The sequence below is a fragment of the Paramacrobiotus metropolitanus genome, unplaced genomic scaffold (assembly GCF_019649055.1).
Source record: "Paramacrobiotus metropolitanus isolate TYO unplaced genomic scaffold, Prichtersi_v1.0 Parri_scaffold0000007, whole genome shotgun sequence".
In the NCBI taxonomy this organism is placed as follows: domain Eukaryota; kingdom Metazoa; phylum Tardigrada; class Eutardigrada; order Parachela; family Macrobiotidae; genus Paramacrobiotus; species Paramacrobiotus metropolitanus.
This window is the reverse complement of record NW_026570227.1, coordinates 345,337-478,380: the sequence shown is the minus strand read 5'-3', so window position 1 is coordinate 478,380 and position 133,044 is coordinate 345,337. Positions and strand designations below refer to the sequence as shown.

The following is a 133,044-nucleotide window of genomic DNA, read 5'->3' as shown; positions in this document are numbered from 1 at the left end:
CTGCAATTTCACCAGACCGTGGATCGTTATATCTTCTGGGGTCGGCACCGTTCGCTTTCAGAAACACCAAAGAAATATCACGCATTTCCGCAGGTAACATTTCACTATCCTTATACACATCGCTCATATGACGAAACAGATGCGCGTATGGATTACTAACAGCCAGTATTCTCTGAATCTCAGCCATAATCAACGGGTTACATTTCTTGTTTTCGCTGCGGTTTACACGATGATTAAGGGCTTCCTCAGAATCAACGAAATACAGGCTCACGTACTTCGTTGAGGTACCTTCGGTTGGCTGTGCCGCGCCTATAAAATGATGAACTTGGCCGTGTATCCGAAAAGAATAGGGACCGTGTCCAGGCGGCGGAGAAAGCTTTGCTCCAAAGGAAGCGAATGCATTTGCACAGTTGAATTTTCTGATGTTGTCTCGGTAATTTTTCGACTCTGCGTTCGTGCCCGTTAACAGTTGAATAATCTCGTCGGGCGCAGATAATTCAGGCAAACGAACTTTCCCTTTGTGACAGCACTTGGAGTTCTTTTCAGCAGGGAAGTTCAAGGCTTCACAAAACGAACACAACCGATCCATAGAGCCAAGGGAGTGATTTGGCACGGCAGACTCGTTCGTAAAACTCCTGGCAGCCATTACTGACGAAGGTTTACGGTAAACAGTGGCTCGAACCTCGTGTTCCACATCAGCATCACCTTCAGAATCGAGGAACGGCAGACCATCGTTAGCGGGCACAACGTCAATGGACACCGCAACGTCGCAAGGTAAACTACAATTTTCCCAACGCCACAATCTGTCGAAACTCTCTTGCAACGCCAAAAAAAGGGTAACTTACCTGACAGCGTTTTCTGCAGCGCTCTCCGGTGATCCGACAGGAGTGCTTGGTACACACTTAACAGCTCTGCGTCTGCGATTAAATCATGATGACTTCATGAAAACCTTGAAATCAAATCAAATAATGAGAGTTCTACCTGGCATTTCGCTGTCTGTCAGCTTGCTGGCGCTGAATCCGCTGCGCAGAGGTCTCCGTAGCAGTGGCGCGCTTTCTACTGCGTGACTCTTTACGCCCAGTTAAAGTACTACGTCGTGGCATTATCAAAACGTTAATTTAACTCCCATTACAATACACATTTAACTCCCAATAAACATTCGAAGATGGAAGCGCTAATAAATTTAAAAATGTTAGTCCGCCAAGTGATATAACGCAGCAGACAATGCTGGGAATTATTACTGCGCACTCTAACTCACACATTCGCCTGCGGGTGGTCAACCTCTTCAAAAAATACATACTGTGGCAGCTACGGGCTTCAAGCAGGACCGATTCATTTTGGCTTTTTTAAATTTGACAGTTAATTTTATTTTTACATCCAACGTTTTCGCGAACTTATCCACAAATTCGAGTGAAGGCTATCGAGCGACATTCCAGCATAAAACCTTGTTTGAAGCGTTGTAGACCCAGTCTAAGCAAAGCCAGTCTGAGCAGAGCCCTACGCAAACTCCGCGAGGCGACAGTTAGAGCGTTAACAGGTTTTTGACGTTCCCGTAGGTTTTGCATGTTAGGTTTTCAAGTTTTTTCTCAAAACTGGTTTCGATACCCACAAATCTGACTCATGCGGGCTCATCTACATACCTTACGCATTAGAATGATATATAGACACCTGCGTTTCGTTTTCTGTGTCACTCAGAAAAGGGAGACAGACACGAATTTTGTGCACCTTCTTATTCTTTTATTATAAAGGATATATAGACACCTGCGTTTCGTTTTCTGTGTCACTCAGAAAAGGGAGACAGACACGAATTTTGTGCACCTTCTTATTCTTTTATTATAAAGGATATGAGAGCAACGAGTGTAGCAGTAAATCTGATAACATACGTGGGCATATCGCCCATATGAATCAGCAGCGAGCTAACATATCGCGTGTACATCAGAGCACAACAGCAGAACAAAATCTGCAAAGTGACACTTCTCTTCACGTGAAAGGACTGTCGCATGACAATACTGTTTAATCGTACGATTGACTGACTCGTTTTCTTGCTTTTCTTATATGCATAGGCATTAGGCTATACAAGAAAAGCAAGAAAGGGAGTCCGCCAACCCTTGCGATTAAGCAGCTATTTTTGGAAAGCTGTTAAGAACAAAACACATAATAATATAATGACTGCAAAGTGGCTAAAAAATCCCTAGTACGCGTATGCGGACTTCCGTATGAGGTATCCCGTACGAGATATTCCGTGCGAGATATTCCGTACGAGATATTCCGTACGAGATATTCCGTACGAGATATTCCGTACGAGATATTCCGTACTGGCGTAGCGAAGGACCACGTATTCCTGATATAATGTGGAACTCTGGAAGAATCCAGGACAGAGATCTCCACTGACAAGATCCTGCGTAGCGTACTGGGCTATGCGATCGGATAAATGCACAACGCACGGCATCCGTAAGCGAAAGTACACTTTATTGAGCGTCAAAATCAACTCCCCAAACAACTGACAAATCTACTGAGCGAAGAGCCAAATCCTGCTGCTTCGCATGCGCACTTGGGCGCCGCCCACTAGGCGAGAACAATGACCGGCTTTAGCCGTCAGCCAATAAGAAGAGACACAACACAGACACGTCATCTGCAGCGTAGCGCCGTGGTCGTGAGGGTGAACGCCAGTGCAGCCATCGCTCACACTGATATAAGTATATTCAACGTCAAAACGACAATCAAATAGAAATACGAATGCGCGTGTAATCGTGCACGATTTTATTATCAAAATTAGTGCAACAAAGGCGTGTCGCTCCGAATAAAAGGCACTGTACAACAACTATCCTAGCATGTGTTAAATGTGGAAAAAGCACACATCATCGGTAACGAGCAAAAAGGAAAAGCGTGGCTGAAAATTGTTATTGAAAAAGAAATCGGACTGGCGATCGAAAGCAAACATGTGTCAGGAAAGGCGAAAAGCAGCGGTATATGACAGCTACAAGTGTAGCAGTAAATCAGATAAGTCTTCTTATGCGAAGTGACTATTTTGGCGGGGTATGGGTGGCGCAATAACATTTGCTATTTTGCTGCAGTTTCCGGTGTGTTTTTACTTGTTTGTTATACAGTTTTAAGTGCAATTAAGACACCCTCAGCTGTACAAAAATAACTTGCAACAAAAGCAAATTTGTGAATCCATTGCAGCGGCATACGCGCAGTTTTCACTGCAGTAATTTTGGTGTACAGATAGTGCACGCGTGGGCCCGTGGCATGGCTTAAATGTTTCGCCTCAATAAACGTTTCGGTAAATGTTTCGGGTTTTTTATAACGTTAATAACTAAAACACGGCTCAAATAATTTTAAAATTTTCAGGTACTGGGGAAGGAGTAATTTATGTTTAGCATGCTAAAACAAAAAAACGAAAGGAAATCGGTTCTGCAACCAAATTATTCAAGCCTGATCACTTAAAGGTATGTCGCCCATTCCCTGAACATAGATGGCCAGCTGAAGTTATCTACGAGTAGACGTTAAGATCGTCCCTTATGAAAAAAAAGAAATATAGTATCCAAAAGCCAAAACTAAAATCTGACTGAAAAAATTAGGTTAAACTTCCGGTGCATTTGTACCTTAAGGCTGCACTCAAGGCAACCTAATGGCAACAACATGGTGGACCGATTAGACACCATCCGCTGGAGTACTCTTACCATATAAGCAGCGCTTGCTGATAGCGATGCGCTACAACGAAAGGACGTGTATACTGTCGCCATCAGCGCAGCACTTTGTGGTTGTCAACTTGACAAAGAGCGTCATACAGGCCGTCACCGTTCCAGAACGAGCGCCGTGACGCTTTAAGGAACCCACACTGCTTCATCGGTTAAGCCCGGCGTATCACTACTATACCACCGCACACGTACAGCTAGGCGATCGACTGCTGAGGACGACCGATCTCGGACTCACGCCGCCCGTCACGGACGGCAAACTGTTGAGGACTTGAACGGCGAAGCTGCAACGCGAATACATCATCCTCGGCAACTCGCTGCATCGTAAAGATCGCCGGTGTGGTGTTCCGCGCCTGATCCTTGCCCGGATATCCGCCCAGGATTATGAACTGTTCACTATTCGATGTCCCACAGGTCTGTTGCCGCTTCTATTTTGTCAGTGTGCAACCTGGCCAAAGCTTACTGTTACTCGGAATGCGGTGAGAATTGTGAATTCTCTCGAATTGAGAGAATGTTTGAGTTGGGACAACCGTAAACAGGTGAGCTTGACATATTAAGCACAAAGGTGAAACATTAAACCGCAGAAAACTTGAAGAGCGTAAGCATCCTAAGAAATAAAACAATGAAACACAAGAAATACATGAATCACCGGAAACACATGAAACGCGTGAAACACACGAAATATATGAAACACGGAAACGCATGAAACGCATGAAACACCCGAAATACGTGAAGCACAGGAAACGCTTGAAATGCATGAAAAGCATGAGACACATGAAACACATATGCAAGAAGGCGAAGTCCATGAAACATGAAACGCAAAGCATGGAGAAGGAACCTAAGGAAACCTAACAAGTAAAAAAGAACAGAAACCTGAAACAATGAAACATGAAACATGCAAAACGAAACATTTAAGTGACGAAACACGAAACATGAAACAGGAAGCACGAAGTTACAACCTAATAAACCAAACAAGAAGGAACCATGAAACAATGCAACACTGAATCACAAAGAATCGAAACCTACAACCGAGTCATGAAACACGAAACGTTTCATGTTTCATTGTTTCCCGAATATTACTTCAATTTTCAGTGTTTTATGTTTTAATGTTTCACTAATTCATATTTACCATTGCTTAGTGTTTCGTGTTTCGGGTTTCATGACCCATACTCACGTCAAATGTTTGTTAGGTTTATGCAGTCCAACTCGGTTTTGCGATCATAAAAAAGCGTTGTCCCAACTTGCATATTCTATGGAGAGCTATGGAATTATCATGATGGAAGCGGTTGGCGTTGGCATCGAACGTGAAGGAGATGAGATGCCTTTCATGGTGGTGCGGGTGCATTAGACGTAGAGGCAGAAGTTGATTGAATCAATCGCGCGCGTGTCCGAAGATCACAAAGCTTCCCAGCATGATGTTCTACAACTTTGTCGCAGCGGTTTGTTTAGCTTTTTCGTACTGCAGTGACGGCATGAATGCAACAACGAAATTAGGAACATAAATACTGTATACGAGTACTGGAACAACGCATGTACTCGTACTGTACGTAACTACGTATCTCAGGTTGTGATGCTGCAGCTAGATTCAGCACGTATGTTAGGATTGTGTATAACCTCTGTTATCAGATTCTTATTATAAGCTTCTGTGATAGTGCTATTAATTTTGATTATTGATAAATCTGCTTGTTTTCCACTGCAATCGTACACGCGCTTAAAGTTACCGGCCTATAACATCCGAGGAGACGGCATTCAAGGCCAGAAAAATATCGAAAGACTGGATTGCTGGTATAGAAAAACGTAACGCGGTTCAATAGAATTTTCTGTTACAATTTAGCCGTGAAAGCCCAAGTGGTCGCGGGACATTTCGTCGTGGTAAATTTCGCCACACGTTTTTCGTCGCAGTGGCTAATTTGCTTTGGGACAACTCGTTTTGCAGCCGTTCTGTCGTGTGACATTTGGTAGCGGGACTTTGGGGGAGTCGAAAAATTTTCGACTGGTTTATGACAACGAACAGTCATATTACTATTTGTCACAAAAAAGAGTTGTCCCTTAGACAAAATGTCCTTAAAACCAAATGTTCCGCTACGAACTGTCGCGCAGCCGATTTAGACCCTGTTTAAAAGCCACCACCTTGTTGTGCATCATAAAGTACATGAGTAACCTGCTTAAGCCTTTCTGAAGATACAAGAAAAACGGTGATGTCGCCGATAATCGGAGCGCTCCGTTCACAAGCGTCAGAAACTGCCTGATATCGATTCTGTGATTATCCACGAATTTCAGCCCACCTCCTCTAGATATGCTGATAGCAAAAGTTTAGCTTCATATTCAGCTATCAAGACATTTGCACAAATATCTTAATAAGTGAATAGGCAGCTGAAGTGATACGTGATAGATGTAATTGTCCAACGCTCTGACATCCTGGCGCAGCTCCATGCATTTCTTTGACGCTCTAGCTGATAACTCAATCCATACCCCACGGATTATCTTATTAATGGATCTAGCCAAAAAACCCAGAACGCCGGTTGTGAAAAGCAGCAATCCATGATACAAGCATGTACGTACTTATAACTGCCATACTCCAGACCGGGCAAGATTAGACAATAGCGACTTGGTTTATCGCTCCAGGTGAAGGCGGCGTGGTAGACGGCAATGTCGGTCGTCAGTATTAAACACAGGGGAAACCCGCTTTGCACGCATGGCCATGAATAATCAATAAAGTAGTCCAATAATTGTCGCTGTTGTTGTTCTGTTGAGAAGATGGCTGAAGTGTTGTCAATTGTCAACAGACGTCGAAATTTTAGAAAGCATAACTTCGGCTTTTCTGCACATAATTCTGGACGCCATCTTTATGACATACAGTGACTGTAAATCATAATGGCGGAGTCCAGAATACCAGCTAGAAATCGAACAACATCGGCAAAGCTGTCAAATGTACATTCTACAAAAACAACGCACGGTATAACAACTTAGACCAGCACAATGGAGAATGCGAATAATAGGCCCAGTTTTCAAGTACATGAAGACCAGAAGATAGCGATGTTACCAGCTTGGTGGGAAAAGCGGCGTATCCCAATCCGCATAGCACCAGTATCCAGATTCAAATAACGGTTGGGACATACGTCATGACTAAAAACATCCAGACCGTTCGGCAGTAAAAGACATCGGACATCGGCAAAAATATTATACTTTACCATTACAGAAGGAATCAGCGTCACCGTTCAGTCACTGGACAGCTATAGCTGTTGCCGGTCAAACGACCGAGAATTAATTAGAAAGCTGGAAATATTCACGCGGTGTAGCCCGTAAATTTTTATTTATCGATGTGCTGATGCGATCGAAATTACGGGACAAGTTTGTACAAATACAACAGCAGAAATACTTCTAACGCCGCAGGTTTGTGCTGGACTAAATTTTGCAGGCAAACTGCACAAAATCAACCGTGGAACGGTGCAAAGCTAGTGTGGGAAAACCAACGAAATTGTTTAATCCAAAGAGAGAGCATTTGCCAGAAAGAGTACACTGCAGAAACTGATACGGGGGCTTCTAACCAAAGTTTGCTTTGCAACTCATCCGACCTGACAAGTCGCATCAAAGAGAGAGTTCAGCTTAAACGGAACCAGCTCACCGCACCCGCTCGGGGATCGTTATGTAACTTGTGCATGCCCAGCAAAGAGAAAACAGCGGTGTTGTCAAATGGGTAACTTGTGCGGGAATATTCACTCTGTTGTACCCTACAGGATTTAAATTTTAAGGCTCAGCGTTGTCAGTTCTGCGAACAAACACGATGTATATAAAATTGTTGACCTTTATAAATAAGACAATTTTTTTTAAATTTTTTCGGGTTCGCGTAAAATGATTTACCTATTTGTACGAGAAACGGCCATGTGACCATAAAGTGTGCTGAAGGGCGCTTAAGGTGTAGCTAAGGCACACTCGATCGCGCTGCGCTAATGACGTTTAATGCTGAAAGCATTCAATGTCGCCAACGCAAGAGCGATCATTTGCTTAGCAGTGAAGACACGTGAAATTTTTATGATGTCGTTGTTGAAAATAAATTATCAGGTAATTTAGTTATTAGTCATAATTGGATGTTCTCGAATAAATAAGACAGATTTAGGATTTGCGCAAATAAAATTGATTCGGTTCACTAATTCATTGCTATATGATTTTCAGCAATTAAATTATATAACTGGTCATACGTCGCGCTGCCGGAAAATGAACTACTGAAAATAATGTTCATCATATGTACACTCTCGTCGATTTTACCGTTACAGTGTGCCTTTCACCGATACTTACTTCGGCGAAGGTGCAAATGGATTTCTGGTTTAAGCCCTCGCCCTCTATCCCACCGGAAGCATACTACGCACTACGGACTTAACTTGTGCTAACAAGTAGCACTTTTGTACGCTGTGCGTTGTCAAGATATTGGGTTTTTTCACTTCGCGAATGCATTGAAATGCATGGCAAACATATTTCTTTTATAATCCAATGATGGCGTACTAAGTGTTCAATATAAAATTTTCGTGAAAGGTTCGCCATACGATAGCTACTTTTTGACTACAACGCCTCAGATTACATGATACTGGGTTGGTATGGCTCAAGCCACGTTTACCCGGTAAGCGCTATAGCAAAGTTCACTGTAAACTGTCGCACTTTAACCACGCCCCAGCCTTTAGCCACGCCCCAACGCGTTAAACCAGATAATCCATAAACTAATGTAATACGTAATACACGAAGTGTAGGATAACGATTTTTGCCCGCTTGTCGTACAGGTGCGAGATTTTGTAGTTTGCTGTAAAATTCCGTTCGCGAACGGTAACAGTAGCTCTTCCGCCGCGAAGGGTATTTTAAAACATCTCGACCAAGGCTACGTCGGGGTTGCCGGTATCAGCCTCTGATCAATGACGCGAGTCATGCAACCATGCCGCTGTGCGAGTTCGGCAGCTGCTGAGAGCAGACTGAATCCGTACGCGTGATGACTCGTATCGATTTTTCCTGGTGTCTCTATCGAAGTATCTTGGTGCTGGGAAAACATCGGTCGAAATAATCTTGTGATACTTAAACTTCTTTTTAACTGGGTATTTGTTGCACAGTCTTTAGTTCCTGCATTATCAAGTTTTTCGAAGGTTTCAGCCACTTTATTATACTCGTAATATTATGGGATCACTAAAATTATGGGATCAATGAATCCCATACAGTATGGGATCATTAAAAGCCGACAGCAGAACTAGTTAGTGTGTCAGTAATAATTACCTAGTTTTTCTAGAGGTTTTTAGTGATCCCACGTCCGTTCTTTTATACATAATGTGTCCCGAATGTGCGGCTCTTATTTAGCTCTAACCGAAGATAGTAAACTGCTATTTCAGATTTATTTGAAAACAGTCAAGTCTGGTGTTATGGGTAGGTTGATATGCGAGACTGCGATGGTTCTTTCCGCTTACATACCAGCTCTAGATTTGCGCCAATATCGTCTGCATAGTGCATAGCGTAAAGCTCAATCTGGCATTGAGAAAATTGGTTCAAACACGAAATATAGAGGATTTCAATGGTGGAATTTGGATTTATGGCAGATCGGCAAACATCATATTGCAAAACGTTGATCACGGGAGGTTGTTTCATATTTCAAGCCGTTTTCAGGGATATTAATTTTTTTCTCATTCGAATTTCTGGAAATTGTTGAGATATGCAGCCGGTGCAACGTACATTACAGAAGCGTAATGTGGACTGGTTTGTGGTTTAGGATAAAGTGTTTCGAAGGATTGCCAAGATGTCGCAACGTCGTCAGCTGCAAAGCCGGTTTTCAAGTCGCGATCGCTGCGGCTCTGGCAATGTTTCCGTGGGTGTTGACAAAAGGTTCATGTCCACAACGTGAACCTTGTGCCAGTGTCTCCGGAAACCAAGTGGTTCCACGTGATATGTATGCCCAGTGTTCCGTCATTAAACAGTATGTGCAAGTGCACACCAGGCGGCGACAACTTGTTCTTTGTATCGACAACTTGTATTGAAAAAGTGCCGGCGGATCTATTGCGTTATTCAGAGATTCTCGCACATGTGCAATGAAAGAATCCTATCTACCTTTCTACACCTTCAAAAAATACCGTCAAGAAGATGGACCGAAATAAGCTGTAGTGAAATAAAAAAGCAGTTTTGGAACGACCTATTGTGATAAGGTTTTTTCATGTGTCGATTTGTTTCGCGTTTATTCGCTGTGTAACTTGTGTTGTACGCTGAAGTGTCATATTGTTTTGAAAATCAAGATCACAGTTTGGCTAACAACACAATGCGCAGCATGTACGCCAATGCATTTGCATGACCAATGCACACATTGCTCGGGTGCTGTTTTACCGTAGACAGACTGTGTTGGGTAACTTGCGAACGTGGCCACAGTATCAAACAAACCAGAGAAACGCTTGCTGTTATTCTTAAGATGTAAAATTTGTGGACTGGGAGTTCGCTCCTTTGTTTTGAGGGCCAAATGCCTGGACTGGACCGTATGCCGATGCATACGACAAGTACAAATTCCGACTAAACGCTAGGTTTTCGGGTCTGTGTGAAGACAAAAATACTGCATATTTCCCTGCGGATGGCTAAAATCCCGAATATCCTTTACGGGCATAGGGACTGCGGAATAGAGAATTTGATTTCAATGAGACCATACACGAATCGGATGTGGAAAAAAGTACACATCGGCGGTAACGAACGGAAAAGGACAGAGAATCGAAAAGACTGGGAATCGGTTTTGAGAAATGAATGAAACTGGCGATCGAATGTATCCAATCTGTGTCCGGAAAAACAAAAGCAGCGGTATATGAGACTAATGAGAGCAACAGCCAACAAGTGTAGCAGTAAATCAGATTACATACGCGGGCATATCGCCCTTATGAATCAGTAATCTGCTAACATATCGCGCTCGCGGGTAAATCAGAGCACAGTAGCAGAAGAAAATCTACAATATGACACTTCTCTTCATGTGAAAGGACCATCCGTAGTGCATAACTATATATAAAAAGCAAGAAAGCGACTCAGTCAGCCGCACGATTAAACAGCTATTTTTATGTTTTGAATTTTTGGAAAGTTATTAAGAACAGAACACATAATAATATCCGGATAATAATGATTGCAAAGTGGTTAGAAAATTAACAGGTAGTATAGTCGAATAATTTGATATTTTATTTTGAGTACGCTGCTTTCCGATGCGCTTACGCTGGGTCCATTGTTGAAGTTCGGTCGTCCGGTACGCCAGTACGAAAAATCCCCAACCCGCGGATTCGGACTTCGGGATGTTTCGTACTGGCGTAGCGAAGGACCACGCATTCCTGATCAGCATATTCAACGTAAGAATTACATTCAAATAGAAAAGACGAATGCGCGTAGTCGTGCACGATTTTATATTAAAATTATTGCAACAAGAGTATGTATGTCGCTCCGGCAAGGTGTTCCTGAATAAAGGGGACTGTACAACAACTATGCTAATATGTGTGAAATGTGGCAAAAGCACACAACAGCGGTAACGATGTGGCAGGGAATTGTAAATTGTTATTGAGAGAGAAATCAGACTGGCGATCGAATGCAAACATGTGTCAGGAAAGGCGAAATACAGCGGTATAGGAAAGCAACAAGTGCAGCGGTTAATCAGATAAGTTGCCTTATGCGAAATGGCTATGTTGCCGCGGTATGGGTGGCACAATAACCTTTGCTATTTTGCCGCAGTTTCCGGTATCTTTTTACTTGTTATCATAGAGTTTTAAGTGCAATTGGAACACCCTCAACTGCGCAAAAACAGCTTGCAACAATAGCAAATTTGTTAATCCATTGCAGCCGCACACGCTCAGTTGCCACTGCAGTAATTTCGGTGTACAGATAGTGCAACGCCCAAATTTGTGTAATTTTGGTGTAGTCCACGCGAAGGCCCGTAGCGTGGCTTAAGTGTTTCGTCTATGGTTTTTTATGACTTTAATAACTAAAACACGGTTCAAATAAATTCAAAATTTTTTATACTCTGGAAGCAGTACAGATAACTGATAAGTTATGTTTAGCATTTTAAAAAAAAGAAACGGATGGAAACCGATTCTGGAACAAAATAATTTATGCCTGGTCACTTCAAGGTATATCGCCCATTCTCTGAACATAGATGGCCACTTAAAGGTACATACGAGTTGATGTTGAGATCGCCCCTGGTGCAAGAAAGAAATGAATATCCAAAACTAAAATCCGATTGAAAAAAACTTGTTCAGCTTCCGGTACATTTATACAGTCAGGCTGCATTCAAGGCAACATGATGGGAACAACGTGGTGAACCGATTAGACAACGTCCGCTGGAGTACTTACTCATACCAACGCGGCACAACTCCTTCGCCGTAAGTGTAACCGAATGCAACCAATAATAGGCGGAAAAGAGGACAGAAAAATCCATCGCCGACTCAGTGTCTATCTGTAAAAGAAACTGTAAAGTAGCGCTTGCTGACAAGCGATGCGATAACAACGAAAGCAAGTGTTTCTGTTGTAAGAATAATGTTTTCTAGTACTAAGTTTGTACTTGTGAGTCTGATACTTATTAAAGGTACAGATTTTTTTTAGTGTATGCTGTCGTCATCAGCGCAGCACTTTGGGGTTGACGGTGAGCGTCATACAGGCCGTTACCGTTCCAGAACGAGCCCCGGGACGCTTTGACGGACCCACACTGCTTTATCGATGGAGCCCGGCGTTTCGCTATTGTACCATCGCACACGTACCGCTGGGCGTTCGTCTGCTGAGGACGACCGACCTCGGATCCACGCCGCCCGTTACATACAGTCAACTACTGAGAACTTGAGCAGCGAAGCTGCAGCGCGGATGCATCATCACCGGCAACTCGCCGCGTCGTATAAGTCACCGGGGGTTCTGCGCCTGACCCTCGACCGGATATCCGCCCAGGATGATGAGCTGTGCAGTACCCGTTGTCCCACTGGTGTGTTGCCGCTTCTTTTTTATCAGTCTACAACCTGGTCAAAGCTTACTGCTACACGGCATGCGGTTTGTAATTGTGAATGATCAAGATGGAAGCTGCTGGTGTCGGCATCGAACGTAAAGGGGATGACATGCGCGGTGATTCCGGTGGTTTCACGTATAGGCAGACGTTGATTGCACAGCGGATCAGTCGCGCACGTGATCTAGCCCTTCGTACCTCGTACTGTTTTCCAGCATGATGTCAGATGTTCTGCATCCTTATCGCAACGGTTTTTAAGCTGATACGTAGCGCACTGACGGTGTGGGGAGAAGTGGCTCCTCCGTACACCTGCGCACATGCGGCTGTTAAGTAGTTTTGCTGATGTTTTTTCCATCTACTAGATCTCCAATCTGGCAGATTCTTTAGTTGCTAGATTTCGCCGTCTGAGCTGTTTGCTTTTTCCTTTTGCCTCGTAGCATTCTGCTGCAGTGGCCTTTGATGTGTTTTATGTGAGAAAGATATAAATGTGTGCAGAATGTTAGCGTTCAGTTTCCGTTTCTGCTCGCACAGGGGTGAGCTAGCCGCTTATTTCCCTATTTCAACGGTATGAATGCAACGAAATTATGAACATTTTGTATATTATTCTAGTATTATTCCTACTGCACTACGTATCTCAGGTTGTGGTGCCGCTGCAAGATTAAACACCTATGATAGAAGCACCGTTATCTTATTTCTTATATGTTCTCGTGATAGTGCTGTTTGAATATCGATAAATCTGTTTGTTTGCCGCTGCAGTAGTACACGCGCTTAAAGCTATACGTTTATACAGTTCATCTGAGAAGACGGCATCGGCGGCCTGAAAATATTGAAAGGCTTGATAGCTGCAGCTGGTATAGAGGAATGTAACGCGGTCCAAACAGTACTGTCCGTACAATTTACCCCTTATTTCAAACCAACGACCGGACGGAGATGGGGAACAACACCTCTGACGCGGGCGAGACAGTCCAGCATATTGGCCGTACTTTGCTGTTCGCTATTCTAATGCAGATGTGATTGGAAGCGGAATGAATGTATGGCTCCGTTTACAAGGCCAAAGTGGTTAAGCGTGGCGATTATTCTGGAGAAGATGTTTTAGCCGTCAAAGTCATGCACATCGGTCGCTCCTCTTCCGAAGTTCCAGACCAAGAAAGTTTGACGAAAGCTTTGTACAGAATGAGAAAGTTGACGGAGCTCAGCCATGAAATGTCCAAGTTAGGACATCAGTGGTTCAGTGGTTCTGAACCAATGGAACCACAAGCGAACCAAGCGCGCTCTCACATGCCAACAAGCTGTCACACTACCTCTGTACCCCGTGAACCAATGGAACCAATGGAACCACATGGAACCACAATGGAACCACGAGTGAACCAAGCGCGCTCTCACATGCCAACAAGCTGTCACACTACCTCTGTACCCCGTGAACCAATGGAACCAATGGAACCACATGGAACCACAATGGAACCACGAGTGAACCAAGCGCGCTCTCACATGCCAACACGCTGTCACACTACCTCTGTACCCCGTGAACCAATGGAACCAATGGAACCACATGGAACCACATGGAACCACAATGGAACCACGAGTGAACCAAATGCGCTCTCACATGCCAACACACTGTCACACTACTTCTGCACCCTGTGAACCAATGGAACCAATGGAACCACATGGAACCACAATGGAACCACGAGTGAACCAAATGCGCTCTCACATGCCAACACACTGTCACACTACTTCTGCACCCTGTGAACCAATGGAACCAATGGAACCACATGGAACCACAATGGAACCACGAGTGAACCAAGCGCGCTCTCGCATGCCGACACGCTGTCACACTGCCTCTTTACCTCGTGAACCAATGGAACCACATGGAACCACAATGGAACCACGAGTGAATCAAGCGCGCTCTCGCATGCCGACACGCTGCCACACCACCTCTAAACCCCGTGAGCCAATGGAACCACATGGAAACGCAATGGAACCCTAAGTTAACCAAGGGCGACCTGATTTGCAACAAGCTTCCACACTACCTCTCTAACCCTTCAACTTGTGCCCAAAAGAATGAAGAAGTACTGCTTTTGAAAATATGCGGCGATCGTTCTTATCACCCGGACGGTTTAGAATAATGAGCCACAGGCGAGAATTTCGAATTTTCGGTTCTGGACGTTTGCACATTTGCGAAAAGCTTCAAACTGATTCACACTGTGGCTGATGTCTAGATTTATCTGCGATTGTTGCCGGCCACGTATTTTTTCTCGTGTGTCGGTGCAGTTATTCCCCGGATTCGGTTACTTTGTTCTATAAAAAAATGAAACGTTCGCTACTGTTTTGCCGCACTGTTTTCTGGTTTCCGTTTCTTTTGTCAACGGCTGCAGAATTGCAGATAAAAGCAGCGGAATCAGTAGAAAAATGCGAGAGAATGCTACGAAGTAATAGACTAGCCGTCCACTGCAACGACGAAACTGGAACATAAATCGCTTAAGCAGTAACTGCGAAACACACAATATTTGTAACTGCAAAAAAAGCGTAACTATGAAACGGAAATGGATAGTTTGCATACGGTCGCTGTTTAGCGGCAGTATCCTTTAGTTTTCCATGAAAGAGGTTTTTTGCGGTGTTTTTGGACGCAAACACGAACGTTTTTCACTAACTATCGAGTAGTATCGACACATTCATGTACTGGACCATGCTGTACGGCGAGTACCAAGAGCAGCTGATGAAACGCCCATACAGAGAGTATACAGAGGTTGAGCCACCCACATTGGCACACTTTTGGTAGAAAATTTTTTAAAATTTTCTTGTCAAGTTTATCCCAAATCTGCTGATGCAGTTTTCTTACCTCGTCTTCTTTGAACGTAAAACACCTAATTGCTTTTGATTATCAGGTATTCGTGAGCCACGAGATTCGAACTTCCAACGGCGACCAGCGAAAAAAATGCGATCAAAACGTTGCACTTCCTGGTTCTGTTTTAGAGCGATTATAAAATCAGGCAATGGTTTTTTTTCGTCGGATTGTTGTTGCAATTATAGAAGAGGGTTGAAGAAATATACATAAGTGCAACATATGGCCGGAAAAACAAACTTTGGCTTTGAGGCACGCAAAACAGGCATTTTGTCTACTTCCGGGTATGCAGTTTTTGAAAGGTTTCCTGTGTAGGCCGCTAATAACTCGAAGGCTGACACCGCTAATGCTTGAACTGTCCCAACGTGAATAACATTGTGATAAGGCATGTATCTAAAAGTTATGCTGAAGTTTTGAGCAGCAACAAGCGTTCGGTAACAGAAAGGCAGGGATTTTAAGGACTTTCGGTCGAATTCGGGTTTGGGCTGGGTTAGGGCATCCAGGAAACTGTAGCCGTTGCCCCGATTCAAGCCAAACAAGTTTTAGGTGATGCAGAAATAAGTGGGCAACACTTTTTAAGTTCATTTCAGTGCATGAAGTCGAGAACGGGAATCTTGAGAAAATTTTACCTGAAACGCGTATCAGTTTTGAAACGCACTGTTCTAGTACCACGTTCCAGGTTTTTAATTCCTATAAGTCAAGCAGTTTTCTTGACCGACATTGTTTTGGCTTATAATACACAGAATAACCTGGGCTATCCGAAACAATATTGTGACCAACCGTAGGTAACAAACAACATTCAAAAAAAATTATTTTGAGCAGTGTGGCAATGTGGGTGGCTCGCCCTCTGTAGAATGAGTATCGGCATGGCGTTTTCTTAATCCAATCTTGGGTTTTCTGGCATTGCCAAGTAACTTGTCGCATGAAGCTACGGCGTTGCAAAAAGGATTTTGCTCGAGAAGGTGCGCTAAGGATGCTGTGGTACCAGGCATACCGATCACTTAGGCCGTTTTCATTTCGGCCGAACAATGTCGACCGCCGCTCACTTCGGCCGCAAATCCTTTCGGCCGACTCTTATCTTTGCCTAATTTAGGCAAGAAAACATTATTTTTGATGTAACAACCTTGCGTAGTTCCATAATCTTTCGAATAAAGTAAGAATAACCTAAGAACAAAGTAATAACAACTTAAGAATAACTTAGGAATAACCAAAGGAAGTCAAGCAACCGAAGATAACCTAAGAAAACCAAGAAGGATAAAAATAACCTAAGAAACATAAGAAAACCTAAGCAGACAAACCTAAGACAACCTAAGACAAGGGCTACCGATCACTTCTGCCGTTTTCATTTCGGTCATGCTCATTTCGGCCTAACTTTTTCGGCCGCCGTTCGTTTCGGCCGAGGCTCACTACGGCCGCAGCTCATTTCGGCCGACGCTTGTTTTGGTCCAATTTGGGCAAGAAACGTTACTTTTGATGTAACTACGATTAAATGGTACTATAGTTTTTCGAATAAACTAAAAGTAACCTAACTATTACTTAAGAATAACCGAAGAATAACCAAAGAAAATCGAAGAAACCTAAGAATAACCTAAGAAAACCTAACAAAACTAAAAAAACCATAAGAGAACTTAGAAACCTAAGAAGCCTAAGAATTCTAAGATTTCTAAGATTTTTAAGATTTCTAAGATTTTGAAAATTTCTAAGATTTCTAAGATTTCTAAGATTTCTAAGATTTCTAAGATTTCTAAGATTTCTAAGATTTCTAAGATTTCTAAGATTTCTAAGATTTCTAAGATTTCTAAGATTTCTAAGATTTCTAAGATTTCTAAGATTTCTAAGATTTCTAAGATTTCTAAGATTTCTAAGAATTCTAAGAATTCTTAGAATTCTTAGGCTTCTTAGGTTTAAATCTTCTTAGGTTCTAAGAATAACCAAAGAAACCTAAGAAACCTAAGAAACCTAGGAGACCTAAGAAACCTAAGAAACCTAAGAATTCTAACAATTCTAAGAATAACCTAAGAAACCTAAGAAACCTAAGAAACCTGAGAAACCTAAATCACCTAAAATAATAACCTGGAAAACTTAAGAAACCTAAGAAAACCGAAGCAAGATAACAAAAATTAGGAAAACTTGGGAAACTGAAGATGGCCAATTGTCCTTCTGCCGAAATGAGCGGCGGCTGAAATGAGTGCTGGCCGAAGTGAGCCTCGGCCGAAATGAACGTTGGCCGAAATTAACACATGCGGCCGAAGTGATCAGACGCGAAGAAAAGCTAAGAAATCTAAGAAAACTTAATGAAACGGTAGTAAAACGAAGATAACCTAAGAAAACATAAGAAGCCAAAGAATAACTTAAGCAAACCTTAGAAACCTAAGCAGACAAACCTAAGACCCCTAAGAAACCTAAGAAACCAAAGAAACCTGAAAAAACTAAAAAACCTAAGGAACCTAAGAAACCGTAAAAACCAAAAAATACCTAAGAAAATTGGTTGCATTGCGTTTACTTCCTTCTCTGTTTGAAACGAGATTTGCAAAGTTCGTTATGTTCAACTGGTAAGCAAACTGGCGATCAGCAAGATTGTGTCCTCTGCAATGTGTCTGTCAACGATTTGTCGATTGCCGACATTTTGTTGACCGACACGTGAGCTGTCGATCAACGAAAGCGTTTTAGGAAAATGTCGGCCAGCAAGTTTGCAGAAAAAGAAATTGTGGGTCAGCAATCTGTCGGTCAGCAATTGTGTCAATCAGCAACATTTCGGTTAGCAAATTGTCGGGCAGCGAAACGGAGGTCGGCAACTTGACGTCCTACCGATTAAAGGTAAGCTACGGATTGCTTCCAAATATAAAAACAATGAGAAACCTGAAAAAATTATAAAATTATAGAAAAAAATAAAAAAGACCTAAAAAACCTAAGAAAATATAGGACAAAAAAAAGCAACAATATGAAAACATAGGCACACTTATGAAAACGTAAGAAATTCAAAGAATAAGACTTTAGAATAGAGTAAAAAAAGAGAAAATATAAAGAAACCCAAAAATAAGAACTCATAGTTACATAAAAATTTACCAAAACGTGTGTAAAAAAGGAACATAAGAAAAACTTACAAATCACAGTGCCCGAAATGTCCACTTGCCAAAATGGCTTTAAGCCGAATTGAGTGCTGTCCGAAGTGGGGCTCGGCTGAAGCGGTTGCGACTGGCCGAAGCGTATTGTGGCCGAAACGATTGCCTACCGCAAAACTTTGGCCGATACGGAAATGGCAGAAGTGATCGGTTGCCGTGTTTCTGTTGGTTCACGGGGTACAGAGGTAGTGTGACAGCTTGCATGCAAGTGAGAGTTATCTCGGTTCGCTTGTGGTTCCATTGTGGTTCCATGTGGTTCCATTGGTTCCATTGGTTCACGGGGTACAGCGGTAGTGTGACAGCGTGCATGCAGTTAAGAGTGCTCTTGGTTCGCTTGTGGTTCCATTGTGGTTCCATGTGGTTCCATTGGTTCCATTGGTTCCATTGGTTCACGGGGTACAGAGGTAGTGTGACAGCGTGTGTGCAGGTGAGAGTGCTCTTGGTTCGCTTGTGGTTCCATTGTGGTTCCATGTGATTCCATTTTTTCAATTGGTTCACGGGGTACAGCGGTAGTGACAGCTTCCATGCCGATGGTAGTGCTCTTGGTTCGCTTGTGGTTCCATTGTGGTTCCATGTGGTTCCATTGGTTTAATTGGTTCACGGGGTACAGCGGTAGTGACAGCTTGCATGCAAGAGAGAGTGCTCTTAGTTCGCTTGTGGTTCCATTGTGGTTCCATGTGGTTCCATTGGTTCACGGGGTACAGAGGCAGTGTGACAGCGTGTATGCAGGTGAGAGTGCTCTTGGTTTGCTTGTGGTTCCATTGTGGTTCCATGTGGTTCCATCGGTTCCATTGGTTCACGGGATCCAGCGGTAGTGTGACAGCGTGCATGCCGATGAGTGCTGTTGGTTCGCTTGTGGTTCCATTGTGGTTCCTTGTGGTTCCATTGGTTCCATTGGTTCAACTGAATCCGTTTTACGTTAGCAGGCTTTTTGCTCGGTTCCATTGGTTCTGAACCCAGCGAACCGCTCGTGTCCTGGATTATGGGTTCATTCCTATGGAACCACTAATGTCCTAACTTGGACATTCTATGTGTACCTGGTACACTACGAGACGACAGCTTTAGTGATGGACACTTTGTGGTACACTGTACCAGAAAGTGTCCATCACTAAAGCTGTCGTCGGAGCCGCCATTGAACTAGCAAATGGATTACTATCAAGGTAAAAGGTCCTTTTAATTTTGACCTAACTATGTCATATGTCATATAAAATCATTTCAGGAGATCTCGCTGGTTTTCTAAAGGAGGCCAGGCAAGACCCAGCCCTCTTAAAAAGTTATAAAAAAGTTGCTCAGCTTGTGGCGTGCGTGGCGTGCATAGCAAGACTACTGGACTTCCTCCATGAGAACAGCATGATACACGGGGATTTGAAGCTGGAAAATGTTCTTGTAACCGTAAGAGAAGGGGGCCGCAAGGAGCTGCTGATTAGTGACTTGGATGATTTAGTGCAAATGCAGGGAAACGCCACCTGTTCTGCAGATATTTCGCATCTACGTGGTACGATTCGCTACATGTCACCCGAAATGCTGAGAAAATTTTCCCAGCAACCGACAGAGTCCGGGATGGAAAACTGATATCTGGAGTCTGTGTTGCATAATTCTGGATATGGCCGAAATATCCACGGGTGTGAATGACAAACGACTCGTTAAAGATGGAAACACTGTAGAGTGGGACGCCACAAATAGCCATTTCGATTATGCCACGAAGATAATCAATGGTTACGTACCCTTAGTTAGCGAGAAAATTGCCCCAAACCTAGTTGATCTCATTCGAAAATGTTTGGATCCAGTTGCTGCGAATAGGATATCAGTTAACACATGTGCTCTTTCGGTTGCGAGGAAACCAAGCTGTCATATTTTTTCCCAGTAAGTTGACAGAATCACAGTTAATAATGTTCGATCCTTTAACTGACCGTTTAAGCCGTGAGAACGTGGTCCGCCCTCCAAGCGACCCAAACACCAGCTGGCTGACAGTTACTGGGCGGCATTTAGCCGATGCAGAAATCGTGCGCGCAGAGCAGCTGTGTCACTTACATCTCACCCGTGGCCCCGTCAGAACATTTCGGTTGTGGAATATGAGCACAGGCAAATGGCGTGATATACCACCACCCCCGGTAATGCATTCTGCAGCAAAACTTATCACGGTCCACCGCAAGACTTATTTCTGGGACCGAGATGAGTGTTTTATGAAAATCGATACTGAAACTGGCAGGACAGTAGCCCGAAGGAAATCGCCCGCGGAAATGGGGTATGTGGCAGTAACACCGAAGCAGGGTTGCATGTCAGTTCTAAGGCCACCGTTGTATTTCCGCACAATTTGCTGACCGACAATTTATTTTCTACAATTTCCCTGCTTTTTCAATGCTTTCGTAATTGATTATATTCTTAACACTTATCGTATTTTGGTTTTTATATACGCTGCATATTCCTGTAGGCCTCTCAAGCTAGCCAATGAGATCTGGTAGGCACGCCTCAAAAAAGTCGGTACACAGAGTACTGAATCGTTTGCGCCAAGTTCAGATAGCAAAACCGATTAGGTCTGGTACTCGAAAATAAACAATACATTGAATTAATACATAGTTGAGTTTTTATTCCATATATGACGACATCGTGTCTCATTTTAACGCATATCCCATCAACTTACCCGTTTGACTCCCGTTTAGACTTCATAACTTTTTATATCTATATCTAATCTATTTTGGGTCGACCCATCGTTCAAAGAGTGTGAGAATGGAAGAGTTGTTTCAAAGTCGCGGGTAGGCGAAAATAAATGCTGTCAGCTTCGAATTCTTGTGTTTTTTACATTTTACAACTCCTCCGAATTACGCATTTTCGAAGGCTCCGTTACCGTCTTGGCTTCAGAAGGTAATTACCGAAGCGACCAATGATGCTCGTATCGGAAAAGAGGCTCGGCATTTCGTGTACCGCGCAGTGTGGAGTCGACTCCAGGTAGAAGATGATACAGCGGGGTTCGCGAATACTTGTTCATTATTGCCATGTTGGTATTTAGCGAAGTGGGAAAGTGAAGCGCGGAGAAATGGTAATTTATCCAGAAGAGTTTACGCAACAACTGCAAGACTTATTTCCCGACGACAACGTGCATAAAAATGTAAGTAGATTTTCATAGAATTGTCGATTTCTACAGTAATTGTGACTGTACTTTTCACTTTAATTTTTTTAGATGGGTCGACCCACAGTTTCTTTGGAGCAAATTTCACGGTTATAAGATCTGTTACAGTTTAAGGCTGAGAAACTGAAATAAATCTGCTGATTCGCTCGAATTTTATTTATCGTTGCATACATAACAAATAGCACCGCTATGCTCACCACAGACATTATTTCCACACCGTACACACAAAACCGTCGTTTTACGATTTTTTTTACTGGGGCAATAAGAACATGCTTTGCGTTTCCCCACTTTAGGTAAAGGAACGGAGTCGACTCCAGCGCTCTCTGGTGTCATACCTAAAACTTTGGAGATGAATACCTTCATTGGGCGATGTGCCGATGGCAGCTTCTCTTTCAGATAAGGATGGATCAATGATTCACTGAGTTCCGTCAGAAAAATACGTCTGGAATGGTTTTTTCTTGCATTCCAATCAGGGTTAAGATTTTTCCAAATAACCAAGGCATTAATCGCTGTAATATCCAGTATATTGTCGAACACCGCTTTCGTTCACCTGCGGGTTTTCCTATGTACAGTGTACTCACCTATGTATACAAAACATACCTGAAAGGAGTCGACTCCAAAGGATAAACACTGTTACCTATCATCTGATCCATAGTATCCACTCCGGCTTTAGTCGCATTGTAATCAGTAATAATCTCTGGCTTCATTTCTGCTTCTTCCGAAACGTTTTTGTCGTGATGCAAAGTGCTGAGGAGAATAACAGCTTTTCCAATTTTCGGCACATACGATACCAGCGTCATATCATCAGTAAATCCAAACTTGGCGCTGTAGAGTTCCCGTTTGCGGCAGGGCAAAAACTCGTACGGAATTTCGGGCTTATCCTTTCGCAACGTTCCAGTTATAGTAATATTCCGTTTCAGCAGTTCGTTCGCCAATTTTGTGTCCGTAAAAAAGTTGTCGCAAGTCACGTTAATCCCCGAGGTCGACCTCAAATGGGAAAGCAGATCCAACACAACACGTTGCCCCAGGTTCTTCTCCGGTGCACCCCCTGGGGGCTTCCTAGTGTACAACTGAATGTTCAACACATACCCGGTCTCCACGTCAACCAACACCCAAAACTTGAGGCCATACTTTGCTGGCTTAGACTTGATATACATTTTGAAACCACAGCGTCCTCTAAATGGGTATAGCTGCTCGTCGACAGTAGCATAGAACCCGGGATTGAACGAATTTTTGAGTGTTGATACCCAGCTGTCCCAAAACTCGCGAATTGCACACATTCTGTCCGTTTCTTGCCGTTCTTCGCGAGTTCTTTTATCATCAAGTCTGAGAGCGTTGGAAATTTTCATGAACCGGTCTCTAGACATTACGGCGTTATACAGAGGTCGACCTCGAGCCTGATTCCACAACTCTACGGTATCCGTCCGGGATTCGCGGTTCACTCCATGTAGCAACAGCAAGCCAATGTAAGCATCCAGCTCCACGCTACTCAGCGGTTTCCAGTCGTCCTTGTATTCTTTCTTCCCCTTGTAGTTGGTATGGATGAGAACGATCGCTTTCATGGCGTCAGTCATAAAGTTGTCCCATGCATCACGAATCGTAGCAATTCGACCAACCAAATGAGATTTTGGCCCTGGTTTGCAGTACACTTTGTCGCAGGATCGAAACTTTCCTGTAGCTGGCGCGCTTGAACTCCATTCTATTTCACCATTCTTTGAGATGTAAAGTTCCTTATCAATCTCAATCTCAACAGGTGCGTCAGGTTCTTCGGATGAGTTTCTGGTGCCGTCCTGATCTTCTGCATCAGACTCGTTAGTACGAGGTCGACCTCAAACGGAAACGGTTTCGCTTTTCCGGATGACATGTTACAAAATTTAAACGGATGCTAGTTTTAATTTGTTATTAGGGAAAATACAGCGATTTTTAAAAAGATTATTATCGGATCAATATTGCGCAAACGATCAGTACCATTGTTACGAGGCAAGGGCACCTGGTCGGGACGGTTTTCAGTCGAAATTTTTCCATTTTGTTTCTTGCTACAAACTGTCTTGCAGAACTTCGCATAAATTTTTTAAATGTTGTTCTTTGACTTAAGAAAACAAAGGATTCATTTATTTAGAACATTACATTAGCCGATTTTGGCAAAAAAAAACACTGCGGTAGTTATTGGCGTTTAAGGGGCCGTTTCCGGTTAAAGCGGTCTTTAAGGCCGGTCGGATTTCTCTTTTTCAATCGTTTATTTTCCAAAAAAGAATGTGCAGTTTGATAAATAATAATGTTTGTGAGGAATTCAGGATAGCCGTTACGAGCCAAAACCGCAAACTGATTTGTTGCGATTTTCTCAAGTGTGGCTGCGGCCGCGAAGACCGCCCCCGTACGAGTAGTGTTAAGTTATTTAGATTTATTTAGATTGTCTCAGCGTTTTGGTAAGGTTTCTTAATCGTTCTTGGGTTTTTCTAGTTTTTTTTCTGAGAATAGCGTTTCTGAGAAGAGCGTAGATATTTTACGTTCGTCGCGTTCATTTTTCGTTTTTTCATACGATTTTTAGTGGCTTTCGGGGCGCTAAATTACAGATCATCAGAATGTCGTCAGCAAATTATCGGTGTTTAGCAAATAGTCGTTTAGCAACCTGTCGATCGGCGAGTGCAATTTCAACGGGTTGTCGGGTAAAAATTTAGTTGGTCAGTAGGTTAGCAGTCAACGTATCTTCGGTGTGCCGAAAACAGAGAAATCCACACAGCGGGCAATTCGAGCCATACTTTCTTTTACAGGGCGGCTTCATCGGTCGAAGCTGTAGCCAAATATGGCCAGCAGATATATTACGCTACATCCACCAGCCTGTATCGGTACGATACGGATGGCGACGAATGGGAAGCCTTACAAAACTTGCCAAAAAAGCGGAAGAAATTTGCAATGGCTGTGGTAAACAGCTGCATATACATTATCGGGGGATGTTTTTGGGGACTCTCTGATGCCTGCACTTCGGAGCAGTTCTTCGATACTGGTGCTTGGGAAAATGCGCTTATTGCCTCAGCCAACTGCATTCGTCTGAGCCTTCAGAATGGTTCGTGGGAAGAAATAGACCAGCTCAGACAACCGCGATATAGCCCCGCTGCTTGTGTAACTGATGATCGAATATTTGTCTGCGGCGGCAGAAGTCTCGCAAAGAAGCACGCGCTCACAATGGAGACCTATGACACCACCCAATGCGTCCCATGGTCAACCGTTAATTTACTGCAGAAGGACATCCAGCTGCTTTCAGACTTGGCGGACAAATGCAGTTTTTACGAATCCCTGGACGCTATGTCAGTTAGTATGGATGAAGTCTGCATCGATTCAAATGCTTCTGACTAAATCCCGTATTTTAGTAAGGTTTTCAGTATAAAAATCTTGGTAAAAAAACTGATGTGTACGAATAGCGCTATGCTACGAAGTCGCTGCAACGACGAAACTGGAACAAACATCGTTTAAGCAGTAACTGCGAGAAACACAATATTTGTAACTGCGAAAAAAGCGTAACTATGAAACGGAAATGGAAAGTTTTTCATACAGTCGCCGTTTAACGGCAGATATTCTTCAGTTTTCCATGAAAGAGGTTTTTGCGCTGTTGTTGGATGCCAGCACGAACGTTTTTAAAACATTATCGACACATTCATATACTGGACCATGCTGTACGGCGAGTACCAAGAGCATCTGATGAAACGCCAACGCACTGAGTATGCAATGAGTATTGGCATGGCGTTTCCTTAATCCAATCTTAGTTTTCCTGGCATTGTCAAGTAACTTGTCGCATGTACAGAGTGGCTATGGCGCAGCAAAAAGGATTTTGCTCGAGAACGTGCGCTAGGGATGCTTTGGTACCATCAGTGCGACGCTTCAAAATTTTCACTGTTCCTCTGGTATTATAATTTTTTCGAATTAGAAGCCCTAGATTTCTAAATTTTCAAAGGTGCACGGGGTGAGGCTTATACCGCAGAGGAGGCTTATATTGTGGGGGAGGCTTTTAAATTTTCGAAGCTTTGAAACTAGCGCTACTACTATACACCGTATATGGTGAGAGGCCTCTAATGCGGAGGAGGCTACTAAATTTTCGAACTTAAGTAAGGGGAGGCTTTACGATAGAGGTTTCAATTTTGGAAGAGGCGTTAAATTCGAATTTATGGTAGCTGCAAAAAGATATTACGCATTGTGCATCACTAGTCAGTGTTAAATAGCAACTGCGTAGCTCAACGTAACCCCGTATCGATTTATAGAAGCAATTATCGACGGTTCACATGTCTAAGGCCTTGGCTCGAATTCGAACCGTATCTCGCTACGGAACAGCAGCTCCGACGCACGAGGTAGCTGTCTGAAGTGGCAACGCCCACTAATACGATTTACCAAGCCGATTTAATACCATTTAATAACCTAAGAATAACCTAAGAATAACTTGAGAATAACCTAAGAAACCTAAGAATAACCTAAAATACCTAAAAAATCTAAGAAATTTAAAAAACCCGAAAAAATCTAAGAAACCTAGAAGCCTAAGAAACCTAAGAAACCTAAGAAACCTAAGAAAACTAAGAAACCAAAAAATACCTAAGAAAACTGGTTGCATTGGGTTGACTTCTTTCTCTGTCTGAAACGGGATTTGCAAAGTTCGTTATCTTCAACTGGTAAGCGAATTTTCGATCAGCAAGTTTGTGACCTCTGCAATGTTTCGGTCAGGGATTTGTCGATTACCGACATTTTGTTGACCGACAAGTGAGCTGTCGATCAACAATATACCAGTATTATACCGGGCGCGACCTATTGACCTAGTTTTTTTAGTTTGTACGTAACTTTTACCCCTGAATCCACAAATGTTGGTCCCGAGTGAGGAAAATGAAAAATGATATACGAAAGCGTCTTAGCAAAATGTCGGCCAGCAAGTTTGAAGAAAATGGAACTGTCAGTCTGCAATCTATCAGTCAGATATTGTGTCAATCAGCAACATATCAGTTAGCAAAATGTATTGCGGCCGAAATAGCTGCCGACACGGAAATAGCAGAAGTGATCGGTTGCCGTGGTTCTATTGGTTCATGTGGTACGGAGTTAGTGTGACAGCGTGTCGGCATGTGAGAGCGCACTTGGTTCACTCGTGGTTCCATTGTGGTTCCATGTGGTTCTCTTGGTTTCATTGGTTCCATTGGTTCACGGGGTGCAGAGGTAGTGTGACAGCGCTCGGCATCAGGGAGCGCACTTTGTTCATTTGTGGTTCCGTGGTGGTTGCATCGTGGTTCCGTGGTGGTTTCATCGTGGTTAGTTCACTTGGTTCCATTGGTTCAGAACCTGGTGAACCACTCCTGGCTATTGGTTCATTCCTATGGAACCACTTAATGTCTTAACTTGGACATTCTATGCCTTTTCCTCGACATCTGCAGCTACAATTCTTATAATAAACTTCATCTCGGATAATAGATATCATTCAGAAACCTTTTTCCATGTCACCTCCCAAATGCTGCAGTAAATAGGCAGATATGTATCCAAACCGGAACTGCCATAGCCTTCTGGGTTCCAGATTAGCCCATGAAGCGGGCATCATTGGAAACACCGGCACCTGGAATGGCTCGGACAATATCACGGATGCCATTAAGAAAGCCCACTTCTCCGCCTTGGGATGAAATTAACTTTTCGGCTTCGCGGTCACGAAAATACACCAGTTTCTTATCTTTTGACAGCTTTACATATTTCCCAACCTGTAAATTTAAATACAAAATATCCGTAACAACACAAAACAAGCCTAAAAATTTTAGCAAGCCTAAAATTTATATACGAATTCTAAAGGCTGCTGTTTAGTCAGGCATACGATTATTATAAGTGCGTAAACTGAACTACCTCATCGAATGACTCGGCCATAAGTTGGAAAGAACAACTACTGTATTTGAAAATTTTTACAAAGCACGTTATCCAGTAAACTTGTGCGAAAAGTTGCATTATGCGACTATAAACTCGGGCAGCAAAGTTGTGCGTTTTAGTGCGCTCATCAAAACTTTGACATGCAGTCGCAAATATCACGTTCGATTTGGTTTATCTAGGTCAAGATAATCCAACTACAGCAAACTGAAAATATTTGCAGATATTGTTCCTCTCAAAACACAGTATGCGTACGAAGCAGTTCACAGGCGCCTGAAACGAAAGCGCATAAACCACTTCAGCACAGTCCCTAAAATATGTATGATTTGGTTTCTAGGCCAAGTTAATCACCCAACAAAAGATATAGTTCACGCCAAAAACATACATCCGGGATGTTCTACAAAAACTATCTGCAGATTGAAACTATTTGTATATCGTCCCTCTCATAACACAGCATGCGTACGAAGCAGTTCAACGGCGCCAGACACGAAAGCGCATCAATCACATTCGCTTTTGTCTATGTACATCTGGACAGTCTGCGGGCAGTAAGAGTGAACGACTTTGAAAATAACATGCGTTTTTAACTGTTGTCATATTTATTTGCAATCCAAGATGCATTGCTACCGCATTCATATCAAACATGACTGTTAGCTTGTAAGTATTTTTGTGTGCAGTGTTTCTGTTTGTATACCACTGCTGTATTGGGAATGGTTGCATCCTTTTCGGTTAACGTAACAGATACTGCTGATGGCCTTAGATTAATGAGCATTTTGGAAACCGAGCCGAATTCCAGGGAAGCTGGATCACTTCTGGTGTTGAAGTACGGACTAAGGAATGTTCGAAAATTTCAGTTTTTGCATGACAGGGTACCGCAGACAATACCAAAGAAAAAGCGTTTAGAGGTGAGCTTGTTTTCTGCCAAAAGTTAGAAAAACTATAATTGCGCGAGAGTATAATTCACTTCAATAATGTGGCTATTTTCTTTTTTCTTCAATAATGTGGCTAGTTTTTGTGATTGCGCGCTTTCGTTTTTGCCGCTCATTGTTATGCAGCAACAATGCAAAAGTGTACTACAGTATTTATACCTGTAACCCAGATGCCGCTGTTTCTGTGTGCCTATTTCTTTGAGCAACAGCAACGTATAACAGGTACCCAAGCGTTTCTGTTTGTATGTTTGTGTTTCTGCTCTCGAGCAACAAAATGTACCGGCAGCACAAACATTGCTGTTCTGTGTTTCGTTTCCGTCGAAACTCTACCTTTGTAACAGAAACAACAAAAACAGTAACATTTTAAGATCAAGTAGTTTTAGAACAGCATTATTAAGACGGGCAATTTTGCGGTCTGCAGCTCTTGTCCGCCATATTTGGAGCTTCAGAAGCTTTCGTTGCAGAATTGCAAGATGCGGTAGAAAAATCGGCACCAAAATTTTTATCGTACCGGCCTTCGTCTGAAGTGGAAGTTTTAGCGCCTCCGGTGACAATTTGCCTAAAAGGCTGCCTGTATTGAAAAGGGCCGCTGAAGAATGAGCCAAAACATCCGTTATGGCACCGTAATCCTGTAAATGTCAGTTTTGAAGCACAGACATAGATAGCTACATCACTAGCGATTGTTCGGTGATACAGCAATGTTACCGGCAAAAACTGATACTACTACAGCTTGTGCTAGTGGTACTGATACTTATTAAGCTTGTCACTTATCAGTTAGCCTGTTACTTATTTCGCTGTTCGGGATGCAAATCGCGTTTTCGGTACTCTCAGGAGATTGCGCTAAGGAAAACGAGCGATTAAAAGCACGAGCGATTAAAACCTGAGCCAGGAAAGTTCTTAATCGCTCGTCTTTTAATCGCTCTGCTAACGGAGTGATAAAGAAATTTCGCAAATTTTCTTGATCGGCCAACTTCTTAATCGGTAGTGATTAAGAAACTTCACTAGGAGTGGCATCAGCTAGCCAATGCCAATTGCGTATCGAGTTCGAAGTTCAGACCAACTTCTTAATCGCTCAGACTTTTAATCGCTCGTTTTCCTTAGCGCATTCCCTTGTAATTCCCCTGTCTGTTTGGACCGACCGCCAGCAGAAGAGCTATACCATGTACACGACGAAGCAGCCGTACCTTCGATGTTACACAGCAGGTTTATTTTGCAGCACAACCACCCAATAAATAGCATGTACGTGCTTTCGTAAGATGTTTATATATATACATGTATATATATATACATGTATATATATATATCGAAAGTCTGTGAAAAACTGACAATAGTCACTAGACTGTACAGCCGAGTACCTTTCGAAGGTTTTGTTACCGAAAAGCAGCAGACTAACGGTTGGGGACCAGGTAAAGCGTCGCGCCTGTTAGCAACCAATCGCAAAAAGACTGCAAACAACCCTTTAAATGTAATAACATTTTTTCCGCACAATTCTCTAGGAAGATCGTGTCGAGAGCATTTTTTTATGGTCAAATTCGCCAAGAGCTGCGGGAACGAGATTTCATTTACCCGTTTAAATTGCGTCAAGACTTGTTCCTGTGTTTACCAGAAACAGAAAAAATGGATCTTTTCGTCGATTTATGAACATACATGCGTACCAGAATGTGAGGCTTTAAACTGCAAATATCATGCAGTAGGTGATGGCTTCTGGAAGGCTGCGCTTCGTACATGCGCCCAGGAAGTTGTGGTGAGTCCTGGTTTTCTAGTTAGGCGTTTATATAGCTCGATGGTTACATCCTTCCCTTAGGAAATTTTATAGAGCGGCACCCAAAAAATTACCCAAATGTTCGTAGAATACCGTATGACATTGTTTGCAGAATACCTTACGTCAAATGGAATGCCTTTAATCAATTATCCGAATCAGTGTACTCGGGCGCTGTTGGGATATCAGCATTTTGCACAGAGCACCATTCACTGGAGAGCAAGCGAACAACTAGGTCAAAGAAAACTCATGATACAAGGTGAAAAGTTTTTTTTGAATTTGAAGAGCAAGTACCAGTAGTCGTTTATCACAATAATTATTCTCAAATTTATTAGGTAATTTGACCCTTTTTGAGGCAGCATCGCAACCTGGCGTGACAGTAAACAAGTTGTTGGCAAATGACGTTATCCGAAACGTAGAAAAATCCAAAACGGATGGCAATGCATCGTGTCCACAATTAGACCTGAACAAAGAATGTCAGAAAAATAAGGGCGAAGGCGAGCGAGGACACTGCTATAGCCGTGGTTACTTTTTCATTGTTCGTGGTTCTGGAATAATCGATTCTTTCGCTCCTCTATTCCGGTGAGTACATAAAGCGGTTAATTTTGCGTATTTCAGATGTTTCCAGTCTTACGCCTGCTAACATAAGTATGCGTATTTAAAGTCCATCGTTTACACTAATTTCCTGTGTTTGTTTCGCTAGAGCTGAAAGCCTTGGTCAGGTTTACTTGATTTTTGTGGTCTGGCTGTATCAACGCTTGCAGGAGATTCCACAAACAGAGTGGGGGCGATTTGTTGTTGCATACGGCAATATGTGCCAGCTTAATCGCCTGAAGGCAAGCAAAGAACCGCTGCCACTTCCGGAGCCGTACTGCTGGATGTGGAAAGATGTGCGTAAGGTGATAGACGGCCCACACATAGCCAACCATAAAAATCCGGCATGCCGCCAGTTGAATGATTCCAAAGCTCTTAAAGCGAAAGGGGAGCCAGATTTGTGTATTAACACCATGGCTGCAGTCTGCAGAGCAGACGTTTAGGTGGTTGGTGAAATATAAGAAGCAGCTTAATTGACATCGTTTACGTTGGAAGTTAACCGGATAAGCATGTAAGAATAATCCAACTTTCACAATGCCCACTGTGCGCAACTATCAAAATAACATGAAATAACGAACAAAACACAAAAAATAACTATCAAATAACACACAACGTACGGCGAAAACACGTACACAACAAATTAAATAAGCATAAAATGGAACAACGCGCGTTATCGAAACTCGAAACAACAAAATACGTAAAATGCCGGTTAAAAACGGAGCGCTTTTAAGGGAACAGTGTGTGTCACGCAGGCCGATTCCGGCGCGTACCGATCCCCGGATCGTTCGGCCGGTCGCACAGCACTCCACAGATTCACCGTCGGATCGTACTCCTCCATCCCGGACAGCGGCATCCCGTCGCGGTTGCGCCCTCCGCAGGCGTATAGTTTGTCATGCAGGACGAACATAGCGTGTCGGTAGCAAGGAAAGGTGAGGTCGGCCACCTACTGCCATTCGGCACCCGGCCACGCCCAGATGTCGACGCTCGCAGGTGCGAAGGACGACTAGTCCTGCCGCCGGGGCCTCTCAAATGCCGCCCGTCACGTATAGGTGACCGTTGAAGACTTTGGCGGCGAAGCTGAAGCGTGACCTGGACATTGCCGGCAGATATCGCCACTGGTTTGTGGCGGCGTCGTACATTTCGCCGGTGGCCTGGATGGCGCACTTGCGGCCCTTCACGGGACAGCCATCACAAAGGTAAAAGTACCGGCTCACATGTCAAATGCCACTTCTTTCCTGTACACAAATTGTCAACTACAGTCTGCAAATGCTGAAGGGAGCTGCGTGGATATGTTGTCGCAGTCATACTCTCTTATTATTTTTCTTTCATTTCGTTATCCCCACTGGTCGACGAATCTGCATTTCGGTGCAACGATGCAACCTCACACCAAAGTTTCTTTTGTCGAACATAAGGAACCAGACCAAGAAACCAGCTGGCCGCGAGAATGGGATGGACAAGCCAGCATCGTTTGTGGTCACGGTTTTTTCAGAAAACCGGTACGTTGACGTCAAAAGCTCACCTAGGCATGGCAAACCAAAATCAAAGCAGCTTAACTATTATTCACAACGCTTTCGAATCCTTTGATTAACCAGCGTTTCGGGTTGATTCTAATTAAAGAAAAGGTGCTGCCATATTGAATGCTGTGAATTTATCAGAGCAAAACCGAAATTGATTACTTAGATCCCATGTTTACAATCAGACTAACAATTGTAAGTATTGAGATGGTGTCTGTTTTACTGTTAACCGAGTGGCTGTCGCCGAACATTAGAAAATAGTAAATGAAACTTTTGTTTTTGCGTAAACGCTTGTGGTGCGCCACGATAGAATTTGATAGCCGTCTGTCTCCTCCGGTGCTGAGCTTCTCAACAATTGTCGACGCGCAACGGAAGCGGCATGTACAGTGTATCAGTTGATTAATTTTACAGCACCGAGGCCGTTTCCTGTTATGAGACCGGTATTTACGTAGTACGTTCGGTGCTCGGGGAATTTCAACCAGGATCATCGCTCTTATCTTTTTGCTCCTTGTTTACACAGCGTCCGTTACTGAACTTTGTTTACAGTGTACATTCTGAAACATTGCCATCGTTTTAACTGCCATCGTTTGCTGACCGAAATGGTCACCGGCATGCCGGCTGTCGCATACGCAGAATAGTCTAGTCTGGAACCACAGCATCAGCGAAATCAGTCTTGAACTGTTGATCATCGGATTCTTCCGACGATCCATTTCGCCGTTTTATGCCGCAAAGGTGTGGTTTTTTTCACTGGCTGATTCCACTGTCCCACTGTCATGAAGTTCATGCACTTCAGTCAACTTTAATAAGATTTTACGCTCGAACGTTAAATAAGATTAACCCAGAGCCTGCATGTTTCCTTTCCTCTTGCAGGTAAACGATTTTTTGCGAACGCAGAAGAGCAAAGCCTTTGTGCTGGATTTTTAAAGTGCAAGCAAGCACCTGAGCTTACATATGTACATATGTAATTATAAGAAAAGGAATGCCGAGTAAGAAATGTTGTCATTTGTAAAGGTCATTAATTTTATATTTGCATGTTGTTGGCAAAACGAGGACATCGGGACTTGAAATTTTAATGCTGTTAGACAAATAAGTTAGTGCACCCGCCCGGACAGTTGCCACTTTTTCAGAACCGCTGTTTTCTTTTAGCTGGGCATGCACAAGTTACATATCGATCCCCGAGATGGGAGCTGGTACCGCTTTAACTAAACTCTCTCTGATGCAACTTGTCAGATCGGATAAGTTGCAAAGTTAACTTTGTACAGAAGCCCCGATATCAGTATCTGCAGCGTGTCCTCTCCGGTAAATGTTCTCTGGGGATTAAGCACTTGCGTACGTGCAGTATCTCCAATTACACTCTTGCACCGAGCAACGCTTGATTTTACTCTGTTTGCCTACGAACTTCGGTGAAGCACAAACCTGCGGCGTGAGAGGTATTTCTACTGTTTTACTATTTACACTAGCTTGCCCCGTAATATCTTTCGCGTGTCGTAACTTTCAACACAGGTAAATTTGTTATTGTGGTATACTTTGGGTAGTAAGAATCGTTCACATCGCAGCTTCGCGCTAGATACCTTTGCGATGCATGGTCTTGCGTGCAAATCGGCGTTCCTGTTGCTCAATACTGACGAACGACATTCCCGCCTGCCAAGCTGCCTTCATCGCGAGAGATGAACAGAGGTTGTCCACAGTCGCAGTTTGCTTATCGGATTCCGCCTGGCATATTGCCATTACGAGACGCGCTTGCACCATGGAGTTCTTCTTTTCACAACCGGTTTTCTGGGGGCTTTGGCCAGACTGCCCTACGTATTTCCCAAATAGTGGCTCTGGCCGCCAGAGCCGTTTTTCGGGAAATCCGTAGGGCACTGAGAGGATCTGTAACTGGAGCGTCAAGGAAATACAGGGCGCTGCGTCAGGGTATTAAAGCATTGGACAGATACATAAATACTGTATCTCACCTTAACTTCCTTATCACATATCAGGATATATGGTATAATGTGCTTTCCGCATAATGTAGCATACGTCCTGGTATGTGAAATATGGTGGTAAGAAATTCGTCGATAATCACAAACTCGCAATTGCTGACGATGGTGAACTTGGCTAGCAGGGAATTGTACAGTGTGTGACGAATTTACCATCCGCTTTGAAATTAGGCGGCATCAACGCTTCGCGCCTCTTCGTGACGGCTGTAACTGGTGAAACTTTGTAGAGTTTAAACTGCCTTTTAAAAGATCCCTATTGTCCATTAGCACATTTAGGTCTTTACGCACCCTGCATCGTGCTGGCCGATGGGGCAAGAAAGTGGAGGAAAGACCAGGGATGCAAACGATTATACACTGGTCAGGGTGGCCCCAGGCAACTTATCGATGCCTAGGACCATCCCGACCAGTGTACCGTAGAATAACAGCCATGTCGGGGTAACAATCAGAATACGAAACGTGGCACTGGATACGACAACATAAGTCGTACAACACGCCGGCTACGTTTCTCGACGAAGCTTAGCGATTAATTGCTAAGCGATTAATCTTGGCTGAACTGGAAAATTTTTTCCAAATTTGCTTTTGTACGGTGCGGCGAAATTCGAATGTCGTCTATTTATGCACACCGCGCGTAAACAGTACTTTCGCGGTTCAGCTTTATCGGTAACCGATTAGGGTTGCTAGCAGTTACTAGCCTACTACTAATGTATTGGGACTCTTCGCGCATTGCGATAATATTCAAAGCTGCTGGATTTCTGATAAATTTTTAAGCCACTCCCTGTGTCATTCCTGACCACAAAAGCCAAGTAAGTACATATTTCAGAGTAAGTTTGCAATGCTGCAAAATTAAAGTTAGTAAGTACTAGTACATATGGCTAAATCTGGCGCGGTACAATCTGGCAGTAGACTGGCACCGTATGTAAGCCACAACGCCATACTCCAGCCGGCTGACGGCAGCAAATACAGGGATATCTAGATGAGTCACTGATATCCCCTCGTATATATGTAAGACGGAATCGGATGGATATGGTTGATTTGTGTTGCAAAGGGCGCTCGCCGCAGAAAACTATCACTATGACTGGCAGATAAAAGCTTAAGCTCCAGAAAGCTCTCGCTTTCACTGATGTTTTAATTTCTCTTTTGTGAAAAAAAAGTGAGAAATTTAAGACTTCACCTAACAAAAATTCTGTATATTATCAACCTATATTTACCACCATTTGCGAAATAGCCTAGACGATTACAGTTAGTGATAACACTCACTAATAGAGACTCAAAGTTATGGAAGTACGACGGACTCGTGAATCGATACGTAGTACAACCTCTGGCTTTTGCAACTACGGGAACGTTTGGACCGCTAACAAAGAAATGTTTTAAAGATTTGTCAAGGAAGATTTGCGAGTGTAGTGGCACTCGGTCGGGATAGCTTTTGCGTCAGAGATTCAGCATTGAGATACAACGCGGAAGTGCTGTGTCGGTCATCGGAACATTTAATGACATGTGCGACAACGATGACGTCTTTTTAGATTTTACACTGGCTGATCGGGAACGATCAGTGACCAGTGTTGTTTTCCTTAGCAGCTTTGCTGTAATTTTGTTACTACTGTAATAAACAGCCTTATGTTCGCTTGAACATTTGCTTCAGTTAACAAACATTCACTATATCAACAATGGAAAAACATGCAGCTAGAAACACTCATTGAAATTATTGATGTGTGTCTTGTCACGTGTGTGTAGATCATCACTGGCCCGAGCAAAAGAAGTCTCCAAAGTTAAGCTGCTGGCGCTGTGAAGAGCGATGAGCGTAAATTTGAACTGGAAAAACGCAAAACTGAACAAAGACGGCTTCAAAGTCTGCACGCTGATTAGTTTCTGTCACGCCATTCTTTTAAGGACTGCAACATCTCCTCGGACGAAATTCTCGCGTGTTTTGAGCTGCATAAGCAGCGGCGAATGCGCTGTTTCAGAGCGCACGGAATAGAGCCATCGACGTGCGGAACGAAGTTTTTTTTGGCAATGAGAATAACAAACTGCATGTCCGTCATTTCTTTCCCGACTTCGATTATTTTGGATGCTTTGCAAAGCCATTTCTTCTCCAGCTTGGTCACACAGTTAGCCAGATCCAGTAGTACACAGCCATAACTCCACATGTCAGATTTCCGCCCAGGGATTTCGCTCTCGATTTGTGCAATGAACTTTTTTAAAATTTCCGGTGCCATGTAGCGGATAGTGCCATGAATATGTGACAGGTCGTCGGTACCGGACATGAAGCAACGCAACTGAACACTGTCGTCTAGGTCACCGAGAATCATCTCAATTTGCGCTCCATTATGACGTGCCAGAATGTTTCCTGGCTTCAAATCTCCATGTATAATTCCGTTGTAGTGAAGAAACTGCAGTCCATCAGCGATTTCGCTCGCATAACGCATAGCTGTGTGGATGTCGATTACCGTTTCATTTCTCCCGGCAAGATGCAAATAATGCGAGAGATCTCCAACTACGAAAGAACGCAGTAGTTATATTTCACATTAATCCTCCTACTCTCTTGTTTGAAACTGCGCCTACAACATGACAATAAATCACCGGGCACACAAATACCTTCCTTCAGTTATTAGCAAAAGTGCAAAGCGATACCGTAAACTAAAGGTGACAAAGTAAAATATATTTGAATAAACAGTGTTTGAACTGGAACATGGAACTACTTCATTAGTAGTACTTGCACCAATTTCGTTGTTTACGTAGGCGAGCGTTAGAGAAGCTAATACTACTTGTCAATGCTAAACCGCCAAATATGTACACAATAATGTTTATCACTCACCACAGTAATCCATCACAATTTCGATACGGGCACTCTGGCAGTCTGCGATTACACCGTGATACCTGACGACGTGGGGATGAATCAGTGCTGTAATTGTTCTGAGACGTTGGCACCAGCTGTTCCATTTTTCTGTGTTGTTTACAAGATCTGATTCGTTCTGCATAGGCATGACCTTTACAGCAACTCGTCTTTTTGTACCACCAACGACTGCACCAACTTCGAACACCGCACCAAACGTTCCTGCTCCTCGATAATCGCAGTTGTTGTAGTTATAATAGCACGTATGACCAAATAAATTAACTCTCGGTGGTGTGCTCTGGGCTCTGCGTTTTGGCGTTTTTTTGGCCAATGGACTAGTTCTCGAGGAATGCAAAATTTCCTTGCGTTTGTTTTGCATCAAGGCTTGCTTTACTTTACTCTGAAAAAATTTGTGTTAGTATTGAAAGCGGGCTACAGTCAGAGATTGCTAACAATTTCGGCAGTCTGTTCACTTATCAACGGAAGTGTGGTCGATGAGTCATTGAAACCTTTTGATGCTTTTTTCTCACCAAAAGCTTGCCATAGTGGCGTAAGCACGGACTTCCGCAGATTGTCTGATAAACCTCTATTCCTCCAAGTTCCGTGAGAATTTGGTAGGACTTACGAAGCAGGTATGCGTCAAGTGTCCGAACCCATCGGTTGCTGTTCAACATTACCACTCGTAATTTCTCTCGTATTCCATGATGGTAAATAACATTGTCTCGAAAGATCCTCAGACCCAAAGCGTGAAAATTATCCAAGTTATTTTGGACAAAAACTTGACCCTGGATTTGAACCAGTTCCACGATTCCGAACGAATATATCTTTAAAAAAGAATATTAAAATATCTTCAGTGTCTTAAATGAGACATAACACGAAAATTAGATATGCTAAGTTGGCATTTAGAGAAGCATCCCAACCTTATCTAGGAGAACCGTGAGGCAAAATTGGCAAAATGTCGATACGAAATCTTTGAAAAGGCGCCACATATCGCGGAGTGCAGCAAGAAATACATTTCCCGAATTTTGCAAGTTAGTCTTGGAAACCTGAAGACGTAGACACTATAGAAATTAGAGTATGAAAAAACTAACGTAGACTTAACTATAAAAATTAAGAATCGCCCCGGTGCGATTAATTTTGGGAGGGAGGAGGGGGCGTTTATTTGACGAAGTAACGGTTTGCCTTGCCTGTTTTAGTTCCTTAACAATAGCACCGGCGACGTGTTCGTATACCGCTGTTCCATGACGATGCAAGATCACCAGCCTTTCTTCGACCAATTGCTCTGATGGGATCCCTTTAAAGTGCCATTCCGACAGCGAACGCCGCACGTTACGCATTAACTGGAAAAATAACACATAGGTTACAGTCTTACTGACAGTTCTAATCTAGAGAATTAACTGGCTGAGTGATTTGAAATTCTGAAGTTTTCTAGTACCGCCTACGGCCTACGCTCCTACATATTATGACTAATAAGTAAGTACCGTAATTATCAAATTTGAAGCCCCCCCCCCAATACAAGTCCCCCGTAATTAGAGCCCATCCTTAAGGTCATTTGAAAGTTATAAGCCTCCCCCCTCCCGAAATTGAGGCCTATGGGCTTCATTAAATACCGTAAAGCCAATATTAAGAAATGCCAAAAAGTTGGTTTGAAAAACTGAAGCCCCCGCCCCCCTAAATACAAGCCCAGGCCTGGAGCCCACCCCGTGGGTCATTTGAAATATTTGTAACCTTGGGGCTCTAATTCAATAATTACGGTACATCTGGCCGTGGCAAAACAGTCTGACAGTATCCCTGCCGAAAACAATACATTTCTGCTTAAACGTTTGCTCGCGTGTTGCATTCGAAGCAAAGATAAGTCGTCACAACCGCACGCAGTGGCTGTACTCAGTGGCAACGCCCACAAAATGCAAATTGAGAAGCAGTGGATCAGAATCGTTTTCTGCATCAATACCAGCAGTGATTTGAATTTGAAACCAGCAGTGATGCACCCATGGTGTTGTCAGCAGACGACGGAGAGGAGACTGATCTTCAGTGGCGAGTCTCGGCGGTTTTCTACTGGGAATCAGAAAATTCGCACCCAAGAGAAAAACATTGCGACAAATTTTCCGCTCCCTCCATTGAAAGAAGCTTTTGTACCCGTCTCTTGAACAGTTTTCGATCATGTTGCTCACCTTTCCGTAAAGAAACTCTATTTTCACCAATTTGACTGCTTCCATCATTTGTTTACGTCCTAGTACTTGACAAAAGGAGGCTGCATACAAGGCATAGTGCTGTAAAAAAAAAATAAGTATTCCATAAGAAGCAAAAATGTGCACGAGTGCACGACTGAAAGATTTGTTCTGACTTACCACTTAGGCCAATTAGTGTATACTGTTGTTCGTCGTAGAATTGGATGTTCTTTGTTTTAAAAAATTGACAGCGTCAAATAGGTGTTATGAATGAAGCTGAAACACTTAGGAGAGCAAATCCGATTTCTGCTCATTACGAGTAAATAACCATTGTTTATATGGATAATTTAGAAAACAGATGCTCAACTCGTTTAGGACAAGCTGGGTAGCGGCAACTCTAAAAATACCGAAGAGATGTTGAAGTGCCAAAAAACTCGGAATACGTGTGTGCAACCCCTTAAGCACTACACGCCAGCTTTAACAACAAGCCCCATGGGCTATACTGCCGTTCTATTTGCGCTTGCATGTGATTCGGCATGTGAGACAACTAGTCAGAGTTATGTCAGAAAATTGACAGGAACTGACAGATAAGATTATTCAGATTTATTTGAATACCCCTGTGGTAATCCATATTATTGCTGGAATATGCTTGCCCGCAGTGTTCCTCAATACCCTAACCCATCGTCATAATAAATATTAATCATAATTAATTTTAAATTACAAAAAGCAGTACTTTTACTTTGCTTGCTGACCGTACATTTACCATGCCGCAGCTAAATCCACGACGTTGTGTGATTAGTTGGATGAATAGCCGGGAGTCGGTTCATCCATTAAGGTCCAGTTTGGGAAAGGGATATAAAAAACAAGAGCTTTTCCGGATTACAACGCTTTGATACGAGACCGAGTGTATATACTGTGTAACGGTATTGTTATTTTATCTTTTGCACTTTGCAAGATTATGGTGCGGGAACTAAGCGCAGAGTTTTCTCCCACTTTTGCTTATAAAAGAACGTTATAAACTTTAAAGCAAGAAAATGAAAAGGGTGAAGACGGAGTGAACAGTATACAAAGTAGCCCACGCAGCGAGCGTTTGTCGAGAAGGTTGTGAACCGAGTGAAGGGTTGTGAAAGTTTGGAAACGGGGTGGTCACCTAAAAGTAATAATACCCCTACTACTACTATGTACGTATATACGAGTAATTATTAGCAATCTCTAGACAAACAGGAACAAGTACAGAAAATGCTTGTAAAATGTTATCTTGTAGTGCATACTGGCGAATAAGATAATCAGTTTGCTTTTTAATCAAGACGGAATTTAAACAGCTGATAAGAGGTATCACGCCATAAATGAGCACGCCACCGTACTCGTACTCTTACGAAGACCATTTGAAAACCGTGGACTTGTAGCTGTGATGCACAGCCATGCACTTGCATATGTATTTTCCCTAAACGTTTGCAGTAAAATTGAGTGTGCACCCACGTGACCCAAATTACAAGAATCCATACAATGTATGGAGTGACTGGAGAGTCTGGAGTCTACGGAATACTACGACGATCACCTTACGCGTCCAATGCTGTGGATGTGGAGAGGGATGATGGGCTGCTGCTGCATGTTCTCGGCCTCGACGAGGTTTAAACTGAGCAGGCTCCGCAGCGTCTCCTGGTCGACTTCGAATGCGCCGGACAGGAACCGATGCTGATGGAATACGGCAAGGTCTACGACTGCTCGGGACACGTGGAAGAGATTAAGTATCCGCGCAAGTGGTGGCGCAAAACACCCCCGCACCGGCCTTGGAGGTACTGCGCGGGCACCCCAGTCATCCCTAAAAATGGTATCCCGGTACCGTCATCGCGTGCCCCGATGTAATGGGGCATTCTCACGCAGTGGTTGAAGTGGTGCTGGCGGGGTATCAGGTCCGGGAATTGCTGCCCGTCGAACAGATTCGGCTGCTGCCACAGCGGGAGGAGCGTCAGCGCAACAAACTCATGCCTGGTCACTTTTTCACCAAGATGATCTGGGGTTTGAGGTATCTATACACTAAGCACCAGTTCAAAGACGGGGTGCGGCAACTGCTACCGGATGTTGCGCGCGCATACGGTTTTCAAAACAATGCTTACAAATCATTTAGCTTTAAAATGATATAAAGTATTACGAAAGAGTGATTCGGAGTGCGCGAAAGCGAAAGTTTTAGTGTACTTATCCCATTTTTGGCGCTATGTACCGGCCCATTTTTCCATTGTGTCACAGTGATGGCCACGTGAATACTGAATACCTTTCTTCTGGTGACATATGCAACCTTTTTTTTGTCTCACATGCCTTCCATCGGAACAAAGACGGAAAAGACATCATTTCACTGAAGAAAGGTACACTTTTTTCAGGTGGTGGCCGTTAAACGTATTCACACTGGTGCGGTGATAAAAAGTGCACATTCATAAACGAATAATGCAATAAATGCAACCCTTCACGGCTCGCTCAGATTTGCCAATGCACGCAAAAGTGCATTTTCCTAGTCTTAAGGATTATCACATGCATCCTGTACGGAAATCGTCCTCAAAGGTCAATCAATATACTCGTCGCTACGCTCTACAGTGGCGCGTATCCAAAATACGGTTAGGCGCAAGTAAAGACAGGTAATCACCAACAGAATCACAACCCAAATTTTCGCTCGCAGTGTTTTTCCTACGTCCATTTATTTGATCGAACAAAGTTCCTCGATGCATTCCTTCCGTATTGGTCATACGATTTTTGATTGAAAATAACAATGGTTGTATAAGTTTTAAAATGTATGATTACAGTCCATCATTTTGAGACATATACACTCACATATCCCCACTGTCCAACTGCGCGAAACTATCTAGACAATGTCCTGCAAAAACAGTTACACAACAAATTTGATAACATAAAACAGAACAATGCACTAATCAAAAGTAACAGAAACAATAAAAACCGTAAAATGTCCTTCATTAACGCAACATTTTATAAGAAAACGTGAGCGTCGCACAAGCCGACACCGGGGCATACCGGACCCCGGGTCGCTCGGCCGGTCGCACAGCACTCCACAGATTCAGCGCCGGATCGTACTCCTCCATCGCGGTCAGCGACATCCCGTCGCGGTTGCACCCTCCGCAGACGTACAGCTTGCCATGCAAGACGAACATACAGTGTCCGTAGCGCGGAAATCCTAGGCCGGCCACAAACTGCCATTGGGCGCCAGCTACGCCCAACTGCAGCCGCTCACAGCTGCCGAGAACGATCGTTCCCGCCGCCGAAACCGCGCCCACACCGCCTGTCACGTACAGGTAGCCGTTGAGGATTTTGGCGGCGAAGCTGCAGCGTGATTGCGACATCACCGGCAGATTTCGCCACTGGTCAGTGGCGGCGTCGTACGCTTCGACGGAGGCCAGGATGTCGCGGTTGCGGCCCTTCACGGGATACCCACCGCACAGATAGAAATACCGGTTCCACAGTCGAATGCCGCGTCTTTTCTGTGAAAAAAGCGGATGACTGTTGTCTGTTCTACAAGTGCAGTGCATTAGCCGTACATAGGTATGGCATACGAGGGGATGTCAGTAGCTCGCTTAGAAAATCCCTGTACTTGCTGCAGTCAGCCGGCTGGAGCATGACGTTGTGGCTATACAGGCCGGTCCGGAGTTAGAGCACGATAGAGAACAGCGAACAATGTAAATTCATGGGTTACGCCAAACAGCATACTACACCACGACACGCCCCACTCTTTAAACACGTAACATGCTTTTGGCTGGCTGGGGGCTTGGTGCACGCCATATATTTTAATGAGTATAATCGTAATTGCCTGGCGGAAGGTGGCTAAAAAACAGTCGGTGTAGTAAGGGACAATCTAACTGCGGAGCGCATTTACGCATCGTGGTAGACGTAGTGTAGTGGCCAGCGTGCTAAGCGCTAACATCGCGCTTATTATGCGTTAGCTGTTCTCTTTCGTGCTCTAACTCCGGACGGGCTTGTACATGGTGCTTATATATATCGAGCCAGATTTAGCCATATGTACTGCCGTACGCCACACTCCAGGCGGGTGACGGCAGCAATACAGGGGATTATCTAGGTGCGCTACTGACATCCCCTTTTGTTTAGATTACTCGCATAATTCGATTATTTCATGGTCTTATACGTTTTGATATATTGGTCAGCAGGTGTTCAAATTTAATCGAAATCAATAGTTTCATACAATCAGCCGTCATGTCTAAAACTATTTTAATAGGCAACAGCCAATGCACATATCGGTATGCTTTCACAGGATTACACTAATTAAAATTGTAACACCTCCACTATCCGTAGGCGTATATGAATATCGGGTTTTAGCCTCTTTAATAATACTCAGCTAAGAACTAACAAATAACAAGTAAACATAGGCTTATATAACGACCTAAGCCGGAAATAACAGGACATCAAGGGAATCGACCTATATCAGACAATCACGCATTGTCAGTACATCTGGCTCACAAGGGCATGAGAAAGGCAAAAACATGGACTATGACCATAGGTGCATGACCATAGGAGAAAACATATATGACCATAGGTTAACATCATTACATGACTAAGCTAGTTATGTAACATTGCCCCCTTCCCAGACGTCGCAGGTCCCTCAAGACATCAAGTCCGGTTATTCGTACGGTGCAGCGGGATGAAAATCCGTCCCTCCTCCTTGTCCGGTGGGTTAATCGCTTCATATCCCGGATCCTCAGGAGCGCTGACGTAAGTCACCGGTTCCGCTACCACAGTCGAACGTCCATGTCTCCGTTCGGCCAAGCGATTCACAATCCGCTTCCCGCATCCAGCTATCGGTCCACGACACTGAAATATCACCAGCACAATCAGCACTAGCACTACCACCGTAGTGATCGACCCAAACATCGTTTTGAACCAACGTATCTTAGACATTAGGTCAGGTACACTCGCTGACTGCTGCACGTTCTGGACGAACGATTCAACGTTCTCTACTCCGTTATGTTCCATTGCCCCGGCTAACTGGCCCAGCAGCTGAAACGTCATCGCATGTTCCTTCTCGGCGGCTGCTTCCAGCAAGGCCCCAGAAAGGTCAACGGTCTGATGGAAAAGCGCGAGCAACAGCTGTCGGTCAGCATACTGCACCGGCTGCACTGGTCGCCAATCTCCGTCTCTCCAAACGTGAGGAATCCCACGGAAGTTCACCGTATGCGACTGCCAGTAGCACTCTTGCCACTTAATCGCCGTGAATCCGTCGCGAGAAATCGTAAAGTTTCCCGGTCGCGGTTGTACGCCGCAGTAGACGGTGTTCTGCGCTTCGAACGTCAAGTTGAACGGTCGGCACTGCCGTAAAATTCCCATGGTCCCGAAGCTCTCCAAACTCTGACACTCTGTAAAGTGCATAGCACGCGCAGCCAAAATCGCGCCAACTTTCGAAAGTGAATGAAGATTTTAGATTTTAAGTCTACTTAACCGACAATCGACGGCGTTAACAGCTTCCGCAATGTGGTTCTCCTGCTCCACCACAGAGTCCATGATCCACTGTAGATGCTCAGGTAGGTATTGTTGTAGCGTCATCGGGGGTTCATTGGTTGCGCCTTCCGCATTCAGCGTCTTTCTTCCGACAGTTGTTGTAGCCACTGTCACGGGAAACGACATTATGGTGCGCGATGATCCCGACGGAAACCCGGGGTGTGTCCCACCCGCGAATCCCAGCAAGTTTCTTTTGCCTCTAAATGCCGAATCTTTGCCTCCCCCTCCAGCGACACTTTCTCCGGCGGTGTAGTTGAAATCCTGGAACAGGATCTTCTCCGCACGCGTCAGCACCACCAGCAGCATACTTGTTTCACCGACAACACGGAATGCCTTCGTTCCGGTCTGTTTGCACAAGCGCGCCATTGCGCCTAGAACAAAATCCATTTGCCGCGCAGTATCGCGGATTCTCATCACACCGTTTGTATCGTTATACAATTGACCGACTCGCCTGGTCAGCTGAGCCGTCTCGCACGGTCTCTGCGTTTGCGAAATGTCGTTCCATACCACGGTCCGGTGTGCCAGAATCGCGTAGCCCACGGTTCGATCCGTCGCTACCTCTTCGACGATACTCATAATCGGGCACGTTTTGCATTCCTGCTCCAGAGTCAACTCCTCCAGTTCACAGTTGTACGTAGTGTACGTCTTCGTAGAGTACCAGGCTCCTTCGCTCTTTGGTTCCGCTGTAAAAGACCAGACACTACCACGCTTCACCATCGAATTCACGCCGCATTTGAACGTGTTAGCCATGACCCAACAATCTCCTGATGCCAACGTCTTTTCCTTCGACGACTTTGTCGTGTCCCTCCAGCCCAGGAATCCTTCCTCGATGTGCAAAGGTCTCTTCCCATGCACGGCAGCTGAAGCCTTTGAACACGGTCCGGGCTTTATCTTCTGTATAGATGTCTTACTTGACCGGGGTGAACTTGACGGACGACATGTTGGTCCGGCGTTGCTCGTATCGCTCGAACCTGACGACACCGGCATGTCGTCGTGAAGAGCAGTCGCACACAGCCACCTCCAGTGCTGCGACTAAGGTTATGAACAACAACACCAACAGCAGCAAGCCGTTAAAGTGCTTGTATGAGCATGGGTCATACCGGTCCGGTGCCCTGCGCTCACGACCCGAACGCCACTATTCCGTTTCCGAGTTTTCCCGAGTCACCGGCGCGAGCATGTCCGCCTCCGCCGTTGTCACCACTTCAGTCAATCACAGGGGACAGCACTGGTGGTACTACAGGGGTCACCGCAGGGGCCGCAATTTCAGGGGCGCCCATCAGGTAGGTGGACGGCTCCTCTTCCGCTACCGTGTCCGGGACCTCGTCGTGGTCCGCCAGTTGCTTGGGACGCGCGACAGGAATCCGTTTTTCGCCGTCTTCATCCTCGGAGTCAACGAACATCTCGTTGCGATCCTTGAACAGCTTCATCTTTGACACGTGGGTGACGGAAACGTTCCTTTGTTTCCGGATCCCACAGGTTTCCACTTCGTAATTTACGGGCGACGTTTGCCTGAGTACTCGGTAGGGCCCATAAAAACGACTCAGTAACTTGGTCGCCTTACCGCGCTTTCCGGCAGGGTTGAAAACCAAAACGTAGTCCCCGTCTTTGTACGTCACTTCCGGGTGATCATCGTGAGCGAAGAGGTAGTTCTGCTTCCCCTCAATGCGCGCATTCGCCTTCGCGTGAAGCGCCTCCATCCGTTCTCCGACATCATACACGAATGCATCCGCTACTGTCGAAAAGGCGATGTCGACCGGCAGCGTCGGCTCCCTTCCGTACAGTAACTTGAATGGCGAATCGTTCGTGGTGTCATGCTTGCTGGTGTTTGTCGCGAACACCACAAACGGCAGCACCTTGTCCCAGGTGCGCTGCTCAGCGTCTATGAACTTCGACACCATAAGCGCTAGCGTCTGATTGTACCTTTCGCACGAGCCGTTGGTTTGTGGCATATATCCGCTTGTAGTAACGCGCTTCACTTCCAGTACGTTGTAAAGGTCATTGGCCAGCTGATTGACAAACGGTGTCTCCTGATCGCTCAGGATCCTCAAGGGAAACCGATCATTACGGTATTAAAAGGAGGTTTCGCGTATATATAATGAGAAGCTTTCTCTAATTTCGTTGGCAGAAGTGCTGTACCCCAGCCGAACAAGTTCAGTGCGGTCTAGTCAATCATTCCGAAAGCCTTCTCGCTTACATCGACAGCTGCTAAGCAGAAAGAAGACAAAGTGACTGCGATGATTGAGTCCTACGCAGTGAATACATGTACATTTACAAGTAAATAATGCTTTTGAAAACGTGTACAACTTATTTACCGGAAACTGCGACAAAATGATTAAAAGCTATTCGAACGCAGCGTGCTGCAAATTAGCTAAAGGGTTCGGCAAAATATACTGGGGCAAAATAGCTTAAGACTATTTGAGCGCAGTGTGAGGCAAAATAGCAAAAGGCTATTTTGCCCCACATACTGGGGCAAAATAGCCAAAAGCTATTTTGCCACAAAGGCTGGGGTAAAATAGCCACTTCGCAAACAAAATCCAGACCTCTTAAACAGTTATAATAGAACTGCTCAGCTCGTGGGGTGTATAGCAAGAGGTCTGGACTTCCTTCATGAGAACAGCATCATTCACGGGGACCGGAGGCCAGAAAATAAGGAAGTATAAGGCTATAACTGTACTGGAAGGGGGCCGGAAGAAACTGCTGAAAAGTGACTTGGATGGTTTAGTGCAAATGTAAGTCAGGCAAGGCAATACCACATGTTCGGCAGATATTTCGCATCTACATGGCACGATTCGCTTCATGTCACCCGAAATGCTGAGAAAATTTTCCCAGCAACCGACAGAGAGTCCGGGACGGAAAACTGATATTTGGAGTTTGGGTTGCATAATACTGGATATGGCCGAAATATCCAGTGGTGTGCAAGAAAAGCTACTCGTTAAAGATGGGAACACTGTAGAGAGCGTTATCAATAAGACAATAACCAGTTCGAGTATGCCTCGAGAATAATCAATGGTTACGTGCCCTTTGTGACCGACAAAAGTGCGCCAAATTTAGCCGATCTTATTCAAAAATACTTGGGTACACTTGCTGCGAATAGGATAGCAATGAAAAATGTCATATCTCAAGTACGAGGAATACAAGGTGTGCTATGTTTTTCCAATGGAAGGACGAATTCACAGTTAATAATCTTCGATCCTTTAACGCAGCGTTTAAGCAGTGAGAAAGTGGTCCGCCCTCCAAGAGTCTTAGTCACAAGCATGCTCATAGTTATTAGGCGGCAATGGCATAAAGCGGATGCAGAGCAGATCACTCCCTCCATCTTAACAAAATGGCGTTCCACTTGTGGAATATCCGAACAGGCACATGGCGTGCGCTACCACCTGTTCTGGGATTGACTGCTAGAAGAAAATCCATCACGGTCCACCGCAAGAGTTATATCTGGGACCAATATGCATGTTTAACGGAAATCGATATGGACACTGGCAGGATGGCAGCTCGAAGGAAGTGGCGACCTTTTGCTGACCGATAAAATGTCTACCCGACAATTTATTAAAACGACAACTCGATGCTCGATAGTATATTGATCGACTGCCTACTTATACAACATCGACATTTTGCTAACGAGATTCTGAAACATAGGGAATGTAAAAGGAAAACATCATAACATAAGAGAACAGAAGAACAGACACAAACTGGAAAATCCTCATGCAAAAAAAACGCCTTAAGAAACCTAAAAAACCTAGGAACCCAAGAAATGTAAGGTAATAGAGACACAAAATAACGCCAGAACCTGAGAAAAATTACCTAATAATCCAAAAAAAAACTAAGAAACTTTAGAAAACGAAAAAAAAACGCTGTAAAAGCGAAAAAAGCTATAAACCGGACGGATAAGCAAGCTGCCGGTCAAAGAAAATTAGAAGTTTTTGCAAGAAGTTTCGCAGCCAAATTGTGTAACCGGGAATTGGTGGTCAGCAATGTGTCGGTAAGCAAAATATCGGGAAGCAAAACGGGCGCCACGGAATTGGCGTGCTACCAGGTTGAGTGTTTGGCTCTGCTAATTCCAGAAAAACAGATTCTCTTTTACGGACAATCAAGACAGTGACCATTCGAGCCTTATTTCCGTTTTACAGGGTGTCTTCCTCTGTCGAAGCAGTGGCCAAATGTGGCCAGCAGATGTATTACGCTACATCCACCAGCCTCTACCGGTACGATGCACTTACCGGCGAATGGGCAGCCTTACAAAATCTCCCAAAAAAAGCGGACAAATTTGCAATGGTTGTGGTTAACAGTTGCGCATACATGATCGGTGGATGTTTTTGGGGAGGTACCCAGACTGTGTCGTCTGACTGCGTATTGCAGAGCAGTTCTTCGATACTGGTACATGGAATTGCGCTTATTGTCTCAACCAGTTGCATGCGTCTGACTGAACCTTGATACTGGTGCGGGGGAAGAATAAACCCGCTCAGACATCCGAGATAATAATTGCCCTGCTGCTTCTGTTATTTATGAGCGAATATTTGTCTGCTGCGGCAGGAGCCATGCAAAGAAGAATAGCTCCGAATGCTATTTAAAATACACGTTTTTGGTGGGCTATTCTGCTTACCTGGGCAAAAACCAAGGTAAAACGACACAGCTACCGCTCACTGGGAGATCAGTGTCTGTTTATCCGTTTGCTGTGGAGACGATGGGAGTTCTGGGAGAAGCTGCTAAGGAATTAGTTAGCTTCTTTGGGCGTCTGATTAGGGAAACACAGGCGAAAGCAAATCCACGGCATTTCTTAAACATCGGATAAGTTTGGCTATTATGGAGGGAAACGCCGCAGCATTTGGGCACTCTGCCAGGAAGGAATAAGCTTGTTAGCGGAGAATTTGGTTGTTTTTTGCAGTTTTAATACAGCAGTGTGCACAGTAGTATTGTTGCCCTACCGTGAATGTATGAAGCTTCAAATTTATTAAAAAGTGTTTAGGTTAAAACAACTAGTGATTTAAGACTGGGGAATATCGAATGTGATGTGCTGTCAATATTCGTCGATGTCAAAAGATTACAAGTTACCGCTGACAATTTCCCCTGATTTTGACATCCATGAAAAACCTTAGTTGCAAATTTGTCCGGATATTATTCGCATGCGAATCTGAATGGCAGTTTACGGATGTAGTTTAGAGACAAACGGGCTGATTAATCGAAAACTCGGTGCGAGAAAAATCAAAAAAATTCGGATTGTCAACAAAGGGCACTTTACTACAGTCAGCTGGAAAGTACAGATCTTTAACCGTATACCCAGAACTAGCAAGCACGTTTCTGACGCGGAAAACTTCAGCATCCTTAGTTTCCGCAATCAGCGCTCGATTGCTTTTAATCCATGATCGAAACTGCGCAAACTGGCAGTGGCAGTGGAGATACTCGATAAATCGCAAATAACGTACATCCAGTCTTTGCGGCTGCTCTCCCCACTGCCTACCGTTACCGTACATAGAAACTCCAAACTCCAGACTCAGCACTCTTAAACTGGGCAAACCAGCGAAAGCGTTCCACTCCAGTGACTGAATCGTGCTTCGCCGGAACAAAACGGTTGTTAGTCTCTTTAGTCCCGAGAAGTCCTTTTGCCGTACAATCAGATCTTGACAATTTTCCAACGTTAATTTTAGTAGATTGAAGAAGCGAAATTCGACCAAACTAGTCGTGGAATTACTGGCGGAGCAGAAAGCCAGGACGAAAACTATCACTTGCCGGCGAATTGGTGCAAATATTTTTTTATCGAAATCTGCCATATCATACCAGGCCAAGGTCACAGCATGGAGTGATTTTCTGACTTCCGTTAACAATGGAAGTAGTCTGCTCAACCGCGGGTTTCTTTCACATTTTAGGGTTAGGAATCGCTTGTTAGTGCAGTCAGAATGGCTGTGGAAGCAGGCGTAACGTTGTAACAATGCGCACTGTTCATTGCTGAAATCAGTGGGAATGAATTCCGGAAACGGCTCTGCATGCACAGTCTTCTCACCGATCGTGCAGTTATAAGCTACATGCAGCTTAACCACATCTGCGACGCTTAAGCCTCGTCTCTGTCCCATTTTAACGTTACTTCTCTTCCTGGGAAGTAGAACAGGTTGGTTTGTGCTGGCGAAATCGTATGGTCCAAAATGCATGACTGATTCTAGATCGTACGCAGTTTTATAAGAAGGCATCTGTGGTAGTACGCGAAACAGTCCTGTTACGTTCGTGCTGTTTGCGTTGAAATATACGTATTTGTCGCGGTCCGGCCGTTGATGTTCATGAAAGAATCCGAGCGAATGGAGTACCAAATGCTGAATTATCCCACCAGAAAGACAAGCTGGAGTCAAAGTGATAATTTGCGCGCCTCCTTGCCGTCCAACAGGAGACTGGCACCCAGACCCTGAATTTCTGCAGTAAAGAATTTAAATGTTAATTAAAAATAGGGCCAAACTGGTAACAAGCGCATAACGCGATTCGCTCACGCGCTTGATGGTTGAAAAAATATGAAATCAACTTCTGACGTCTTCTTGACGAAATCGACACAGTCCCCTGTTTTGATGTGAATTCCATGTAAAGCGCGTTGAATCATCCCGGTGTCTCGCCAGTCTGCAATTGCAAGCATATATATATATATATATATATATATATATATATATATATATATATATATATATATATATATATATATATATATATATATATATATATATATATATATATATATATATATATATATATATATATATATATATATATATATATATATATATATATATATATATATATATATATATATATATATATATATATATATATATATACAGATTTTACCAATTCTACCGGTTAACTACAGATTCTACCAATTTCGACATCTTTGGACTCTTCTCGCAGGCACAATGCGTGCGCTTGTGCTACTTTATGTACGCATTTGACATACCACAATGAGATTTTCACAACACGTTTTTAAAGTGTAAACTCGATTAAGTTATTTTCAAGTGTAAAAGTTGCTAACTGAAAGTCGATATTTTGCGGAAGTAATAACGATTGTAGCAGATTCTAAAGAATTCTACTGAAGCACAAAGCTCTGGGTGATTCAAATGACTAAAGTATTGTGGAGCGTTTTTTTGACAAAACTCAACCTATCCCGAAAAAACAAAGTTTTCGACACCGGAAGTTACCTTGATTGATTTTAATCGAGATGAGACAACATTTATCACAAAAACGCTTCACAATTCTCTTTGAAAATGGTTTTTCTTTAGTCTGATCAAAGTTTGAAATTTTCTGAAATCCGTCCTAGCGGTCGACCATATTCAATATATTGTACTTGTTCTTAGTAGACAGATTAAATGCTATACGAGTACTTTGGAAAGACTGTTGTCTGTTTCAGCAATGTTTTGTGCAGAGGGTCTTAAATTACTGTAACTAAATAATTTTTTCTCGGATTATATACTATAAACCTGAATAAATCTGGCTGGATGTCGTCCTGGTCGATCGTCTAAATGTCAGAATAAAAGGAATTTAATGAAGTCCGCCGAAACAATTACTTTTACTAACCAACTCATGCAGAAGAATTAATAAGAATTACGTTTTATATGGTAATTTTTTACTACGAAATGATATTTGGAGATTAAAACATAATTAACACACACTAAGATATCGTGTAATAACTGCTACCAGGCATCTGCCGAATAAGTCAGACAAGCAGTCGAACGTGTAACTCACCAAATTTTTCGCTTACTGAATAAGGAACAATTCCTTTTTCCCAAAAGCGATGAACAGGCAGCAGGCCAGTAGTGTGAGCCAGCTCGCTCGTGTTTAGCCATTGGTCATCCTGAAAATCCCTGCCTCCGTGGCGGTTTTGTGCGACAGTAAGGATTTGTGATCGGCGCTCTTTGAAAGTGCTCTTGTGAACGTAGGGCGCTAAAGGAGAAAAACTGAAAGGGCGCAGCCTTCCGCCGTACTTCGACTTTCTTTACAACGGATCAACTTAAGCGCAACTCAATAGTACTACTACGTGGTAGCCGTCGTGCTCAACGAGCAGTCAAAAATGATGGCCGGCCATCTTAACGGATTTGGCCCGGTACATACAATTCGTGTACATCCACGGGAACTTCAGCTGTCGCGCACTTTCAAACACTTTTTTGCATTGCTTTAAAGCATTTTGTAGCCCAAAGAATTGTATACGTAGTCGTGAAATCTGTTTGCGCGCGCAACATCCGGTTGCGGAGGTACGAGGGTAACAAAATTCCAAAAAGTTTCAATGCATTCAGGTTTACCAAAAGTCTCATTATGGCGTGATCCCTTTCAAATTTTGCAGGTAAATGCATATAACCATGAAGATTGTTTTGTTACGGATCCAGACTTCTACGATTTTTTTCGAATTTTAAAATAAATTTTCAAGTACTTTTGGCTACAAAAATACCATAAAGCAATGCAAAAACGTGTTTGGGAGTGCGCGACAGCGAAAGTTCCCGTCAATGTACACGGATTTAGTGCTATGTACCGGGCCAAATCCCTAAATGAGTAAGCAAATGAAGTGCCCCGATTTTCGAGCAGCTGTTTGTGCACATATGTATGAGCAGTGCGCAGCGTCCGACTGCTTCTCACTGGCGGCAGAGCATAGCTCTCCTTAAAACACTTTAAACCGCAGCCGGGATTTGTCCTCCACTAGAGGACGCTGTGCACAGTTTGTCCATAAACGGCTACTGCAAAATCGGGGCACTTTGTTTACTTACTCACTAAGATTGCCGGCGCTCGTCAGATCGAGCATGCAATGGCACATATGCAGCTATGTTATTGGCTCTGACTCACCTACACTAAATATATTTTAGGCAGCGGATCATCACCTACGTATTTCAATATCTTGATAGTAACTAAAATTTCAAAACGAACTATATTACGTAGTTTCATCTGACGTTTGCACGTATATTTACAAACGTACTAGTCACCCAGTGAGAACAAAACGCTCGGGTAAAACACTTTCAGCCAGATTTCACACAAAGACGTATCATGGGAACAGGCAGTTTTCATCATGCGAGAGTTTGTCAGGTCGGGACTTGGGATTTGCATATTTATGTGCAAACGTGACATGGAAGTGGTGAGTCACCACTGGTGATTACGAAGAATAGTCCATTTTGAAACTCTTGCACTTGCACCTTCAGCATATTGAAATACGTGGGTGATTTGTTTGTCAAAAGGACAATTATCGCAGAATGACCGGTTTTTGAGTAAAGTCGAAGGATAAATCTAAACGTTCAACAATCTGTGCAGTTATGACTTTTATCTGATTACGCCAAATACGAAAGTTCCCACTGGTTAAGTAGTTGACTCCAATTACCAATTTTTCAGGTTATACTGGTACCTGACTTTGATTGATTGACTGGAGTTTCGAAGACTACGAGCAGACTGCTTCGCCAGAAAAATTATAGTTGTCCATGTCAGAGTGCTGACTTTCGATGGCTTAAACAAAAACAAAATTCCTCAAAATAGCCTGTAGCTTTTTATTCTTTTAACCTGAAGTTCGGCCAGGATAAGGAAAACCGAAAAGGGTTTAGAGAAAAATATATTTTGAAATCAAATCAAGAAAGCAGTTTGCAAGAATGAGACAAGTCGAAAAAGAATTTCAAGTCAAAACATACTCAGGTACTTGACGGGTCGGCTTACTTTACCTGATCTTTGGCTTTGCCACCGTGAAAACCTCTGTTTTTGCCGTTACCGTATTACTTCAACGTTGCAAAACGCCGTTGCGAAAGACTTTGTTGCTAATAAACTGTGTGGAAATCAGCGCTATGCCCTATGCCTATGCAGTAAGACCTATGCAGTACTGCGCAATAATACCTTCCAGGCTTCAAAAAAAGAAATGCAGTGCGTACCTTCCCGAATGCGAATTTTTGGTTCTGCCTTTGTGATGCTGTCATAATTCTGGTCCCGTTTTTGCAGGACCGGTGCAGCGGTTGCCGTCTCGTTGATGCAAACCGGTCCATTAATGGTAAAGTTCTTCTGCGCAAAGTTGATGTCCTTGGGGCGAGTAGCAAATGGTTCAGCGCTGCAGTCCACCGGAATGTATAATTTCTCTTTCTCAAAACATATCAAAATGTCCGCCGTCGTCGCGGCTTCGAGCAGCACAGAGCGTACAGGGCGCTTCAGCATGTAGAATCCATGCAGTGAGGAGTTTCGAATGCCCCACGTAGAATAGCACTCTCTGATCTGTCCATCCCGCGTGTCGCTGTTTGTTGTGGTCAAAACTGATTGAATCGAAGAGATGTACTCCAGTTTAGGGATGAGTGTGGACGTCCACCATGAACGAAACCATTCGTATTCGCAGCTACAGTGGAGCTGCCAGAGATACTGACGCGTGCCAATCGACCAGTGTACAGCATCACTCAGTGCGGCTTCCAATGACAAAATACTTAAACCAGGTAAATAACTAAACGACCCGCGCTCCAGAGAAGACAGTGTGGATCTGTAGAAGAGAACCATGTATAAATATGGCATTCCAGCAAAATCATTCTTGCTAATAGCCAAAGCGTGGCAGTTTTCCAGCATAAAATGTAACAGATTAGAAAACTCCAGTCCCGAAAGCTTGCCCACGGTGCGGCGATCCATGCATCTGCGTATACCGAGACTGTATGCTCGTGTTCGAATTATGGAGAATGTCGGATAAGAAATATAATCACCGTCTGCCAGAATGATTTTCACGCCACTGGACGAAAATTTGCCAAGTTATAGGTCATGTCCTGCAGTTCGCGGCTGGTGATGTCCGCCTGGCAGCGAATGGTCAAACTGTGCATGTGATGGTCGGCATGAGAGCAATAGCCGCTGGGGTCATCCCCTTCTGCGCTTTCAGCAGGCCAACATTTCCTGTTGAATTGGGTGAGACATTCAGCCAGCGTCGTGTTAAGTTAACACGACGCTGGACTGTTAAGTATAGAGCGTGATGGGAGCAGAATGCCTGCATCATCGACCACACCATTCGATTCATTTTGCTGACACCTCGACGGCGCATTAATTGAGAAATTCACCTGGGTGAAATCTATCATGCTCAAATTAGACGGAAATGGGTCGGCTGCGCAATCAATAGGAAGAAAAACCTCCGCAATGAGAAGATCTGTGTTAAAATAAGGCAACCAGGCATTGCTGACGTTCGAAGAGACTTTGATGATTTTGATTTTCCTCGTCTCCCACCAGTGGCGTAGCCATGCGAGTTCACAGCTGCAATGCAGATAATTCAAAAACTTCTGTATGTCTGCAGTAAAATACGGGAATTCGTGAATTTTAACATGCCATGCAATAAGACGCAGCTGCTCGAGGTTAGTAAATGTGTCCTTTTCCAAATGGACCAGCGTTGTGTTACTGAACCTGATTATCCTCAGTTGTGGAAAATGCGCAAAATCTTGTTTCCTGACAATCATCTTGCGGCAGTCCAACATATCGAAGTTATTCAGGTTGATGAAACCAAGCGACGGCAGTCGCGATGTTGCCTGCGGCACTGTGCACGCCATCATAATCAATGCGGTTACTTGCTCAGTAATGGGACGGAAAGGTTCGGGAGTTATTTGCGGTTCTGCCAAAACGATTCCAACTGCACGGGAAGGATATTCGGCCATAGCTAACGCCATGTTCCACAAAAAATCCGCATCGGCCTCCAACATACAAATGATGAAAAACATCCGGGACGTCCTACAGCCGACCCTGTCGATTGCAAAGTGTCCACAGTGCTCATTGAACTGCAACTCACACTCTTCGGGAGTTAAGGGAGTCCCGACAAACCGTAGAGGTTCTTGTCTGGTCGACACGGGCTTTCCGGAGTCCACCTGGCATTTGTATGCAGACCGCAGCTTAGCCGCATCGCGCACAGTCAGCCGTTTTCGCTGTCCCATCGACATTTCGAAGCCGGCAAACCGCGGTACGATAATCGGAACATTGAGAGACTTAGCGAAATCAAAGGCTCCGTAGTGCATTATGGACTCCAGATCGTATTCGATTCCGTATGTCTTCGCCTCTGGCTTAATGCGGAAGTTGGCCTCGTGACCCTCCGTTATCGCGTTGTGGTTGATTTCAATGTAAGCATCGCGGTCCGGTCGGGAGTGCTCATGAAGCATTCCCAGCGCGTGCAGAATTTCGTGCTGCACAATTCCCGTCACGATGCAGGAAGCGTTCACGTCATCTCTCAAGAAAAGCGGCTGCCCTGCACCCCGGCTGCCACGATTCATTCCGAGAATGGATGAACAGCTGCAAGTCGAATGTTTTGACATCACAGCTAACGCAAGTATCAAATGTGCAACAACGAAAAGAACGAAAAAATACTTTTTCGGAAATCTGATTCAAAGTCTACGCAGACGCTCCAGAAAACGGCCCAGGCTTAAACTCTGACTCGGCTTCTGACCACTCATAGTCTGACTCTGACTACTCAAAGTCTGACTCTGACCGCTCAAAGTGTGACTATGATTCTGAAGGTTTCTTAGGTTTTTTCTTAGGTTTCTTATGTTTCTCAGCTTTTTAGGTTTTTAAGGTTTCTTAGGTTTTCTTAGGTTAAGAAACCTAAGAACCCTAAGATTCTCAATCTCAACCTCAGTTTTAGTGGTCAGAGTATTGCTGTTAGAGTCAGACTTTGATGGTCTCAGTTTGAAGGGTCAGATTGAGACTTTGTCCAGTCAGAGTGAGACTTTTAGTAGTCAGAGTCAGAATTTTTGCGGTCAGAGTCTGAGTCAGAGTCAAAGCTTGGGCGCGGGCCTTTTAAAATGGCTACACAGCCCAGTCCATGGCACTGTTTGTTGTATGCAGTCTGCTGAAGACTTTTCTCTTCCCATTTGTGTGGTGTTTTCTTCGCAGCGATTACTCCAACATGGATTTTGCGACCATGGACAGTAGATAGTGCTGTCAATTGCATGGCTGTACATATGTTTCTCCATGCTCTTGTTTGTGCCGAATTTCAACTGTTTCATTTACATATATTTGTGCGAGGACATTTATGTCGTTATGCTGTTCGCAATTACATATAAGACGTATTTCTGACCGTTGGCCAAGTAGGGGTCAGATGAAAAGCACGGCTAGTATACCCTGCAGGAGCGGACATGTGAGATGTTACTTTAGCGGCTCGGTGCCCAGAGCTTGTGTGCGGTTAGGCAGCGCATGTGGCGTGTGATGTGTGCACTGCCTTCGCATGCGGTGATGCGAACGCATGGCAAAGGACGTGCGCAGCGTGTGTTTTCCTGAATGCAAACCCTGTAGTAATGGTATACTGTATCCGCTAGACGAAATTGCACCACTTTTAGATCCGGTCGTTGCCTGCCCCTGGAGGGCACTGAACACGAGCCTTCCTCCCACCGGGGGCGCTCACTTTGCCTTTAAATATCCTACTCCAGCCTCTGCCAAGGGCACATCGAAAAGACAACAACCCGGCGTCATCAGTAGAAAAATATCAGAGCTCTGACATTGCGCTCTTACTATACTTCTTATGTGATTGTCTTGCGCTGCTAAGAAAAAGAAAACTGGCAAGAACAGTGAGAAAGGAAAATGTCGGTAGTATCAAAGTGGAAATGGTTGTAAATCGAAAACATTTTTGCACGGAGCAAAGTGTGTATATCGAGCTAGCATTTTTTCGTACACCAGACTCTGTGGTGCAATCTGGTCTAGCGGCTACAGCAACTTGGTGCATGTTGTATAACCTTTTCAAATTGTATGCGAGAACGAGTGTAAATTTCGAATATGTATATATACGCGATATATAATGCGTTTTTTGGGAACCGGCACATTGGTCGGGAAAACCGCTGCCAAGGTGGAATAACAGCCGGCTTTTCTCCTTACTGAACTGTTAGAATTTATATTATGATATTATTATAGTCACGGGAACAGAAACCGGAAGCGTCGCACACACTGTTGTCAGTTCTGTTGTTGTTCTGTTCATCAATGTTATACAAGCAGGTTGCTTATATAGCACACGGCACATTCACGATATTAGTAAGTTACTGCACCTAAACATCTGATAAACAAGGGGATTGGTGACCTGGGTGCACCGTACAGTCATAGATTAGTTAGTAGGACAATGGTCATAGTTCACAAGTACATGACACATCATGAGTGTATATTATATTGGTAATATAATTTCTAACTTGAACGCTCTGCAGACATATTGCTTAACGGTTTATCGACGGCAGTAATCTTCACCTCCCTTTCTTGGCATTTCTTGTTGTTTAGCCGAGATCTCACATGTACAAATAATTGGTTTTAATTATGACGCTTACTTGTTGCCCTGCTGAAAAGATACGAAGTCGTCCTCTACAGTTCTCTTGACGAAGCTAATGCAGCCAAATGTCGCTTCTTCAATCCTGCGCATGGCATCCTCAATGAGAAATCTGCTCGATGCACCTGTCAGTAGAATTTTGATAGTGTTTTCCCGGAATTCACTGTTAGCCGGGATGATGTTGAGGCAGACACTCACCAAATGCGGAACTGATTATGTACGGAACTTGTCCTCCCGACCAGAACGTGATCCTTTCTCTTTGGGTATCTGCAGCATCACAAGTCTGATATAATTCGTTCGCATATATTTCGTTTTGGATTTGAGCTCCTTTCTTGATTTTACAACTTGACATTCAACATTCTGACATTGAAGAACTTGTTTCACCCTACACGTCGAGATTCGCCTTGACCGTTGTGACTACACCGACAGTATCGCTGACAGGCTGGTGCGTGCCCTTCGACCATCAACCACTAACTCGCTCACCTTTCCACCGGTGATAGAAGGCAGTATCCTAATATACGTCCCACGAGATTTTATTAAAAAAAATTATGATGATCAACCACCTGCCAGTGTAACGAATCAGTTAGTACGAGTGTTCTACATAATATACCGCATATCAGTTTACTAATACTTACCCGAGTAGTCATCGTATTTATCGAGTAAAGGCTCTAAAAGATCGTGGCGCAGTACTATACGACTAAACCATCAGCGTCCTACCGTTAACAACCGATGCATGGGCATGATTGGCTTGATAGATTGCGGGACTGTCGTAAATGGCGCTAGCATACATAATATCGTCCTGCAGTACATTTATAGTGCTCCGCTCCGACAAAAGCTCATGCAGTGGCGCTTCGCTGTTCCAGTCTACAGGCAAATTGTTATGTAGCTCTTTGTATTTCAAATAAATGCAAATCAGCAGAGCAGGTTCCTGTTTACCGTCGGGAAGGAAATCATCTTCCACCTCATCAAGGTAATCTCGCGCGTCCCAGTATGCCGACAAGCGTGGCGCAAGAATAAGACAGATTACTACAGCCAAATGATACATTTGAACGAAATTTCTGAAAACCGTCCACAAAAACTGTGGCGTTTTTGGTTGGAAGTTCTGTTTAAACTCTTCAGTCCCGCTGCCGTGCTTATAACAAGCTTACTTCAGCAACCATGATGATTTCTATCAGCTACAAGCCTACAGCTAACAGCCCCGTATCTTGTGCGCATATCAGGATCTACTGGGTCGAACCGTATTAGTGCATGATTCAAACGATAGCACTGTCTATTGGCCTAACCTCTTCGGCTTGCTAAGTCGCTGTAAACAAGCGGAAATCCCCCCTCCCCCCTTAAATTCGTCACTAATACTGTCCATTCCTCAAGGACATGCTCACACAGCCACCTGCAAGAAAGTAATATCTACTCGAGTAACCTAAGAACTGCAAAAACAATTACACTCTGAATTACCTAACATAAACCGAGCAACGCACTAATGAAAAATAAACAGCGGCAATGGTAAGGACCACACCCTGGCAATCGGTCTACCGTTGCCGAGTTTGTTGCTGGAGGAAGTGTTTCTGTCTGAACACCATGAACCGAACGCGCTGTCACCCGTTGCAGTCTGGAAAGCGGAGTGGTGAACTGATGCGCACAAACGAGTTTTGATGGCATGGTTACGCGGTGTACACTGTACAGTTGCATCTTCAAGCACATCAGCCGGGCAACACGGACCATAACGTTGGAGGACGTCTATTGGGATAAAGGTAGACGATGTCACACCTATCCGGAAAGAGTGACATAAGCCGGATGGGCTCTGGGGTATATTAAGCCCATTCTGAAAGATGCCGGGGTACGCATCCCGCGACTAATCCTGTCCCGACACTGGTTGGCCACGGCGCTCGAGGGTACTTTGGATGACTGCCTACGTGACATCAGCAGATTATACCGCGAATTCGCGTCGTGCTGCGAGCGCATGTAGCCGGCAGGAAGGTTGACGGGTTGATGGTTGACGATCAATGAAGGTCATCAACCTTTCTCTAAAGGTCATCAACCTTTCTGATCAACCTTTTCTAAAGGTCATCAACCTTTCTGATCAACCTTTTCTAAAGGTTATCTACCTTTCTGCAAAAGGTTTTCCACCTTTTTGGCGAAGATTATCCTCATAGCTGCCCAACTTAATATTTATTAATTTAATCTTTCGGCTTACTCTTAGTCTGCCTAAGCTGTCTCAACCTTAAATTTTTATTTCTCAGAATTTCTTTCTCGGTATCCATTGATTTGAAAATGGCGCAACGGTGTGCTTTTGGAGACGTTGCGATCATATGAATCACTTTGCGTCAAAATAGTAGTATGCGTTCAGAGTGGCCGCAGCCATACTGCAAGGACTGTCCTTTGCTAAATGTTCAGCTGCACTTATTAGAAACACGTACCGAATTAGGTACTGGCACATTCGAGCGCCCCACTTCAAACTTAAGGCGAAAGGAAGTCGCAGATGCCGTTATTTGGTTGTAGTGTTCGCGTTATTTGTGCACTTTATCCGTAACGATTTTCCGAACCTCCGTGCTTTTGGACTTAAAAATTTTGAACGGTACCGCATTTTGAATGTTAAGGGAGACTGAAATGTGGGCGGCATTGCAGTACTGGGTTTAGTGAGGGTTGTTATGGTAGTCCACCTGCCTGTCGAAAGTCATAAACCTTTCTTTAGATATCATCAACCATTCTGTGAAGTTTATCAACCTTTCTGCAAAGGTCATCAACCTTTCTGCAAAGGTCATCAACCTTTCTGAAAAGGTCATCCACCTTTCTTCAAAGGTCATCAACCTTTCTGCAAAGGTTATCAACCTTTATTTGTAAAGGTTATCAGCCAGACGCAATATATGAAAACCACAAAAAACTGATTTGGTTCAGTCGATAGCGATATCGAAATAGCTATATTAAAGGTCGACTGCGATCTCCCCCTGAAAAGCCATTAAGATATTACTGGTATCTTATTACAGTAAATACAGCTTATCTGTATTACAGTTACATTTACAAATACTTGCAAGCGTAACCGACAGAAAGGTGGATTGCTGAATAATGGATGTTTAGTGAAATCGCATCCACCCATCTGCTGAGCCAACATGTCGGTGTCGATTGATCTAACAATGACACCATTGGGTGCATTCAAGCCTTTTGTGAGTGTCAATGCACACCGTCATTGCTTCGGCAAAAAGGTGGATGCAGATATGCATATACATTTACCAATCTGCCTGCATACCATCCGACGTTTTTTATCTTCCCATTAACTCGTTCATTTTAAAAATTTTAACATAACCCTAGAGGTATAGGAGAAGCGGAACAGGCATATTGCTGTTGAAGTGCCCGACTTTGCCCATTAGCGGGCTCTCTCCATGGACTCATGCGTGCACCTCCAGCCTTTTTCTCTTGTATACATCTTGGTTAAACCTCACGATCAACATTGCAACAGGCAGAAAAAACGCTCAGAAGCTTTTTGGTACCGAATAAATTGCTTCTTGAGGCGAAAAACGTAAATAAGAGTAATTTTTCGAATACTTATAACAAACTTTTTGCGTATTACCCAAAGTGTTTTCTTGTGCTAAAATTGCTCTGATTTACGTTATACGGTCCCAGTAGCAACCTGTTGGGCAATAAAAAATATCTGAAAGCATTTTGTACCTTTTGGAATGTTGATCGTGAGGTTTTGACCGAGATTTGAACGAGAGAAAAAAGCTGGAGTTCGACGCATGGGTCTGTGAAACAGCCAGCTGGACAGCTACGGTGGTTGGCATTTGGCAGCGTAGCTGGAAACCTGGCACCCTATCATCTACCTCAGTTTCAGTTAAAATTTCTCAATTCAAATGAAAAATTCATTGGGAAGGTGATAAAGTTGGAAAACATGCAGGAAGAGTGATAATAATAATGTATATCCATAGCTGCAGCCTTCATCCACATTTTTGCCTAATAAGTGACGACTTGTATTGACTCTCACAATGGGCTTGAATGCACTCAATAGTGTCATTGTTAGATCAATCGACACCGATGACTTGGCTCAGCAGATGGGCGGATGCAGTTTCATTGAACATCCACCATCCACCAATGGCCAGTCCAACTTCTGCATGCAAATATGTAGTTGCGCATGCACACATTTTTAGGGAAATCACTGTAGCCACCCCTTTTCACCTCCGTTTTTATAACCACTTATTTCTGCTATTAATTAAACAAAACCCATTGTTGTTCTATACGCACTCCTTTTTTTTAATTTCCCATAATTTATCTGATAACGCCAAACCATGAACTGTCTCATCCACGGCGATCCCCTCAGTCACTCTGAGGATGCATGAGCCCACCAGGGAACCGCACTGATTGGATGCAGCTGACTGCAACTAAGACTGCAGAAAATCGTACAGTTTTTTCTTCAACTTCACCTCCATATAGCATGGATAACTGGGGAAGGACGTGAGGACGGTCACTGTTTAGGCTGTTGGACACTCGCATGAAGTGTTGGATAGCACAGCGAGCACTGCTTCCTAATCTACAGGGGCGCCGGGCCAAGTTGGGACAATTGCGTAAAATAAATTCCCAAAAGGCACTTTGTTTCTATATTTGAACTCTCCTAACGTAGCTTTTTAATTGCGAATCCAGTAGTGGTAGAGCTGTTGTCGATCAATACGGCAGTAACGACCGAGAGGGCAATTAAGTGGGCGTGGTGGTGGTCATTTTTCGGCCGCTTATAACTGCAGCTCTAAGATATGCGCCAATTGATGTTTCTGCGTTTACGCTTTCTAGAACTATTGCGTGACCCATAAGGTGTCTTTTATAGGTCACCAGAAAATTCTGACCCGACCAGTGCTCGAGATCACCTCGAAGGAAGGTGCATCTTCCATAGACTTGTATGTTAAAGAGCACACCAACAGAGAAATGCTGTTGCCTGGAACCCGCATAGCATTAGGCAGAACGTTAGTGTTTAGATAAAATGTGGGAAGGGACCGTTAAAAAACCACGCTATTAGTTGATGGTTTCTAATCTTCTCAAATTTTAAAATTATTTTCGAATGAGCTTGATTTTGTTTCAGTAACCAGTGCGATTTTTGCATTAAAACATGAATTAAACAATTAGCCCGCGTTCCCTGTACTTCAGCGTTTTGCATCAAAATAAAAATCTGAAAGGTGCTACAAACCAAAAGCTATCTTGAAACATTTAAATAAAAATTTTAGACTTCCTTGGTAAAAAAAAGGAATTTTTATAACTGTCCCAACTTGGCCCGGCAGGGCTGTAATTAAGTTACGCAAAAATTCCCATAACATTATTGTCTATAAAAATAGGGTGTAAGAAGGCTTAATTAATTACCTTGAAACGGGGTGCCTATAATTAACGGGGTGCGGAAAAGGGGGCTATAAAAACGAGGTGTTAGGGGTGACTTCAGTGTCACTCTACTTTTCAATATATAACTGTAATCAAGATCTGGTGTAATAAGATATTAGTAATATCTTGATGGGTTTTCAGGGAGAACTTCTAATTATTTCGCTATCGCTATCGACTGATACCTCTGACAGCAAATCAGTTTTATGTGAGGCTTCATATAGTGCGATCTTCCAAAACGAATGAACAAAAACGACCTTTACAAAAAAAGGCTGATTTATCCTTTGTGAAGGCTCATGATCTTTGAAGAAAAGTGGATGGCCTTTACAGAAAAGCTGATGACCTTTGCCGAAAGGTTGATGACCTTTAGAAAAGGTTGATCAGAAAGGTTGATGACCTTTACAGAAAGGTTGATGACCTTTGCAGAAAGGTTGATAAACTTCACAGAATGGTTGATGATCTCTAAAGAAAGGTTTATGACTTTCGACAGGCAGGTGGACTACCATAACAACCCTCACTAAACCCAGTACTGCAATGCCGCCCACATTTCAGTCTCCCTTAACATTCAAAATGCGGTACCGTTCAAAATTTTTAAGTCCAAAAGCACGGAGGTTCGGAAAATCGTTACGGATAAAGTGCACAAATAACGCGAACACTACAACCAAATAACGGCATCTGCGACTTCCCTTTCGCCTTAAGTTTGAAGTGGGGCGCTCGAATGTGCCAGTACCTAATTCGGTACGTGTTTCTAATAAGTGCAGCTGAACATTTAGCAAAGGACAGTCCTTGCAGTATGGCTGCGGCCACTCTGAACGCATACTACTATTTTGACGCAAAGTGATTCATATGATCGCAACGTCTCCAAAAGCACACCGTTGCGCCATTTTCAAATCAATGGATACCGAGAAAGAAATTCTGAGAAATAAAAATTTAAGGTTGAGACAGCTTAGGCAGACTAAGAGTAAGCCGAAAGATTAAATTAATAAATATTAAGTTGGGCAGCTATGAGGATAATCTTCGCCAAAAAGGTGGAAAACCTTTTGCAGAAAGGTAGATAACCTTTAGAAAAGGTTGATCAGAAACGTTGATGACCTTTAGAAAAGGTTGATCAGAAAGGTTGATGACCTTCATTGATCGTCAACCATCAACCCGTCAACCTTCCTGCCGGCTACAAGCGCATCATTTGGGCTGACTGTTCTGTTACTGTTGAGCGACAAGCATGATATCAGTCCCACCTTGGACTTCTGGTTTCCGTTGCAAGACTTCCATTTGGACTCCATCGATTCCGCTCAGATCTGGAACATATTCGAAGAGCATCTTGATGACGAAAAGCTGGTAAATTTAAAGCTGGTATCGGAATAGATTAGAGCCAACTCAAGGAACTCCTAAGACGGTCTTACTCAGGTATCGCAAGTACCGCACTGACCTTGAACGGTGTGTTACAATTATTTCTGGAACCATCTGTGTAGATTCTACGCCGTTATCAGAGCTGCGATCAGAGATTAAAATAGTAGAAATTTATTAATACACACTCCCCCAACACTCCCAGGAGGGCTGCCCCTGGGACCTCGGGGGCGCTGGGTGGGGTAAATTGAAGTTCTTATTAAGCAGCTATGGGTAAAAAATATTTTCGCGCGAAGCCGACGAGCTATTTTCCTGAAAGACGCATGAAATACTATTTTGCTGGAGTTTTAATTTGTTCCGAGTTTCATTTTACTAACGGCAATAAAACAACGAGTACATATCTTGAACAACGTGTAATACACGTACATAAATTTGCAGGTCAATACCGATTCTTGTAAAATGAACCTGTTATTGCTGTTAATGAAAGTTGTTTTAAATTGGATTTATGCCGAAGGGACAAAAAACCTGACCATCTTCTAGATTTCAAGTAGGACTGTCGCGAATGATTACTGTGAGAGGGATTTTTAGGGAATACTTAGCGCGCGATTATCACTTTATCCAAGTGTGACGTTTAATAGTACCAATTTCGCGCGAAGCGCGAAGCCGACGGCAGATTTTGCCCTAAAAAACTAAGACATTCCATTAAAAATACAAATTTTAATTCAAATTTTATATTCGACAGACCCCTCTAACGTTTTCTCAACGGATTTCAACTTTTTTAATCTTGCACATTCGAGAAGGTAATAATACACAGAACACATTTAATAATACACAAACTGTGTAATACCACACACTATTTTAACCTATGGCTGCGATCCGCGTCACCCTGCACATTACCGGGGTGTCCGGTGAACCAGCGCCGAACTGGTTAACTGGGACGTCAGCAAGCTGAACCAGCAAGCTGCACGCTTTATCATCCCGTGCGCACTGGGACTGAGGGAATTCGTCGGGCGAAAGTGATGCACCGCCCGACCAGTGCAGTGTGGTGTGTGAGTTTTTCGGGTGTTTTATAATTCAACTGCGAAAGAGGACCGCATCCGCAGAAACGGTCAGTATGGCGCTGCTAAGATCCTTAATCACACTGCTGATCCGTGATCCGCGCGGGTACACCTGTTAGATTTGTGTGGTCCATCATTAAAATTTGTTAAGGAAAAAATCGAAAAGATTTGCTCACCATGTCCGTACAGATGTACAGTTGCACATGCATAGCATAGCCAAGAGAATATTTGAACAACAACAAACAAATCATAGTGACGCACACGACGAAAAAAATCAAAACAACTAAAATCACTGCCACGTCTTGGCACAGATCTTAATTGTGTCACAGTGATGGCCGCGTGAATACCGAATAATCCTATGGAATATCACATGTATCCTGTACGGAAATCCGTCCTCTAAAGGTCAATCAATGTACTCTTCGATACGCTCTGTTATGGCGTGTATCCGAAATACGTTCAGGTTTTAGTCAAGACAGATAGATAACCACCAACAGAACCACAGCCTAAATCTTCGCACGCAGTGTTTTTAACGCCCAGTTATTTTAGCGAACAAAGTTCCTCGATGCATTCCTTCCGTATTGGTCAATTGATTTTGGATTGAAAATAACGTGAATTTAAAGTGAATTGTTACCGTCCATCATTTTGGGACATACCGCTTAAGTATCCCAGTATCCAGTTGCGTGAAGCCATTTAGACAATGTACTGCGAAAAGAGGTACTTCTGTACCGATCGAATTTGAAAAATTTTTAATAAATTTGAAGCTTCATACATTCACGGTAGGTCAACAACACTACTGTACACACTGCCTGTACTAAGTGTAAATTTGATAACATAAAACAGAGCAATGCACTAATCAAAAGTAACAGAAACAATGAAAACGGAAAACGTCCTTCATTAACGCAGCGCTTTATATGGAACCGTGAGCGTCGCACAAGCCGACACAGGCGCATACCGCACCCCGGGTCGCTCGGTCGGTTGCACAGCGCTCCACAGATTCACCGCCGCATCGTACACTTCCATCCAGGTCACCGGCATCCCGTCGCGGTTGCACCCTCCGCACACGTACAGCTTGTCGTGCAGGACGAACATACCGTGTCCGTAGCGGGGAAATCCTAGGCCAGCCACTGACTGCCATTGGGCGCCGGCCACGCCCAGACGCAGCCGCTCGCAGGTGCGAAGAACGCCTGGTCCAGCAGCCGAGGCCTCACCAACGCCGCCCGTCACATACCGGTAACCGTTGAGGACTTTAGCAGCGAAGGTGCAGCGTGACTGCGGCATCACCGGCAGATCTCGCCACTGGTTAGTGACGGCGTTGTACACTTCGCTTGTGGCCAAGATGTCACGGTTGCGGCCCTTCACGGGATATCCACCGCAGAGATAGAAGTAATGATTCCACACGTCGAATGCCGCTTCTTTTCTGTGAAAACATGAACGCTTTTTGGCCGAGTACCGAGAAAAGGCGCATATTTTCGTTGTTAAAGAAATGCCCATATATTCACTGGTACGTTTAAAAGACATGGCAAAGAAAATTCTGGAACCTGAGATTTGGCCAGCAAATGTTTTTGTAAGGGAGAGGGTGTACTGAGATGTGGTGTTTAACATCGCTGCTGTATTTTGTTTAAAGCGTGGACTGAAATACTACCCTACTGTGAATTCTGATAATTGCTGTTGTTGCGAGTGTCTGCTGCCTCGAATCGGGTTCTTGTCCTGAATGTGTGCGGATGTTAAACTTAAACCTCATATTTTTCATATTTCGTTTTGTTAGGAAATTTTAAAAATGGTCATCGATATATGCCAACGTATCCCCACATTAATCAACATCTGCGAAAAAACTAAGCTGACAGAAATGTATAGTTTTGCAACAAAAACTTCGCCCATGAACTTCGAAGCATACCGGTAGTATATAAAAAGAAACTTTCTTTAAATTACAAACTAAATTGGTGCTTTCGTGTACTTTGTAGCCTGGTGGTTCGTGCACGGTATTGTGGTACAACGGCATGCTATAACACTTACCTAATGCGTTTAGGATTGCGGATACTATGGTCGAAGACAAGGGAATCGGGATCCACAGAGTAGGAGCTCGTGTTTTGCGCGGTGCCGGTGTGCCAGCCAAAAACCAGGCCGTTAAGACTGACCAGCGGAGATGCGGCACCCGCCAGCTGCTCCTCTCTGATACACTCCATTTCCGCGTTCTCCAGAGCATCACTGTCATCATCGTCCAGCGTTAAAGCGTAGGTTCGGAGCTGCGCGCCGTGCTGGATGCGGAACCATACCCGATTATCAACCACCGGGCCCATCTCCTTCAAAGTGTTCCACGTCTGCAGTCCCACCGGTAGCGGAATGGGATGCAGTTTGTTCTTGCGTGCGTCGTACAGGCGCAGACAGTTTGTATGACCATCGGAGAAGAGTATGCAAGCCACCTCGGTGAAGTGACGCTCGCGGGGCGCGGCGGTCAAGCGGACGCCCGGCGGGAAGAGGCGCGTCTGCAGGTCTAGCAAGACGTCGCGTAGTGGTCCGCTAGTGGTGAGGATGGCCACGGTAAGAACCTCAGGCAGCAGATCCCAGCGAATCTCCGGCAAAAGAGCTTGGAAGTTCTCCGCAGTCCAGCGCGCTGGGTAGTCAACGTGGCACCACTTCATCACTCTTGACGGAATATAGCTGTACAGTACGTAAAGTGACGGCTTTACTCGTACTTTCTATTATCGCTGTACATTCTCGATCGTTCTCTTTTGTTTTCGGATCTACTTTTGGTTGTTTCTACACGGATGCGGCGTGTCTATATAAGTCCGTGAGTGGCAATATTTTACATCACGAGTTCTCTCATTACGAGTTTTTGGCAGTTTCGGAGTTTCTAATTAAATTATCGTCGGAGATGCAGTTCTCGCTTCGCATAGATTCGTAGACTTAGCTATGCCACATTGAGATACCAGCTCATACTCTGTCGTTGAGTAGGTCGGTAGGATAGACTATTACGGTAATTATTCCTATCGTACTGATCTCTCCGTCATGGCGCCCACCGATGTTCGAACCTAACCGATGGCTAGCTAAGTAAACCTGTGACTGAAACTGCGATTGTGAATGTTGGCTTCTAGATTGTGCTCAGTCCGGGTACATTTGTACTGACTGGACGGATGTCCGGGCAGCTGGTCTGCCGTCTGGACACCTAAAGCGTTAGTAGTCCGGGTACTGGCGACGGGTAGGTTGGTGGTGAGCCGATTCTGCCCGTGCCTGCGACCCACGACGAAAACTTGTAAATGTCCGGGGGCTTTGCCCTGTCTGGACGCTGAGCAGTTTGTCCTGCCAGCAGGGCGATGCAGGGATAACCTGTAGATCGACCCATGAGCACGAATGAAACTGAAGTGAATGTGAACTGAATGGAAATGATGAAGTGAATTGATTCTAAAGTAGGTACTCGTAGCTACTGGCCAGAGCACGAGTTTCCGAGAATCTGAAGCGTAGCGATTACGTAATCGGCTGTGAGTAGATAGAAATCGAAAGCAGTTTCCTTGAGCTAAAGTTTTTTGTATGCCAGAGCAGTGCCTGAGCATATACAGTGCCGACACAATCTTGAGCTAAAGTATTGTATGCAAGAGCGAGAAGCCAAGCATACAGGTGCACCAAAATCTTAGCGTAGCGTAGCCATACAGCCAGAGCAATTGCGAGCGCTGTGAGCGGTGAGAGACCACCGGAGACCATAATCTCAAACTGAAAATCTAAAGTATACGGGTGAGAACAAAAGAGTCAACCCGGTAGTCAGTGTAACGAACACTGAAACAAAAGCGAAGCCAAGGTTTCCGCGTAGAATAAAGCCTACCGGATAAAAACTTAAAGCCAGTGCAATGGACACGGCTAAACTTAAAAGAATGGAGAGCGCATCGTCACCTGCATACGATAATGCAGCAAAGCGAAATGAAAATGCCGTACAGTTCGGCGGTATTGCTGATAATGAAGAATTGTGGTACGACATGCACCCGTTGCAGTCGGAACTGATTGAATCGTCGCTTGACCAGAATAGATTTGAAGCAGCAATTGAAAACTGGGATGTAAAGATTGACGATGAAATGAAGGTTAATGAATTAAAAGAGATTGCTTGGGCATCTCTATATACTGCACTAGCCTTGCAAAGGAAGTACAGTAACGCAAATCGTATCTGTCATGCACTGAACGGCCGTAATACAGACATGGAAATTAGCAACAGTGCTTTAACTGCTGAACTGGTAAAATTGCGTAATAAAGCTGGACGAATTGAAAATGAATGTCGCGAAGCAAAAACGCGAGCAGATGAACTGATGGAACGTCAGTTAGCTTTATTAGTAAAGATGGAAGATATGCAGCGAATACCTAAAGCGTCTGAAAAAATACAGTACCCGCAAGTATACGAAGGTACACAACAAAGCGGTAAAGTTGAACGGTTCATTATGGACTGTGAAAGGTGTAAAGACTTGAATGAATGGAGTGAAAAACAGTTGATTGAAAAAGGACTGTCGTATGCACTGAAAGGTGACGCGTACTTGTGGTATGCGGAAATTAAAAAATTAAATCCAGATAAAGACTGGAATTACTGGAAAGCGTTATTAATTAATCACTTCTCATCGGAGAGTGACCCGGCCGAAATACGGCAGGCGATGTACGCACGTGCCTTCAAAGAGGAAGACACGGTAAATTCGTATGTAGATGGCTTTTTAAACTGGTTAAACACTTTGAATACGAAGGAAGAAGAAAGAGTTTCAGTACTTGTTCAGGGACTGAAGAAAACCCGAATGGAATGATATGGCAAGCTGGTAATGTCAAAACCGAAAACTGTGGAAGATGTAATGGCACAACTGAAAACGTTGTACTCTTTGAAAGTACAAAAAGAAATGTATGAAAACATTGATTGTTTTGAGTATGATGATGATTGTAAAAGTACAATACGATGAGTACTTGTATGAAACTGGAAGTTTAAATGATGACGAATGTGAATACGACGAAGAGTACGAGTATGAAAATTGTGAAAGTTGCAGTAATTGCGGTACAAAGCCGTACATGATTGGAAATTTTGAAATTGACGTGAATAAATGGCGAACCGATAGCGGTCAGCCGATCTGTTTCAAATGCCATGAACTGCACCCAGCTAAGAACTGTACTTTTGAAGGCACATGGAAAGAAGTGTCAAGGAACCGCCGATTGAAGTATTGAGACGTTATAATATGAAAAATGTGGAAGCACGTTCATTGGAATTTCGTACTGTGCAGTGTAATATAATATTAACTGAAAATGTGAAAACTGAAATGCAGCAGCACTCAAATTTGCGGGGGCGAACAATGCCCAATGAGCTACCGCCCGAGACGTCGCAAACAACTGTGACCAGTCAAGTTTGCGGGGGTAAGCGGGATGATACTGAAGTAGCCTTTATGGCTGAAAACTTCGTGAACGAAGAGTTTTGGAAAGCCGAGCAGCGGAAGTACAAAGATACCAAACACTGGTTCTACTTGTACAAAAACCCAGTTAAGGCTAAAAATAAATTTCAAAATGAACCTCTATATGCACGGCGTTTTGTGATTAGTTGGTTCGTCCATTAAGGTCCAGTTTGGGCAAGTGAATAAAAAAGAAGCTTTTCCGGATCACAACGCTTGGGTACGAGACAGAGCATTTATAGGCATTATTATTCAATCTTTTGAACTTTGCAAGATTATGGTGCGGGAATTAAACGCAGAATTTTCTCCCACTTCTGCTTATGAGAGAACGTTAAAAGTAAGAAACTGAAAAGGGAGAAGACGGAGTGAACAGTACACAAAGTAGTGCACGAAGTGAGAGTCTGTGGGGAAGGTTGCGAACCGAGTGAACGGTTGTGAAAGTTTGTGAACGGGCTGGTCACCTAAAGTTAATAATACTCCTACGACGTAATTATCAACACTCTTTAGCCAGACAAACATGAAGAGATACGGAAATGCTTGTAAAATGTTATCTTGCAGTGCATATTGGCGTTATCTAACGCTATAACGCCAGTACGCCTTTATGCCACGATTTCTCATGGGTCGTGCTTTAGCTCATACTAAAACTGTAACAATCCGGCAAGCTGTACAAGCTTGTCCCGGAATTTCTGTTTCAGGTGAACTTCTCATTGTGGTGGACATAGCGTAATGACACTCGTTCATATCGCAACTTTCGCGCTATCTGTAACTTTATGCTAGAAAGTACGGGATAAGCTTGAATCTGCTCAACAACAGTAACTTGATATATTTTGCTGGGACAGATGCACATCAACAGTATCACCGAGAATGCGGCGCTTGACGGGCTGCACACGGCCACATCGTAGGACCACACCGTGGCAATCGGTCTGCCGTTGCCGCGTGTGCTGCTGGAGGAGGTCTTCCTATCGCTGCACACCATGAACCGGACGCGCTGCCGCCGTGTCTGTGCATCGTCGGCCGAAATCCTCAGTACCCCGCGAGTGTGCATGGATATACGTTGCAGTTTGGTAGAGCGGAGTGGGGAACTGCAGCGCGCTAACCAGTTCTGGTGGCATTGCTTAGGTACCGCAAGTACCGTACTGACCTTGAACAGTTTGTGGTGAGCGTGTTACAGTTATTTCTGGAATCATCTGTGTAGATTCTAGTGTTCTACACCAGTATCAGAGCTGCGATCCGCGTCCCTCTGCACATTACCGGGATGTCCAGTGGACCAGCGCCGAACTGGTTAATTTGGATGTCAGCAAGCCGAATAAAGTTTGTCTGCACGCTTTGTCATCCCGTGTGTACCGGGACTACGGGAATTCGTCGGGCGAAAGTGATGCACCGCTCGACAAGGGCAGTGTGGTGTGTGATGTGTGGGTTCGTCGGGTGCTTTGTAATTGAACTGCGAAAGAAGACCGCATCCGCAGAAATGGTCAGTATGGCGCTGCCAAGATCCTTAATCACCCTGCTAAGAAGGCGGGTAAACCTCTTAGATTTGTGTAGTTCTTCACTGAAATTTGTGAAGGAAAAAATTACAAAGATTTGCTCAATATGCCCGTATAGATGTACAGTTGCACATGGCACAGGCAAAAGAACATCTCAACAACAAGTCAACAACAAACAAACCATAGTAAAGCATACCATGAGAAAAATTAAACAATTAAAATGACTGCCACGTCTTGGCACAGTTTTTTTTGTGTCCCAGTGGTGACCGCGTGAATACTGAATAATCCTAAGGAATACGACATACATCCTGTACGGAAATCGTCCTCTAAAGGTCAATCAATATACTCGTCACTAAGCTCTATAGTGACGCGTATGCGAAATACGTTTAGGTAAAGACAGGTAATTTCCAATCGAACTCACAACCGAAATCTTCGCACTCAGTGTTTTGTCCACGTGCAGTTATTTTATCGAACAAAGTTTCTCGATGCATTCCTTCCGAATTGGTCAATTGATTTTGGACTGAAAAGAACATTGTTTGTAAAGTTTTAAAGTGAATTATTACCGACATTTACCGTCCATCATTTTGGGACATACACACTCAAATATGTGACCAGCCGCACAGCCCCGTGTGAGCTACGTATATTAAGATACAGCCTGGCGTAAACAAGATCGTTAGCCACAAAGCGAACTGAGAGAATATCAATTAGTTCTATATTTGGGCATAAGTTGATAAGACCTGAATTGACAGATTTCCCGTCTTCTCTGTATCTCTTGTTATGTCGCTTTAATGTTGTTATCGAGTAATCTTTGACTTTGAAAGTTTTCAGAAGTTTCTTAATGTGGATGTTTACCCGAATGTGGCTATATAAGCGCCAAGCTTGATAATGCTAGATGGTCCACTCTGGTTTAGTCCACTGGAAGTCATCTAGCAGTCACTTGAATTGTGTTTCGTAAATGAAGTTTCAAAATCCACGTCGGGATTTCTACGTTAGACTTAGCTACGTACAGTGCCAGGGGCAGCACGTGACGATAGTGGAGTTTATAACGTAACACGGTTAAGGTCTTGTTGGTTCGGCCTTCTAACATGCTGCACAAGGTTCTGCTTGCCAGAACTTTTTCAAAAACAATTTAGTTGGGCGGCACCCTGGGCGGTCGGCTATGGCCCTCAAATGAACGAATCGGTGGTCGTTTCTGGACAATCAAACCTTCAAGATAACCGAGCGTGGTAACCTTGTTTCGTAATTTGCAATAGTGCATTACCACTGTAATCGGCATGACAACCCTGCAGTCTGCCTTGCGCCTCTTGCGATCTACTGCAGTTTACACGAACCGGACCTTACAGCGGTGTAGGCATGCAGGAAAAACTACTTCGGGATGATACTCCAACAGACACATGGCCGGTAGTGTGTAGTGACCTTTGCGCCAGGTGTGTTATTAACATTCGGTCGATGCTGAGTTGATGATGGCGGCTGCTGCTTCCAGGACTGCTGATGTGAATTTCAGCGCATCATTTCCGCACGTACTACTGGTCCGTCATCGCTGATTTCCGATCCAAACGCCGCAGCTACATCCATAAAAGTGCAATCATGCACCATGCATGCAGTGTAAAAGCAGCTCGGCGTGGCATAACGACTGTTACGGGATGTCTTATGCGAAAAGTAATGTTGTTTTGAGAATTGGGTTGTTGAAAATCGCTGTATTTGTTGTGTCCAGTTACCCCCAGTTACTTAAGGGAAGTGGCCCGGTACATGGTACCAAATTCGGGTACATCCACGAAAACTTTCACTTTCGCGCACCCCTAAACGCATTTTTGTTTCGGTTTATGACATTCTGTAGCCAGAACATTTGTATACACTGGCGTGAAAACCGTTTGTGCGCGCAACATCCGGTTCGGGAGTTATGGCTGCTAGAAAATTCCGAAAAGTTTAAATGCATTCAGGTGTACCAAAAGTCTCATTATGGACTGATCTCCCTCAAATTTTGCACGTAAATGCATGCAATTTATTTTAAAATTTGAAAAAAATCATGGAAGCCTGGATCGGTGTAAAAACGATCTTCATGGCGATGTGCATTTACGTGCAAAATTTGAGGGAGATCAGTCCATAATGAGACTTTTGGTACACCTGAATGCATTTAAACTTTTCGGAATTTTCTAGCAGCCATAACTCCCGAACAGGATGTTGCGCGCACAAACGGTTTTCACGCCAGTATTTACAAATCGTCTGGCTACAGAATGGCATAAACCGAAGGAAAAATGTGTTTGGGAGTGCACGAAAGTGAAAGTTTTCCTCCATGTACACGAATTTGGTACCATGTACCGGGCCACTTCTCTTAATCATGCAAAATCCGTTTCTTTTATTTTCCAGTTTTGTTGACCAATGGTCAGTTTACTGCCCACTGCAATACCCTTGTTTTGAAGCCCTCTTTATGGACTATACGATAAACGTTTTTGTTTCGGTCAGCTGTTGTTCGCCGAATTATTTTAGAATTAATCGTTTTCATGACTAGGACCGTCTGCGCCCAATGGTGTTGCTAAACACCCATGTCACCGCCGGTGACCTATGGTCAGTACAGGCACAAAAAAAATTCCCTTTCTTAATTGAATTTTTTCATCGGGAATTCCCGGTTTTCACGAGAAAACTCCCACCCGTTCGGGTAGTGAGCGTTGGAGGGTTAACCAAACTCATGTATACACTGACAACAATAATTAACTGACGGTTACCTATATTTAGGTTACGTGTGTCTATTACGAACCTAAAGCTGACAAATGACGTCCAAAAAGAACCGCTAATCACTGGATTGCAACTTCCGGGAAATTTCAGCGTGTCATCGCTAATCGCCATTTACAAAAGGAAAAACTTTCGCGAGCACGAGAAGTACAGTAAAAATAATCTCCTAAATAATAAGCTTAACTTAACTTTTATTCCAACGTTTCAATCCAAAATATTCACTAATATATCAAGTAATCTGTTTTCAGACCGCTCGTGTTTACTGTCGTTCACACCACTGCACCATATGGCAGAGCACACGGTGGTGAAGCCATCAATATTATGGTTTCTGACCATTCGGGAAGTGCAGTACTGTCAGCTTTAAACAGTGAGGTTTCAAAGGTGCAGCAAGTTGTTGTTGGGAAGGTAAATATTTTTCAAAAGGTAAATATTTTTCCGATCTCGGTGTCCCCAATTTTTTAAGACTTATTAACAATATATAAATTCTAATTTACCTGTTTATGAAGTTAACATATAACCGATTCCCATTTACGTATTTCCATATAAATAAAAGGTGACCTCCGACAATAAGCCAAAACCTTTTCAACACTAAAACAGTCGCACTGTGTCTGTAGACTTATCGGATGAAATTCTATGACGTCAGCGAACTGAAGGCTAACTTTCGAAAGGAGGCGTCAGTACTGGTGCAGTTTTATGCAAAAGCGAAGACACTGATTGAGTCGGCAATTGAAAATCCAGTTGACATCGAAACCATCACGCCTCTATCACAAGCTCATGAGCATTCCGATCTAAAGCGTAAGCAAGCAAATCTGTCACAAATTTAATATGACAATGCTTATTCCATAATATGCAATACTGATATGACAATACTGACTGATAACAGAAGCAATATTTCCTGCTGCGGCGGCAAAATTTACAGTACATTATAATATCATATGCTAACAGTAAAATGTTTACTGAACACTATTGCAAGAGTTTTCAGACTACATGACCTTTGTGGAAAGTGTGGGATACTTGGACGAGCAAAAGAAAACAAGGAACGGAGAGCGAGCATTTCGCACGTTAAAAGTGTGGGACTGTTCGCAGGCCTTGCCCTATCTAGTTGATTTATGGGGGCACCTTGTAAGCCGCAAACTACATTTTTCTAAACAACAGAGCATGAAAATTGGTCAACGGTGTGCGTGCAGTGGCGACCTTTTTGGGTCCGCACGGGCGTTGGCTATGGGCACGGGTAATTTATTTAGTTCTAAATTTATTCAATTAAAATTTATTTACTAATAATTTAACGTTTTTATATTCTTTTATTTCGCAGTTTTTTTTAAATAATTAACTACAGAAATTTGTCACAAAATCCATAATTTTTTAACGAAAATACTGTCAAGTGGCAGTACAATTGTTAAGTGAAAATACAGTTGTACCCGGTTCCGTTCAAGAAAGAAAACTTTCGTGCTCTCTTCACCGAAAAATATTTTCTTAGGATGGCTGTTTTTTGAGTTCCAAAAAGCCATTATATAAATAGTTCCTTAGACCATGCATTTTAGAAGCGAAAATGTGCATTAAAACGACCTCCAGAAGTATAATGAAGCATGCCGTTTTAAGAACCGCGTGTTTGCTCGGAAAATGTCAATACATCAAAAATTGCTTGTCGCAGAACCGGGGCATTGCAAATTTTGTCGTATAATAAATATATCAAAAGTACTCTGTTACCGGCTAATGCTTATTACTGCAGCACTGTGAATTATTTGAAAGTCACAGTAAGAAAACTCGAATACAAACATCAAATCAGCCAACACAAAAACGTAAAAAAATTCAAGTTTAAAAAGCCGTGTGCGCAGCCAACATCCGCGTAGACACCCGTGCACGCAGCCAACACCCGTGTTTTCCGGGTGGTGGCTACACCTTCAATGCCTCGTGGTGGGGCACTGGGTAGGCAAATTTAAATCGCTTGGGCGAGGCACTCTGAACCAAAAAAACTAGAGGATGATGAAATATATTGCTCTAGAAACGTTAGAGTAGAACTGTTGGCAATTACATCACATTTTTGGTCATGCTATTTACGATTGTTTATTAATGAGTACATACATGTTCATGCTCTGTATTCTGCAACATTTGCGCGTACTATGGGAAATACGCTGAACTTACTCCTATATTTCGAACGAAGATTTTAGACTGAATAAATAAAGTATGTACAAGCTTGTCCGGTAATTTCCTACGTAAAGGTACAAACAGCACATATTTCGCGCTGAGTTTGCCCTGTGGCAATTGCCACTACACTACGTCGTACATTTGTGTATGTATTTCGCTGTATTGATTCGTAAGAAATTACCGGACAGGCTTGTACAGTAAAGATCTCGAGAGCTTCATTCGCGCGGAAAGCGAAACCAACAAACGCCAGAGTACGAGTTCTACAAAAAAATGTTTTTTTGTTTTAGTCTTTTACAAAATCGGCAACTGCATTAGCGGAATAGGAGTACTCCACTTCTTTATTTTTTAAAGTGCGCACTTCTTCGAAAATTCCAGAGGGGCGCGTGCCTCCGTGCCACTCTTTATAAATTCGACACTTTTACAGTGGGGACGCAACAAAAAAGCTGCATAAGGTGAATGAAGTAGCACCATTGAGTCTGGCGCAAGGAAAAAAGCATGTATGGGTACATTGCTTGATACCGACAGCAGGAATCCAGCGGTCGGGCCTGGTAGTAAGTTATGTTTCCAGCAGTTACACTACAGTAATCACATGCCTTGCGCCTTGCATTCATGTGCAATGTAAACCTATAAAAAACATCGAACGCATGCAGTACGATGCACATATTATTACGTAGTGAAAAATCAAATCTTATTGTGTGCATTCTAGTTTTAAATCGGAGAGCGATGGGAGCACCCCCCGGCCCCCAGGGGCCAAAAAAATTTCAGGGAAAGTAAAAAAAAAAACTATACCATTAAGCAATGCTGTCATCCAGCGTACTTACTTAATACCACATTGCACCCATTGTCATGCAAATACGGTACGGTTGCACTTTACTATGGTTGCTATGTAACGTACCATGCGCAGTGCAGCACAGCAGTACGAAACTCCTGCGCATAGCCACTTCGATTCACATAACAAGATGAGCACGGATGAATATTGGCTTACGACTGGGCAAATAAATTAGTTTAAAATTGTTACGTTGCTGCGTATTCGAGAAAGCAGTAACAGTCATTATTTTGTTTGGAAAAAGTTGGTTTTGTATCAGAGAACAGATTTGTTTAGTTTATCAGATTTAGCAAAGGACAGGGAATGCTCTGCGGTCAACTTGCGGTTGTATCAGCTGAAAATTTTAATATTCATAAGTTGCGGTGTATTCAAGGGATTAGTATTCGATTTTATGTAAAATAAGAGCTAGCATTCAGTTTATGAACGGGACATATTCTGCGGGGAGACAGGATCTTTTTGTAGACAGGGAATGTTCGGTAGTCAGTTTCCGGTGGGTACAGCTGAAATTCTTCCTTTTTTTGTTGTTTGGGCTGGTGGCTCGCCAACAAGCGGGCGTTTAGTGGAATTGTCGGTTGCGTTAACTGTTTGAACTTCTTCTTCTGATTCCGGATCAATCAGGCCGATTTCCAGTGCCCAGTTCTTGATGGTCAGTGCCGGTGAACCTTCAGAAATGTAAAAATATTTCTTGTTGTAGGCGGATTGGAGACCACCATTGTTGTAGCTGGTATGGATAAGGTTGTGAAAGAAAACAATCTTTTTCTCGTAGACAGCTGGGATGAAGATGGTAGCCTTTAAAGATAAGTTAGCTGAAGATAATTGAGTATATGTAATTTTTAACGAAGTGGCTATGCGCAGGAGTTTCGTACTGCTGTGCTGCACTGCGCATGGTACGTTACATATGTAGCATAGCCACTTCGTATATGAATACTAAACATCTCTTGCAGGTGTTCGGCCTCTCCTCGTTGTCCCGAGTGATCTCAGCTCCTACTGAACCAATTTTCTTGCTTTAAAATATTCTAGAATCTATTCAGGGCGGTGGGTGTTGTGCGGCTAATGACCTTTTGCTGTTGTGAAATTACTAAGGACAGTGGTCACCCAAAAGCTTGTTACCATGGATGCCATAGGGCTAATATGAGCTGGACTGTTACCACGGGCATGTTATACTTCATGCTTGTTATAAGTACTGCACTTGCACAAGAAACAACTTTGGCTTCGCCTCTGCGTTTCTTGTGGTTAACTGACGGAAAACCTGCATTAATAATTATTTCAATCAGTTCATAATTTGATACAGTATCCTTTTAGATTTTGATGAGATCTGAAATAAGTCGAAAAGCACATCACCCTTTTCTAGTATTTCACTTTGTCACTGTCGCACCTTGGAGCCCAGTGCCCTGAGCTGTAGCCACAGATCGGTAAATCTCTCACCTACAGCAACCCAGTTCACTAAACAGTAATACTACGACCTACTAAAAATCCTAACTCACTTATTTACAGTACCTAGTCGTAAGCCAATATTCATCCGTGCTCAGCTTGTTATATGAATACTATACATCTCTTGCAGGTTTTCTGCCTCTCCTCTTTGTTCGCTATGATATCAGCTCCCACTCATCCAATTTTCTCGCTTTAAAATGTTCTGGGAACCGCTCGGTCTGACGGGTAATCTAAGATTAATCGTTGTTTGCTATATGCAGAACCTCAAGCCCAGTGGTCACTTGAAAGCTTGTTACCATGGATGCCATAGGGCTAACATGGGCTTATCTGTTACCACGGTCACATTACACTGTACTTGCTCAATTAGCTCAAACATGAAACAGCTTTGGCTGCGCCTCTGCGTTTCCTATATTCCGTGGGCTGACTGAACGACACTTCGTTGGCTACAGTTGCTATTACAGTTTCGCGAGTTTAGCAGAATGAACAGAAAAACAGCAGCCAAGCCACAAAACGACACGAACTCTATTAACAAAGGTCAACAATCTAAGAACTGAACATTAGTAAAGACTGGACTGATAATAGACTCCGTTTGACAGCAAGCGTCCACAGGTTGGCCAATCACTAAGCCAAACGACAAGAAAAGGGAAAATTCAGCTGATACAACCGCAAGTTGACCGCAAAGCATTCCCTGTCATTTGTTAAATCCGATAAACTGAACAAAATCTGTTTTCTTATACAAAAACCCAACAGCTGTTTTCAAACAAAAAAAATAACTGTTACTGCTTTCTCGAATACGCTGCAACGTATGAATTTTAAAATAATTTATTTGCCCAGTCGTAAGCCAATATTCATCCGTGCTCAGCTTGTATTTGTACATCCGTAACATCTTATACACGAGTATGCTTTGTCCCGAATGATTGGCCGAACGGCTGGGCCGATTTTCACGCAGAAAAGTGCGTTAGAATCGTCGCAACGACGCCGGTAATCTTACGCTATTGCTTAATCGATGCGCAACAGCGGGGAAACAGAGGCCCCCAAAAAGAAATTGTTGCCATGGGCCCCCATAGACGGACGTGGGCTATTCATTTGTACAGTAGCAGCGACAGAGGCAGCCCGCGGCCTTCGGCATCGCATCGGCAAACAAAATAAAAAAAAACGTGAAACCAGGGCAAAATAATAAAAGTAATCAAGCTGGCGATTAGCGCAATCTGTATTTTTTGCTTTGTTTCTTAGCTTTCTTAGGGTTCTTAAGTTTCTAATGTTTCTTAGATTTCTTAGATTTCTTAGATTTCTTAGATTTCTTAGATTTCTTAGGTTTTCTTAGGTTTCTTAAGGTTTTTAGGTTTCTTATATTTCTTAGATTTCTTTAGGTTTTCTTAGGTTGCTTGTGTTTCTTACGTTTTTAAAGCTTCTTACAATTCTTAGGCTCATAAAATCTTTTGAATCAGAAGATTCGTATGTTTCTTTAAATCGAAATTTTCGAAACTAATGTCCGCCACGACAATACGTACGGATGTAGATCCCGTAAACTGGTTATATGAATACTAATTATCTATGCCAGGATTTCGGCACCTCTCCTTTGGCGCCGGTGATCTCAGCTTTTACTCATCCGATTTTCCTGTTTCAAAATGTTTTAGAAACATCTCGATCCCGCGGGTGTTCTAAGACCAGTTTTTGCTTGCTATCTGCAGAACCTCAAGACCAGCGGTCACTCCAAAGCTTGTTGCCATGGATGCCATAGGGCTAACATGGGCGGGTTTTGCTCTGGTGAATTTCATGGAAACAGCTTATTTTCTAACCACGTTGCAACATACTGCATTCTTCTGACAGTTAGAAAATTCTGAAATAGTCGCAAGCCAATATTCATCCGTGCTCAGCTTGTATTATATCAGATTGGCTGATCGGAAATGATTTGTACCCGATGTTGTTTTTCTTGGCAGCTTTGCTGTGGTCTTGTTTATATGATTAAAATAAAGTGTATATTATATCAACTTCCGGAAGCGTGCAGTCGTATACGCCTGTATAACAGTTGCAACCGCCCGGTGTGGCAGCGTGATTTCTCTGATTTCCCCAGTGGTTGAAACTTGAAAGTTCTTGTGAATCTTGTCTGTCGATTCTGTGAGAGTGAGACTGTGAGACTGTGAGTTATACAGTTATTGCTGTTTTTTGATTGGTTTTGATAAGCGACGTCTTAATCTCGATGGGAAATAATTCGGATTGATTATATGTGATCATTTTGGTTAGAATAATCGCCAGGTAAGGTGGTGCAGGCCGAAAGATGGCTGGCAAACTGCGACGGGCTGCGTGCTGAGTGTTTGAGAGCTGACAACTCTGCAGCACCCAGCAGCATGCAGTCTGCCAGACGAGAAAACTGTTTTTCGCTGCTGTTTTGTCAGTGCAGACCCTTTTGAGTATTTTGTGGACTGTGGAGTGGGTGTCGTGTTACTATTGGGCATCATCTCCGCCTCAGAAATAGTTCTTTGGTTGTTTCTTCGACAGCGACGTTCCTCTCTACGTGCTGCGTGCTGTACGACTCTGTCACGCTCCGTAGCTGGAAGCGCTGACAGTACAGGGAACAGCGCATGATAGCACCATTTCGCAGCCATGCAGTACTAAAAAATAAATTACTCATCATCATGAATTATTATTATTTTATCGTTCTACAATAGTAAGACTCCAATGATCCCACCAGGCTACTCAGTATTGGAAATTTGTTTGATTGATTCGATAATTTTTGGCCTTCTTGTACCTTGGTTGTAGTACCGTTGTACGAGGTATCGTAGAGAATCGCTCTCTGTTGCCATTTGTGACTGGCTCCTTCTCACTGTCTGCAGGCAGCGTTAGTGACGGTTAGTCCTACATCTCGCACATCCAACGCTCCGTGGACCGCGCGATGATCCGCCGCGTACTGGCCGGTTCCCTGTACTGGCGCCGCGCCTGCGGGCGTGCCGCGGGCGCTGAACGTCGCGGTACGCTGCGCCGTCCCCTCCGCATCATCCCCGCCGACTGCCAGACCGTCGCGGAGGCCGGCCTCCCCCTCTACGACCACATCGTCAACCAACCGCTGCGCGCCTTCGCCGAGCCAGTCCCCATCCGCTGGCGCGATCTCGGACGCCAGGTAGCGTGTTTATTTATTGATTTATATGCGTTTTTGTACGAGGTGTTCTTATCCAGTTTAAAGATGTTCATTTTACCGATGCGGCGGTATTTATTGACAGTTCAATAGTTTTGAGTGCAACGACAGCGCCAACGTCATGTCCGCTTTTTTAAAACTGTTTTCCCATTTTTTCGTATATTTTGCGCTTTATGTGCTGAATTCTCCCACAGGTTTTCTTTAATTTTTTAAATTTGCAGCGGTATTTTTTATTTATTTTGTATAATTTAATTTGTTTTGGCGCAGGTGGCGGCGTCGGCCAGCGCGGAGCCGTCGCGTCACTCCATCATCAGCCTGCCGAATCCCTGCATCGTCCCGGGCGGCCGTTTCCGCGCAGTGTACTGGGACTCCTTCTGGACGCTGCAGGGCCTCCTCGTCTCGGGCATGACGGACACCGCCAAGGGCGTGCTCCTCAACTTCGCCTACCTCATCGACCAGTCAGTGCCGACCTAATTTTCAGCTTTTTACAAATACAGAACAGAGTACTGCATTTACTGATGCTGAATTATAACAATTGATTAAATGGGTCAGTTTAATTTAGAGCTGTTTGATTAACGGTGTTATATTTGGCTTAGCTTTGTTTGATTAATTAGGTGAAATTAAATTAAAAATTACTGGATTAATTAAATTAAAAATTTTATTTAGCATCCTTTGTCTGTCAAATTTCTTTTTCCTGTTTCGTTATTCTGAATAATTAAAACCAGACTGGAGGAAATTTAAAATATGCAACAATCTCGAAGATACAAGTAATTTCCTATGGATCTGATCGTTGTTCTTATGTGTTTTATTTTTAAGCAATTTTAAGCGTTAATGTATTACGATCGAAAAACTGAATAAATGTACAGATAAAATAAAATACAAATAAAATCAAAATCGTGTGATAACTGAATTTGTGATAAATAAGAAAATTGTGAGTAGTAATAATATTTTGAAGAAAATAATACCATTTTGTGAGACGCTGCGGTCAGTTGCTGGATTGATTTATCAGGTACGGGTTTATCCCGAACGGGAACCGCGTGTACTACATCCGGCAGTCGGAGCCGCCGGTGCTGGCGCTGATGATCGACCACTACATCAAGCACCCCAATGTCCCGCCCACCGACGCCGACTTCGTGTTGCGCAAGATGCTGCCGTATCTGGAGAAGGAGTACAAATTCTGGATGAAGGAGCGATCCACCACCTTTCATTTTCGCGGACAGGCGCTGACGCTCAACCGCTACACGGGCGGCGGCCTCAGCACGCCGCGCCCCGAGTCCTACTTCGAGGACTACCACCACGCGCAGGAAATCCTCAACAAATCCATCCAGAGTACGCCCACCAGTTACCTGCACTTTTTATGATTTTATTTTTATTATTATTAAATTTTGTATTTATTTTTTGTATTTTAATGCCTCTGATATTTTTATCACAAATTTTTCATTTACTTTTTTCCAGTGTTTTCGTCTTTTTTTGTCTGTAATGTAATTGTTGTTAAAATTGTCCTTGTTTTAGTTTTGATTGTTTGTCTTGTTTATTGTGCAGGATTTTTAAGGTTAATGTTTTTCGTTCCTTTCCAGCGGGTCCGGCGAGTTTCTACGGGAACGTGGCGGCGGGCGCGGAGAGCGGGCTGGATTTCTCGACGCGCTGGCTGGACAGTGCCAGCGCGGACTTTTTGACGATCCGCACGCGCAGCATCGTCCCGGTGGATCTCAACGCGCTGCTCTGCGCCACCGAGAACGTCCTCAGCGATCTCTACCAACTCACCGGTCAGCACAGTCTTCCGAAATAATTAGTTTTATAAATTACCTTAAGCAGGATTTTTATTTTTTTTAATGACTATTCTTCTTTATTTAAAATATTATTTATTACCAAAAACGTAAAAATCTTTTCGTATAAATTGGGAACGTCTTTTGGTTGCCTCTGCTTTTACAGAAATAAGATCCCTCGCTTGGTTTTGTTTTTTAATAAATTGGGAAAAAAAATATAGAACCTGTTCTTTGTTCAGTAATAGTGGAAAATGTTTTACAAGAAACTGAAAAAAGATTTGTATTCTTTGCTTAATTGAAAATTAAAATTCTGTGGCCTGTTTGTTGAATTATTGTAAATACTGAATAAACGTTTGTGCAGGCGATCCGGTGCGCGCGGATTCGTACCGGCAGCTGGCGCTGGACCGCGGCGACGCCATCCAATCCGTCTTCTGGAACAGCAGGGCGAAGATGTGGCGGGATTATGATCTGCGCCGGCAGGATCAGCGTCCCACCTTCTACTTATCCCTGCTGACGCCGGCGGCGGAGCGCTGCAGCGGCCGCGGCGTCGACATCACCAGCAGCGAATTCATGGCCGACCTCCTCACCTCGCGCGATGTACGTTATTGCCTCGCCTTAACTGACCGAATTTTTCAGCCGAATTAAACGAAACACAATAAAATTTAATATTTATGTTGGAGTTAAAAACATAAAAAAATGGAAAATTGAATAGGAAAAAAGTACAAATAAAAATAAATATATGTGAATTGTTTAGAAAATTCAGTGGAAGGTTAGAGAATTAGGAAATAAATGGTAAAAGTTAAACAAAATCAGGGCAACATGCTGTCGTTGCAGTTGATCGGCGTTCCCTGTGGGATTCCCAACGGACAGGCCCCCGTCCGTCGCGAGGGGACGAAGCCAGACACCGGCGGAGGAGCGCGGCCGGGCGGCTTCCTCGTCGCGTCCGTCGGCAGCCGGTTCCCGGGCGCTGTCCGTCGTCTTCCCCTCTTGAATCCGCATTTCACGACTGTCCGGCACAGCTCGGGTGCATTTATCCCGGAAGCGCCCATTTTCCCAGCTGACGCGCTCGATATAATCGAGGTATTTTAGCCAATTTTCCCCGGATGTGATTCGCAGTGGCTCACCCCTACTTGTCCGTTTTTATTTGCAGAGAATCGGGGTGATCTTCAGCGCACGGCGCCAGTCATTACCAGAGGGTCAGTTGGGGACCAGTGTGGCGTATGTGCTGTCGTGTGTTAACCTGGTTGGCGTTTGTTTTGCAGAAGACGGTGCGCGTGCGGACGCCAGCGCCAAATCCGGCTCATTCCCGGTGGAGGAAGTGGTCGCGACGCTGCAGCGCGACGGATACGCGGCCGTCCGCGTCCAACTGGCGCAGCTGTTCAGTGTGGCCGGTGAGCTGGCCCCCCGACAGCGCCTGCTGCTGGCCTCGGCCTGCCAGCTCATCCTGCTGCAGCGCCGCTCCCGGCTGAGGGTGTTGTCGGCGACGCTGGCCGCCCCGGGGGAGCTGTCCGATACGGCGCTGCATGCGCTGCGCAAGTGCCGCGACACGGAGCGGGAAGTGGTAGTCGATGTCGCCTGTGGACTAAGCAGGGCTCTTCAGTATGCTGTTGCCGAAGATTTGCGGGTGGAGCTCAACAGCGTAGTGGAGCCCTTAGTCGGCCAGCTGTGGACCGGTGGCAATCGCGAAGTGAGTCGGCGTGTCCCCCAGTAACCTTTCCCACACATTTCTCCTTATGTGTATGTTGCAGTTTACGATGGCCCGCTTCCTGACCGTGTTGAACACTTTACTGACCTCCGTCGGTCGCTTAATCAGCGGACAGGAGCTACCGGAAACAGTGGGTAGGTGTGTGTGCATGTCCCGTACGGCTGCGATATCGCCGCCGTCGGCGTTTCATTATTAGTGTTGTTCGTGCGTGTGGCGAGTTTATGCTGGTGAATGTGCAAGTTCCTCGCTCTTAACTCTACGTTTCTATCGTTCTGCAGAAATGGCCAACAAACCGGATTTAATCCGCGACCTAGACCAGGTAGAGGACTTCGTCGACGCCCAGCTGTTCGAGACGGATGTGGAGTTCGCCGTGGGCATGCACAGCGACTACGACGCTGCGGACTGGGAGTACTTCGCCAACGAATACCGCGGAGCGTGTCGCATTCTGGTCCATATGAATTGGACGTACGCCGTAGTCCACGCGACGGACGTGCACAGCGGAGCCGCCAACGAGCTGATGGACGCGGTCAAAAAGCAGTTGAATGGCAAGAGCAAAGATTTTGTGGCTCTTGGAGAAGTGGATTTAGAGGGAATTGTGGATCGTTTGGGGTGTGGCATAGTGCACCTGAGGAAAGTGGATAAAATACTCAAGTTTTCCAAACGGTTAACCGGGAAATTTCCCAACCCGGCTGTGATTGCGTGTGAAGTGTCTTTCACGCACGAGACAATTACGCACCTCTTCGTTGAAGCGGCGAACCTGCTGGGGCCGACTACGGATTTTCAGTATTGTATTGTCGTGAAAGTCAACGATGAACCACCGGAGAAGGACGCCTTCTGGGCGAACTTGTATGTTTTTCATCGGGTCTCCCATCCCCGCACCAAGCCGCCCACCACCGACGAGGACAGCTGTCGTCCCGCGCATAACAGCTTGCCGGTGGGCAGCGGTCATACCGCCGAGTACGAAGTGAGTGGCGAAAAAGTGACCAATCGGCAGGTGGAGACGATGACGGCCGCCGAGATCCTGCGTGTCTTCGACATGCATCTGGTGTTTCATCACCGTGCCGACGAAAGGAACATCAACGACCGCGTGCAGTTCGACCTGGATATCTTGTATCCAGACGGATCTTCCCGGCTATTCACGGTCTTGTTGGAAGACGATTATTTCGACTACGTCTTGGATGAATGGCAGGAGTACTGGAAGAAACAGGCTGCGAAGAAATCGCTTGCCAAACTATACCCATTTCGAATATGCCACAAAGATAAATGATGGTTACGTGCCCTTTGTTAGCGAAAAAACTGCGCCAAACTTAGCCGATCTCATTCGAAAATGTTTGGATCCAGTTGCGGCGAACAGGATACCAGTAAAAACTGTACTATCAAAGCTACGAGGAAAACACGCTATAATATTTTTTTCCTGTAAGTGGAGAGCTGACCGAACCTTCCTAATAATGTTCGACCCTGTTACTGACCGCATAAGCTACGAGAAAATGGTCTTCCCTCCAAGTATCGACACCAGCCAGCTGACAGTTATTGGGCGGCATTTAGCGGATACAGAAATCGTGTTCACTGAGCAACTGCATCTCCTCCATAAGCCAGATAAAACATTCCACTTGTGGAATATAGGCAAAGGGACATGGCGTGAACTACGACTGTTAGCACCCGTGCTGCTAACATTACTTTACGTAACACTATGAGTATATGCAATATACGAGTAAAGAGATACGAATACATAGTATGAAATGAAATGGACTTTAATAAGATGGGAGAGCGAGAGCCGCCGATGTTCTGCGGCTTGGTGCAACTAATGAATGCTTAATTCCGGCTGCACCCGGCTTTTAACCATTACCGGAATATACAACACAACGATAGCACATCGGATGTTACAGATGTACGAGTACATGCAGTATAGGATAAAAAATAGGTTAGGCTTGGTAGTTTCTACCAAGTGCTCCCCGACTAAGTTGATGCCGTCCCTTGGCATCAAAAAGATGGGAAAGCGAGCAAGCAAACAAGAAAATAACTTTTAAAAATAAACATCAGAAAGAACAATGATTGCAGTTAAATAAGCATGCACATTTTAATGCGTAAACAGTACGAGAGCACTCAAATCGACACACAATTACGCTAACAGAAATCCACTAAATGTGTGTCCAGTCAGGGCACATCCATGTCCACGTGCACGAGATTCCGTTTTCCAGTACATATCGCATATTTATCATAATAATTATCTTCTTATCGGATGGTTTCGTGCCGCATGCCTCACGTGGCCGCCAGATTCAATCATCACTGGCAAGTTATTTCGGTACATCCGCGATCGGGATCAGAATCCATTAGTGCGCTGGCCGTTCGCGGGAGTTGTACCGACAGCTGGTAAATTTCTTGGCAGAGGCATATCCATCCGTATTTCAGCGGAATTGGCCAGATGGATGATGCAAAAATTTTAGAAATTCTTCTTGCTAAATTATTTTTAATGAACAACTAAATTAATAAGCGCTAAGCGCTTTTACAGGCACCTCTCGTTTTATTTTAGCAAAGCAAATTTACGTGCCTTCTTTTCTTTTGAAAATTTAAATGGATAATCCGAAAAAGAAAGTAAGTTGAAAGCAGAAGCGGTAAAATACTTACCCATACTCAGGAACTCTTTTAATGCATGTCTTGATGCATTTCTATTTCAGGAACTCTTATCACTGCGGTCTTTTGACTACTTTAGGCGCTTCAATTATTAGTTATGCCTTTTGGCTTTTTTATGCCCAGGTGGAGGAAACAAAAATAAACGAAAATAAAATGAATTTTGAATTCGTCCCATTTATTCTTTTTCCAGCTTTTGAAAATCTTTTGTTACTGTTAATGCCGCTTTGCGCTCTTTTATTTATTTTTTTTAAAGCTGGTATGCGGGACATTTTACACTGGGGCTTTTAGGCTAAAATGTAAGAGCACAAAATTTTCAGCATAGTTTTCACACAGAAGCAATCTGACTCACACAAAATCAAAGACACAAGCAAGCACAATTTATTCATCATCACTGGCATCTGAGTCGTCGTCATTCATAATTACGTTATTAGCATCCCATCGCGGATTATACCCGTTGTTAAATGCTCTATCTTCATCGACATTTTCCATATAGATATAATAACCATCCTCATCACAACAAAAACTGCAATTTCCGCATCCACCACAATCAGGTGGCATGTAATAAAAATTTCCATCGGCGTCACAGCAAAAATTGCAATTACCGCATCCACCGCAGTCGTTTTTTATATTGTTAGGGCTGTTAAAGAATGGGCCGCCACAGCAGATATCACAATCACCACAGTCGCACTCGTCATATGCGCCGTCTGGGTCAATGCCATGATCAGAACACGCAGTCTGATACCCTTCCTCGAAACCATCGTTGTAACCGCTTTCGTAAGCGCGATCAATAATACGGTGTAGGTGAGCTGCCATTTTACTTGTTGAATACCCCACTTCATTGTTTTGATCGTATTCCATAGCCATTAAACAACCCTCGATATCACTTACAAGGTTGGGGTCAGGTTCTATTTTACGAAAGTAGTTATCCAGAAATTTTTTTAAAGCTGGCTCAGTTTTGCACAGTGGCTCCATAAAACTTCTGAAGTCACTCCAGCCCAAAATAAGATCATAGTTTTTTGGGTTATGCCTCATGACATAACATTTTACTGTACGCTCACTACCGAAAGCTGTAATTTCAAGGTCTACGGAACCTAACGCATATATCCTGTGACCAGACGCTGTTCTAACCGACTTTCTATCTGCTTTATCAATAAGCGGAGGGTCTCCCATTTGCTGATATGTTTCCAAATTTAAAAACGTAAAAGTTGACCCTGTGTCGAGCAACGCTAAAACTTTTGCATTATAAATGAATGCCTTAATTAATGCTGGTCCTTTAGAATCCATTTGCAAATAATTAACCAATACACACTGTGAACACAATTACCTGTCTACCGCTGGGTAGACTAGTTCCTTACCACTGGGTAAAGAACAACTACAGTAACTTCGAACGTAAGTGAAAACCAAATTCTTTCGCAAACCACACAACCTGCCTGTTTACCTCTGGGTAAACTACCTCTGTACCACTGGGTAAAGAGATAACCAATAAATAATAATATTACACAATTATTTTTTTAAAGTAAATACAGTACACTGAAATAATAACTGCAGTGTAAAAGTGCTATAACAAGGTACCTGTCACTGAATAGGTGCAAATATCAAAAGATACCAATCAGTGCGAGCAATTCGTGCTTGAAGAAGAGCTATAGATTCAGCTTGAGTATCAGCCGGCGTAACGAACAAGTTATCAAAGATAACCGCTGTTGAAAACAAAAGGTCAAAAAGTTTCATTTAAAGCACAAGGAAAAGTTTCATCAATGTTATACCAAAGGTCAACCTGACCGGTTAATCGTATGCATACATAAAGGTTTGAATGCGTTAACTAACGAAAATGTTTCAACTGAAACAAGGACTGCAACTGTTGCGGGTTTAAGTAACAAAAACTGACCGTTTGCTGCACTTCAGAGGCACTTTGTACGAAATCGCGTAGTACGTACCTAACCATAACCTCTTTCTCCCTGCGTATGAGGCACTGGCCACCGCCAACTAAGGAAAGCAGCTAATATTAGAGCAGCCCTTTAGGCCCCGTCCCAATGACGTACGCAACTGCCCATAAATGGTAATCGACCGTACCAAATTTAAATATAACAACAGTTATACCATCTTCTTAGTCATCGGAAAACATTTTAACTGATATTAATTTAGACATTTTTAGGACATGGTTTTATAATTTGTTCCGAATGACTTTGTTATATATTTCAAGCTATGGTGACCTTTAAAGAAAATTTTGAGCAGGGTTACATGTAATAATGAACAATTTTTCAGTGCTTAATGGTACAGAATTTTCTGCTTATTTCAGTCTTGACCTTTCTACGCAGTCTTTTACCACTTCATTTAACAGCGAATTTTATAACGAAAATTCGAAATTACAAACTTTACGCGATTCAAAAATGCAAAGCATATTTCACGTGTTGCAACACCTTTCCAAGCAAATAATACCTCAAAAATGACGGTAATTATTATGCCTAAATTTTCCTTCAAAAATGTACAGAAAATTTCATAAGACGTCTGTTTTTTAATATTTACCTTTCAACTCAACACTTCTCACCCGGGGAAATAAAATAACAGTTCCGACGGCTGTTATTGAAAAAAATTTAGAAACCTGGTTTTAACAAACCGAAAAAAAATCTTCAGCTGTATAAAAACATTATCAGTCGACTACAAGAATTCCATTGTAATTCTCTTTTTGAAAAGTGAAAAGATTTTAACTCGAGTAATAATATAATTGTCTTTCAATGACACTGGCGCGAAAATGATTTATGTAAATTCAACACCGGCGCGCAAATAATTCAATTAAATTATGCCAAAGATAACCTTCCTTCATTCAAACCTCTCTTGGCATTCCGGATCCGGAGAAATAATAAGTACAGAAGGGGATATACGTAACATTAATATCTTGAAAATTGCTACACAATTAAAATAATACATTTTGAATCCACACAATTACCATAACACGGAATATGAAGATTCCGCTGATCAGTTGTAGCAGCGTGCACTCCGCCACAACCGATTCAGACGGTTTCGGCACCAAATGTTAGCACCCGTGCTGCTAACATTACTTTACGTAACACTATGAGTATATGCAATATACGAGTAAAGAGATACGAATACATAGTATGAAATGAAATGGACTTTAATAAGATGGGAGAGCGAGAGCCGCCGATGTTCTGCGGCTTGGTGCAACTAATGAATGCTTAATTCCGGCTGCACCCGGCTTTTAACCATTACCGGAATATACAACACAACGATAGCACATCGGATGTTACAGATGTACGAGTACATGCAGTATAGGATAAAAATAGGTTAGGCTTGGTAGTTTCTACCACGACCGTCCCCTGAAATGCTTCCTGCTAGAAACTTCATCACGGCCAACCGTAAGGGTTATTTCTGGGACCAAAATGACTGTTTTATGGAAATCGATACAGCCACTGGCAGGATGGAAGTGCGATGGAATGCTCCCGTGGAAATGGGGTGCGTTCAGCAGCACACCGGCAATTTTCTGACCGACAACTTGCTGGTGACTTTTTGCTGACCGACAAAAAGTTTTCCCGACAATTTGTCGAAACGACAAATCGATGATCGACAGAATGCGTGACTGAGCATTCTGCTGACAACCTTCTGAGAACAAAACGTAAAGAACAAGAAAAAGATGATCAATGCGCAAAATCATAAGGAAGCAATAATAAACGTTAAAGTAGCACGCAAAAAATAAGAAAATGAAGAAACAAAGCTAAAATTATCTGTACGAACCGTAGAAATCTAAAACAATTATCCTACAAATGTAAAAAATACGTTAGTTAACACTAAAATCTTAAGAAACCACTCAGAAAGCAAATAAACCAATAAAGCAAACGTATAAGGAAGTCGGTCAAGAAAATAGTTTTTACAAAGGTCTGACAACAAAATTGTTGAACGGCAAATTTTTTTGGTCAGGAGGTTGTTGTAAGCAGCAATATGTCAGTCAGCAAACTGTCGAAAAAACGGAGGGCAGAAAATTTAAAAATTAAAGTTCAACCGCGTTTTGTGATCAGCGCTGTTACTTAAGAAAAATTGATCCGCTTTTAATGAAAGCAATTAACACAGCCGACAATTTGAATCTTATTTCTCATTTGCAGGATGGCTTCTTATGTGGAAGCAGTGGCTGGTGGATATATTACGCTACCTCGACCAGCCTGTACCGGTACGATACGCTCACCGACGAATGGGAAGCCTTAAAGAAGTTGCCGAGAATGCGATCGAAATTTGGAATGGCGGTGGTTAACAGCTGCGTATACATTATCGGTGGATGTTTGTGGGGACGTCGCCCGACTGTGCCAGATGACTGGATTGCAGAGCAGTTATTTGTTACTATACGCGGGACATCGCGCTTTTTATTTCATCTGACTGCATTCGTCTGAACCTTGATACTCGTGTGTGGGAAGACATAGACCCGCTGAGACAGCCGCGATATTGCCCTGCTGCTTGTGTTATTGATGATCAGATATTTGTCTGCGGCGGCCGAAGCCTCGCCGAGAACCACGCGCTCGCAATCGAGATTTACGACACCAAACATTGTGCACCATGGTCTACTGTCGATTTACTGCCAAACGACATTCGGCTGCTGTCAGAGTTGGCGGAAACATGTAGCTCTTACGGATTCTTAGACGCAATGTCAATTTGTATGGATGAATCATTATGAATGCAATGCTCTGAATGCTGTTCGTTAAACAATCTTTTTGGTAGGATATTTGCCGTTTTCACCCATCTTTGTTAAGTCGGGCGACATACAAGATACCTTGAAGTGGCCAGGCTTGGATTGTTTTCCTCCAAAACCGATTTTCTTTCGGCCTTTTGTTTCAGCATATTAAATTTAACTTACTCTTTCCAGAGTACTTGAAAATTTTAAAAGCGATTGAACAGTTTTTAAGTTGTTGATATTGTAAAAAACCAGTGACGAAACACACCGCGCGAGTCAATTTGTTATACCAGACTTACTGCAGTGACAACCGCGCATGTGCGGTTGTCCTTTAGAGCCATTCGAGTCGGCGAAAATGGTTGTGAGTGCGCGTTCTGCATAATCTGGCATTCCGCAACGTCCTCTGCATCACTGCAAGAGAATGCACTCGAAATGACGTCTGGTTTGAAGGAAGGGACCCGGTAAATTGTTTATCCTCGGGAACTTACTTTTCCTCGCGCTTCCAAATACCTTCGTTTTCAAAATGAAATTTAAAATTGTACTGCCAACTAATTTTAACACATTGCCGTGAAAACCTAAGAGACCCCCAGTGGGAAAGTATCAGAATTCCAAAAGTTTAAAAGCGTTCAGCCGTTCAGATGGACCAACAGTTTCATTATAAACCGATCTTCTTCGGATTTTGCATGTACAGTAAATACACATAACCAAAACTCCAAAAGTAATTAAAAAACGAAGGTGTTAAATGAAAATGCGAGGAAGATAAAGTTTCCGAGGATATGCAATGTACCGGGTCACTTTTATTAATCAGTGAGGGACTGAGGGTCAGCAACACTTACACGACCACAGCTGCTTTCTGCTGATCCGCTACCCTGTAGAAAACGCATTAGCCCTTGGCTCGGATGCGCTCGATGCGTACAAGTTTACCGTATGCCGCATCTAATCAGTTACGGTAATCATTAACAGCTTTAAGTACTGTGCAGTCCCACTGCTGTTGATAAGAGGTTACCAACCATTCGATACTCCGGGTTTGGCGTCATCGGCGGCCATGTTCTACGGCCCTTTAAAGCGCGACTGCTGACGCGCGACTGCTGACGCAGGATGTTCTTGTGATTTCGTGCCGGTGGTCCATGCGAGGGGGTGTGTCGTTAACCGTTAAGCGACCGCGGATGGTGTCCCATAGCACTGGCCGCTGCTGTTGCGCGGTCACGACTCTCCGGAACAAAGTCCTTGGGTAAGTGCTCGGTCAGCCAAGCGCAGGGGGCGGCGAAGACCAGATTCTTGCCTTAAACAGGGTCGAGTCTCGTGCGGGCTGCTTATCGGAGAGGAAGCAGTGTGACTGCAGGTAAGGCAAGTGCACGACGCCGCGGACCAACCGATCGTAATGGTCCCATTTCTCCAGTTCACCCCGCTTCGACGGCATCTGATGCACTAAGGGGACGCCGGCGTCGACCAGGACACGAAACCGCGGCCGACGTTGCGGAAGCCAGCAGAGCAAATAGTCTGCCCGCCTTTGGAGTTGGTTTATCCCGCACTTGCAGGCATCCTGCAGCGGTTCCACGAAGCGGCCCAGCAAGTGCTTGGACGCTGTCTTCGTACGCCCAGAATTGATCAACCTTACGCTGGCAATACGGACAGTATCAATAAACCGTCCCGTTGTCCACGCGGCGTGCGGCCATGACAGTAAGGCTCCACTTCAACTGAAAAATAAATATTCAATCTTAGGGAATTCTTAATGGTGCGAAACCAAAAGAAATATTTGCCGGGATAACAATCCTGTGCATTCCCACACCCCAAAGTAACACCGCTGGCAACTTTTTCATACCGTATTCCCTTTATTTTCGTTTGCTAGCTTCTTCTTCACTCTACACCGCTCACAGGTCGGGTTACTGGAGCGGCATCCCGGCGGCGCGTTAGTCGGGGCCTTACGTCTCGATGACCAATACGTCTGATAAAACAAATAATTGTTATGAATTTTTGACACTTTATCCTATGCGAATCGATAACGCTTATTGCGCAATGCGGATAGTCAAAAAATGGTTTGCACCGTCACGTATGGAGGTCGGACGAAAATTATATTTTATAATTTATGTATATGTGTACTCACACTGTTTATAGGCAGAACCAAATTAATTTTTTGACCGCACGTTCTGGGGGATGGCCTAACAAATTTTTGACAGTAGATTCCTAAGCCAGCCGGAAAGTAATAATAACAACTAACGTTAACTATTCGACGGCAGTAGCCAAATCGTTTTCGTTGAGATGCTTGGGCACGGTGCTTCGATTTTTAAAAATTAATTTAAAAAGTGAGTGGTGCCGGCGCACATCATTCTACTGCATAGATTGTTTGATAAGTAGCCGGTTGCGAAAGCTCACCAGGGCCCTGTCACCGGATGTAAATTCAAAAAATTTATTCTGATCTTTTGCAAAGAAACAGAATATTAGAATAAACGGAAAAAATTAGTTTCATCTGCCATGGTCAATGGGCGTGGCCAAAACAGAATTTAACAATAAATTCTACACTATGCTGTAGTCTACGGTAGATTTAGTCGTCTACGCTGTCTGCTTTTCCTTTCTGCATCGCAGCATTATGCTGCGGTGGCCGTTGATGTTGTGTAGGACATTGTGGGAGGAAAATAACGGTGCACTGTAATCACGTTGAGTTTTCGTTTCCTTTCGCCCAGGAGTGAGCTGATCGCTGATTCCTCGTTTAACTGTTATATTCTACTATCATAACAAAGTAATATTATCTACCGGCAGACTTCCCCCAAAACTGCACCGCAATTTCAGCAGTTAACCAAAAATATACGAGAGAGGTTCACCACTTTGAGCTAGCCATTTGAACTATGTCAGCCCTGTTTTGAATGATAGTAGAACAGCCGGGGAAGAGGACAGCAAAGCAACCGTTCTTGTTTGTTTGCGAATATGGTAGTTCTTAGAGATTTTACAACCACTGACCATAAGACCGAAGCAAAGAACGCCACCAGAAAACTATGGAATAATTTGTTTCATACAGATTTGAGTTAGGACTTCGCTGTATTAGAACCGATAACAAAACACGGTTGCAGAAGCCCCAGCAACCAGCCTTCCCGGCCACCTGGAATGCACAGCCTGTCCTTATCAAGCACATTAATGATCAGCCGGATGTGTGCACACCGGCAAACCAAACATGTGCAAAATAAGGTTAGTGCCGTTAAAGCGTGACTGGAGAAAACATTCCGTGAGCAACATCAACCACTTCATGAGAAACTCTGCAGCACAGACTGTGGAGCGAGCGCATCTTGAAGGAGGTCGTTCTTGAAGGAGGTCGTTAGTGAAACTGCATGCGAGTCTAAGAGGCGTTAGTCAAACTGCATGTGAGTCTAAGAGGCGCGCTGTCTATAAATACAACAAACGCTGTTTTACTTCACAACTTACATTACTGATCATAAGCATAAGATAACAGATCGACGGACGCGATGGTGCGTTAACTGTGCATACTACGGTACTTGTTTGTTTCCGGGCGCCCTATCGGTTAAGATCTGTCGTTAAAATTAAATTGCGGTCAATGTGCATGAACATTGCATTTTTGGCCCATGGAAGAAGCGGTCAAGACTTGAGTGAGGATCGGTTTGATGTTTGAAAAGAAAAGCGGAAGCATTCACCGACCACCTTGTAACCTCTGCATTAAGTGCATTTTGTTCCCATAAAGAAATTAATGTAAAACCGAAACCAGACAAAACCCAAAACATTTCAAAATCTATTGGCTCTTATACGCTTTATCAGGACCGACTCTATACAGGCCTGAGAGCTAAAAAAGTCGCGTGGCGGTAGATGAGACGCCGTTATGTATTGTACAGTGTACACTATTCCAATGGACGCCAAAATTGTCTTACATTCGGTCCGGGACCGAATGACCAGTAAACAGGAAACGCGCATGAATTTAAACGCTTGCACCTTGCGCATTTTCCAACGAAAACCATCAAGCAGTATCTCAAAAGAAAGAGAAAAGAATTCGATACTAAATAGGTAATTCTGTATGAGGTCTGAGAGAAAATCAAGCCATTTTGACTTGTCGTAGACACAGTATGTATACGATTTCCGTGTGAAAACTGAAACCAAGCCGTGGATTCAGATCGTATGCTAAGTCTATGAGAAACTTTAGATGCGTCGATTTTCTTTTACGTCTCATAAAAGAAACTTCTTTGGTATCAAAATGCTTGAAATTTCTTCCTCATTCGTTTGAGGTATCGGTCGATATTTTTTGTTGGGAAATGCGAAAGGTGCAAGTGTAAATGTGAGCAGGACGATGGCCAGTCCCAAATTGGGTAGTTTGAGTACAGAAAAGTGCCTGGTTGCGCGCGTTTTGTAATTAAAAAAGATGTAAGACAATTTTGACGTCCACTGTATGTTAAAACAGTTACGGTACCAAATAAAATAATTCTGCTTGTTTCGATCGGACACGGTTGCGCGATAGCTCAAAAGAAAGATAAAAAAATTCTATGCTTTCTGATGATAACGTTTTTGGCAACGGATGCAGAATGAATCTTATAAGATGGTTTGAATTTAACATACAAGTCTATGGCAGCCACTGGCAACCGTTGCAACGGTCGGCCGGTAAGCTCAATGCTGTAAGCGTCTCATCTATGATCACGTGACGGCCCAGCTCAAAAGCCTGAATAGAGTCGAGGCTTTATCCTTATTCTTACTGTGTTACAACCGACGGGAAAACACGGTTTTGAGGGCACGACAGTGAGCCGCTGTTTGGGATGAGTGTGGCCTGTTCTTAACCAGCTAATCAGTGATCAACCGGTGGTTACACACCGGCGGAACCTTGATTAACAGGGCAAGGGCAGTGCCATTGAAGAATCCCTTGCGAAGACACACCGATCAATCGGCGAGAACATGTGTTGTACAGCGTAGACTGTGTGGTTTGGTCAGTGGACACAGGAGGCTTAGGAAAACAGCATGTCTACTGCATCACCATGAATAGTCTATATTGAGACATAAAAATGTCTTCCCATTTTATGGACAAACAAACTTTTAAACTACGCGGGAATTGGGGAAAATGTGAAAAGCACACCCTATTTAAATGCAGTTACTGCCGCGCTGTTTTTCACCACGTAAAACTACACTGATCAGCGCTGTACGTGAGTAACTGAATAACCGATTCCGTATCTTGATTGAGCGATTGATGTACCTTCGACTGGGAACGCTTGTTTGCAAGTGCACTATCGGCCAAGATCTTTCGTTAACAATTGCAGTTGATGCCCGAAATATTGCCCTGTGGTCGGTTGAAAAGTATTCTAAGTTCCAGAAAGAGCCTTGTTTTGGCCCCTGAAGGAAAACTGGAGGCAAGCATCAATTCTTGCGAAACGAGGATTATGTCGCTCCACGTTTCAGCCGGATTGAGAATTTGTCAAACAAAGCTAAATACAACTAAAAATGTCTCTAATTTTGCAACACAGAACGTTATACATATACGAGGAAAGTGCAATGGCTTTTTGCGGGCACTGCATGACCAAAGCGTAGCAGGATCATATTATAGGAAATAGGTACTGCCGTACTGGTACCCCTTTTAACATGTTTTACTGTCAACAGTTCTCTGCGATTATTTTTTGTTCCCACCCAGGTCTTTCCCGGGCATCATGTAATGACGCAATCTTTTTCAAAGTTTTCAGTTTTACAAAGAATTCTCGGCAATTTTCCAATTAATCGCGCTGTATTTTCAGTTTCAACACTGGCAACTGATGGTGACTGACAAAAAAAAAGCATCCGGTGCTGATGGAATACGGCAAGGTCTCGGGTCAAGTGGAAGAGATCAAGTATCCGCGCAAGTGGTGGCGCACAACAACCCGCACCGGCCGTGGAGGTGCTGCTGCGCGAGCATCCCAATCATCCCTGAAAATGGTATCCCGCTACCGTCATCGCATGCCCCGAGCTACTGGGGCATTCTCACGCAGTGGTTGAGGCGGTGCTGGCGGGGTATTAGGTCCAGGAATTACTGCCCGTCGCACAGATTCGGCTGCTTCCACAGCCTGAGGAGCGTCAGCGCAATCAGCTTATGCGTGGTCACTTTTTCACCCAGATGACCTGGGGTTTGAGGTATCTGTGCTTACACTCCACCAGTTCAAAGACGAGGTGCGGTAGCTGCTGCAGAGCGGCGTGTTCGTTAACCGCTTGGGCAACATGGGAACGGTAAGCGGTGTAAGCACTGCAAACCGTTCTGCTGACCGGTCACTGGGGCGGTTCGGTTAAAATTTATTTTGTTTACGGTCGAAACACAAAACAACGTAAGGTTGTAAACAAATTTTGTAAACAAATCAGCTAAAAAATTTATATCGTGATGTAGAGTGACCTTCTCAAATTTGAAATTTGAGACGTTTGAGAATTACAGTTCTAGTGTGAGCAAAAGCCCGATCCAGGAGAAATTTCAAACTTCTCCTCGGTCGTGCTTTTGCTCACACTAGAACTTTAAGAAGCCGGCAAGCCGTACAAGCTGTTGCTGTTTCAGGTGAACTTGTCATTGTGGTGGACATGGTGTAATGACACTCGTTCTTAGCGCAGCTTTCGCGCTATCTGTAACTTTTTGATGGAAATACGGGATAAACTTGAACCTGCTCAACAAAAGTCGATATGTTTTGCTGGGACAGATGCTCATCAGTAGTATCACCGAGAATGCGGCGCTCGACGGGCTGCACACGACCACATCGAAGGACCACGCCCTGGCAATCGGTCTACCGTTGCCGAGTGTGCTGCTGGAGGAAGTTTTCCTGTCTCTGGACACCATAAACCGAACGCGCTGTCGCCGTGTCTGTACCTTGTGGGCAGATATCATCAGTTGCCCGCGAGTGTGCATCGATATACGTTGCAGTTTGGGAGAGCGGAGTGCTGAGCTACAGCGCGCTGACCAGTTCTGGTGCCATGATTACGCGGTGTACAGCTGCATCTGCAAGCACATCAGCCGGGCCAAACGGGCCATAACATCGGAGTACATCTAATGGGATAACGGGAAACGATGGCATAACTATCCGCAAATGCTCGATTCTACTGTTGATGCTCGATTCTACGGTTGAAAGACAAGCATGATATCTGTCCAACCGTGGAATTCTGGTTCCCGTTGCAAGACTTCCATTTGGACTCCATCGATTCCACTCAGGCCTGGAACATATTCAAAGATAATCTTAATGACGAAAATCCGGTAATTTTAAAGCTGGTATCGGAATAGATTAGAGCCACTTCAAGGAACTTCTACGACGGTCTTACTCAGGTATCGCAAGTACCGCACTGACCTTGAACGGTCTGTGCTGTGCGTGTCACAAATTTACAATTATTTCTGGAACCATCTGTGTAGATTCTACACCAGTATCAGAGTTGCGATCCGAGTCCCTCTTCACATTACCGAGGTGTCCAGTGGACCAGCGCCGAACTGGTTAATTTGGACGTCAGCAAGCAGAACAACATTTGTCTGCACGCTCTGTCATCCCGTGCGTACCGGGACTACGGGAATGCGAAAGCGATGTACCGCCCGACCAGTGCAGTGTTGTCTGATGAACTGTGGTGTGCGATGTGTGAGTTCGTCGGGTGTTTTGTAGTTGAACTGCGAAAGAGGACCGCATCCGCAGAAACGGCAGTTTGGCGCTGCTAAGATCCTAAATCATCCTGCTAATTTCCGTGATTTACCAGCGTAAACCTGTTAGATTTGTGTGGTTCATCATTTGAAATCTGTTAAGGAAAAAATCGAAAAGGTTTGCTCATTATGTCCGTATAGATAGATGTACAGTTGCACATTCATGGCATAGCCAAAAGAATATTTGAACAACAACATTAACAAAATCAAACAACCAAAATTACTGCCACGTCTTGGCACAAATCTTTATTGTGCCACAGCGATGCCCGGGTGAATGCTGAATAGTCCTAAGGAATATCACATGCATCCTGCACGGAAAACGTCCTCTAAAGGTCAATCAATATACTCGTCGCTACGCTCTATTAAGGCGACTCGTACGTTTAGGTTTAACCGTTTAAGTAAAGACAGGTAATCACCAACAGAACGACAACCCAACTCTTCGCAAATCTTTGTTTTCTCCATGCACAGTAAATTTATCAAACACAATTCCTCGATGCATTCCTTCCGTATTGGTCCCATAAGTTTTCATTGAAAATAACATTGGTTGTGTAAGTTTTAAAGTGAATTAGTACAGTGCATCATTTTGGGACATACACACTCAAATATTCCCACTGTCCAACTGCGCGAAACTATCTAGACAATGTACTGCAAAAACAGGTGCACAACGAATTTCATAAAATAAAACAGAGCAATGCACTAATCAAAAATAACAGAAACAATAAAAAGCGTAAAATGTCCTTCATTAACGCAACATTTTAAAGGAAACAGTGAGCGTCACGCAAGCCGACACCGGGGCATACCGCACCCCGGGTCGCTCGGCCGGTAGCATAGCACTCCATAGATTCACCGCCGCATCGTACTCCTCCATCGCGGTCAGCGGCATCCCGTCGCGGTTGCACCCTCCGCAGACATACAGCTTGCCATGCAAGACGAACATACAGTGTCCGTAGCGCGGAAATCCTAGGCCAGCCACCGACTGCCACTGGGCGCCGGCCACGCCCAACTGCAGCCGCTCGCAGCTGCCGAGAACCCTCGCTCCTGCTGCCGGGAGGTCTCCCACGCCGCCCGTCACGTACAGGTAGCCGTTGAGGACTTTGGCGGCGAAGCTGCAGCGTGACTGCGACATCACCGGTAGATGTCGCCACTGGTCAGTGGCGGCGTCGTACGCTTCGACGGTGGCCAGGATGTCGCGGTTGCGGCCCTTCACGGGATACCCACCGCACAGATAGAAATACCGGTTCCACACGTCGAATGCCGCGTCTTTTCTGTTAAAAAAGCGGATGACTGTTCCACAAGTGCAGTGCATTAGCCGTACATAGGTATGACATACGAGGAAATGTCAGTAGCGCACCAGATAATCTGCTATACATGGTGCGTATGTACCGCGTCAGATTTAGCAATATGCACTGCCGTGACGTCACACTCCAGGCGGGTGACGTCAGCAATACAGGGGATTATCTAGGTGCGCTACTGACATCCCCTCTTATTTAGATTTACTCGCATAATTCGATTATTTCAAGTACTTATACGTTTTGATATATTGGGCACCGGGTGTTAAAATTTTTTAACAAATCGAAATAAATAGTTTCATAGCACCATCGCTCATTAAGTTTGAAGCACAATCAGCCGTTATGTTGTAGTAACTGGTATCCACAATTATACCAGAATAATCGATAACCTATGCGGGATTTTTCCAATCGAGAAAATTACGGAAATTTCTCAATCGTTTCTGTGTAACCGGGTGTGATTAGGTTGTATGAAAACGAAAGCATTTACTATTGCGAGTCACGATAAGCAACTACTAATCGGATCGCGGAGGCTTATTCTGCAGTAGCTTATTCCGTATTAGTAGATGATCGACTTCACGGACCTGGGAATGCGGTACAACCTGCGGAACCCGACGAGAATTGCTGCCAATGCGAAGAAGAAGATCGGAGAAGGCACGTTGGCCATGCGACTAAAGAACATCTTTGAGCGAAATACAAAAAGTTAACATGCAGTTACTCAGTGTTGATGGTGTGGGTTTTTTCAAATTTGCTCTCCGAACTGTTGATCTCTCTTAGAAATTGTTTTCTTCTGTGTTTAGCCTTGTGCCGACCAGACGTTGAAGTCCCGTTTAGCGGGTTGTCTGCTCTTGATGTAATAATAATAATAATAATAACTGCAGTGTATGGCGGAGCCAGACGGATTATTATACATTTTTTTGTTAGAACGCCGTAGTATCACGTCACCCACCTAATGCGTCTGGGATTGCGGATACTATGGCGGAAGAGCGGGGATTCGGGATTCAGCGAGTAGCTCGTGTTATTCATGGCGCTGGTGGTCCAGCCGTACACCAGACCGTCGAGACTGACCAGCGGCGAGACCGCACCCGCCAGCGGCTCCTCACCGATAAACTCCATTGTCGCATTTTCGCCACCATCACCGCCAGTACTCCAGGCATACGTTCGGAGCTGCGTGCCGTGCTCGATGCGGAACCACACCCGGTTGTTGACCACCGGGCCCATCTCCTTCCACCTGTTCCACGTCTGCAGCTCCATCGGCAGTTTGACGGGGTACAGTTTGTTATGACGGGCGTCGTACAGACGCAGGCTAGCGGTATGACGGTCGGTGAAGAACAGGCAGGCCACCTCGGTAAAGTGGCGTTCCCGTGGCGCGGCGGTCAGACAGGCGAGGCCCGGCGGGAAGAGGTGCGCCTGGAGCTCCAGGAGGACGTCGCGCAGTGGTCCGGCGGCGGTGAGGATGGCCACAGGCAGAACATCAGGCAGCAGATCCCAGCGGATCTCCGGTGCTACAGCGTGGAAGTTCTCCGCCGTCCAGCGCGCTGGGTAGTGAACGTGGCACCAGTTCATTACTCTCTGTAATGGAGTCAAAACAAAACACTGAAATCGGACAGCCAGTCCGCGGTTGAAAAACTGCACAATAAAATCGACAAACCAACGGCTGTTTAGGGTACATGTAATGCATGTTTTCAGATCAATGACACTAACAAGATAGGATTTTTTCAATGTTTAAAATTAAGATGGTGCGATCAAGATACATTATAGGACTGTTTAAACCTAAGATAATTGTACGATGAAGTAGTGTAAAGTTGTACTGCAGTGGTCTTTTTTTCTCGCAAGCGCTAACCTGATACACCTCCATTTCCGAGGTGACCGGCAGGAAATCTTGCCGGATCAACGCCAGCACTTCCACTAAGGACAAATGCGCGTAAGCCATAGCAGGATCGGCGAGTGGCGACCTGCTTCGGCCGGGGTTTCTGGGCGCTTTGCTGACCGAGTCGGGTGGAGACGGCGCGTTGGCCGTCGGCTGGGCAGCTCCTATACTCGTACATCCCGTAACATGTTCAGCGTAAGATTTCCATAAGGGACTTCCGTTTCCATGTAAAATAAATGGAAAAAGAGCCCTACCGTGCGATTGTGCCGGTGTCTGTATGGTCTTGATTGCCAGCTGGACGGTCTGACACGCCTTGGTCACGGTTTCTTTTGGCGCTTCTACACAGGTACCAAATATCTAGCAGTTTCCGCAATAAAATTGGCGTTTTTGTCTCATACCTGGTATAGCATTGCTTCTGCCCCTTGGCAGACGCTAAGGGCCAGAAGCTATAAGCTTTTGGAGCAAGAAATGCTTGTTAATTTAAATATTTTCAATGGAATTTTCTGCAGTTTCCCCAAAGAGAAACGGTTCGCTGACGTATCGCGAAAATTCATCAGACTCCTTACATCACAAAAAATCAACCATTTTATTACTTCTAAATTCTACTAAATTTCCAGCAGTTTTTGCAGCCAGTTATTTCGATATCTTATGGTTTGGGGTTGCTGGGTTCTCGGTGTCACCACCGCCTTGAGTTCGAGTTGAATTTGCCTATGACTTTACGCAATGCAGCAATTCAAAACACACTTTTTTCGATTAATTAAGAACGAATAAAAGTTGTGTAGAGTGTGAAACGCTCGTACATTACGGATGCGTAACTAAGAAAAACTCTGCTTGAAATACAACCCACATCCCAGACTGTTAAGAACCAATAATAAACTATAACAGCACATGGTAAAACAGTGCAGCTTACTGTCGGCTCTATCCTGCTCCTGCAATGTGACAGGCAAGGGGATTTTGAAGAAGGCCGCCGCGGCCTGTAGCTGGCTAGCGGTGCTGCCAACACCCTTGTCCTGGACGCTGGCATCCAGCGGCAGACGGGGATGGAGGGTGGCCAGCAGGACGAGGTGCGCCGCCCAGGGATCGATGTGCCGCGGCAGGAGAACGCGACACTCGTGGACCTGACGGTGACACGGCAACGCTAAGGCCTCCACCTTCGTCCGCGGACTGTACAGCACAAACGTCCCCGTCAACACGGCTACCAACTGCGGGGGCGCACGCTGCGCGAGTTCCTGGCCGCTGACGCTCGCGCTAATGCCACTACCTGGATCGGGCTTGATGCAGACACTCTTGGCTGGAGTGTCACCAGCGTCTCCAGCTTTCCGTTTCCCAGCGATCTCCGCAATCGAGAGGGGCTCCATGACCACCGCAGTTCCCAAGCAACTTCAATTTACACACTCCGCCACCGTCCGATACAATAACAATCAGGTGACAGCAGCGGAACGCTACTGTTTTACAGCTCACATGATCATCTAACTTTCCAGGATGGGCATAAAGAATCTCTCTACCGTCTTGACTCTTCTCCAGTTGCTTTATTGAGCGACTGGTTGTGCAGCGATAAGAATGCTTCTTATCCCTGCAGTCAGTGAACTCACAGGCGACAGGCAGCCGTTGAGGAAAATCTTGAAAGAGCGTTCAAAGTTCATATGATTGCTGTCTGCTGAAGCTAGATACCGCGTTGGTATCTGCGGGTGCAAATCGAGAAGCAAACGGTGGATATGTCGAGTGTCGACTGCAGTACAGCACTTACAATTTACAAAAGTTTAGCTAGGATTGATCGGGCATAGGCAAGTTGAAACGGGCGCGGTCAGGGCAGTGGATTGGTTTATGGCTATGCCAACTTGCCAAGCAGCAAGATGGTGTTTGCACTTTGAAAGCAGATTAAATTTGTCTGTATTTTCACAATATGCTTAACAGTTTATAACTGCCTATGATGGTAGATCCAGTTGATCTACATACGGCAACCAGAACAGAACTGATTCCGCGTAGTGAGCAATGCTACCTGTATTGCGAACAGCGAAAATAACACGCGACGCCGCGTAGCTAATTGCTAACTTTTAATGAGTGCACTCTGGCTCGCCAAAACAACACTGACGATGCATGAAAATTCGAGACTGGCGGACTGCGCTCATATCCGCATTCACATCCGCATTCGCCACGTGGCGACTGACTGCGGAGAGAGACGGCTCTAAAGCCGAGAACAATGGCCAGCGAGAGACAGCACAGACAGGAATCCGTGACGCAGCCGCAACCGCACAGGTGTACGAAGTACATCTACCGCTCACATGCCCATGTAGCCAAGCAGCGCGTCACGCGACTCACCGTCTCAACACGAGTACTTTATTTTCCTGAAACAGACTGATATCCGAAAGTGCCCGTAGATCCTCATTGACAGTCTATAAATACCCTTTGCTTAAATACCCTTTGCTCAAACGCTCAATGCACACCGCTCATATAATTTATTCATTTTTCTAACGTACTGCGATCTTCGAATACTCAGTAACTCAAACAAACATGAGAACCCTAAGTCACTCAATCCCGCCAGCTTTACAATTTATAATAGTCCTAGTACTTATTCCCATTCCGCCACATATAATAATATCGCTTACAAATCATCTGCTGCATTACTCATAAATACTAACATAAATTATTCATCATCAAGATCATCGAGGACAGCCAGTGCGACTAACACCAAACGGAACAATTCAACGGCAGTCTCGTCCTGTACAAGCCACCCAGTGATCGGTGGGAAACGATGCGAGAGCAACAAAACCAAGTAGCATACTACCGGCATCAACGTAGCACTTTGTGGTTGACGGTCAGCGTCACACACGCAGACACCGGGGAGGAGCGAGCCCCGGGGCCCAGGGTCGGGGGTAAACTATTCCACCGGTTCAACGCGGCATCGTACACCTCCATGCCAGTCAGATGCAGGCCGTCGCGGTTGCACCCACCGCACACGTACAGCCTGTCGTTCACGACGAACATACAGTGCCCGTAGCGCGGGGCGGTCAGTTCGGGAGGCGTTTCCCACTGGGCGCCGGCCACGGCCAACTGCAGCCGCTCGCAGCTGCTGAGCACGGTCGATCCCGGGCCCACACCGCCCGTGACGTACAGGTAGCCGTTGAAGACTTTAGCGGCAAAACTGCAGCGGGGATGCAGCATCGCCGGCAGCTCGCTCCACTGGTTCGTCGCCGCGTCGTACACTTCGCCGGCGGCCAGGATGCTGGGCGTCTGGTCCTCCGCCAGATATCCGCCCAGGATGATAAAGTACTGCTTGTCCCACACGTCGAATGCCGCTTCTTTTCTGTGGAACGAGCATTTCGGTCATGCGTCTTTTTTGTAGATTAACTAGCCGAATTTTTTGTATACAGCATTGCCAAAACTTACTAACCTAATGCAGTGAGGATTTGGGATGTTGTAGTGGAACTGGCGTGTGTCGGGATCGAACGCGTAGGCGACGGTGTTCCCCGATCCGACGATGTTCCAGCCGTACAAACGGCCGTTGAGGATGACCAGCGGATCGCTCGCGCCCTTCACAGGTTCCTCGCATATATACTCCATCTCCACTTTCGTCGGATCATCCTTCAACGTCAAGACGTACATGCGCCAATGCGCACCGTGCTCGATGCGGAACCACACCCGGTTGTTGACCACCGGGCCCATTTCCTTGAAAGTGTTCCACGTCTGCAGTTCCGCCGGCAGTGCGACGTGGTGCAGTTTATTCTGGCGCGTCGTACAGACGCAGACTGGCTGTGTGCCGGTCGGCGTAGAAAAACAGGCCACTTCGGTGAAGTAGCGTTCCCGTGGCGCAACGGTATCCCGGTCAACGTCTGGTGGGAAGAGGAGTGTCTGCAGCTCTAGCAAGACATCCAGCAGCGGCGGAGTGGCAGTGAGGAGGGCCCGCTCCAGCTCGTCAGCCAGTAAATCCCAGCGGAGCTCCGGTAGGACGATTTTGAAATTCTCCGCCGTCCATCGCGCCGGGTAGTCCACGCGGAACCACTTCATCACTTTCTGACCAAGCAAGACAGGACAATACTTCAATTTCTTACGTCTCTTTGGTTCTCAGTTTTTTTTAAAATCTCAGGTTTTCTTTCTAGTTTGTCTTAAATTTCTTAGGTTTCTTGAAAATGTGATTTACATAGTGCTACGTTTTTGCGCGGCTGCGCTCACAAGTCAAGCCTCGATAGCTTCCTCACCTGATAGAGCTCCATTTCGGAAGAGACCGGAAGGAGATCCTGCCGCAAAACGACCAGCAGAGCGCCGAGGGTCAGCTGTGCGTCGGCCACGGTGTGATCATTCGGCAGCGCGTTCTGATCGGTATTTGGTGGGTGTGAGCTGCCCGTCGTGCACTCCGCCACCGGCATCGGTGAGGTGGCTCGCGATATCACGGTCTTGGACGGCATGGAGATTTGGCTGGCTGTGAGCGTGGACCCTGTTGGTTGCGGCGTTCCTAAGAATGTGAAGAAACAAAACTAATTTAAAGCGGCTGTCAGATTGAAGGCATCTGGCTAACTCACCTAAATTCTCCTGTTCGTCATCGCCGAGTTCGCCGCCCTCAACACCACCCGAATCGACATCCTGGTTTGCGTTCACCTCCTGGCAGAAGCCTGCCTCTGCAAAGCAAAGCGTTTTTAGGTTGGCAGTACCGTAACACAAGATCGACTTTATCGGAGCTTGTTCAATGCAAGCGCGCATGAAGCACCATCCGTGACCGTTACGGTAAGGAAGCTTCATTAACCAACATACCTGGATCGTCGTGTTCGTCACCCACTGATTCACGATCCATGTCCTCATCTGTATCCACCTTCGCACGTGATTCTGCAAAACAAGGTCGGCTATAGAGTTGAGAATTTCAGAGTTGAGTTCCTCAGGGTAGCGTTGTCATGTCAAACGTTGTAACTCGCGTTCAGTTTGATATGTAACCCAAACTAACTAAACTTTGCAAATCTGGTTATTGCTCGCTGCAACACACCTTGGCTGTTCACTCAATTCTTACTGGATCCTCCATCAACTCCCAAAAAGTCCGGATCACTAGGCGGCAGAGCGGGACCCTTCGGAGAGAGCGGGACTACCAATGCAGACCCCACCAACGTAGCGTCGGACCGCGTCTGCCTGTGTCGCGATCGCGCCTCTTCGGCTGCCGCATAGTCATCTGGGTGGAGGTGGACACCGTGCCGGCGGTCCGTCGAAGACCACTCAGTGTCCCCAGGTTCCCCATTTTGCTTACGGTAATCTGCGTAGCGCACCCATCGCATCCGACGCAGCGGCATCTCACCCAGGAGATAGCGTTCCCGCTCTTGCGTTCGCCAATCGAAACACGCTGACTGTCTCCTGAAGCCATCCGTTCCCAGCACGTGGTTGCGACACGCATCGCGCCGGCCCAGCTCGCGGTTGCAATATGGGCATCGATGGAAAACCCTCCCTCGGTCATTTATCCGTTTCTCAAATCGTGCCTTAGCCGACGAGCGCGGCTTCTGCTTCGAACGTGTTTTCTTTGCATGACACGCATGGCGATCTTCTGACGACGAAGGCGATGCGAATGTGGACGGGGTCCGCTGACGCTTTAGCAGTCTAGATCGACTGGAACGTGGTACTGGGTTCTTGGCTGGCGGGGACCCAGGGAGCTTCTTATAGGCACCTGGACTTGGATGCGTTGGGCGGTTGACAGCTCTGCGGTCCGCTGGGTGTGATGAGTCCTCGAGCAAGCGTATGCGTGACGATATAGACGGCACGGGCTGGGCGATCTCGGCGGTTTCCGGCTCGCCAGTCATTACGATTTCTGGAGAAGGTGCGCGTGGATCAACACCAGAGTCTGGAGGCGCTGCAGGTGCTGCTAACGCAACGGCACGGGAGATTGATGCATTTCGGGAAGAGGCTGATGACAGGGTGCCAGACAGTCTAGCACGTTTCTGCTTCATGACGCTGGAAACGACAACAGAGTGCGGAAAACAGCAAGAAAACTACAACGCAAGCAGGATCAGCTAAGTAATTCTGCGCAGACAGCAGCGCAGAACTAAATAGTAGCAAATGGTGTTGTACCCGAACTATTCCAAAAACTGGCAAAGACAAGTAACAACTCCCAACTAGATAAAAACTGAAAGTTCGCGACAACTGGTGCGAGCCATCACCAGTTGCACGGACAGGCAGACGCAATGCAGCACGCAAGAAATCTGAAACTACACTCAAGCATGCTACTCGAGGCGGATGAGCCTTGTATCGTACTGTACTAACTACATACTTTCTTATTACGGTCGGTTTTACTGATTTGATCATTTATTTATCGTTTGTTAATATTTTTATTCGTTATTTACACTGAAAGTTGAAACGTCGGGATTTTGTGAATGAAACCAAAGGCTGAAATTTTAACTACTTAACCTACCGGATCTACCGGTGGTTTCCTGATCGCTACACTGCTGACCAACCAAATGTTTATTCGACAATTTGTGGAAACAACAACTCAAAGTTATTTTCTGCTCAATACCGACATTTCCTGAGGTTATTTTGGTGATAAAACCACTTCCCAAAACACACTAAAACCCTACGAAAATGTGAAGTACGCATACGCCAGGATACCCAGGATAGGATAACCAGGATAGCCAAGATATCCAGGCAATAATATTACGCACGTATTTAGTTGCACGTTCTATTGCAATGTTGTATTGCGCCTTACACCGCAGTGCCAACACTGCGAGTCTCGCAGTGCGAGAATGTTTAGCCTCAAGCCTTTCATGTGCAAAGCCGTGTGCTGACACGGATGTTTACGAGCGCTTTCCGCTCACTTAGCCTAAAGCGCTTTTGCGCGCTATGTGCTGACACAGCACGCGCTATTTAAAGCTTGAAGAGTGAACGCAAACGGCAGCATTTTTACGAATTAAAGCCTAAACTCCCACAAAAACATAACAACTGAGAAAATGCAGTAATTCAATTCACTGATTTGTGAGAAACCAGTAAGGTGAATAACAAGCGTAAAACGTCGCCATCAGCGCAGCGTTTTATTGCTGACGGTGAAGGTGGCACAGGCCGACACCGGAGCGGCGCGGGCACCGCGTCCCTCCAGCGGACGGACACTGCTCCATCGATTCAATGCCGGATCGTACACCTCGATCCCGGTCAGCGGCACTCCGTCGCGGCTGCATCCACCGCAGACGTACAGCTTGTCGCGCAAGACGAACAAACAGTGTCCGTAGCGCGGCCTCGCCAGGTTCGCCATGAATCGCCACTGGGCGCCGGGCACGCCCAACTGCAACCGCTCGCAGCTGCTGAGGGCGGTTGACCCCACGCCTACCCCGCCCGTCACGTACAGGTAGTCGTTGAGGACTTTGGCGGCGAAACTGCAGCGCGCATTGGCCATCGCCGGCAGCTCACTCCACTGGTCCGTCGCCGCGTTGTACATGTCGCCGGTGGCCAGTATGGCGCGGTTGCGACCTTTGGTAGGGTATCCGCCGCAGATGAGAGAGTAGTGGTGCCACACGTCGAAGGCCGCTTCCTTCCTGCGAAGAAACACGCGATAGTTTTGATTTTCGCTAAATGACATTGAACATTGGGCACTGCGCCCTGTACAAGCTTGTCGACAAATTAAGCATTCGTAAATACAGAGACCATTGTAAATTTACGGGGTGCGCTTAAATCCATACTACGGCGCGCCACTCCACACTGTTTAAATACGCAAGTAACATGCATTTGGCTAGCTGGTGGCTTAGTGCAAGACTGCAAGCCAGATATTTTAATGAAAACAATTGTAATTGCCCTGTGGGAGGTGGCTAGAAAACTATCGGTGCAATAAGGGGCAATCGGACTGTGGAGCGCATGCATGATGCAGGTACTGAGATAAACGAAATGTAGTGGCCATCTTTCAAGTGCCACGTTCGCGCCAATATCGCTCTACCTGTTCCCTTACATGCTCAATTTGTCGACAAGCTTGTACACGATGCAGAATTCGTCGTTGCGTTTCGCGAGTTTTTGTCGTTTTAAGCACTTCGTTTTCTTGTACTGGTTGGCCGGTATTCAAACTGTCTGTGTACATACCATCAGTACTTTTCACGGTACTAGTGCAAACTAAGTACCAAGACAATCCAGCATTCATAACAAAGCACTTATTCATTAGATTCGTTCTGCTGATGAAAATTCACAACAAAACGAAACTAAAAACTGAATATGTTTCCTAATAATAACTTCCCTTACGAATTCCAGAGCATAAACATTAATAAATTTGCATAAAAAACAAAACTGATAATACGAACCGCACCATATGCAATGCCGGAGAACCGGTCTTCCACGTACATAGATCGTAATAAATTTCGAATTTCAACCAGAGCGATCTGTTTTGATAAATACAGGGTTTCTTTTAACTACACTAAATGCTCGGTTTTGACTGGCTTGTGCTAATAAAACATAGGTACTACAGGGTCGATTTAGTGTGCCAGAAAGTAGGAAATTGCTGTTTAAAGAGACGCAAAGACGTACTAGCTAACGCTATTATCCTAATACAGCGGGCGCTACGCTAGCTGGAACCGCTGAAGCACTGCGATGGACCTGAGTGTGGATAGTGTTGGGAAGCGAAAAGCCGACGTCACTGGCAACGTAACCAAGAGCGTTCGCATCAAGCCCGATCCGGGGGTTGAGGCCAGCGTAACTGGGGGCCGCGGGGAGCCGGTGCAGCGTGCGCCCCCGAAGTTTGTGGCCGTGGTGACGGGGGAGTTTGTGGTGTACGGTCCCTGGTCGAAGGTGGAGGCCTTGGGGCTGCCATGTCACCGTCAGGACCACGAGTGCCGCGTTCTCCTGCCGCGGCACATCGATCCCTGGGCAGCGCATCTCGTCCTGCTGGCCACCCTTAATCCCCATCTGGAGCTGGATGTTAGCGTCCAAAGCAACGGCAGTAGCAACCGGGCAAGCTAACTACAGGCGGCCGCGGCGTTTCTCGAGATCCCCTGCCAACCACAGTGCACAACGTTGTCACAAGTAAGCACTGCGCTAGTAGAGACTACGGAGTATTACGCAACCGCGTCCGATCACTTCGGCCGACGTTCATTTCGGCCGAGGCTCAGTTCGGCCAGCACTCATTTCGGCCGCCGCTCATTTCGGCTTAGCCATCTTCAGTTTTCCAAGTTTTCGTAGTTTTTGTTGTGTTTCTTAGGTTTCTAGGTTTCTTAGGTTGCTTGGGTTTTCTTAGGTTTCTTAGGTTATTTTTAGACTTCTTATGTTTTGTTAGTTTTTTTCGGTTATCTTCGGTTGTTACGCTCACAGCCAGCCAAATCTCCATGCCGTCCAAGACCGTGATATCGCGAGCCACCTCACCGATGCCGGTGGCGGAGTGCACGACGGGCAGCTCACACCCACCAAATACCGATCAGAACGCGCTGCCGAATGATCACACCGTGGCCGACGCACAGCTGACCCTCGGCGCTCTGCTGGTCGTTTTGCGGCAGGATCTCCTTCCGGTCTCTTCCGAAATGGAGCTCTATCAGGTGAGGAAGCTATCGAGGCTTGACTTGTGAGCGCAGCCGCGCAAAAACGTAGCACTATGTAAATCACATTTTCAAGAAACCTAAGAAATTTAAGACAAACTAGAAAGAAAACCTGAGATTTTAAAAAAAAACTGAGAACCAAAGAGACGTAAGAAATTGAAGTATTGTCCTGTCTTGCTTGGTCAGAAAGTGATGAAGTGGTTCCGCGTGGACTACCCGGCGCGATGGACGGCGGAGAATTTCAAAATCGTCCTACCGGAGCTCCGCTGGGATTTACTGGCTGACGAGCTGGAGCGGGCCCTCCTCACTGCCACTCCGCCGCTGCTGGATGTCTTGCTAGAGCTGCAGACACTCCTCTTCCCACCAGACGTTGACCGGGATACCGTTGCGCCACGGGAACGCTACTTCACCGAAGTGGCCTGTTTTTTCTACGCCGACCGGCACACAGCCAGTCTGCGTCTGTACGACGCGCGCCAGAATAAACTGCACCACGTCGCACTGCCGGCGGAACTGCAGACGTGGAACACTTTCAAGGAAATGGGCCCGGTGGTCAACAACCGGGTGTGGTTCCGCATCGAGCACGGTGCGCATTGGCGCATGTACGTCTTGACGTTGAAGGATGATCCGACGAAAGTGGAGATGGAGTATATATGCGAGGAACCTGTGAAGGGCGCGAGCGATCCGCGGATCAACACGGCCACGTTCGATCACCGTACACACATCCCAAATCCTCACTGCATTAGGTTAGTAAGTTTTGGCAATGCTGTATACAAAAAAATTCGGCTAGTTAATCTACAAAAGACGCATGACCGAAATGCTCGTTCCACAGAAAAGAAGCGGCATTCGACGTGGGACAAGCAGTACTTTATCATCCTGGGCGGATATCTGGCGGAGGACCAGACGCCCAGCATCCTGGCCGCCGGCGAAGTGTACGACGCGGCGACGAACCAGTGGAGCGAGCTGCCGGCGATGCTGCATCCCCGCTGCAGTTTTGCCGCTAAAGTCTTCAACGGCTACCTGTACGTCACGGGCGGTGTGGGCCCTCAATTCTTACTGGATCCTCCATCAACTCCCAAAAAGTCCGGATCACTAGGCGGCAGAGCGGGACCCTTCGGAGAGAGCGGGACTACCAATGCAGACCCCACCAACGTAGCGTCGGACCGCGTCTGCCTGTGTCGCGATCGCGCCTCTTCGGCTGCCGCATAGTCATCTGGGTGGAGGTGGACACCGTGCCGGCGGTCCGTCGAAGACCACTCAGTGTCCCCAGGTTCCCCATTTGCTTACGGTAATCTGCGTAGCGCACCCATCGCATCCGACGCAGCGGCATCTCACCCAGGAGATAGCGTTCCCGCTCTTGCGTTCGCCAATCGAAACACGCTGACTGTCTCCTGAAGCCATCCGTTCCCAGCACGTGGTTGCGACACGCATCGCGCCGGCCCAGCTCGCGGTTGCAATATGGGCATCGATGGAAAACCTCCTCGGTCATTTATCCGTTTCTCAAATCGTGCCTTAGCCGACGAGCGCGGCTTCTGCTTCGAACGTGTTTTCTTTGCATGACACGCATGGCGATCTTCTGACGACGAAGGCGATGCGAATGTGGACGGGGTCCGCTGACGCTTTAGCAGTCTAGATCGACTGGAACGTGGTACTGGGTTCTTGGCTGGCGGGGACCCAGGGAGCTTCTTATAGGCACCTGGACTTGGATGCGTTGGGCGGTTGACAGCTCTGCGGTCCGCTGGGTGTGATGAGTCCTCGAGCAAGCGTATGCGTGACGATATAGACGGCACGGGCTGGGCGATCTCGGCGGTTTCCGGCTCGCCAGTCATTACGATTTCTGGAGAAGGTGCGCGTGGATCAACACCAGAGTCTGGAGGCGCTGCAGGTGCTGCTAACGCAACGGCACGGGAGATTGATGCATTTCGGGAAGAGGCTGATGACAGGGTGCCAGACAGTCTAGCACGTTTCTGCTTCATGACGCTGGAAACGACAACAGAGTGCGGAAAACAGCAAGAAAACTACAACGCAAGCAGGATCAGTTATAATTCTGCGCAGACAGCAGCGCAGAACTAAATAGTAGCAAATGGTGTTGTACCCGAACTATTCCAAAACTGGCAAAGACAAGTAACTCCCAACTAGATAAAAACTGAAAGTTCGCGACAACTGGTGCGAGCCATCACCAGTTGCACGGACAGGCAGACGCAATGCAGCACGCAAGAAATCTGAAACTACACTCAAGCATGCTACTCGAGGCGGATGAGCCTTGTATCGTACTGTACTAACTACATACTTTCTTATTACGGTCGGTTTTACTGATTTGATCATTTATTTATCGTTTGTTAATATTTTTATTCGTTATTTACACTGAAAGTTGAAACGTCGGGATTTTGTGAATGAAACCAAAGGCTGAAATTTTAACTACTTAACCTACCGGATCTACCGGTGGTTTCCCTGATCGCTACACTGCTGACCAACCAAATGTTTATTCGACAATTTGTGGAAACAACAACTCAAAGTTATTTTCTGCTCAATACCGACATTTCCCTGAGGTTATTTTGGTGATAAAAAAACCACTTCCCAAAACACACTAAAAACCCTACGAAAATGTGAAGTACGCATACGCCAGGATACCCAGGATAGGATAACCAGGATAGCCAAGATATCCAGGCAATAATATTACGCACGTATTTAGTTGCACGTTCTATTGCAATGTTGTATTGCGCCTTACACCGCAGTGCCAACACTGCGAGTCTCGCAGTGCGAGAATGTTTAGCCTCAAGCCTTTCATGTGCAAAGCCGTGTGCTGACACGGATGTTTACGAGCGCTTTCCGCTCACTTAGCCTAAAGCGCTTTTGCGCGCTATGTGCTGACACAGCACGCGCTATTTAAAGCTTGAAGAGTGAACGCAAACGGCAGCATTTTTACGAATTAAAGCCTAAACTCCCACAAAAACATAACAACTGAGAAAATGCAGTAATTCAATTCACTGATTTGTGAGAAACCAGTAAGGTGAATAACAAGCGTAAAACGTCGCCATCAGCGCAGCGTTTTATTGCTGACGGTGAAGGTGGCACAGGCCGACACCGGAGCGGCGGGCACCGCGTCCTCCAGCGGACGGACACTGCTCCATCGATTCAATGCCGGATCGTACACCTCGATCCCGGTCAGCGGCACTCCGTCGCGGCTGCATCCACCGCAGACGTACAGCTTGTCGCGCAAGACGAACAAACAGTGTCTGTAGCGTGGCCTCGCTAGGTTCGCTATGATCGCCACTGGGCGCCGGGCACGCCCAACTGCAACCGCTCGCAGCTGCTGAGGGCGGTTGACCACACGTACAGGTAGTCACGTGGTACTCGTTGAGGACTTTCGGCGACTGCAGCGCGCATGTCCATGGCCAGCTCATCCACTGGTCCGTCGCCGCGTACATATCGCCGGTGGCCAGTGGCGCGTCGAAGGTAGCTTCCTTCCTGCGAAGATGCGATAGTTTTGATGCCACGCTAAGACATTGAACAACTGCGACAGTTGTCGACAAATTCGCTAAATACAGAGAACCATTGTACTGCGGTGCTTGCGAAATCCATACTACGAGACCATTGTTTTACGCAAAATCCATACTGGCATCCACACTGGTTTAAATAGTGCAAGACTGCAAGCCAGTATTTTAATGAAAACAATTGTAATTGCCCTGTGGAGGTGGCTAGAAAACTATCGGTGCAATAAGGGCAATCGGACTGTGGAGCGCATGCATGATGCAGGTACTGAGATAAACGAAATGTAGTGGCCATCTTTCAAGTGCCACGTTCGCGCCAATATCGCTCTACCTGTTCCCTTACATGCTCAATTTGTCGACAAGCTTGTACACGATGCAGAATTCGTCGTTGCGTTTCGCGAGTTTTGTCGTTTTAAGCACTTCGTTTTCTTGTACTGGTTGGCCGGTATTCAAACTGTCTGTGTACATACCATCAGTACTTTTCACGGTACTAGTGCAAACTAAGTACCAAGACAATCCAGCATTCATAACAAAGCACTTATTCATTAGATTCGTTCTGCTGATGAAAATTCACAACAAAACGAAACTAAAACTGAATATGTTTCCTAATAATAACTTCCCTTACGAATTCCAGAGCATAAACATTAATAAATTTGCATAAAAACAAAACTGATAATACGAACCGCACCATATGCAATGCCGGAGAACCGGTCTTCCACGTACATAGATCGTAATAAATTTCGAATTTCAACCAGAGCGATCTGTTTTGATAAATACAGGGTTTCTTTTAACTACACTAAATGCTCGGTTTTGACTGGCTTGTGCTAATAAAACATAGGTACTACAGGGTCGATTTAGTGTGCCAGAAAGTAGGAAATTGCTGTTTAAAGAGACGCAGAAGACGTACTAGCTAACGCTATTATCCTAATACAGCGGGCGCTACGCTAGCTGGAACCGCTGAAGCACTGCGATGGACCTGAGTGTGGATAGTGTTGGGAAGCGAAAAGCCGACGTCACTGGCAACGTAACCAAGAGCGTTCGCATCAAGCCCGATCCGGGGGTTGAGGCCAGCGTAACTGGGGGCCGCGGGGAGCCGGTGCAGCGTGCGCCCCCGAAGTTTGTGGCCGTGGTGACGGGGGAGTTTGTGGTGTACGGTCCCTGGTCGAAGGTGGAGGCCTTGGGGCTGCCATGTCACCGTCAGGACCACGAGTGCCGCGTTCTCCTGCCGCGGCACATCGATCCCTGGGCAGCGCATCTCGTCCTGCTGGCCACCCTTAATCCCCATCTGGAGCTGGATGTTAGCGTCCAAAGCAACGGCAGTAGCAACCGGGCAAGCCAACTACAGGCGGCCGCGGCGTTTCTCGAGATCCCCCTGCCAACCACAGTGCACAACGTTGTCACAAGTAAGCACTGCGCTAGTAGAGACTACGGAGTATTACGCAACCGCGTCCGATCACTTCGGCCGACGTTCATTTCGGCCGAGGCTCAGTTCGGCCAGCACTCATTTCGGCCGCCGCTCATTTCGGCTTAGCCATCTTCAGTTTTCCAAGTTTTCGTAGTTTTTGTTGTGTTTCTTAGGTTTCTAGGTTTCTTAGGTTGCTTGGGTTTTCTTAGGTTTCTTAGGTTATTTTTAGACTTCTTATGTTTTGTTAGTTTTTTTCGGTTATCTTCGGTTGTTTGGCGTTCTTAGGTTATCTTATGCTTAGGATAGTTTTCTTAGGTTTTCTAAGGTTATCTTGGGTTGTTCTTAGGTTTCGCAGGTTTGATAAGTTTATTCTTGATTTATGTTTAAGGTATTCTTAAGGTATTGTCAAATTATTTCTAAGTTATACTTAAATTACTCTTTGGTTATTGGTTATTTCTATTCGAAACCAATAACTTAGTATTCGAAACCATTATTAATTATTTTCTTAGGTTTCTTTGCACCATCAAAACGTATCTACATCACAAGTAACGTTTTCTTGCCCAAATTGGACCAAAATAAGCGTCGGCCGAAATGAACTGCGGCCGAAATGAAAACGGCCGAAGTGATCGGTAGCCTTAGGCGGGGCCGTTAGGCGGCCGTAGGCAACTCATCCTGATTACTCAAATTATTATTTAAATACGAATAATCAAAATTGGCAGTAGCCCAACCCGATTTGCCACAATTTCATTTTTATTCGGGCAATAGCCAATTAACAGAACAACAATCTTGCGCTGGTAGATACCCAAATCATACATCGAAGAAACAACCAAGAACCACGGCTAGAACCACTACTGTAATCATTACTGTCACTATTTTCACTGCCTGGAGATAGCAATAGCTTTAAGACGCGTAGCGCATGCCGCGCATGAACGATTTCCTAGCTGACAATTTTAAAGAAAGAAATCCAAGACTACGGCGTTGGAAACTTGGAAGCAGTTACCATCGCTTGGGTAGAGAGATGCCTTGGTTTTGCATCAACCTGTTCCCAAGTGACGCATTTGCTGTTTAAAATGGTTTTTGGTAATCTATTCTCAGATTTAACCAACAGAAGTAGCGTAGGGAGAGCCTTTTATTGTGACGGCAAAATCAAAAAAGAAATGTCTTGTAATTTTTTTTGAAACTTTCGAGATAAATTTGCGGCGCACTGAAAAATGCGACGCAATAAAAAACTAGTTCGCGTGTGAACAGAGATGCTGTGAACTGCAGAACTTGTCTACTTTTCCGGCTTGATTTTACGGGATTTATTTGGTTCTGTTCTCTACGTGTTTCTTCGCACCGTAGAAGCGCCGACACCCACCAGGTCCCAGGCTTGCCAAGTGTCCACATTAACGCCCGCGAAACCGACGCTTTCGGGCACTGCCGGCGCAGCACAGCCCACCAGTGCCAACCTGAACCAGCCGCCGATGGATCCGACCCTCAACTACGTGTCGCTATCGCTCCGTCAGCTGCTCGTCGGCATTCGAAAGGACTACCTCCCGCTGTCCAACGAAATGCAGCTCTATAAGGTACAGAAGGCACGTAGCTTTCCAGTTTAATTGATTTTTGTTAGGGTTTCGTCTACTTCGTGTACCTACAGTAAGTTGGCCTTTCGAGAAAACCTAAGAAATCTTATTTCCATCGTGATTGCAAATATCAGTATATATCAGCTGTGCCAGTGTCCGTACTCAAACGATACTCTTAAAGCAAGTCTACTCGAGTGGCTCATCGAGCTTTTCGAGGGAGCAATCGCCCGTTCTGATGGGAAAGGATGCAAGGTCGCGAATCAGCTATGATTACGGTTACCAGAATCGAGAATTACCAGATCACTGTGCGACCACATCACAGGTTGAATATCATTACGAATGTCCCGTACAAACGAAAGAAGCTCCAAACTAAAATCAGGTTTTGAAGCAGATAATAAGAAGTTTTTGATAATCGATAAATGTGTGCCGTCAGAATGGATAGTCACAAGGACAACATCGAGAATCGCTTAGAAAACATTCATCCGCTTTTAGTATGTTTGCTTTATGCAGATAGTGATGAAGTGGTGCCATGTGGACTATCCGGCACGCTGGACAGCGGAGAACTTCCAAGCCCTCCTGCCGGATCTGCGCTGGGATCTAATTGCCGACATGCTGCCAACGGCCATCCTCAACGCGACCGGCTCACTGCGTGACGTCCTCCTGGACTTGCAGACACGTCTCTTCCCGCCCACGGGAGTCCGGCTGACCGCAGCGCCCCGGGAGCGTCATTACACCGAGGTAGCCTGTCTGTTCTACTCCGACCGGCACCAAACCAGTCTGCGGCTGTACGATGCGTGCCAGAACAAACTGTACCCTGTCCCCCTGACGGAGGAGCTGCTGACGTGGAACACCGTCAAGGAAATGGGTCCGGTTGTGGACAATCGGGTGTGGTTTCGAGCGAGCACGTCACGCAGATGCGAACGTATGCTTTGACACTGCATGAAGATGATCCGGACGGTGATGAGGGTGAAGAGGAGAAGGAGGAGGTGAAGTTGGAGTATATATGCGAGGAGCCGCTGGCGGGTGCCGCCTCGCCGCTGATCAGCCTCAACGGTCTAGTCTATGGCTGGAGCACCGGGACCACGAAGAATGCCACCTCTTACACGCTCGATCCTGACACGCTGGTCTACGACCACAGTATCTGCAGCCCTCCATGCGTCCGGTGGGTGATACAAGAAGCTGAAAGCCCTCTGGCTAAAAATATTTTGAAATTTGAAGAAGAATCCAGTAAACTGACTCTAAATGGCGCTGTTGTTCGTAGAAATTTTTCTCTAACAGAAAATGTTTATAAGAACGGATAACAGGCTGAATTTTGGTGCTGCATTGCAAGGTTTCGTCCATTTTAATTCGACAATTGTTAAGAACTAGTAGATAATGTGTATCACTGTATTTAGTGTAATACGTAGTTAAGCGTCGCTGCCCTGTAGTACCTATGTTTTATTAGCACAAGTCAGTCAAAACAGAGCATTTAGTGTAGTTAAAAGAAACCCTGTATTTATCAAAACAGATCGCTCTGGTTGAAATTCGAAATTTATTACAATCTATGTACATGGAAGACCGGTTCTCCTGCATTACATATGGTGCGGTTCGTATTATCAGTTTTGTTTTTTATGGAAATTTATTGATGTTTTTGCTCTGGAATTCGTAAGGGAAGTTATCATGCATGCACTCCACAGTCCGATTGCCCCTTATTGCACCGATCGTTTTCTAGCCACCTCCCACAGGGCAATTACAATTGTTTTCATTAAAATATCTGGCTTGCAGTCTTGCACTAAGCCACCAGCTAGCCAAATGCATGTTACTTACGTATTTAAACAGTGTGGAGTGGCGCGCCGTAGTATGGATTTAAGCGCACCCCGTAAATTTACAATGGTCTCTGTATTTACGAATGCTTAATTTGTCGACAAGCTTGTACAGGGCGCAGTGCCCAATGTTCAATGTCATTTAGCGAAATCAAAACTATCGCGTGTTTCTTCGCAGGAAGGAAGCGGCCTTCGACGTGTGGCACCACTACTCTCTCATCTGCGGCGGATACCCTACCAAAGGTCGCAACCGCGCCATACTGGCCACCGGCGACATGTACAACGCGGCGACGGACCAGTGGAGTGAGCTGCCGGCGATGACCAATGCGCGCTGCAGTTTCGCCGCCAAAGTCCTCAACGACTACCTGTACGTGACGGGCGGTGTGGGCCAAAGGGTCGACCGTCCTCAGCAGCTGCGAGCGGCTGCAGTTGGGCGTGCCCGGCGCCCAGTGGCGATTCATGGCAAACCTGGCGGTGCCGCGCTACGGACACTGCATGTTTGCGCTGAATGACAAGCTGTACGTCTGCGGTGGATGCAGCCGCGACGGGGTGCCGCTGACCGGGATGGAGGTGTACGATCCGGCGGTGAATCGATGGACTAGTGTCCGCCCGCTGGAAGGACGCGGAGCCCGCGCAGCTCCGGTGTCGGCCTGTGTCACGTTCACCGTCAACCGAAAAACGCTGCGCTGATGGCGACATGTTACGCTTGTTATTCACCTTCTTGGTTTCTCATAAATCACTGAATTGAATTAGTGCGTTTAGTTGTTATGTATTCGTTGGGTTTTTTAGTGGGTTTTGGGAAGTACTTTTTTTATCAGCAAAATATCCTCAGGGGAAATGTCGGTATTGAGCAGACAGTTGCTCAGCAGCATGTCGAACTTCGTGTTGTTGTTTCCACAAATTTTCGAATAAATATTTGGTTGGTCAGTGTAGCGATCAGGGAAACCGCCGGTAGACCCAGTAGGTTAAGTAGTTAGATTTCAGCCTTTGGTTTCATTCACACAATCACGACGTTTCAATGTACATAATGATTAAAACTACTGTATTAACAAACAATAAATGAATATGTAAATCAATAAACCGACCGTAATAAGAAAGTACAGTACGATACAAGGCTAATCCGCCTCGAGTAGGATGCTTGAGTGTAGTTTCAGATTGCATGCTGCATTGAGTCTGCCTGTCGGCAGGGGATAAAAGGTGACAGTGGCACCTGCCACTGGCAACTGCCAACGGCAGTGGCGGTTGGCACTACGTGTTCTGGCTAGCGATAAAACGTGGTAACTTAAAAAAAATCAGAATCAGCTAGAATTCGCTTGGAAACGATTTCGCCATCAAACGGTAAGTTATAAAGGAAGTATCTTTGTGTCCTCAAAAATCCACTCTATCAGACTTATGTTTTTGCATGCTTTTTACCGTTTTTTGTGTTTCTAAAACAATCCCGCATATCCCAGTTCCCACGTACTTGCTTTCTAACCGTAATACAAGTAGAAACTTGGTACTATAACAAAACAGCATTTACAGTCTGACTAAATGAGGAGGCTACGGTCTATGTTAAAAAGCCAGAGAACAGCCTTTTTTGCCCGCTGAGGCTGGTTGATCAATGCAGCCTCTCTGTTGTGACTATAAATAGACCGAAGACAGAGGATTTCAGTGCTGCCAGAAAGCGCAAGCGGAGTGCTGCCTTGCTGTATCGATCGATCGGCACATGTGTGTGTGAGTGGTGGGTAAATCCGCTCGCATTCACTTACACACGTATGAGTGTGGCTGTCTGTGCGCGTACTAGCTGTACAAACCGGTTTTCGCTGTCTTCGCTAAAACGCATACCCTAAACCCGTAGCTTCCTTTCTTGCTCGCATTGTATAACAGGAAACTACGTGTCATCCTATTTCCGGATTGAAGCCAGTCACAACCAGACATGGGCGCGAGACGATCACCCGGAAGTGGAGTACTTCCCCGGTGACATTGTCTGGGTGTACTGCCCCCGCGGGAGAAGTCGGTAAGGCGAAGAAACTGCTGAGCAGATGGACCGGACCGTACCTGGTTCTGCGGCGCACAGGACCAGTGAACTATGAGTGCACACTCAAGGCCGGAAGCGGCGGAAGACGTTTGTAGTACATGTGTCAAAGTTGAAAATGTTCAAGGACAGAAACGCCATGTACGATGACCCGGACGAACACATTCCGACGAAGAAAGCCACCTTCTACATCGGCGACGGGAATGAGTCATCTGATGCAGAAGACGTCGATGGGCAAGGTAATGCTGGCAGCACGCATGGAGGCTGGGAAGAGCCGGCCGGGAGTAATGCGGAAATGGACCATGGCGACGGTGGCGGCCAAGAAGTAAGTGGTCAATCAGTTTCCGACGACGAGGAGCTGAATGATACGGTGGTCAAAGATGAAGAGGACATTGTGGTCGTGCATGGTGATCGTGTTGGTAACGAGACCATCGACCACCAGGAGCTGGAAGATGACTACACGGATGAAACGCGGTACTTCTCAAACGATGAGGAATTCGGCAGTGACGCCGGTGACGAGATGGACGAAGCACACAATGAGGAAACTCACCCAGCTGAAGCCACAGGGGAAGTCCAAGGGGAACCGGCAGGCGGAGTGGACTTGTACGGACAACCGTACAACAATGTTGGACCAGAGCCGGTGGTTGAAACGCGCCGCTCGGGCCGTGCAAACAAAGGAGAACGCACCACGAAGCGCTACATCGAAGAGTACGGTACGTCCTTGGCGTATGACATGAACGGGCATCAGCAGCAGCCGGCCGGTAACCATAACACGTCAACGGTATTTAACTCGCGCATTGAGCCGCAAGCGACGATGTCCCGACTGTTGTTTATGTCGATGCTGGTGCTCAGCATCGTCAGCGGAAGTTACGGAGTGAAAGTGGACGTCTGTAACTGCAACCAGCCGCAGTATGTGGGAGTAGTTAGTTTCCAGCAACTGTTCAACTGCAAAGCACAGAATACAAGCCTGAAGTCTGTGCCTGTGAACTTCGACTTGTGGACTCGGAAGCCGGATGGGAAAACCTTTAAAGGTTATGTATTCCGGCAGTGGGACAACCAGCTACATATCGCGGAGAGTTTTTGTGGCAGACGGATACCACACTTGACGTCGCGCATGTGCCCACCAGCGCACAAGACTGTTGGACGATGGTGCAGACAATGAAATGCGGTAACTCACCTATGGTTAAAGCAGGACGCAGGTTAAAGCAGTTAAAGCAGGACCCGCCACACCAACTGGTCAAGGGAGCTGGAACAGTATAAAAGATTTCACAACCAGAAACTGTGAAATGGAAGAAGTTACCTTAGAACAGAACTGTGACAGTTGCCCGGTGGTAAGCGTGACTGGAGAAATCAGCCATAAACGTTCCTATGGATACTCAGTACAAGGGCAGCGTACATTCGTATGGAGAGAAGTGGAAGCAGTAAGGAAGCCATGTGAAGTGAAAAAAATGGCACAGTGGCAGGGAAGCCTCTACGCCGAAGCGGACGGACTGCGATTACGAGACTCAGTTCATCAACTGGATTTCATCCTTGGAAACGTCACAGCGGTGTGTGGTACAGTACGTTATCAGTTGATTACTATAACGCAACAGCCGGACTTGTTTGTTACACTGTACACTGAAGACAGGAAACCGCTGAATATCAGTCAAGCACGGGATTAGCTGAATAGAGTCAGGAAACCGGCGCCCAGCAAGTTCAAGAGAAGGAGACCACTGCGCCGCGGCAGACGGGATGTTGGTGGTGACAACTTTACTGCACTTGACCTGGACCAAATCCTGCAGCCGCATCTGCAGTTCGAACAAGACATGCAAACTGAATACCTGAATGCTGTGGGCGACGCGGTGAATACACTCGACTGCCAAATGGCCCGTGCGCGCCTGAGTAATGTTTACGCGCTGTCGCGGTTGTCCGGTGTCCTAGCGGCGCGCGAAATGCAACTTCGGAAATGCCAGTCACTGGAGAGTATGGGAGCGTTTGGTATAATACGCCAGTGTCGTGCAGCGGCATTGGATTTCGAAGTGCACAACGGCTCAAAGTGTAGACCACAGCCTAGGAGCGGAAACTTCACTATTGCTACCGACGGTTACACTCTTGCCAGTTACACCGAGTGTTACTGGAAATCTGCGGTTTGTAAACTTCAACGGCAAACCGTACGAAGCAAGAAACGGACTATGGGTGTTGGTGAAACCGGTCAGTAGTGTCAATCACCTGCTCCTGACGGCACATTTCAAAGAGTCCACAGACTTGTCTGGATCGGCACTGCAAGCGGTAGTGGAGAAAGACCACTCATCCCAATTCAGCTTGCTTGGTCAACTTGCCGGCACAATGGATCAGCATGGTGTTGCTGATATTGGACAAATTGTGCAAAGTGTGTCGAAGTCCGCACAAGTGCCGGAACTATTCTATCGAATGAAATTGTGGGAGAGCATTGGTGGAAGTATTGCAGGTATACTGATTTGCGCCTGTATGCTTGTGTTGTTTTTGAAGTATGGCCGCAAACTGTTCGCGTGCCTATGGAGATGCCCGACGCAGAGGGCTGGAAACCGGAAACGGAAATCCGAGCGAGGATCGCGAGCGACGGGAGAAGCGACGACGGACATGGAGGATGGCGGCGGTGCTCGGATGCATGGATCCGGAAGCGCCCCTGTGAACCTGGAGGAAGCCTCGAGCGTGGTCGTCAACAAGGACAGTGTGACCTGGAAGAAGGAAACGGACCCGTCACTGCGCGTCGTGGGATTTCTGCCTGAAGCCTGACCGTCCCTTCCTTTTGGAGGACCAAAAGTCTTAAGGACGGGGATATGCTAGCCGCTAAACGCTCATAACGCGTCCCAAGGGGAACCGCTAATACTAACAACGCGCTGCCAGTCGCGTGTGGATGCGTGGATGCGCATGACAGGCGCGTGCACCTGTTGTTCATGCTGTTGCATAACTAACTTTCATATTTCATGGGAAGTGTATCGATAGTCTTGGGTGGTATGTTGGAAAGTGTGATAACGGAGAGGAATGTCCTTGGAAACGCTGTGAACTGTATGCATTGGCATGTGGCTAGACGGTCCCATTTTGTGGTAGTGTGCTTTTGGCAGAAATGATGGAATCATTCTGACAGGTGCAGAATACGCTTTACGATATTAAAACGACTTAACATTCGTTGTTGGAGTGTATCGTAAAAGGTCATTGACGTAGCTGCGTAGATACGGGTAACACTGTTCAATAACAAAGAAACAAGAGTCCCGTAAAAGCGAACTGCGAAAAGGAAAGCTGTTAAAAAGATGGATAAAAAGGAGCCTTTTAACAATGCAATTTAATTTTCGGGATTTAGGAACATGCGATGCAAGACAGCCAAGTTTACGGTAGTTAACTACAAATGGTCAAAGTTTTTTAAACTGATACTAACGTAATAATGTTTACACAACCTTTGCGCGGAAATGTGGGGCTAACCAGTTTCAGACTCATCAACGCGCAGTTTTTAGAGATTTTTGCGTAGTCAGACTTGATAGCGTATAGTAGTACGTTAAGAGTGGTAGTGTGCCATTTTTCAATTTTATAATGTATAGGATTTAGAGCCAATTTTTTTAGTACTGTGAATGCGAATTAATGATTTCGCAGGGGAAAGTGGGGGGGTTCATTGTATTCCCTGCGATGTAAATATGAGCTTATATATTTTGTTATCGCAAGTGGGCTGTAGCCCCTGCGAAAACGGATTACGGCGTTGGCACCAGTTGGGCTGGTTCTAGTCCAGCCCAACGGGTTGAATCGAACCGGAAAAAACTGCAGCTGAATTTTCTTAAACACATGCATATACAACCTCACGAATTCTTAAAGTATGCGTCTAACTCATCAACCGTCATGTCAAGAAGATGCTCTTCTGACTGTGTATAGAAACCAGCAAAACTTCCGCCCATATCTGACAGGGCGGCCATGACTTCATCGACGCTGGCGGGCATCTGGAAGTCATCCAGCGAGCCGTACTGATCGGTTGGCACGATGGCAGGCGGTGGAGAAGCTGGAGACACGGTAGGCACTACTGGCTGGCGGGGGCGCATGGCGGGGACTGATAACTCTGACAAGTCCACGCGCATCTTCACTGGGATCCAGGGCCGTTTCGGTGCCGGTTCATGCTTCACCATAGCGTCGTCTTCGATCGTAATCACCTCGAACGGACGCTTCCCAGGAGAGCGCGGGGCCTCGGCGGCAAGCGCCAGTGCTTCATGGAAGTGACTCTGGCACCATTCGATGTGGTGCTCCAGCGTGAGCATTTCAGCCGGCAACCAATCCGGGTGCTATAAACATTTAGGCTGGTGAAATATTTATAGATTTTGAATTTCATTATGGATGGCAAGACAGCATCGGAAAATACTACGAATTAAATTTATTTGTAAGAACTGAATAAAAGTCTACTACAGCAAAAAGCGTTGGAATTTCTAGTTATTATCGCAGTAAGGAAACTCGAACTCAAAACAAGGACAAACTTTTTTCTCCAGCTCTGTGGCCTGATCAAGTTGGCGGCGCGCCGCTTTTTGTATAATCTCCTGCCGCTCCGCTAAAATCTTATCATTGCTGGACGAGGACACTGTTACTTCCGAAAAAGGCATTCTTGTTGGTCAGTGAGAAAAAACAAGCTGTATGAGGAATGAAAAAATGTTTAAGAAATTGTAGACCGGTACGATCGAACGAGCTCGACTGAATTTACGAGTGGATGTGGAAGCAGTTATCGGTGTATGTAACGTGGTAGGTAAAAAGTTGTCATAGCAACGCAACCTTTACAAATGCACTCTGTGAATGGGAAGATCGAGCGCAGTCCACGTTACACACACAATTTATACAGAACAACCTAGTACCTGGCCAGGTAAAGATACCTGGCACATAGTACCTTGCAATGTACATGGTCAAGGAAAAAAACAACGAATTTAGGAAACCAAAAATAAAAAATCGCCATTATTATTTTCAATAAGAGTACGTCACTTTACATACTTAATTTTGCACCATGTCTGCATACGAGTATCTTAAGACATTATGTAGCAGCACGTGTGAAGTAATTTTAGATGGGTATTCGGTTAATGCAATAGTTTTGTCAGAACTGGAACGTTTTAAACATCTTGAGAAGCTCAGTGCAGTGAGCTGTGAAATTGAGAATTTAGTTGGGTTACCACTGCTACCGGCTTTACGTGTGCTGATGCTGAATGACAATTTGTTGGATGATGTTGACCTTCTTATTCCCAACTGTCCTGCTCTGGAGAAGTTATCGCTGGTCCATAACCGTTTCAAATATCCGTTCCAGTTTGAAGGTTTGAAAGCTTTGCCGAACTTGCGGGTGCTGGATTTGAACCATAATGCTGTGTGTGGCCGTACTGATTTCGACATCACGCTTCGTCTACGTTTTCCCCGCCTGCACTCCCGCACCATGTTATGGGAAAGTTCGGACAGTGAGAGCGACAGCGGCGATTGGTTCCTAAGCGATGAGAGCGATATGTCTGTCGATGTACCTTTCGATGATGATGATGATGACTATGTTCCCGACGAAAATGGTTTTTGAAGTGGTTATTGTCGTTTGTTATTAACTGCAAATGAATAATACTGAAAAATTTATGGTTAATAAATTAACTGCTTGACCTGCGGAGAAATTATTCATTTGTCTTATCAAGAATTGTATGATATTAATAAACGTTACTGACACAACGCAACCTTTTGTTTACTTTAGTTACCCAGTGCAAAAAAACTATGCAACGAATATATAGTTATACCAATAGTAATAAGGGTGCACAATCGCAGGGGAAAATGGTGAGAACGCATTGCCCCTGCGATAACGGGTAAAACATCGTGCATTCATAACCATTCAACTATGTACATAATAAACATATTTACTTATTTATTTTACTCAGTTAGCGTTGTAAACAACAATTACCATAGCAACGCAACATATGGTACCTGGCCAGGTACGTGTTATGCTATGCAGCGTGTTGTTGTCAGGGACAACGATTTAGTTGTCGTGTAAGAAATGGGGGAAGTCGACTGGAGATTTTTAGACGCTTTAGAAGCGGAAATTTATCCTAGTGAATCGAATAACATTGTTAGCGCTGTACCTGAAATATTTGACCCATCAGGCTCTGAATGGGTGTACGAATTTGTCTTTGGAAATAGCGCTACTCTACCGTCACCGGCAGACCATGACGCCGTGATGCCTAATACAGTACATAACGATGCTTCGGTTGAAATTTTAGCAGAGTTCAAACCGCAGAATGACTGGTGAGAAATCTCTGGTACTGGTGAATATTTTTTTTGTGTCGCATAAAGTTACCGTTATTTTTTAGTTTGGCCCACTGTCTGGCCTCGATCGGTTTTATTCCTAACACCCAGTATCAGTTTCCCGTGCCAAACACTGAATCGTCAAACGTCCCAGACTGGACATATGATGCAGCGCTCGTACAGATCGTTGACATAAGCGCTTCTCCAATGCTACCGTCAATTTTACCACCCGTGGCTTTACCGCACGTGTCCCCGTTGATTACCAAGGAAAAGAAGAAACGCCGCTCAAAGGACCACGTCATGCTGAAGCTGCAGTCTCGCGAGCCAACCATCAAAGCCGGCATGCTTCATTGCTACATTCATACTAACGGTCATTGTGAGCTAGTGGTCACTACCGAGCCTTGGACACAGTTGCACGTAAGCGCTCATGAATTTAGTCGAATCTTACTGTATCTGTTTGGTGATCTTTGGGTGGTGGACATGAAGAGCGCCGCAACAGCACCGAAAAAGAGGTGGGTTCCGCGACTGAATTACCGACAGTACTCAACCACGTTGCGATCCCAGTTTTATCGTGGTAAACAGCGCAGTACTTGCTTTTTGCGTTTTGTGCGAGTAATGGAAGATTTTGAGTTTGAACGCTGTCTTGTTCTGAATTGTCTGGCTATTCGACAGTTGATTGACCAACGTCCAGCACTGCTCCAGTTTGTTCGTTTTAACACTACAGAACCCGATTTAATTGTTCGCGATAATGAATATGTTGAAGATTCTAGTGACGAAGAGTAAATAAAAGTGTGGCCAGAAGCTGTTTTTTATTCCAAAAGGACAAACAGTTGTCGCAAAAAAAAAAGCTACAAATCGGTGAAGATAGTGTAACTGAAACAATCTTATATAATAAGTCACATACACAAAACAGGCGTAAAAAGAAACACAAAAGTCAATGAAAACCATTTTTGAGCTCGTGTATGAACACTAAGGTTAGAGAAATATTAGCATAGATAGAACAAATTTTCCGAATGGTGAGTTACGCTGCAGTTATCCGGATGCTGTTAACAACGCAAACAAAAATTGATCGAAGAGTTCACAATCAAACTAGTGGGAGTAATAACTTACCATTAGTGTGGGTGATGAACGATATGGATACTTGCGCTGAAGCGGTCCCAATGCCCGACAAGATGTTGCTCGGTAAGTCCAAAATTAGCGCTACGTCATCACAATGCAGTCCGATTTTCCAGCGGTCAGCGGTACGAGTAACATGATGCAGCAGGACAACATAGCGAAAGCACGTAGCGCCTTCGTCATCCAGTACTGGTGGGGTGACGGCATCGTCTCCCCAGCTGATAACAACTTGACCTTTGGTCGGTACGGAAGGTGGTGGCATGCAGTTCGGAAACGACCAGACCATAAACGCCTTCGGCTGCAGACATTGGCACCAGGCAGAGCTATAATCTTCTTTCTTTACGAATGTCCGAAATTCTACATCAAAAATAAATTTTGACAGCGCCAT

The 133,044-nt window shown here is 45.0% G+C and overlaps 7 protein-coding genes, 1 long non-coding RNA gene and 1 pseudogene across 15 annotated transcripts; 4 read left to right on the top strand and 5 right to left on the bottom strand.

Moving 5' to 3' along the window:
• Nucleotides 1-21,267: 21,267 nt before the first annotated feature.
• LOC129582368 (uncharacterized) lies at nt 21,268-21,709 on the top strand. Its single transcript, XR_008689623.1, has 3 exons — nt 21,268-21,377; nt 21,460-21,570; nt 21,632-21,709. It is a non-coding gene; the product is annotated as an uncharacterized LOC129582368 (long non-coding RNA).
• An 89-nt stretch (nt 21,710-21,798) lies between these two features.
• Nucleotides 21,799-23,313, bottom strand: LOC129582391 (piggyBac transposable element-derived protein 4-like). The gene is given in 3 exon segments (XM_055473902.1): nt 21,799-21,821; nt 22,087-22,332; nt 22,389-23,313. Coding segments are annotated over 3 exon segments (1,194 nt in total).
• Nucleotides 23,314-24,934: 1,621 nt separating this feature from the next.
• LOC129582390 (uncharacterized) lies at nt 24,935-31,381 on the top strand (annotated as a pseudogene).
• Nucleotides 31,382-36,009: 4,628 nt separating this feature from the next.
• On the bottom strand, nt 36,010-40,561 carry LOC129582189 (serine/threonine-protein kinase mos-like). Of its 3 annotated transcripts, XM_055473630.1 has the most exons (8): nt 40,153-40,561; nt 39,576-40,068; nt 39,399-39,497; nt 38,415-38,567; nt 38,148-38,273; nt 37,758-38,051; nt 37,210-37,627; nt 36,010-36,888 (listed from the first exon to the last, which is right to left on the bottom strand). In XM_055473630.1, exons 3-8 carry the CDS (start codon nt 39,444-39,446, stop codon nt 36,257-36,259), a joined length of 1,671 nt encoding a protein of 556 aa, XP_055329605.1. In that variant the 5' UTR covers nt 39,447-39,497; nt 39,576-40,068; nt 40,153-40,561; the 3' UTR covers nt 36,010-36,256. The 3 variants fall into 3 exon arrangements, with proteins under 3 accessions (XP_055329605.1, XP_055329606.1, XP_055329608.1); XM_055473631.1 differs by lacking the exons at nt 39,399-39,497; nt 39,576-40,068; XM_055473633.1 differs by lacking the exons at nt 39,399-39,497; nt 39,576-40,068 and having other exon boundaries at nt 40,159-40,561.
• Nucleotides 40,562-50,018: 9,457 nt separating this feature from the next.
• On the bottom strand, nt 50,019-60,233 carry LOC129582265 (uncharacterized). 4 transcript variants are annotated; one of them, XM_055473751.1, is made up of 8 exons: nt 60,073-60,233; nt 59,854-60,000; nt 59,335-59,403; nt 59,138-59,261; nt 54,767-57,125; nt 52,617-52,814; nt 51,377-51,500; nt 50,019-51,302 (listed from the first exon to the last, which is right to left on the bottom strand). In XM_055473751.1, the coding sequence occupies exons 5-8, from the start codon at nt 55,497-55,499 to the stop codon at nt 50,060-50,062; spliced, it is 2,298 nt and encodes a 765-aa protein (XP_055329726.1). In that variant the 5' UTR covers nt 55,500-57,125; nt 59,138-59,261; nt 59,335-59,403; nt 59,854-60,000; nt 60,073-60,233; the 3' UTR covers nt 50,019-50,059. The 4 variants fall into 4 exon arrangements, with proteins under 4 accessions (XP_055329726.1, XP_055329727.1, XP_055329729.1 ...); XM_055473752.1 differs by lacking the exon at nt 52,617-52,814; XM_055473754.1 differs by lacking the exons at nt 50,019-51,302; nt 51,377-51,500 and having other exon boundaries at nt 52,528-52,814.
• Nucleotides 60,234-83,008: 22,775 nt separating this feature from the next.
• LOC129582285 (uncharacterized) lies at nt 83,009-94,944 on the top strand. 3 transcript variants are annotated; one of them, XM_055473778.1, is made up of 12 exons: nt 83,009-83,149; nt 83,728-84,011; nt 84,294-84,484; nt 85,036-85,355; nt 85,604-85,792; nt 86,154-86,389; nt 86,627-86,872; nt 86,943-86,988; nt 87,055-87,479; nt 87,541-87,631; nt 87,776-88,461; nt 94,241-94,944. In XM_055473778.1, exons 2-12 carry the CDS (start codon nt 83,787-83,789, stop codon nt 94,520-94,522), a joined length of 2,937 nt encoding a protein of 978 aa, XP_055329753.1. In that variant the 5' UTR covers nt 83,009-83,149; nt 83,728-83,786; the 3' UTR covers nt 94,523-94,944. The 3 variants fall into 3 exon arrangements, with proteins under 3 accessions (XP_055329753.1, XP_055329751.1, XP_055329752.1); XM_055473776.1 differs by lacking the exon at nt 94,241-94,944 and having other exon boundaries at nt 87,776-89,257; XM_055473777.1 differs by lacking the exon at nt 94,241-94,944 and having other exon boundaries at nt 85,036-85,372; nt 85,624-85,792; nt 87,776-89,257.
• Nucleotides 94,945-102,869: 7,925 nt separating this feature from the next.
• Nucleotides 102,870-107,362, bottom strand: LOC129582318 (kelch-like protein 3). Its single transcript, XM_055473825.1, has 6 exons — nt 107,310-107,362; nt 106,473-107,181; nt 105,817-105,900; nt 105,536-105,726; nt 104,642-105,264; nt 102,870-103,671 (listed from the first exon to the last, which is right to left on the bottom strand). Exons 2-6 carry the CDS (start codon nt 106,918-106,920, stop codon nt 103,149-103,151), a joined length of 1,869 nt encoding a protein of 622 aa, XP_055329800.1. The 5' UTR covers nt 106,921-107,181; nt 107,310-107,362; the 3' UTR covers nt 102,870-103,148.
• A 5,179-nt stretch (nt 107,363-112,541) lies between these two features.
• LOC129582389 (kelch-like protein 3) lies at nt 112,542-113,096 on the bottom strand. The gene has a single exon (XM_055473900.1). It carries the CDS (start codon nt 113,094-113,096, stop codon nt 112,542-112,544), a length of 555 nt encoding a protein of 184 aa, XP_055329875.1.
• Nucleotides 113,097-130,470: 17,374 nt separating this feature from the next.
• On the top strand, nt 130,471-130,830 carry LOC129582387 (acidic leucine-rich nuclear phosphoprotein 32-related protein 2-like). Its single transcript, XM_055473899.1, has one exon. The coding sequence runs from the start codon at nt 130,471-130,473 to the stop codon at nt 130,828-130,830; it is 360 nt and encodes a 119-aa protein (XP_055329874.1).
• The last annotated feature ends 2,214 nt before the right edge of the window (nt 130,831-133,044 follow it).

What these genes read in the sequence shown, in the direction of transcription:
- LOC129582318 (XM_055473825.1), bottom strand. Translation starts at nt 106,920, where the DNA reads ATGGAGCCCCTCTCGATTGCGGAGATCGCTGGGAAACGGAAAGCTGGA. An exon ending in GACACCGGCACAATCGCACG is followed by an intron (nt 105,727 to 105,816) that starts GTAGGGCTCTTT and finishes GTACGAGTATAG; the next exon opens with GAGCTGCCCAGCCGACGGCC. An exon ending in CGGAAATGGAGGTGTATCAG is followed by an intron (nt 105,265 to 105,535) that starts GTTAGCGCTTGC and finishes ACTCCATTACAG; the next exon opens with AGAGTAATGAACTGGTGCCA.
- LOC129582265 (XM_055473751.1), bottom strand. Translation starts at nt 55,499, where the DNA reads ATGGATCGCCGCACCGTGGGCAAGCTTTCGGGACTGGAGTTTTCTAAT. An exon ending in AAAAATTCGCATTCGGGAAG is followed by an intron (nt 52,815 to 54,766) that starts GTACGCACTGCA and finishes TTTCTCCTTTAG; the next exon opens with CGCCCTACGTTCACAAGAGC. An exon ending in TTCAGTAAGCGAAAAATTTG is followed by an intron (nt 51,501 to 52,616) that starts GTGAGTTACACG and finishes TTGCAATTGCAG; the next exon opens with ACTGGCGAGACACCGGGATG.
- LOC129582285 (XM_055473776.1), top strand. Translation starts at nt 83,787, where the DNA reads ATGATCCGCCGCGTACTGGCCGGTTCCCTGTACTGGCGCCGCGCCTGC. An exon ending in GCGCCAGTCATTACCAGAGG is followed by an intron (nt 86,989 to 87,054) that starts GTCAGTTGGGGA and finishes TTTGTTTTGCAG; the next exon opens with AAGACGGTGCGCGTGCGGAC. An exon ending in GGACCGGTGGCAATCGCGAA is followed by an intron (nt 87,480 to 87,540) that starts GTGAGTCGGCGT and finishes TGTATGTTGCAG; the next exon opens with TTTACGATGGCCCGCTTCCT.
- LOC129582387 (XM_055473899.1), top strand. Translation starts at nt 130,471, where the DNA reads ATGCTGAATGACAATTTGTTGGATGATGTTGACCTTCTTATTCCCAAC.
- LOC129582389 (XM_055473900.1), bottom strand. Translation starts at nt 113,096, where the DNA reads ATGTCATTTAGCGAAAATCAAAACTATCGCGTGTTTCTTCGCAGGAAG.
- LOC129582189 (XM_055473630.1), bottom strand. Translation starts at nt 39,446, where the DNA reads ATGATGGAAGCAGTCAAATTGGTGAAAATAGAGTTTCTTTACGGAAAG. An exon ending in TAGAGTTTCTTTACGGAAAG is followed by an intron (nt 38,568 to 39,398) that starts GTGAGCAACATG and finishes TTATTTTTCCAG; the next exon opens with TTAATGCGTAACGTGCGGCG. An exon ending in TTGTTAAGGAACTAAAACAG is followed by an intron (nt 38,274 to 38,414) that starts GCAAGGCAAACC and finishes CTACGTCTTCAG; the next exon opens with GTTTCCAAGACTAACTTGCA.